General features: G+C 47.8%; 5 protein-coding genes across 7 annotated transcripts; 2 read left to right on the top strand and 3 right to left on the bottom strand.

Annotated features, from left to right (window-relative positions):
* The first annotated feature begins 394 nt into the window (after nucleotides 1–394).
* On the top strand, nucleotides 395–38480 carry LOC119166980 (uncharacterized). Of its 2 annotated transcripts, none has more exons than XM_037418380.2 (12): nucleotides 395–676; nucleotides 3849–4015; nucleotides 8064–8160; nucleotides 8675–8730; nucleotides 10148–10195; nucleotides 11155–11269; nucleotides 11988–12048; nucleotides 20123–20221; nucleotides 22093–22173; nucleotides 22806–22996; nucleotides 27312–33146; nucleotides 36925–38480. In XM_037418380.2, the coding sequence occupies exons 2-12, from the start codon at nucleotides 3868–3870 to the stop codon at nucleotides 38060–38062; spliced, it is 7869 nt and encodes a 2622-aa protein (XP_037274277.2). In that variant the 5' UTR covers nucleotides 395–676; nucleotides 3849–3867; the 3' UTR covers nucleotides 38063–38480. The 2 variants fall into 2 exon arrangements, with proteins under 2 accessions (XP_037274277.2, XP_037274278.2); XM_037418381.2 differs by having other exon boundaries at nucleotides 36928–38480.
* Nucleotides 38481–43153: 4673 nt separating this feature from the next.
* LOC119186569 (serine/threonine-protein phosphatase 2A activator) lies at nucleotides 43154–47380 on the bottom strand. Its single transcript, XM_075867272.1, has 3 exons — nucleotides 47074–47380; nucleotides 45234–45577; nucleotides 43154–43676 (listed from the first exon to the last, which is right to left on the bottom strand). Exons 1-3 carry the CDS (start codon nucleotides 47290–47292, stop codon nucleotides 43253–43255), a joined length of 987 nt encoding a protein of 328 aa, XP_075723387.1. The 5' UTR covers nucleotides 47293–47380; the 3' UTR covers nucleotides 43154–43252.
* Nucleotides 47381–53299: 5919 nt separating this feature from the next.
* Nucleotides 53300–82902, top strand: LOC142765080 (uncharacterized). 2 transcript variants are annotated; one of them, XR_012884053.1, is made up of 2 exons: nucleotides 53300–53705; nucleotides 82297–82902. XR_012884053.1 is itself a non-coding variant. In XM_075865648.1 (2 exons), exons 1-2 carry the CDS (start codon nucleotides 53680–53682, stop codon nucleotides 79946–79948), a joined length of 357 nt encoding a protein of 118 aa, XP_075721763.1. In that variant the 5' UTR covers nucleotides 53300–53679; the 3' UTR covers nucleotides 79949–80359. The 2 variants fall into 2 exon arrangements, 1 of the variants encoding a protein (XP_075721763.1); XM_075865648.1 differs by lacking the exon at nucleotides 82297–82902 and adding an exon at nucleotides 79618–80359.
* A 9649-nt stretch (nucleotides 82903–92551) lies between these two features.
* On the bottom strand, nucleotides 92552–97572 carry LOC142765082 (uncharacterized). Its single transcript, XM_075865649.1, has 5 exons — nucleotides 97560–97572; nucleotides 96647–96734; nucleotides 96434–96580; nucleotides 95186–95335; nucleotides 92552–94271 (listed from the first exon to the last, which is right to left on the bottom strand). Exons 3-5 carry the CDS (start codon nucleotides 96555–96557, stop codon nucleotides 94183–94185), a joined length of 363 nt encoding a protein of 120 aa, XP_075721764.1. The 5' UTR covers nucleotides 96558–96580; nucleotides 96647–96734; nucleotides 97560–97572; the 3' UTR covers nucleotides 92552–94182.
* A 1888-nt stretch (nucleotides 97573–99460) lies between these two features.
* Nucleotides 99461–104042, bottom strand: LOC142765083 (uncharacterized). Its single transcript, XM_075865650.1, has 4 exons — nucleotides 103790–104042; nucleotides 102629–102683; nucleotides 102438–102569; nucleotides 99461–99767 (listed from the first exon to the last, which is right to left on the bottom strand). The coding sequence occupies exons 1-4, from the start codon at nucleotides 103801–103803 to the stop codon at nucleotides 99660–99662; spliced, it is 309 nt and encodes a 102-aa protein (XP_075721765.1). The 5' UTR covers nucleotides 103804–104042; the 3' UTR covers nucleotides 99461–99659.
* Nucleotides 104043–139383: the final 35341 nt, after the last annotated feature.

Consider the following 139383-nt stretch of genomic DNA (forward strand, 5'->3'; position numbering starts at 1 on the left):
ACTAAATGTGAAAAGCGTGAGCCATCCATTCCGCCGCCGTTCGGATGCGGAGCCCCCCACGCTCGGACGTGCCGCATCACACGCTTCAGCATTCCGCTGCAGTGATCACCCCGTGAGTGCGCTTTGTTTACATAGTGGTGCGTTGACTCCTCACATGTTGACTAGCGCGACTAACAACTGGTGCGACAACCATAAAACCATCGCGTCGTAACGAACCAACTTCAAGCTGCCTTCGCTTCATCCTGAAACCCTGCTCCGACGTCCGTAGCTACGCGGGTGCGTAAGAATGAACGACAGAAGAAATAATAGTAAAGAAAAGGCGGTGGCTTGAGAAGGAGGCTGGGGGGAGGGGGGGAGTGCTTATTGACCGGTGCCGCCGCCTAGCGCCCGCTCGAAAACCAGTCGAGGAACCCTGTGTGGTGGTTTTCGCGTAGCAAACAAACATGGACGACAACGCACGGCAGTCAGCGGAGTCTACGTCTACTTATCGGGTACACAGTGCGCTTCCCCGAGACTGAAACGTCCGCCCGAACGCACAAGGGACGTCCCAACGTCGCCGACGAATGTGGCCCGGTTTCCGTGGCGGTCAGCGTCGCTTAGGCCTAGCAGCGGGGCGAAATGGCCGCTGCTACGTTTACGCCGGAGTCGGACCGACGCAGTTTTCCGCTTTCATGAGGTGAGCTTCGACCCTTCTGGGCGTATAAAAGCACCGCGAGTCAGTCGCGAAACGTTCGCTTTGCATTTCAAAGTGACTGCGGCGTCGTAAACGTCCAGGCTGGGCCGCTTAACGCAGGCGGAACAACCTTCCTTCGGTGACGTGGTAGAAAGAAGAAAAAAAAAAAAAAAATCTCGAAACCTCAATCGATTTGGACTCGACCGTACGGATGTTGTGACTGAACACTTATTTTCTTTCCTTGCAAGTCGAAACTAGCGAACAAGCGCGTGGCCAGAACGCTCACATACGCCCGATTAAAGGTAGCGATCGGCAACGAGCCTCCATCGCAAACGACCCTTTGCCAAGGCTGGGTTGGTAGGCAGACGCCTCTAGCATCGTAATCAAATTGTAACTTTAAGCTTGATTACCGGTCGGATACGGCTTTCGATCTCGCGTAGCCTGCACTTTCATTGCAATCTCAGGATTTGTTCGCTTTCCGATTGGTAGCGATTAGCTTTTTCAGGTTCCCAGCGGCTTGCGATGTCGGCGAGGCCTGGCGAAACCCTTAATTAACGAAGGAAGTTGAGCGTATCGTCGCGATCGAGGCGAATCATTGGAGGCCCAGGAAAGGAAAGTGCGCGGCGGGCTCTTATTTTCGGCGTAGATTCATCGCGAACTGGCTGCCAGAACTTACAGCTTTCTCGTTGTCGCCGATTTACGGGCAGTGCGACTCTGGCTGTCGCGAAAGTTGGGGGCGGTCCGACTGTTTTCCTCTCAAGGCGTCACTGTTTTTTTTAAGGGTGCTTGTTGCAACAAAAAGTTTTGATTCGTCAGTTATTGGAAGCGCACCGTGAATAGTGGTTTGAGGAGTGCGGTAGCTTCTTGGGCAAGTGCCGTTGTTGATGGGTGACCTGGCTTTAATGTCGGAAGTCGCCACCGTTTTGAATGCCACACGACATTGAGGTCAGTTGCGTCGTTAGAGCTGTTGCCTCGCCGACAAGGCCTGAGCTGTCAGAATAAAAAAAGGGGAAACGAGCAGGCGAATTTCGATCGCGGTCCTTTGCAAAGGGCACCGGCTGAGCAAACAATGATACCGTGGAACAGTTGCTTTATGAACTCGCAATTCGATCTGTTGCGTCAGTACAGCAGGCGCACCGGTGCGACTTAGCTGACCACGACTGAGGCCACGTAATAATGTTGAAATGATCGTTTCGTTATGAACTAAACGCAATCGTTAGCGCATCATGGAAAATGTGCAGTAGTCTTGGCCCGCGTCGATCTTATGTAGTAATCCTTGTTCGCGGTTTCGTTTCTGGGCTCTAATAAGAGCGAAAACTCGGCACGTTGCACAATGAGTCGGTGAAAGTACGTTATTTATTTCTCGCGATTTCTCGAAACCACCGGTAGTTAGTATACAAAAACTGCGAAACTCACCTTGGCAAGCGAGGATTAGCAGACGACGCGTAGCCGTTGTGGTCACGTGGGTTCGCACGTTAGCTGACGTCATAGGGGAGGGGGGGGGTCGTACCGTTCATCGCCATAGACCTCTAAACAATGTCTAGGCACTATTAGTATGGTTAATAATGGCTTGCGTCGCTTTATTTTCAACACCTGTGAAAGTGCTTTTTTTTTTTTTGGCAGCACAGGAGACTTATTCTGTCACTGTAAATTTCAGGTATCACGGAGGTTGATTTGCATGCAGTGCACTCTCATAGTTAGTTAATTGCTCCAGCCTGTGGATCGGTGCTTGTGGTCCTATTTGCAGTGTTTACATCATCACAGAACCATTGAAAAAGAAAACATATTTTTGTATAATGCGTAATTAAACCTGCTTGCAGACTTCATTAAAATTTCACAGTTGTGTAGTGGACAGCTTACAAGTTCCGGACAAGTGTGCTTACAGTTAATTTAGAAATCGCGTGCAAGTAATTCCGCTAATCTGTTCCTTTTCGTAACAGGACAATAGAGTCGGAGTTCTTTCAACATCGGCATGCATTGAGCACTTCGTTTCGGAGTGCGAAGGCAGCAAGGGCAGGTGCAAAGTTGCCTTGAGAATGTTGTTGGGGCTATGTTATGTGGTTACGGTTGATTTCAGCCATTTTTGCTGCATTTCAACGAAACCGCGGCATTCTGATGACTTCCGTGAACAACTGGACTCTAGATGGATTGTTGACCTAGAACAACATGCAATCGCCCTGCCACAATAGACTGAGCATCGAACATTTTTGCCTTACAGCTGTTACTGAAATTTAACGGCCATTCTCCTGTGTTGATTCCGGGAAGTTGGTTTCACTGCTGTAAAGGCAAAAAATTCTTCCAGAGCCTTTCGTTGCTTCAGCCATTTCAACAGACTTATTGCTTATGCACATTCTGAATTTTGCTTTATCATTTCTCCAGAATCAGTGGATCAGTAAGTCCATAAGCGTTCTTTACACAGCTTCAGAATTGATGCATGCCAAAGGCATTGCAGCCGCCTGGTGCATCCGAGATGTCCTGCCTTTGGTGTCGGTAACGGGGTTCGCCATGCATTCCAGGAGCTTACAGGCAGGCACACTCAACATACACTGTCAAATTAGTCTGAATAGGCCGCTAATGCAATAACTTTTGTCTGCCAAACAAACTTGGCTTCTAATTCAGTGCTCATGCTCATTGAGGACCTGTGTATACTGTGCTGTGAGTTCCTGTACAATAACTACAAATTTCTCTGCTTTGATTAAAAGCTTTCAATAATGGCTGGTATGCTTTTTTGGGCGTCATTTATGATCTGTTTGCAGTTTTATACAATTAAAATGGTCCTCTTAATTGATTCCTCGTACAAGTGCTTAGCAGTGCAGGAGTATTAGCCCAGACTTCAATTCAAGTGCGTTTCAAGAAACAATGAACATTTAATCGCATTATATTTAGTGGGCTGATTCCAAAGGTGATTGTGTGCTAGAGGGAAGAGCACTTAAGCATTTTTTGGCTAATGGCGCAATTGTGTGCGAGAGTTGATTGTTGGCAGGGAAACATGTGTAGCGTGCAATCACGAAGCCTTTTTGAACACAACGGGTGTTAAATGCATTGAGGGTCATTGACTCTTTCATGGAAACCATTGACGACACATTGACAGCAATGTGGAAGTTGGACTTTTGAGAAATTGTGATTGGCGGTAATGGACGCATTTCTACCTGCCCTTCTCTCGACCTTCACGCAGGGAGCGGTGGGCATAGCGGATGGCGGCTCCGCAGCAGGGCAGAGGCGCCCCGCCGGGGAGTGCGGGGGCCCGTCCCGAAGTGGTGGTCCTCAACCCCTGCCTCACCTGCAAACTCTGCAAGGGATATCTGGTGGACGCCATGACACTCGTCAAGTGCCTGCACTCTTGTGAGTTTATACTGTGGGGTGGTGACACCAGAAAACTCTTCATCCTCTTCCTCATCGTCTGCTTTGTTCGAACACTTGTACCGATTCGTCTGGCGTGGGACGAAAAAACTTCGATGGTCAAGAGCACAAGTACAGAGAAAGGGAAAGAAAGTGAAATAAAAGAGAAAAAAAAGAATGAAGGAAACGTAGGAAAGAGACTGAAAAAAGAGCAAGCAAAGCCTTGTATATATTATAGTATAACGAAAAAAAAATATGAAAGGGAACTGATGGAGAAGAGGGTAAGGAGAAGGGCGAATCCGCCAGCTTCGCTTCTGAGTCTGTACGATTGAACTCTGGAGCAGGTAGCGTGAAAAGCAGACACAAGCGAGAAACAGAGAAACGAGATGAGTGCCAACTTCCAACCAAAGTTTATTCATGGAATCCACACTTTATATGGCGAAGATCGGAAAACTGCATTGTCGCCCAAGAACACCCCATCTCGATCACAGATTGTTTGTGAATGACAAAACAGTGCACCATCTCAAGCAGCCCTTACACTGTAAAGTACTCAAACACGTAGCGAAGCAGTTGCAAAAGACGGCAAGCTTGATATTACATAATTCGAGCCTTTGTCACGAAGAAAGCACGAGTGCAGTGTTAGCTGTTGGGAAAGCTAACCCTCTGAGGTGAAAGTTCAGTAAAGGCTGGCTCTCGTGTCTCGGTTTCTCGCTTGTGTCTGCATTTTCAGCTACCTACTCCATTATGCAATGGTTGAATCATCACTGTGGAAAAGTCTAAAGCAGCTGAGCTTTAGTCTTCGGGCTCATAGGGGATGTTCCTTTTGCGGAGTCACAGTTGCCTCACGTATAATGCCACATTAAGATGTAGCCGCACCTGTCATTATCTGCATCGCACCTGTCATGAACTTGCACAATGTCACTCCTTTGGTACCTGCGCTAAGCCATGCAGACCATCGGCATAGCCCAGAAAAAGCTTTGACAAGCCTAGCTTTGCACTGCTTCACCAAGTCGCTGTCTCTCCCATAGTATTGAAGTACTGGGAATTTTCTTCGCCTGTCACTGATTTCTATCTAAATTTTGGTTCTTCGAATAAAATAGAGGCAGTAAGCGCTGAAAAAGAACAACCTCCGATATTGGATACTCTCAAGTCACGTTTGACATAGGCAAGCTGATGTCATAAGAGACGTGGCAATGCAGTCATCTCATCTTGTGCATCAGTCAATCAATTCCTGCGACATCTACCGAGGAAACCTTTTCGTTTCGCACGATTGCTCTTTCTGTACACAATGCAAATGCAGCACATGCTGACGTGACTCAGGAAAGATGTTTTTTGAGTCAACCTTCCGCACCTGGCAGTAAGTGTTCTTCGTACAAGTTTATGCGTTAACGTATCTCACCGTGTGTCTTTGTGATGGAGTTTTTTTTTTTTTTGACCTTTTTGGGAAAGTAACCTTCTAGTTTATTTCTGTAGATGTGAGCATAGACTCAGCAGCCACATGCATCGAGTACAACAGAGGTGGGCTTTTAAACAATCTTGTTTAACATCATTTTAGTTCTTTGCAGTGTGCACAAACTAGAAAACGACATTATATCTTTTTACTGAGTTAACTAAAAAATTCAGTAAACATCCTTTGTTATGTCGTCAGTAAAATCTGCACGTTAGTCCAAGCTGGTATTATATATTCATTCTTTTATGTAATTTTCTGGAGATGAATAGTTTAGGATAACGATCTTTGTCAAGTAGCCCTTTGTATGTCAAACGAAAATTGCTAGTGTAAACCAGCTTGGAGCAATCGAGAATACCTCGCTGTTTCTTTGCTTTTTTTGGGACAGAATAGCAGCTTTTCAAGACGCAGCTCTGGCCTACAGTGGGTCATAATTAATGTGAAAGACTAGGCCAGGCCTGTATAGGAAATTACTTTGACCATAATTGGCCCTTCATTTGTTTGACAGTAAAAGATGAATTGTTTATTATGCAAGTAAAGGCCAAGCTTTATTATAGTTTCAAAAGAAAGCTTGAAACAAATGCAACACAAAACATAGCAAATGCTTATTCACTCTTCCACATATTGATTACTTTGGCCAATTTTGTTCAGTAAGAACCATTAGAAATTTTTGTCACTGTAAAGAAAACATGGGTGGTTGGTTTGTAAGATCACTGATTTTAGAATTTTACTAAGGCTAGAAATGGTTTCCAAGTTGAGCTTTTTACCTGATTAAGTTAAATAATTCATTCACTTAAATTCATGCGGAGGTCAGAGATTTTAGAACCTCTGGCTTCCCGAGAGCTCATACATCCAGGTTAGGAGCCATGAGCAAATGGCACTAAGGCAACGAAAATACGCCCTTGTTTGATGTTTAGACAGCTGTGTAAGAGGACGGGAGGCTCGCGTATGCGACGTTCACGTGCACGTACTTGGAGAAGAACCGTTTCGCTTTGACTGAATTCATTACAACTGCATAGTAGGCATTGTTGAAGCACTGTTTGACCAGTATTCAAGTACCTGCTAACTCTGCCGATTTGTCTGGGTCTCCCGATTTCTGACTTTTCCTCCGAATCGTAAGGGCACGGCCATAAATATTTCGTTGAGCAGCCACCCGAAACGAAAACAATTGCTACAGGGGCAAAAATTTTCGGGGCTTGAGGAACCAGAACACCTTGTCGTATGACCCTCCCCTGTACTCACTGATGTAAAAGGAGGGGAGGTTGTTGCATTTGTGTGAGGCCTTCGTTATTTAGGGCTGCCGTGCTATTGTTGCCTCGGTGAGGAACTTGCGATAACATCACACTGCAGTACACGCGGACTTGGCTTTGCCATCATGCATTGTTATGAGGTGAATTGAGTTCAGTGTGGGAAAAGGCTACTGCATTTAGCAAGTCATAGCGGATTTCGTTTCTGTGTGCTTGTGTAAATTACACGTGCACTTTAATTATGAGCGCTAATTTGCTCGCCGCCTTGTAAAAAGCCTTGTCCCATCATTCAGGGCCGTGTGTACGTGATGTTACTGCAGCCCTGCAATGAAAGAAACAAAGACGTTTTTGTTTTCCTTTCTTTTTCTCTCGAGCTTTATCAACAAACGCCAGTGAGAGCTGAAGGGTGCGCGTGGAAATCGTTACGAACATTGGGGCCCATTGCTCGGCTGTTGACATGGCCGTCGTTGTTTGTGTGCTTAGGTGTTGCATAGGTGACTTTTGTGTACCACACCTATTATTCGAACTTTTATAGCTCAGCATCGACTGCCAGGGCCTTGGATATGAGCTCATGACCGTTGCTGCCTGTAGCAGCTGAAAGTCGTGCTACTATGCATGCGGGAGAAACCCCCTGCGTGGAGATACAGTTAGAACAGAGCATTGGGCAGGGCAGTAGATGAGGGGAATAAAAAAAAAAGGAAGAAAGAAAGGAAAAAACAATCTACATTGCATGCATGTGCCAGGACTCCCTCTCCACAATCTCCTGTTTGGGCAAAGGCTCCTGAAACGTTTCAATGTTTTATTAATTTGCAGGCACTGCAATAACCATTTGGTGGTTTTAGCTGGATGGCACATGAAGTTAAGTCTCCAGCAAACGGCAGGCACATGGACATATAATACATATACTGGTTATACAATACGCTGGGCAGATACAAGCTTCCACGAACACGAAAGATGCAGTAAGAAACATATGTTTACGGCTGCACAAGCACGTACAGTAGAATGAATATACGATTCAACTTTTCTTTTTTTTCCCTGAATAATTTCGTATTCATTTATTAGTTTTTTTTGTGTGTGTGTGGTAACTTCAGGAGCTATGCCTTTAAAATAATATTCTCCGTTCATGAATTTGTCACTTTGTTCAGTCTGGTGTTTTAAATGACTCCATTTGCCTGTGTTTATTCATTACAAATACACAATATAGTTAATTCAGCTTGCTCAGTGCACCATGGTTATTGTGAAGAGAAGAAAATAGGCTAATGCCAATTTTTCGCTAAGTTCAATTTGCCCGTTTTTCTTGCGAACTTCTACCATCACTCTAACAAACTTTCGTTTCATCGACTCTTCTCCCACCCAGTTTGCAGGTCCTGCATTCTGAAGCACCTTGAAACTGGCCACGCCTGTCCCGTCTGTGATCTGCGGCTCTCCAAGATCAACATGGAGAGCCATCTCGTGTAAGCGCCTCAGTTCTTCAATACCATGAGAAGTTCGAGCAAGTTGCTGGCATAGCAAGAGTCGGGGGGGTGGGGGGTGTGAGCTTTTTCTCCCCCCTTACTTTTTAAATTTTGCGTGTGTACGCAGCAGACATTTATTGTACAGAACCTGAAGGAACCAGAAAAATGCATCCATCTATTAGGAGTTCTGTTTATAATGAGAGTTGAACAGGCTCGCAAAATTGAAGTACATAAACGAATTATGTTAAAAAGAGTTGTTCCATTTAAGTAGCAATTCTAATTAAGAGATTTCAGTTTACTGAGAGCCTCTTGGACGTGCGTGCGTGTGCGCGTGCATGTGTGTGTGTGTGTTGACCTACAAATGCATGCACAGACATGTCAAGCATTGTCCTGCCCCCTCTCCTGCCGTGTGCGTCATTTTTTAAACGTCAACATGTTTTTTTTTTCTGCTTGGCCGTTCCTGCGTACTCCTCCTTAATGTGCCTACCCCTCGTTTTCTTTCTTCAATTTGCAGAAAGGATGACACCTTACAGAATGTCGTATACAAGGCTGTGCCAGGACTTTATCAGAGTGAGTGCTGTGAAGTGGCTATTTGGCCTATATCCTTGAAAATGTGGTGCGATGTGTTAGTAGTGCGGCATTTGCTCCTGTAGAGCCACTCATTTGATGAATGAGCATTTGTTTGCGGGGGTTCCGGCAGGGGTCGAATTTGTGACTGCCTATCCGGACATAATTTTCCTATGCTGGAAGCAGTCTGTGAAGATTGCAGATGTTGCAAGTTCTTTGAACCTCGTGTGGGAAGGGCACGCGTGTTGAAGGACTTCGAGCACAACGAAGAAGAGAACGTTCGATGAAACGGAACATAGTCATTGACATGGATGCTCGGCTTTGCGTATTTTTCATTTGGCGCCTTTAGACGCCGAGACAGTGTTTTCCTACATCGAATTCGGTGCCGAAACCCAGCAGGTTCAAACAATTTACAATATCTGTGATCTTGTCGGGCTGCTCCCACAGCGGATACGAAAACAATAAGATAACCGCCAGGTAGAAGATTTTGGAGCCAGTTCGAGCTGACCGTTTCGAGGGCTGCAGCTTTGGGCAGAGGGCTTTGAATAAGTGCATCTATTTCCTCACAGTACAGTGCTTTTCGAAAGTGCGCTAGATAGATGTGATGTTCGTGCTCTTTCAACTGCACATACATCAAGGCACAATAAACATTAGAGATGTGCTTGAACTAGTTGGGTGCTTCTAATTGGAGACCCTGTCACTAAATTCCTTGCATCCTCTGCCCAGCAGTGGACAGCACTTTACCTATGTAAGAGATTCTTTAGAGAGGCTTTCATTTCAGTAAAACATATGGGAGTTGGTATGTGTCCACAATATAACTGTTTTAGCGCGCACAAAGTACAGAACAAAAAAAAAAAGACAGACGAGCGCTAACTCTCAACTAATTTATTTTTGAAGGTAGAAAACATGCAAGTACGCGGGAACCAGCATAGCGCATGTACTAGTCATGTGACAGGCAAACATGAAAAGGTACGGCCAAACAAAATTTTAAAAAATCTACTCCCTATTTGTTAGAGCCAGCGAAGGTTGACTAATGGATCAGCGAAGTGCCAAAATTTTGGCACTTCGCTGAAGTGCTGTCTCGGCAACAACAGCAATGTGCCAAGATGTCAGTTTCTTGTGGTTATCGCTTTATTGACCCGGCTTTTCCTCTAGAGTTAGTGTGTTCACTCTATGTGGAAAATAAAAAAGAGAAGCTAGTGGAGGCTGTATTTGGATCATTATACTCAACTTCCTGCTATTGCTGTATCATATTGAAAAATTCTAGTGGCTATGTGTTAACCTCTTGATGTATTATGGGCCCTCTAATGGACACTGCTGAAAAAAAAAAAAAGGACAGAGAAGGAGACCACTTATAAGTGCTAACGTATTGTATGTGTGTGTGTGTTTTCATGTTTGCATATATATTTTTTTTTTTCAGAGGAAATGAAGCGGCGACGAGACTTCTATGCCACCAAGGGCAGCAAGGGTGAGTTTTTGATGAACCTCACTATAATATACACCGCCCTTCATAGACATTTGTAACGCTCTGTAATTAGAAGGCAGCGCTGTTGTGTGCTTGCGAGTAGGGCTGCTGTAGAAGTTGCACTCCTTGTATTTCCTGGTGCAGTTGTATTTTGTCTGAGGCTTGTTAAAAGAAATTGCTGGTAGTGTTTGCAAGTAAAACTGGTTTAGCTTATGTCCAATCACGTGTCGTTTTCTGTGTGATTGTGCTTATGTTTTATTGTGCACTCAAATATCAAGCATAATGAGGCCCTTTATAACAAATTAATGGTTTCAAGTAATAGGAAGAATAGTCTTGTCATAAATACGGCGTTACAAATATATGCTTAGAACAAATTTTTAGATGTAGCGATTTTTTTGTCAGATGCGACTTCATTATAGTGAGGTTTATGTGACGCAGAAATCGAGTCGTGTAACATTTTGGTGGCTTTGGAGGGGAGAGAGAACTATTTTGTTTCAACGTCGCTATCTGCTTTGGCCTGGCTCTGTACTGCATTTATTTACTCAAACCTTATGCACCCCTTTCTTTCTCTGATGATAAATAAGTCCAAAAAATTGTCGGCACGATGCAAGCGGGATGCGCAATCAAAACCACGGTCGCAAATCGGTGACGGCCAACTGTCAGAAGGGCAGGCTCGTTGTCATTGCCATTGCAAAACAACAGAGGAAGGTGTATTTGGTCGTTAGTTTGCGCCGAGCGATGGGCTGGCTCATGCGTTGGATGGAACAAAGCTGCGGCTACTTGGAGAAAGTTTGTGCCATTAACCTGCCCTACGGCGCCCGCTGTGTGGCACGTACAAGCCAGTGCGTGCAGAGCCTAACGCAGGTTGCAGTGCTGAGGTAGCGGCAGGTTTATAATGCTATTTTGCTGATAAACCTGTCATTCGCACGTACGACCATCTCTCTCTCGCGTCTCTTTCTCAGCGGACCAAGCGTCGTTAAGTCCCGAACAAAAGGGCGAACTGGACAGCTCGAGCTCGGGTCGCATCATCTTCAGCCCTGACGAAGCAATCAGCCTCTCCTTGGAATACAAGCCCATGTAAGCAGCCATCTTGACCCTTTTCGGTGAAGGACATTGTATCTTGAAGGCGATATGCACTCGGGGCATTTTTACAACCGAACTGCATTAGTCTACAATTTGTCTGCCTTGTGTGGTTGTTGATGTCCTAATAGTAGTAGTAGTAGGAGTAGGAATAGTACAATCGAACCTTTTTGTAAGAGAGACTGATGTTACAGACATTTGGGAGACACTAGTACGCCTATATTAAAGTAGGGTTTGATAAGGAAATTCATACGTGGTTTCCTGCTTGTAAGAGACTCCTCATAGAGAGAAGAATCGGTGCCAGCCGCACCTGTGTTGTTATAGGGGTGATGAAGGTCAAGTGACAAGAGGGTGGGAGTGAATAATAAAATGAGTAAAACGAAGTGAGGCTGATAATGCTGATGATGCTGGCTTTGAGAATAAGCTGTCTTAGTCTACGCTCCCCTACACTTGCGCACTTACAGCTTCAATGTCATACGATATTCACTATGTGTTGAAGCTGGCTTACCATTTATTTTTCTTTCGAGAACCATTTTTTTTTTTTCAAGTTTTTCTTGGAACAGTTTTTTGCATTGTGTTAACGTGTGCTAAACTTATTTGCCAATGCTTTGCCGATAGGTTGACAATTTAATGTCGGGAAACTGTTTCACTTCTGTTGAATGCACCCGTGGGGACTGCCTGACCTTTCTGTTCAATCTTTTTCTGCACTTCCCAGTGTTGACGTTAAGGCGGAGCCCGAGGCATCTTCAGCCGGACCGAGCAGCCAAGCATTTAAGGTGTGTATGCATTCACCTGAAGCAAACTGCGTTAACTGCCATATTTGCCACTTCATAATGTGGCCGTGTTAACTGTAGTCTTATATTAGAAGGTTGTGGAGCTGCTGTCATCCTATTGTTATATTCACAAATATTTCGGAGCTTATTGGGAAGCCTGGTGCTGTGGAATGGGAATCGAATGGAGTCTACATCTCCGTAAAGAGACTGGGGAATGACAGGGCTTTATTACAGTCAGCATTATGTGGCTTTCCTCATTTGCGTCGTGTACAGTCTCTGGCTGAGTGTTAGGATATGGTTAAAGTGGCCTTTTAAACACTCTATGATGGCTTAGATGGAATCGAAATTGGAGAATTCAAGACGTAGTTCTGATCACTCGTTCTAAATTTATCCTATGCTAGTGCCCCTGCAGGCTCGTAACCTTCGAACTGCTCCCTGAAGTGGGCAAATAGATTTAGTGTAATAAGTGAGACTTAAGGTTAATTGAAGAGCCCAATTTGATTGTTCATCATAACAATGAAAAACAGGGAATGCATTGCATGATGTGAATTACCTTTTTTTTGTTAATTGAAAAGTGAAAACAACAATCCACCACCGACCATCTAGTGCGTATCGAGGTGCAGATCCGAGACGCTTTCGCCCACAAACAATGCTTCCTCTCTGTGTTCTTCGATATCGAGAAGGCTTACGACACAACATGGCGTTTTGGCATATTAAGAGACTTGTCTCACCTGGGTGTGCGCGGTAGAATGTTTTCCATAATCGAGAGTTACTTGTCCAATCGAACATTCCGTGTCCGTGTAGGCAGTGTTCTCTCCCAAACATTTGTCCAGGAGACGGGAGTACCGCAAGGTGGTGTACTTAGTTGTACACTTTTTATTATCAAAAGGAATTCCTTGCACCTGTCCATTCCCCGCAATATGTTCTATTGCACATATGTTGACGACGTTCAGCTTGGCTTCAAGTCATGCAACTTGGCAATATGTGAGCGGCAGGTTCAGTTAGGTTTAAACAAGGTCTCCAAATGGGCAGAGGAAAACGGATTTCGACTTAACCCACAAAAAAGCACGTGTGTCTTGTTCTCTCGAAAGAGAGGCATGCACTCGTAACCTGACATTCGACTGAACGGGCAAGGTCTGTCTGTCAAAGCCGAGCATAACTTCTTAGGCTTAATCTTGGACAACAAGTTGACCTTCGTGCCACACATGAAGTACTTAAAAACAATGTTTACAAGCCATGAATGTTATGAAAGTATTGTCACGTACTACGTGGGGTAGTGATAGGCAATGTCTCATGAACATGTATAGAAGCCTCATTTGCACCCGCTTAGATTATGGGGCCGTTGTTTATCAGTCTGCGACTCAAAGTGCTTTGAAGATGCTGGATTCCGTGCACCATTTGGGCATCCGCCTTTCTACGGGTGCTTTTCGCACCAGCCCTGTAGAAAGCCTTTACGTTGAGTCAAATGAAAGGTCGCTTCATCTACAAAGAACTTACATGTCCTTTGTATATTTTCTTAATGTGAAAGCAGACAAGAAGCACCCCTCATACTCTACTATTACCGTATATACTCGTGTAAGGGCCGCACTTTTTTTTCGAAAATTTTGCTAGGTGCGGCCCTTACACGAATCAGGCCGATTTAGTACAGGCAGTACAGGCCAAAGGTCTGTACTGTTTATGCAACAGTAGCAGAGTGCAAGAGTCACAAATGACATGCCAGAAATGTTTTTATTCGGATTCCATTTCGCTGTCCTCGTTCTCGGAGGAGCTCGCCTCGGCGTCCGCGTCTTCCCAGAGACGGTCATCTTCGGTGCCGTTCATGGAGTTCGAAATTCCCGTTACCTTGAAGCTTTTAGCAACTACTTCTACTGACATGGCACGCCACGCATTCAAAATCCATTCACACACCTGTTGGAGCGACGCCCGCTTCAGCCGTCCTGTAGGGGTCTTCTCGTGGACGCCTCCAGCCATCCATTCAGAGTAACATCGGCGAAATTCCACTTTGAATGGTCTGTTGACGCATACGTCGAGCGGCTGCAGCACACTCGTCAGGCCACCGGGAATGACGGCCAAGTCCGTACGAGTTGCGGCAACTCGGTTCTTGACGCGGTCGGTCAAGTGGCCCCTAAAGCTGTCCAAAACAAGGAGGGCTTTCCGTTGTAACAGCCCTCCAGGTCTGTTTGCCCAGACGGTCTTAATCCAGTCAACGACCAGTTCCTCGGACATCCAGCCCTTCTCTTGCGCACGTACGACGATTCCCTGAGGGAACTTCTCTTTTGGGAGAGTCTTCCTTTTAAATACGACGTACGGCGGAAGCCTCCTGCCGTCTGCCGTGATGCACAACATCACAGTGCACCTTTGGCGTTCTGCACCAGTCGTGCGCACAGACACACTTTTCGCACCTTTTAAATCCACTGTGGTGCTTTCCGGTGCATCGAACCACACAGGTGTCTGGTCCGCATTCCCAATTTGGGACAGGTCGTATTCATGCTCCCTCCTGAGAGCATTCACGAAGCGATGAAACTTAATGACGTGGTCTTCGTACTCGCGCGGCAGTTTTTGGCAAATCGTCGTTCGGCGCCGAATAGAAAGCTGGTTACGGTTCATAAACCGCGTAGCCCAGCCCCGACTTGCCTTGAATTGTGCCGGGGGTATTTCCATGTGGCGAGCGATGCTGAGGGCTTTGACGCGTATCATGTCAGTCGATACGGCGTAGCCGTCCCTTCGTGTGTCGACGACGTAGTTGACGAGCTCGCTTTCGAGTTGCGGGTACTTGCACTTTTTCCCGCGAAACGCCTTTCGGCTCCTGTTAGTAGCGGCGAGGGCATCTTTCTGATTCATCCAGTAACGCACGCGCTTCTCATCGACGTCGTACTTTCGTCCAGCTTCCCGCTTCCCGTGCTCCTCGGCATAGTCAATCACTTGCAGCTTAAATGCTGCAGTGAATGATCTCAGATGCCGGCCCATCGTCCGTCACGTGCGCTGGCTTCTGCAGGGTTCACTACAACCAACAAAGTGACACCGACGACACCGATCTGAAGTCGCGCTGCCAACGTATCGACACGATGCTAGGAACGATGCCAACAAAGAGGCCGCACAAGGCAAATATGGCGGCGCGCTGTCAACAGCGTGGTCGGCGCGTCGGCGGAAGTAGAATAAAAGCGGAAAAGCGTGCAGCGCCATCTGGCTGTAAATGAACTAACTACACTTTTCTGGCGGGACATTTTGAACTTTTGTTTTTTTTTTTTCGAAATATCCGCTTTCAAAGTTGGGGTGCGGCCCTTACACGAGGGCGGCCCTTACACGAGTATATACGGTAATGATTTGTCGAGCTCCATTTTGTTTCAAAACCGGCCTTCGATGAGGCAGCCCTTCTCAGTACGCCTGAAGGGTCTAGCTGAAGAAACTGGAGTGTCACTTGAACACAGTTTAATGGCTTCTGTAGCATACCCGCCACCGTGGCAGTGGCAGACTATAGACTGCGATGTGTCTTTTCTAGAAGTTACAAAACATGCGCCTATTGCCCATATCCGAACATACTTCCTGGAACTTCAACACAAATACACACGTCCTGGGTTCTTTACAGATGCTTCTAAGTCTAACTCCTCTGTGTCCTACGCTGCTGTCGGCCCATCCTTTTCGGATACTGGCCCTCTACATCCAGGCACAAGTATCTTCACAGCGGAAGCTTACGCGATACTTGTTGCTGCTGAACACATCAAACAACTACAAATACAAAAGCAGTAATTTATACGAACTCCCTCAATGTGGTAACGGCTCTGCACAATCTTAAAAAACAAAAAAAAAACCCTGTCCTCGTCTCACTTTACTCCACTTTATGCACACTCTACACACTCAACAACATGTAGTGTGCTGGGTGCCAGGGCACCGTGAGATCCAAGGCAACGTGATGGCGGATCAGCTTGCTGCATCCGTCCACGAAAGCACTGCCACTACAACCATATCAATCCCAGCCCTTGATCTTAAGCCGTTTCTCAAACGAAAGCTCAGGGACTACTGGCAGAGCAAGTGGGATAGACACACACAAAACAAACTACACGTCATTAGGCCACACCTTGGCCATTGGCCGCTTGTATCAAAATTACGTCACACAGAGGTAACACTAACGAGGTTCAGGATAAGACACACATACACGACACACTCACATCTTTTGTCCGGTGGCGATCCACCATTGTGTGACAGATGCGGTGAAGCACTAACAGTTCTCAAATTTTAATCCAGTGCAAACAACTAGACACTCTAAGAAAACAACACTTTTCATGACTCTACCGACAACATGTACCTTTACACCCTGCAATGTTCGTCGGTAGGGAACCACTGTTCACTCATAAATCAATGCTAGCTTTTTTAAGGGGAGACGCGGGTCGAAAAGTCGCGTTTTTTTTTCCAAATTTCACCTTTTCTGTTTTTTGTTGCTTTATCATCTTTATACATTATATTTTGACATCTGAAAATATCACAGCGAAATAAGCATCAGAAGTCAGTGAAAAACGCGTCTGAGTGAGCGGCAGTGACGCGCGGCATCACGAAATTTACACAAAACGGGCTGCTGTTCGCGTGCTCGCGGGGCCGCGAAGAGAGCTGTCCGCCATATTGCGGCCGCTGGCTCGTGTAGAGTTGTCCTTACTCTCCACGATCCCGGTTCTTGAAGTCTCGTACGTTCACGAAAAATCTAAAAAAAAGCAACAAAAACAGTCTTTTCCCGCCGTTTCAAACCGCGCGCCACTAACGCAGGGCCGCCATTGGCTGACAGCACCCGTGTTTTCTTGCCGTAGTTCGCTTCACTGTTTTCCGGAGTTATTTTTCGCTGTTTTCGTGCCATGGCAAGCCCGAAAAAGGCCGTTGCCGACCATCGGAAATGCAGAAGTAAGAACAAGTTCAGAGGGAAGCGGCGGAGGACGTACAAGAAAGCCACCGCCAACGAAAATGTCCGCGACGGGCCAGCGGCCGGTAGGCCTAACATCGACCACGGCAACGTCGACCATGGCAACTGCGACGACGAGATCAACGCTGCAGTGAATTTTGTGAGTGCATCGCAGAAAAAGATCGCGTTATTCGAAAACGACGTCAGGCCGAATGCCGATCGTGCCGAAAGCGTAGTGCTGTGCGAGTTGGGTGCATTGACGGCCGTCGTCGCAGGCGCGGCATGCCCCGTTTGTCACGAGAGTAAACTCGCAGTTCGGGCACCGAATAAAAAGCGGAAAGGCCTTTCGGCGTTTCTGGAGCTACACTGCGAGAATGCGGAGTGCTCGGAGAGCATCCTTTCGTCCGCGTACTCGTCGAAGCGGGTCGCGTCAGATGGCGGCCGCGGTGCAAGCAGAAGCTACGACAGCGGGAGTTCGCGTGACGCCTTTGCCGTGAACCTGAAAGTGGTGCTTGCAGCGCGTGCCGTCGGTATCGGGCATGAGCAACTTTCACGATTTTGTGCAGTAGTTGGATTGCCAAACCCTATGCACCATAAGACCTTCCATGCTATCGGCAAAAAGATTCACAGTGCGGCAGTGAAGGCTGTCTGTGAAAACATGCAAAGGGCACGCAGCGTCACCAAAGAGGTGGCTGGTAACAGTGACGTGCCAGTCATGTTTGACGGCACATGGCAAAAAAGAGGCCACAAAAGCCACAATGGTGTGGGAACTGTAGTGTCCTTGGACACTGGTTTGTGCCTGGACTATGAAGTGCTTTCCAACTTCTGCCTGGCGTGCAGTTTGCATAACGACATGGGAGGCGATGAAGAAACATGGCAGGCGTTTCATCATCCCGTTTGTGAGAAGAATTGCGACTGTTCTTCGCATGCCATGGAGGCCGAAGCTGCAGTGCGCATTTGGCAGAGGACTGTGGACTATGAGACACCCCTGCGGTTCACCATCTTCCTAAGCGATGGAGACAGCAAGGCCTACAACGGGGTCTGTGATGCCAACGTGTACCCTGACACTCCAATTGAAAAAGAGGAGTGCACCAACCACGTGGCGAAACGTCTGGGCACCGGCCTGCGGAAGCTGCCAACGCCACTTCCACGAGGGGAGAAGCTGAAGGAGACCACCATCCAGAAGCTTCAAACTTACTTTCAGGTGGCCATTGTGAACAATCGGGGAAATGTCCACAAGATGTACACTGCCATATGGGCCTCATGTTTGCACTCGTGCTCAACAGACGGTGCTGGAAGTCACAAGTTCTGTCCTGCAGGCCCAGACTCGTGGTGCAAGCACCGACGTGCTGAGGCGCAGGGCCAGCCTGCACCGTGCCACACCCCCCTCCTGACCAAGGCCCAGGGTTTGGCAGTCCTCCCAATCTACAAGCGTCTCACAGATGCGAAGCTGCTTGCCCGGTGCCTCCACGGCAAGACACAGAACGCGGCCGAGTCCCTGAACAGCAAAATATGGCTGCTGTGTCCAAAGACCCGGTTTGCTTCCCGGACTGCTGTGGAAACAGCCACAGCCATTGCAGTCCTGTGGTTCAACCGGGGCCACGCGAGCTTTGAAAAGGTGCTGGAAGAGCTTGGGGTGCTTCCTTCGGAGGCCCTGGTTACCCTCAGCGACCGCCGAGACAGCATGCGCATGCACAAGATGAATGTGCGTCAGACCGCTGAGGCGAGGGCACACCGTCGCAGTGCAGCCAAGAGGGCCCGGGTGGAAGAGTCCTGCCGCACCAGCCGGGAAGGGAAAACCTACGGTGCTGGAGAGTTTTAGACAACTGATATTCCCTCTGGACATGTGTGTATGTGTTCAGCACAAGTTTCGTGCTACTGCGTTTTTCATTTTTGTAAATACAGACTTTCAAACTTTCAAACGCGTTTTTCTCATTTCGCAATTTTGGCCAATTTGCATTTTTTGCGGGAAGTGTTTCGGGCACTTAGAATGGTCATACGACGACGAAATTTGGCACACACATTGAGGAGAGTGCGTAGGGTGCCGATATCTACTTGAATCAGCACAACCTATCAGCTGTAAATATCTATTAATAAATTTAATGGTGGTCGAGTGGAAAAAAAAGGGTACTTTGCTACACAGATGTTTTTTTCATAGTTTCAAAGTTGGAGCACAATTTCTAGCTAGATATCGGCACTCTATGGCTAATAGGGAGCAAAAGGAGCCATTGAACAACTCTCTGCATGAACATTTAGTATGCGCGAAAGTTCCCGGAAAACTTATCAAGTTTCACCATTACTTGAAACACAACTCCCAAACTATTGCACTTATGTAAAAACTGATTACAGATTTGGAATCAGGAGGAAAAACTGCATCAGTGGTCCAATTTCTGAAGCTCTAAGTTGAATAACAAAAAAAAAGTGCTTTCGAGGAGCGTCTCCCCTTAAGAGTTGTTCGCTTTTATTGTGTTATATACCCAGGCAATGCGAAGCGCGACCTCATAAGAGAGGTCGCTGCTGCAGTGACTACATTTAAAAGCACTTGCCTCGCAGCCCTTGTACACAAGTGCGATGATGAGGCACTTGTGCTAGTTCCAAATATTTTTACACGTCTTTATTATCAAAACCTTTGTCACCCTTTTTTACTATGCATACCACGCCACTGTCATGATTTTAATACTTATGTTTTTACCCGCATTATTGCAAAGAATTTTAAGGCCCCTATACAGCCACGCAACATCATTGTCCACATCTCTACTCATTGAAATGGCGCTCTTTGGCCATCAATTGGCCCTTGCGCCATAAAGCGCCACACATCATCATGAAAACAACAATGTAAATGGAAAGATACTTGGTTGAGAACAATTTTCGCCTATGGCCGCTGGTCTTTTTCTTTCATTTCTCTCTGCTTTGTCATTTTGCATTTCAGTTAGAGGAACTAAGTACATTATTTCATGCTTTCCGTTGTTTTCTCTTTTATTTGTCAATTTCGTGTAATGCAAAAACTACAAGAGAGTGGGGCATATGATTTTTGTTGATTTCTCTACGAGTGTTGTGACTGCAGTTTTTAATTCTATTGTGAAACACAGCATTCACATGTGTTAATTGACAGATCAGGTTATAATGCCATCTTTTGATGAACTGCACTAATTGGAATATGCCCCCCCCCCCCTTTTTTTTTCATTAACTCAGGAACCCACAAAACGCTACCTCAATTGCCCGGCCGCTGTGACGATTGCCTTGCTTCAGAAGTTCCTCCGAATGAAATACAGCATCAGCGCGAGATACAAGGTATGCTTGAGTGATTCTTCTCTCGAACCATTGTGAATGCGTACAGTCAGTGTCAGAAGTTTAGAAGCTTAGAGACCACTAAGTCTGAAGTAAACTTTGAATTTATTAATTTGTTACCTTACTCAATCGGACTGCAGAGTCTAGGCTAGCATGTTTTTGAACAGGCCAGAAATCTAAATTTAAGGCTGCCTGGCGGAGCGCCAAGAATACTCAGCATTTTCTTTCATCTCCTGTTGCCTAAACCTTTGGCACTGACTGTACATTCGTTTAAGTCCAACATACACCTGCTGTTTTTGTTCACATTTGTGTGTGTAGTTCCTGGTTAGCTGCTATTTGCTCCTCTGAAATCCTTTCGAGGAAGAATATGAACGTCAAATATGAAACATGCCGACATGTTCATTGTTACTCGAAGAGCATTTAGCGCAGCATGATAGTGTTCCAGACTTGCGGTTCCATGTTTCGCCAGCTGACGACCAGGATTTGAGTTCTGGTAGCTGTTTTTTGTTCTTTTCTCGCTTTTCAGGATGCTTTGAGATCACACTCTGGATCGCAGTCAAGACTATTCGTAAATAAAGTTGATGTCAATATGTCATATGCGACGATGAGCAGCCACAAACAGTTACTTCGATATGTCTTCTAAGTTGAAGTAAACTACTGGCCAGAATGTTCACACAGTACACTATCTGTAATGGATGTATGGATGCAACTTTATTGGACACCCGGCAAGGCCTCACGTGACCCTTGCTTTGGTCTCCCATGGGGAAACGTCGAGGCCTTGTCTCAAGGCCGCCTCGCTATCTTGCTGGACTGCCCACGTTATAGCGATTATGTCTGGCCACAGGGCACCTGTACGAAAGGAAAAGAAGAAGCCAAAGTGTGATTAAAAAAAGAACAATGCAATCCACCCCACCCACCAGCACACTACGCGTGCGCTGCATTTGTTGTGTTAAAGCCAGTTATCCAGCCGTCACTGAACCACGGTACCTGCGTGATGTGGCATTGTGTCTGCGAGGTTGTAAGTTGCGGTCGCCCACTTGCTCCTATGCCTCCTGCATAGTTCGCCTGTTTCTAGTTCATAGTTAATGGCCCACTTTAATCTACGACTACTGCATAGTTTGGTGAGGAGGGTGGGAACAAGTTTCAGTGGTCATTGACCCCACATTAAATATCCCCACTGTGCGCTGCAGCACTTAAAGGGGCCCTGAAACACTTTTTCAAGTAACCATGAAATGGATTCACTAAAAGAGCTTATTGCCTCGCAAATTCAACGCCGCAAAATTTTAAGAATTCGTCCAGTACGAGCGGAGCTACAAAGATCTGTCGCACGCTGCAATCGCGTTTTCTCTTCTCTCGTCCTGACGAAAGCGCTGCAAGGTAAGCAGGGAAGGGCGGCATGAGCAAAAAAGTATGTCATGTGCGCCTCGTGACCTTAAGCTTTTTTTTTTCCTACAAATACGCGGCTTTTTGAGTGTGATCGTGTGCGCACGCGTGGACGAGTCACGGCCTTTCGCTGCGATCTGTGCAACCACCAAGTGCACCATGTTCAAATCAGCCAATGGCTGATAGAAGGCCTTTTACGGGTGATTTTCGAGCATCTTCCGTCATTTGACGAGAGAAGAGAAAGCAATTTTCATCTGACTGAAAATTTATTGGGAATTCCAGGCCTAGCGCTGTGCTTGCGTGTTTTTGGGAGCTTCTACTGCCGATCCGCAGTGTTTTTTCTGACCATGCTCAAAAAGTCTTGCAGGGCCCCTTTAATGTCTGGCTTGCAAGCTCGCAGGAAGCTTGTCTGCAAAACGATCAAGCAGTGTGGCAGAGCCCCTTTAATGTGAAGGTCACGCTCTAACAGACTCATTGCTGTCTTTTTGCAGGTGGACATACTTTACATGGACGATGTTCTCTGGAGTCACTACATGCTTATGGACGTTGCCTACATCTATTCTTGGAAAAGGGTATGTGGCACTGTGAATTGAGGGGTCTTTTAGTATTGGAAAAAGTGTTAATGCTTCAGGCTTGCTTTGTCAGGTATGGCTTTATTGTAACGTGGTTAAACGGAGAGCATGCCCCGCCACGCTGGTCTAATGGCTAATGTACTCGGGTGCTGACTCGCAGGTCGTGGGATCGAATCCCAGCTGCGGTGGCTGCATTTTAGATGGAAGCGAAAATGCTGTAGGCCCTTATGCTCAGATTTGGGTGCACATTAAAGAACCCGAGGTGGTAAAGCCCTCCACCACGGTGTCTCTCATAGTCATATGGTGGTTATGGGACTTTAAACCCTACTGTCAATCAATTAAGGACTAGTACTGTTTTACGAATGGGTTTCGGTGCGGCTACATTAGGCAGCAGCATTGCAGTTTTGCCTATTCAACAACTAAACAAATTGTGCTATAGTAGATGCATGCGCAAGAAAACTGTGGCTCCATCTGAGCATTCATGACCTTGCTACTTCTCCTCATGATGTACATAAATAGTAAAACAATCTTTCAACCGCCGTAGGTGGCAACGCCCATGTGTTTTACATAAAATCGTCTACAACTTGCTACTATGCACTTTTTTGGACACTGGTTTCTTCTCTTGGGCACAGGACATGCCGTTGCGGCTGTTCTACCGTGTGTTCGAGAGCCCGCCGAAGCCACCAGCGCCACTCGCATCGACGGTTCGAGTTCCCACGTCGACCCCAAGTGTGGCGCAAAGTAAAGATCAGCAGAGTAGTGGCGGCATCTCGGCGTGCGTTGCTGCTGGCATCCATGCGCGAGGACCAACGTTGAGCAAGAGGTGACTTGTTTCACACTTTTCTTTGTGTAATAACAGACAACAATGTCAAGAAAAGTATAGGGGATGTTATTAAAAGTAATAGTAATGCAAATGTCAAGAAAAAAAAGTGGATGAAAAGGTAACTTGCCACTGGCAGAAACTGAGCCCACTGACCTTCGAATAGCGCGTCCGATGCTCTGCCACAGAGCTACGGGGGCAGTCATCCCCCGATCAACTTCATAGGGTGTACACGTGCGTAGGCAAAATTGTCTAGCGAACCAATGCAAACTGGAAGTGTGCCGCAGGACGGGAAGAGCAGCCCAAAAGACACAGAGCCGAAAACGAACACACTTTGGCAGAAAAGTGTAGAGGAAATGACATATTATTAGCCAGATTCACTGAGCACAGTGGCAGCATAGCTATGGTTACGCGTCACGGCGTGTCGTAGTGCGGTGGCATGTGCGTTTGCGTAGGTCTTGTACCGACCCGTGGCGGACTGGAGGAGCGGCAGCCTCCATTCTTACGCCCCATTGTTAGCTTAGCAGTGTTCCCACTGCTGCTGTTGTAGCCTTGGAGGTCTCAGCAAAATTTTGTGTGCGGAACGAGTGCGCATGTAGGTACCACGCTGCAAATGGAGGGTCTGCAATGCTCGTGGAAATCAGGCCTGGTTCTGCGGAAAAAAAATTTTTTGAAAGCCGTTTTATTTTGACTGCCAGCATTGCCGCCTGCTGTTTGATGTGTGGTTGACTGATAGCAGCTATCAGGCTATTCGGAGAACACATGGACAGTACAATTGAGTGATTCAGAGAAGACATGAAGGGAACAGCTGAGCAAAGCAGTGCGGAGGGCGAAGATCAGGCACTGCGAAGAAGTTACCACCGCTGCGCGGCAACTGTCTGTGACGTAGTTTCTGGCTGCAGAACGTTTCATAGGAGCGCAGTTTCTCACGGTGCTGAATGTTGTTCCCAAATCATAGTTTCAGGGAATGTAATAACTGGAATTTTTAATATACGGCTCTAATGGGGGGGGGGGGGCGTATCTTTAGTCTTAGTGATTGCACACGCAGTATTCGAGAGATCATATTATGTGGAAAGATATTATTGAGATTCTACTGTATTTAGGCACTTAGTATATTTGAACGAATATTCTGGTATTCGAATTCGCTTCGATTCATATCTATATTGTACGAAATTTCGAAGTATTTGAAATGAACCAACAGGGGTACATAGCCGGCATATAATCTCCCTGTAAAGATGGCTTTACTACACCAGAGGAGTGCCGTATCGTGAGTACTGATTGGCAGGGGAAATCTGCACTGCTGCGAAGCCCCACTTCAAGACTAGAGGAATGCAGAATTGGACATTTTTCAACGGGATGCAGAAATAGAACCGTGAAGGCTCGATTTTGTTGATATAGTTCTGGCAGTGTGATAAAAGTTGGAAAGTATTAAACTCGCAGCATTAATCTGTGCAGAGTCAGGTGAAATCTTCACTTGAAAGTGAGCGCTCGTGTTGTGTCCTTGCGTCGTCTTCTTGAATGCGCACTCTCCACTAATAATGAAGTTTTCTGCTTTGTTCCTTTCAAGTGCTGTTGCTAAGTTATCATGGGAAAGATCCCTCGTTGATGAGACATATTGAAGTTTGGAACCTATTAATGTTATATATAAAAGTAGCTCTAGCCGAGAGATGGTGCTTATAAAGTTTATTATATAACTTGGAATCGTACATTGTCACGCTTGATTCCATTTCATATGCATCAGATGTTCTGGGATATTAAAATTGCATAAGTACTTTTGTGTGTGTGTGTGTGTGTGTGTGTGTGTGTGTGTGTGTGTGTGTGTGTGTGTGTGTGTGTGTGTGTGTGTGTGTGTGTGCGCGCACGCGCGTGCACGTGTGCGCTTGACTGTGCGCAGTAGAGATCATTATGAAAGGATTTTATCTCCTCTTTCGTGACACACCCACTGCACGCGTAACCAAGCACTTGTACTCATCCTAGTTTTCAAGTTCCTGAAGTAATAACGTGCTTCATTAAGTCTCTTGGCTTCCTCATTAACTGTGTGGCTTGTTGGCTTATGATATGCTTTACGGTGAATTATTTGCAACACTGCCTGCATTATGAGCGTGACGTGCCAAAATCTTACACACAGCTTTTTTAACAAATTTCAAGCAGCGAATTTGAACTTAGCGAGTATTACCGTATTATACACTCAAACCTCATTATAATGAAGTTGCATCTTACTTGAAAATGAGTTTGTTATATTTGAAAATTTATCATAAAGGTTTATTCCTAACCATATAACTATACGAGTCTGTTTCTATTTACTTTGTTATAACAGGTATTTCTTTATATCACGGTTCCTTACATTGAGGTTTGAGTATCACATTTTGTTTCTATTGTGTGTATAACCCCTTCAGCGGCGGTGGCTACGATAGTGGGTGAAACACATTTATGCTAGTTATGTCAACTTATGGCCAGGAGAGAGCTAAACACGTTTGAAGTTGGATGAACTGAACCTTCTTCATAGTCACTGTCTCTTGACTGAGCCTCAGTGTGCCGCATATGACTGCAACTGACCCCTTTGGTGAAGGCGCTAGCATGTTCGAATCGTCGAGCAACGTGCCGAGCTTTAGGACTAAGGTCAAAAGTATTGCTTTTATTTTCTCGAAATGAATGCAGCCAAAAAATAAACGCGCACACATTTGGAGCCTACGATTTCATTTTTCATGTGTCCAAATGGAACATTACTGAATGCAGAATAATGCAGTAATTAATTATGTGCGGACTACAATTAACTAATGAAACTGACTTAAACCAACACGTTTCATTTTCTTTCTTAGAATGTAATATAGAGTGCCTTGGAGTTATGATATGCGAATTTGACACATTGATCATTCGGACCTGAAGGAGATATTTTCACATTTATACCCCTGTCACACGGGCACTTAAAAGTCTTTTAAAGTAAGCGGTCTTTTTCGGAAAAGGAGTTCCTAACAGCAAACACACGGCACAGAGCGAACTCCTTTTCAGAAGCGGTCTTTTTCGTAAGCGGAGTTCGTCGATCTCTTTTACGGCTCGGAATGAGTAGCCTGGAAACCAGTGAGCGTCAGCAATTTTCGAGTGGTGGGAAAAAAAGAGTGAATGCTTATTTTTCTGACACCAAAACTCTTTGTAAAAATAAATTTCATATCCTGCAGAAGGTGTAATGAACTCTTTTAATGGTTATTTCCTTTTCTACTCTCGTAAGCAGCTACAACGCGTCGGCAATATCACGTGGTGACGCTCGGTCTCGCGCCGCGCCATTTTGCACAAGCGAGGAAAGCGTGGCAGTCGTGTGTTTGCCTGTCATTCAAGTGGTCAAGCTTGTATAGGGCAATGCCGACTCGCTTCTCAGGAGTGATGGTTTCACGCATGCTGGTGCACTGTGTTTCGAGCTCACTGCACAAGCTCTCAACAATGAAACGAAAGGTGGACGGGTACACTCGAAAAGATTGCTTGAAGTTCTGCTCACCAAGGTGAGGTACAGTTCCCTCGAACCACCTCTCGTTTCGTCTGAAGGCCCAGATCGATCGATCGCAGGCCTTCTCCGACAGCTCCAGTGCGCAAAGCAAGGAATTGCTGAACAGCAGTTGCTGCTTGATCCTCTCCTTGGCGGCTTTTTCAGCGCCTGCCTCGCTTTCCAGAGCGAGAAGGCAGGCCGTGAGGCTTGCGATCCTCGCTTTTTCTTTCGTACGGTCGCCCATAACGTGTCGAGAGCAGTCGAGAGCAGCGAAAAACAAATACAGTAAATAAAAGCCCAGTGGTGCCAGACGGACTTGTGCACGTCGCTAGTTATGGGAATGCTTCCTTAACTAGTGCAGCAAACTTTCACATTGGTGTTTCTTCATCTCTTATTCTTAAATTTATTTGAAGAAACGAGCAGTGCAACAAGTCTTTAATTTGTACATCGTGATACATCGTTTAATTTTCATTGCTTCTCTTTTAACTGCTAGCGCCACACTTTCGCTAACGTCTTCGAACGAAAACACTAAAAGGAGATCGTTGCTGTCGTGTGTCTGCGCCGCAACACCTCTTTGTTAAAAGTCTTTCAACTTTGTAAAAAGACCGCTTACTTCAAAGACTTTTTGCGCGCCCGTGTGACACAGGTATAAGTCTGCGGGGCAAAAAGCTCTTTTCGCTAGCTTGTATTTTTCTGAATGCTCCTCCCTCTCAATGATTCGAAGATCTACTTTCAGTGATAATGGTTACCGACTGCTTTATGTAAACACATATGCGAATCAAATTGTATGTCTTCAGTTGGTGCAAAACGTTCTAACGTACATTTCTGTCCTTTTTGCAGTGCGAGCGTTACACAGGAAAGCAGGGGTTGCAAGAAGGAAACCACCACGTCCAATGCGCCTGCGAAACCTGTCGAATGTGCATCACCCGTCTCCCAGTTGGCCCCTTTGAAGCCTACCAACGAAGCGAGCGGCACGAGCATCGCAGATCCAAAAGTACAAAGCAAACTTGACTCCTCCCCTCCTACGAGAACCACCAACCCTGCATCCGTCACGGGCATAAGTGTAGAGAGTAAACCAACAAAGACTGCGGCGACGACAGCGCCTAGCGTGTCCGCCGCGCAAATGTGCAGTGTTCAGCGAAAAGTACCTGATATCCCTGATGCGAGCAAACCTTGTACCTCCTCAACCACGGTCCCGGCTTCTTTGACTACAAAAGGACCAAGCGAAGCCGGGTCTGTGAACACGGTTGCTGCACCAGCGACTGCTTCACCTTCTTCAACAAAGAAACCTGAGACCGCGTCTGGGCCTAAGGAATCAGCAGCCTCGAGCAAAGAGGCCAAGGCCCTTGCACCATGCGAGCCCGTGGTGTGCCCGTTGGCGAAAGTACCTTCAAGCTCCACGAAGAGTGTAGTGGTTGAGAATGTAAACATGGAGGAAGCAACACCACCTGTGGTCCCTGTAGCTCCATCGGCACATCAAGGCGCTGGCTGCAAACCAGCTCACGTATGCGAGCCTACGTTGACATTTAAAGCGAGCCCCGACAGTGGCTCGAGTGCCAGAACGGCAGGGTTTGTCATGAAATACCAGCCCAAGGTGGCAACTCCCACTTTGAATGGCATTGACAAAGGCATTGCAGACGGTTTGTTGAAAAGTGCAATACGTGCAGGTGATGTTGTGTGCGACGAGGTGATGAATAACGACATCGTAGTTGAAGACGTAGATGCTCGTTTGACATGCAGTAGCTTGGCGATATCTCCACCATCATTAGAGAACAAGAGCGTTGAAGAGAAAATGCCAGAGACAAAAGAGCTGCAGACATGCATCAGCCGTGCGGCACTGAAGGCAGAAGAGAAGAAGAACGCCATGAAAGCGGCCGCCGCTTTGGTGAAAGAAGGTGGTCCATCTGAGAAGGACGGTACAGAGGCATCCTCCGGGGGACTTTCTATCACATTGAGGCCAAACAGGATTTCTGTGAGAAGTCACAGTGACGACTCCGCAGACAAGCGTCCTCGTAAGATCAGTCAGGGCGACGTGTCACCAATAGGTGAACTTCCCACTTCAAAACCCCCGTGCCGTTCTGTCACCCCACCGTTGCCCGTGATCCCGTCCTACCTCACCCTGAGCAAGTCGCATCCATCGCTCTTCCACACATCACCACGCAAGCGAGGTCGACCCAAGCTCGCCACTGTCAATAGCCTGAACGAAGAGATAGAGCGGGCTCACATGATGGCCCGTGGTGAGATGGCTGTAGCTGCTGAGAAGCCTGCGCATCGCGTCGAGGCAACTGCTGAGAAGCCCAAGCCCGTGATTCCGGTTATCACGAGCCTCAAAATCAAGCCTATCCCTCCCCCACCTCCTCCGCAGCACCCCGATGTGCTGTCATCGCCAACTGCACCGGACGTGTTGAAAGATATCCAGCTGCGGCCGCGCTCCAAAAGCCAGGGAGATGTGTCTGAAGGAAAGTCATCGGACACTGAAGACTCCGTCGGGCGCCGGAAGAGCAAGCGGAAGCGTCCACCCGCAGAGCAGCTCAAGGCCATGGTTAGTCAACTGAAGGAGCTGAGCATGGATAAGGTACAGGCGGTGACGCAGGAGCCTCTTCAGAGCCTTTCAGGCAAGGGCATGCCCAAGCCCGAGCAGGGGCCGGAGAAGATCACGCTGCGAGTGACTCGCGACGAGAAGTGCATCCTGAAGGTGGAGAAGCAGCTGCGTCCCGCGGTCGTTTCGGAGACTCTCCACGACTCTGGCTTTTGCGAAGACGTTGTCGCAGACTCGCTCGCTTCCTCTCCCGTTCCCCCCAAATTGAAGAGCATCTCCATCACAGCAACCAGGTCTGCCCAGCATACGGCGGTACGCGTTGTGTCTAGCACTACTACAAGCAAGAGCCTAGAACAAATCAGTGCCACGCGGCACTTGCAGCTCGGGACGAAAAGGGACATGCGCAAAAGCAAGAGAAAGTCCGTCGAAGACTGGGTTAATGAGCAGAGCAAGTGGGTCCGGACACACGAAGCTGAAGCCGTTAAGGAGCAAGACATTGTTCCACCTCAGGCAAAGCCAGATAGGAGTTGCAAGGACGCTCCTTCGGTTCCTCTTGTGTCGTCAGAGTCCAAGGAAGCATCGGCCAAGGGACAGCGGAGGGGCCGCAAGCGGACGAATCCTGTTAAGATCACCAAGCCCGCGCCCGCGATTGACACTCAACAGGACAAGCCCGTGAGCGGCCCCGCTCGTGTTTCTAGCTCCTCTGCTGAAGTTTCAACCATGTCTCAACCACTGCCAGCGGTCGAGAAGGAATCCAGTATGGAAGCAGGGCACAAGGTTAGCACTCACAGTCCGAGAAATAGCGGTGGCAGCAGAAATAAGCAGGAGCCACTGCCAGAGCACCCAAAAAAGTCTCCAGAACTCGTCATCCCGCGCTACATTCCTAATGCGGCCACCAGCGTACCGCTCACGGTCACACATGCTCGAAACAAGCGCCTGCGGGAGTCAAGGCAGGAGGCGTTGGCCGCGTCTTGTCTCGACCTCACATCCTCCCCTTCAGGGAGGGGTGCGTCGACCGAGTCACCCGAAAAGGATTCTGAAAAGAGCAAGTTTTTCAAGGAAGCTCTCAATCTTTCAATGAAAGAAGCAGAGGTGCCCACCGCTTCCTGTAAGGACGCCAGTGCAACAAGCGTGCCACAGTCTAAGCATCCCAAGGAGATTGCAGGAGTCCCGTGTCGAGACGTGCATGGTGCACAGGCAGCAACAGTAGACGACAGCAAAACGGTCACAAAAGCTCTCGAGCAGGCACCACCGAATAACGTAGCTACATCGCAGTTGAGCATCATTCACCAGGTTGTCGAGAAGATTGCTTCTCGGAACTCTCGCAAGTTGCCAAAGAGTCAACAAGAAGTTGTCGACAAAATTCCGGCAGCTACTAAGGAAGAGAATCAAACCAACTGTGGTAGTGGAAAAAAGTGCATTCGGCAAGAAGACTCATGCTCCTCCCGAAGCCCTTCTTCGGGCCAACCAGGATCTTTCGGGGCCTGTCAGGGCAGCGACAAATCTGTCAAACGCAACACACTTACATCGTCTCTGGGCACAGTTGTTGAAGCGAAAGCAGGTTCAAACACCGTTGCAGGTCCAAAAGAAATGCAGCCGTCAGAGCAGTCTCCGAAGTCGATGCAAGCCTGCAATGACCCTTTGCAGACCAGTGCCGTCGGATCGGAGATTTTGCCTCGGATAAACGAGACTGGTGTATTTCGTCTTGAGTTCCCAGCCGCCGAACTTTCGGCTCCGTCTGAGTTGAGAAACTCTAAGGAGGAGTCTTCTGCCGTGACTCCGTCAAGCAACTCTGTGGAGCGTCAGAGTCATGGCAGCTCATCGCTTGTTGGGAAGGAAATGTCTGAGAGCCTACGAAACATTGTGCTGGTACAGGAAAGCATGATGGAGCTTCGACAGGGGTCATCACGATCAAGTTTGGGCAGCTCGGTCGAGGCCCAGGCAAAGGAGTACCCTTCAGCAGCTGAGAAGTTGTCTTCAACAAACAGCTTTCCCCCAAAAGGGAAAAGCCCCACGCAAGAAAATCGCTTGGCTCTGAACGTAAAGAAAGAGCTTTCAAGCAGCAGCAACAACACGTTCGCTCCATCCAGCATGCATTCCAGGCCACAATTTCCCAATTCGCAGTTCCCAGTAAGTGACGTGAAGTCTGTGCGAGATATCAGTCTCGTGGTGCCTCCTGCGGCCACCTGTCTGAGCGAAGTCTTCACTGGGAGCTCCAAACCTTGCGTACGATCAAAATCTGCTGAACTTATAGTGAAGTCACCACCAGAGAACCGATTGTCACCTATCTTTGGGAATGTGCCCATTCTGAAAATTCCCGGCACGGTCGAACGAGAAAGCTTCGATCCTTCAAAGCTGCAGAGTAGCAACGTAAGGAGCATGCGAAGTCCTGTCAGGTCTCCGCTTGGATTGGAAGTGAAAAGCCCAAGCCCGACTGCCCACACTAGTATTGGCAGCTGCGCTGTGCAGGATAAACCAAGCCCTGTGAAATCGCCCTTGGCAACAAACATCAAAATTGTCAATCATATGGGCCACATTCCAACAGATATGTGTGGCGTCTCTGCTGTGCAACGCGCCCCAAGGCCTGTCAGGTCACCAGTGTCAATGGATGTAAGTACAACCAGCCACTGCATTTCTGGTAGTTCTGTGAGAGCTACAGACACTAAGGTCTGCAAACTTCCGCAGGAGAGGGGCCTGTGGCGGCCCATTGACATCTGCACATCGCAACAGCTAACGGAAGCTGCCCTTCAAAAGATAGCAGCCAACAAGAGCATCTCTATAGGTCAAGTGAAGGACAGGAGGCTACAGGTGGCATGTCGAAACCGGCCAGATGTCGCGTTAGATGTCGCGCAGGGGCCCCAGTCTCTGTCTGTCAGCATCGTCACGAGCAATGCGGGGTTGAAAGGTGGTTACATTCACCAAGCAAATGAGATCACACGTGTCTCACAGCCGCTCGAAGTCTTGAGCATTCCCCGACAATCGCACCTCAGCAATCACCAGCAGCCAGATTTCCTTGTCAAAGAAGCACTACCTATGCCACACTGCCTCGATGTGACCAACAGCAAGTTCCATGGCTGCAGCACTTTGTTATTACCCGCACATCCTGAATTGTCCGTAACTTCGCGGAGCGACTTTAAAAGTGGAATTCACATCCCCGCTTCTCTGAGCGTCTACACGAGTGTGCAGCAGAACAGCAACTTATCACCTCCCCCATGCAAGTCAACGACCCTTCCAGGGAAGGAGCGGCTGTCACCACGGTTGAGCGCGGATTTGGAGCAACCTCGCCTTTCCCCAAGACCGTCGGACAGGGTGTCGGTGCGCACTTCAGCCAGGGAAATCTGCCAACCGGAAGGAATCAGCTCCTCTAACGAAGTGCTGGCCGCGAAGTGCGGTATCCGCAAGGGATCTGGTATGCCGAGCCCTAGAGCCAGCGAGAATATGTACAGGACAACAGTGGCCGAGATCGACCTCTTCACGACGCTCAGCATCATTGAGACCATGAAGGGGAGGGCAACGGTGCATGACATCATTGACGAGTACATCACCAACATAGGCAGCTTCTTTTGCATAATGGAGTCGCTCCCCAAGGAGGACAAGCACGTCGCAGAAGTCATGTGTTCCAAGAAGGAGAAGGCTCTTCTGAAGGTCACAGCGCTGCTCAAAAAGGTCACCAGCAAGCTGTCCTCAGGCCAGCTGTCGCGTGCGCTAGCTGTCGAGGCCTTGGTGCAGAGGTTCTTGGAGCGGTGTGGCCGTGATCACGGTAGCACCTTGGCTGCGGCATCGACATCAGGGGAAGAAGTCACGTCGTCAATGTCGGGAACCTCGTGTGTGGTCTCTGCATTGTGTGAGCAGAATGCTGAGGACACGAAGGATGACCCAACCCCGGTTGTCATACCGGATTTTGAATTTGCTGTCGTACCCATCCTAGATGTGCATTTAAGAAATGCAGAATTGAAAAGGAAAGCTTTGAAACGCCTAAGGTATGGTTTGAGGCTTCGCGACCTAGTGGAGTTGAAGAGAAAGTGCACGTCATCGATGATTCTGCCTAGTGAAGAGCAAGTCTGCAGAAGGTTTGCACCTAGGAGGTCTGGAGGCTGGTTTTCCCATCGGTCAGCACCCAGGCAAGTTAAAGAGAGGTGAGTGTTTGGTTTCATGATGCTTTTTGATAAAAGGGGTCATGAACCACTTTTATAAGTAATTATCAAATGACCTCGGTATTGGGAGTTTATTGCCTTCATGAATCAATTGCCGCAAAAGTTTCTCATATCCATGATGGTGCATTCAGACAACAGACTGAATCCCGATTTGTCATTTTAGGCGAACTGCTGATTCGCGGGTGGATTGATTCGCCTCCAGGCACATCTACTCGCTGAATTTTGTCTTAAGAACAGCCGCATTACTCTAGTCCACAGCCTCTGTGCTCATCTGCACCCACTGCCAGCACACCAGTTTAAAGGAGCAGTGACATCCAGTTTACGCATGTCGCGTCTTTTGCGTCAATGCGTAGTTGTCGATCCCCTAGTAATGATTTAGTACTAGTAATGCCACAGACGGACAAATCATATGTGTAGTAATGATTACCATGGCCAGTACAGAAATAAATTCAAAACGGATGCAAAGACTGGCAATCTTCACTGCGAAGCTGTCACCTCGCTGTTCACCTCACCTCACCTCACCCCATCGAATTACGTGGCTGCACGAAATGGTGACGCAACCTTCAGTTGTCATTTTGTCTGCTCAGCGCACATGTGTGTAGGCGCGTTTTCACCACCCCCATTGTTGTTGCCGCCGTCATCGGTGTTCACAAGCGAAGATGAAAGCACCGAAGAATATGGAATCGTGGCGATTCGCAGCATAGCAAATCATTTTCGGTTCAATTCTTTTCTGAGCAGTGATTATGCAGTTTACCTCATGCGGAGCAGTGACGAGACAGCTGTAGATGCACGTCTGGGCTACGCTGGCTTGTAAGACATATGAACACTGCATGCGTGTTACTTGTTCGCGATGACCATAGCTTCAAATGATAACATTCGCGATCACGACTCCACAACAAATAAACCAGAGCAGCACAATGAAAACGCTTCATTTACACGAACGCACCGCACGATCCAAGAAAAACAAAGCAAGTGAAGCTGTTGCTAGGCAACCAGGCGCTGCCGCCACACGGTACCACATGCAGGTAACATGATGACAACACTAAGATTGTCGGCGTCAATCCTACTCGCTCGTCGTCGCTAGGTTTCCGAGGCGTGGCCTAGGAGCTTGTTGAAAATGTCAAAATACTGTTAATGTCTCATGGCCAGGAACACCCTGATGAGCCTTGGACGCTCTTTACGCTCAAAATAGAAATTATCGCAATTCATACTTTGCAAAAAAAAAAATAAATACTTGTGTACCAAGTAGTCAAATGAACACCACATCTCGAGTTCGAAATTTGGTGTCACTGCTTTTTTAAGGGAATTCTACAACTTGGAGGCTGACAATATGTGAAGTTCGTTGAGCTTTGTTGAGCACTGTCAACCACTGTGATCTGTTTCGGTGAAAACGGTGTTGTTAGCAAAATGGCTGGATGGGAAAAAAAAAAAACCTGCTGTACTGAGAACTGCTGAAGGCTGACCTTGCTGCTGTCGTGTGGAGCCCATAGTACGAAGGAAGGATACAGTGAATGTCGACAGAGCGTTTATTTTTTTTTTTCGTATAACGGGTACCGGCAGAGCTCATGGCCCTGCTGCACATTTTTGTGCTGATTTTTTTTTTCCCTCTTAGTTCACATCTCAACTTTTAAATCTGCACTCACATACAGCGACACGCTGTACCTGCCGCAGAATTTTGCATGTGCAACGATTAAAGCAACGACTGACCCGCTACTCTCCAACCTACCAATCATTGCAGATTAATAGTTATGTTGATTAATAGATGACTGTCTTAGAATAAGGCGCCAGAAACAAACTGAAGCACCAGAAGAGTTGAAGTCAACCGCAAGGACTGTAGTGTGGCTCGTACAGAAGGAAAGTGCACTGGTTGCCAGCTTGTTCGCAGTTAAAGCAGCGGCATCCCACCGCCAAAATTGTGATTTTAAAAAATGGGGTTGAGGTCGTCCACCTGCGAGCCAGAGAAAAAAGGTGTGAATGACGAGAAACACTGTTGTGAGGGCGCGTTGCGCGTCGTCCGCCCTCCTAATCCAATTCGGGTCTTTTGTCTTAATGCACCGTAGAAGAATGAGCAGAGTTACGAGGGCTTGTCATGCACGTCCTCTAATCTCTTGCTGCAACGAAAACACCAAGGTGAAGTGAAGGGGGGAGGGAGATGACACGGGGAAGAAAAGTTACACCAGCGCACGTCAATATCTTGAGCGCACGTGACGAAACGCAATTCCTCTGTCCTGCTGTGATTCCTGCATGCGAGGGTGGCTTACTGTGGGAATGTTTGCCGACAACGGATTGCAGCTCTGGCAATGTGGCAGCACCCCATGGCAAGAAGCGCACTTGATGTAAACTCTGCTTTTGCTTCGTGTTGATAAGCATGCTACACGCTGTTTGACGTCGGACAGCAGGCGTCAGCAACTCCTTAGCGAATTAGGATAGGCCTCTATGTGAAAAAAGGGCACCCCCAAAAAAAAAAAAGTCAACTTCTTGCTTCACTGGTGAACTCTTGTCGCCGTGTATTAGTGCAAGATATGTCTGCCATGTTCATAGCAACGTCTGCTATTCACTGAAGATGCTGCCTTTTCACCAAGCCAGAGGGGTGGTTCATGACGGCTTATAGACCTGTATAATTGTCTAAAACAGCAAGTACTAAAGACACGTTTCTGATATTGCATTGCACAGTTTCACCTCGTCACATGCATCCTGCACCAGTTCATCGACGTTTAAAATGTATTGACACGAAAATTTTAGTTGTCCTTTTTTTTTATAAGGCCAAGCCCTCAAGAGTCTATCAAATGTACTGCTAAGTGTGAGGGCCCTCTGACGAAGTAATTAGTGTGTTTATGAAAGCTAGTTTCTAGTCCTACTGTACCCTGACATCACAGCATAGTATAGGCTTCTCGTCACATGCCTGTACAAGGTATCCCGACGTTTCCCCGGCCGCTTGGTACGGTTCCTCTGTTAATGACACACAAGTGACCATTTTGTAAATTTTGGTGCCTGACGTTATCACAACCAGCCAGACTGCTGCGTTAACTCACCGGAATTCATAATGTAGCCCAACGTCAAGGTAGTGTCGATGTCGGTAGGCGTGCCGTGAGAAAACTGGCATTTACGTCAAAATAATGTATCGTACCAGATTTTCGGTAGCCTCATACTTTCTTAGAGCTGGCTTTGTATACATGAGATTTGTATGGCAGTGTAAACACACCTCCAAAAAAAAGTGTCGGCAGCTCTTTAATTTTACTCTGGTTAACTAAACATCAGTGACAATGATGGACAATAACTAAAGTTTCCATCAGGGAAGATAAAGTTACTTGGTGATGCCATAATCAGAGGCGTGCACTTGTTCCTAATGTTATTGATTGTATGCATGTTTTTATGTGATTCAGCACTTCGATGTCATTCTTTGTTTACTTTTTTGCTTTTCAGTCATAAGTTTTATTCGACAACTAATCTGACGACTGCCAGATGAGTCAGCAGCGTATTTTGTTGATTTTTCTGCCTCTTGGTTGAATAGACGAAATCTTTGGTCTCGTTGGGCCCAAATTTAATACAATAAATAATACACTCTACTATTAGTACAATGTAATCGATACAGCTCATGTACCGTGGACAGGGGCTGCATTGACCACATTGTACTATTACAGTGTGCAACAGTCAAGGTCATTTTGTAGCAGCTCAGAAACTCTGTCACTGAGAGTGTAACAAACATAAATTGCTAATGTTTACCAAGTTTATTTTTCTATTCTCTCCCGGTTCTGTACAGCAGTTTCGTGCCGCAGCCTGCTGCCTCTGTTCACCTGCTAACCAAGAGCCTGGCCAGGCTTCTTTCTGTGGCAAGTTTTGGGCTTCCTCAAAGCACTGTGATCGCACGAGAACTTTCTTCATCGTTGACTGGACTTTCACCCAATCTAGTCAACTGCAACGTTCCCCGGAACGGACAGTGTTGTCCTCTCGGGTTGATGCAGCCTGTGATGACACCTGCGTCGTCGGCGCTGCAAGCCTACCGAGAGCCTGGCTCAGCCCGCAACGTTGAGAACATACTGTCCGCGTTATCTTTGTTCTTGTCTGGCCAGCTGGACGGCGCCACGTCGCATGTTCTCCAAGTGGTCTCGCATTTCGCTGATGATCGCTCTGTCATCATCCCTTACACTCGTCGGCGTAGGTCGAGCGACGGGCTGCACCCATCACGCAACATGCTGCTTGTCGAAGCCACCTCCGATAGTTCACTAGTCATCTCATCACCGAAGTCAAATAGCAAGCTTGTGATTGGACCGGATTTCGACAGGCAGATGCTGTCGAGGCTGCTCGACGGACTGAAGTTTAGGATACCAAAGACTCAAGACGCTGCCAATTCCTGGTTGAGCAGTGTCATGCGTGGGGAATCTGGCCAGGGCAGCGGACGAATGCTAACGAACCATGTCGACACACCTGACCAAGGATGGCTTGCAACAAAGGCCATCTCATCGGTCAAGCTAGAGCTGACAGCCCAAGTGAAGCAGTTAATCAGGCCAGTGTTGTTAGCCAAGCGAGAGCTGTTGGTCAAGCCTAAGGTTCCGTTGTCGAGAAGGCTTCTGCAGAAGCGAGGAGCGCCAGCCACTGGCGCCTGTGAGGTGTCGCCTGTACAGAAGAGAAGGCGGTCAGCCGGTGCTCTTGTGCCCGGTGTCGTCGTGGAGGTGCGCTCCGCGACTGCGCATCGGCAACGCCTTGTTAATGCGCACCTGACGAGAAAAGACATGGGGGAAGTCGTTCCTAAGGACTGCGTAGTCGTGCTGCAAAGGTTAGAGCTGCGGAACATTGAGGAGACGATTCTTAAGAAGAGGCATGATAGCAGTGGCGCTCGACCCAAGAAGAAACCAAAGTTGTCTCTGCTTCCAAAAGCTCCGTCATGTGTCGAGAGGTAGTCGAAAGCTGCTGCTGAGCAACCCTGAAAGATGTGTTCTATTGTTGTTTCTTTTCTTCAACCCCCCCCCCCCCCTCCACTTCCTTCCCACAACACGATATCCACGCCCCTTGTGATTTGTTTGCCTGTATTGTAAAGAGAAGCGTCTTTCTCCTCCGTGCACCTGTTTTTTCGCAAGTGCAGTTTTCTCTTTTCCTCGGCAATTTGTTCTATCCCAGTGAAAGAGGCATTGGACGTTGTTTAGCCGTATAGCACGCACGCACACACACACACAAACTTAGGATTTGTAGCTTATTTATGCAAGGAACTGTTTTATTTTTTCTTTGTTGTAAACATGTAATATAATTGTTTCCTTCGTGGCAAGGAGACGATGTAAATAGTGTACGATAATAAATTTTTGTATAATTTAAGCAACTTAACACCATCCTTGTCATGACTTGTCGTTGATTGTGTGGTAAAGCTTCTCGATCGACTTCACATTTATGCAACGGCCGTTGTTGATAAAGTTCTCATGGTCGAAACAGGTGATCTGGAAACTGACGAAAATGAATTTAAAACAAAGATATCATTGTTTCATTGTGAACAAAGCTCCTGTTAGGGAGTCATAACTTGAAAAAATCGCCACTCAAGCACTCTGTATGGGTGTTTAACAAACAAAGTTGAGACGGGCTGCCCCAATGTTTATCAAAGTGTTAACCTTGACAGTTCACCAAAGTTTTTCTCAATTGGTTTCGTCTGTTCACAAATCTTAATTGGTGTTTTCAGGCTGTTTTCTCTTCATTTTGAAAAGAACAGTGGTGTTTGCCAAACCTTTTGTGGCAAGTACATGCTAGGGGCTTTTGCACACAAAGGATGGACGAATTGTGGCCTTGACTAGCCATGTACAGCTTGAATGCAATATATTTGTTTATTCATTTCGGTCAGCGTCACAATAACAGTCTTTTAGTATGTTTCCTCCCTACAAAATGAAGCTCCCTCGTACCCTCCAACTTCATTCAAGTGTGCCCAACTGCTCATGCCAGTTTTCTTGGATCAGCAGCAGACCACTTTGAGCTTTCTGCGTGTAGTTTATGAGTATTCAAATATGTCATGGCAAACTGTGACTTGGTATGCCATGTGTGCACATCAGTGGTGCTACCAAACTAATTTTCAGCCAGCCCTGCCCGTGACACAATATGTACTTAAGCTACATCGCAGAGGATCATATGGTTTCACTAAAGCAGTGTTGCTTTGAATGTCATCTATGTCCATATAGCAGCAGTAGCAGCAGCAACAAAAGTGGCATGAACACCGAATCACATTGGCTGTGATTGACAATTACATGTGCTGTGTGACATTAATTATAATATCGCATCACTTTTGAAGCACTGCCTAGTATTCTGAAGTGACCGATCGCTTACACTGCACTAAGCAGCTAATCGGCTTCATTTGCCCAGTTTCAGTGTGCAGTTGTGGACATAAAACTTTGAGACAGTGCTGATATGATGATTAACCTATAGAAAATTTTCATTCATTCACATGCAATTGAAACTACATATAAGGAAATATACGTATCGAACAGTTGTAAAACCCCTTCAAACTGACCGTAAAAACTTTGGCGTGTATAAATGTGTACAAAAAACTACTATCATCGTGAACGGGTGTGTCGCAGAAAAAAATGCCATTACTCATACCCCTCGTCCACTTAAAAGGAAGAGGGCACCAGACAAAGATTTTAGGTAGACATAACCAGTAATTAAAGCTTTAATAAACTCGGGTTAACTCAATGATGAACACTGCAGCCTGGAATTTTTTTTTGGTGCGGGGGGGGGGGCACTCGCGGAAGACCTTGACTATATTGGAAACTCAAATTTCAAATTTTCATTTCATAGGATAAACGACCCCCCCCCCCCCCTCCTTGAGTCTTTTATCCGAGGGGTAACTCGCTGAAGACCTTGGCTAATTTAGAAAAACTCCTACTTTCATCACTTTGGGTAAAGACCCCCTCCCCCCCCCCTCTTCCATCAGAAGATGGGGGGTTAAGCCCGAACCCTAGAGCAGCCCTCCCTCCACCCCCTTACCTTGGCTGGGGTTCTGCCGTGGACGCACCTTTCAGCTTTGCTGAAGCACATGTACGGCGTGCTTCAACGAGAGAAATCAAGCGAATGGGATAGCCAATGGCGATTCAACGAGACCCCCGAAGCGATGTAAACCGTACGCGAGCGTCGACGTGCCCCGTATATCGGTGGGAGGCGCGAACCCTCTGTGTCAATGCGAGTTTCCGTCTCTGGAGTTTTGACATCCCTGTCGTGTGTGTCTGTATGTGGTTTAACTCGAACCCCTCTGCGCTTAGAAGCGACCCTAGAAACAGTCTAGCATCGTCTAGCTGAAGCCGATCAACAGCCTAGAAGCAACCAGGTTAGATTTCAGCATAGTCCAGCTTCGTCGTTTCAAGCTTTGTGCGACTTGATGCGAGCTTCACCATTTCTTTATTTCGAATTGTACACGCGTAGTAGTTTTTCGAGATCACCTTAAGATTCGATATAACCGCGTTCGACTATAGTACCACTATGGTCCCTAGTACCACTCACTGAACCTGTTGTGACGCATCAACATCAACACTGATTTTGCCCTACTAGGATTGGGCACTGCAGAGCACTCAAAGGTGCTGGTGTTTTAGCAGTATGTTATAGTTACCAACAGCAGCGGCTCTTGCTACCAACGGTGCTGCCAGTGGCACTGGTGTTGGTTGGACGCCGGTGAAAGGCTTTGTCTCCATCTGAGGACAGTGTCGTGGGCAGCCACCGGCCGAGCGCAGGCCACGCGCCCGCGTGTTCCCTTTCATAAAGGACGACAGTGTGCTTCATTTTTACCGTTTGGGAACCGCGCAAACCGTCAAAAACCGTAACGTCTCGACTATAGTGAACTCTGCAGTCGCGACGACTGAAGCAGGAACTTCAGGATGGCGTCGCCCCTTCGCATGTGCTTACTGCGCGTGTTCTCGCTTGCCATAGTGTGTTCTGGTAGCAAGCGTGGTGCTTTAGGTATCGTGAAAGAGTAATCCACAACTATGAGGACAACCGTTTTAGGGGCGAAGGTCCTTACGCCGTGGGTCGTATGTCCCGTGCCATCGTATAGCAGCCAGTTGCATTGCATTGCATGTCAATAAAAACGGTGTCACTGCATATCCACGCGCAGTGAATGATTGAGTGGGGCGAAGCGTCCGTCCGCTTCGCCCCCCTCGTCATTGACCTCGTGGATATGCTGCGATTTTTTTCTTGGTGCCCAGCCCCACCAAATTTTATAGAAAAGAGATTGTCAACCATACGGGGAGAGTAATTCCTTTTTCCGGAAGGACCCGAGGCCCCACTAGCTCCACATTGAGAGAGGGAGAATCCTATCGACTTAAGAATTGAACAAAATTATACTTGAGTCTCTTGGGGCTAGATTCGTAGTGTTATTATGAATATGTATAGTATATAGGAGACTCTAGACTTGTCCACAAATGCCCATGCGTGACTTTTGGTGTGTTTCAAGCAAAAGGAGGCGCCCCGAGAGAGCGCCCAAAACCTTGTGTCTTTGGTGTGGAAATTAAGATAGTCAACAGCCGCGAAGTCCCACAATTACTTTTTTCACTGATATTACATGAACAATACCAAATGACAACTTTCCAGGCTGACTATGGCAATCGGCAGCTGCTTGTGAGAAAGCGTTGCGTTATCATCCTCCTATACCTGCCACCAGAAACCTTCCGCGATTGGTCGGTTTGTATGCTCCCAGCTAGCACCCACATTACCGAGCTACCCGCGCGCTCGCCTGTCCCTACCTCCGCAACTTTCTTGTGGAAAATAAGCGTACACATCCTCGCCGCTTTATCATCCACAGATTGTCACTGCAATGGGATAACGTTGTGGTAACCAAATACGTTAGCCTCATCTGGTTGAATACTATAAGAGAAATCATGCATGCCCGTGGAATGAAGAACTCCCATTGCCGAAGCGATCTTGTTAACTTCATGAAATCTATGTGCTCGATTACGGTTCTGGTACGTGACATGCGATCAAATGCGCTATTCATATGTCGCAGCTTATCAAATCTGCCTTTACTGATAGACGGGGATAGACGCCTTGGGCTTTCACCGGGACGATTCTGTTGTATGGTATCATGCCGAATTTGCTTCAGGAATTATCGACATGTGAGATATGCGAAGTGCGTTCTTTCCAATGGCAGCGTTTTAGACGAGATATTGGTCCAACGCCCCCTGCACTGTACCCCTACCAGTTCCTTTATTGTAACCGCCCTGGCGGGACTAAATTTCGGGACTGCTGCCCGCAAGCCTATAGGTGAGCTTGAAACCCCCTGATGTAGACCATCAGAAACCATGACGTCGTGCCGACTGATGCGGGGACTTCCAGGAGGCATCGCCTCCAGCATTTTCTTTGTACATGTGTTCCACGCTTACGAAGTACCTTCTCGAATCAAGCGTCTTGCTATCAAGACAATGTAATAAAAAAAGCCAGAACAATCGTTATGTTCCCTCGTATCCCTTTAGCGGCATGCCTGGCACTTCGAGGTTAAGAATGGTCTACGCTCTTGCAGAGGTGGTAAGCGCAGAGTTAAAAAAAAAGAAACCAAAGCAGCTTATTGTTTCGGTGAAGAACACGTCCAGCACTAAGCGGGGAGAAGGTGCGCACCCACAGCTTAGGTTGGCCCCGCCTCCTCCCTGCCTCTAGGTCTTCCCAGTTCAATTAACGGCTGCATTTCATTGCAGAAACACGGGAATGAACTATGAATTTCATATACTTTATTCTGCCGTGTCCACAGAAAGGTTGAGGCTTGTTTGGTGTGCTACCCTCATTAAAAAAAAATTGATGCCTTCCTTCCCCCTCTTCGCGGATGGTTCACGGAAAACCGACACTTCTATTCAAAAAGCTCCCCAAAATTTGAAGCCGCTGCGCCATTCAGGAACATTGCTGTTCCTGACATGCGTAGCTCGTCTAGCGTTATAATCACTTAAACTTCAAAAAACATGCGTAAATGGTTTTAATATATTCGCTGTATACGACGACAAAACCCCCAACTACAATGAAGGACTGAGTGATCCGTTCTAGGACAGAGTAAAAAAAGTACAGAAGACACAGCACTTAATTAACGTAATATCGCGTGTTAAACGTAATATTTAATAGCGAAATGTTTTATTTAGCAAGCAGTCTCATTTCATCTGGCCCGGTTTTTCGTAAGGACGGAAGGGAAGCAGGCTCCCGAAGAGCGCGTGCTGGACAACCGGGAACTTTCCCAGCACCTCCGCCTTGTACATCCTGATCAGGCCGGCGTTGATCTTGGCCCAGCTGGGTACGGCGCTGATGTTCCACAGCTGGTTGGAGTGCTCGTGGAACGGGCCGCTCTTCACCTTGCAGATGAACTCGATGCAGCCCATGAACATGTAGTCCCCGGAGTAGTTCTGGGCGAAGCCGGGCGTCGGGAAGGACTTGGGCTGTATCGCCAGCTGGCCCACGAGCTGAGCGCTGCCCCAGATGAAGGGCAGGAACTGGTAGTCGTCCAGGCTCCAGGCACCGTGGCTGCCGGCTGGTTCCATGCGGTACTCCTGCTGGAGGTGACGCACCAGCTCCAGGTACCTTGGAGGGAAAAAAATTAAGGAAACTTGGGCCAGTTTCTCGTCGTTAACAATTTACAACCGTCGAGCAGTGATGCTGTAAGCATGCGAATATAGGATTGGCTGACGAGATCCCATGGTGTTGTAAATACGCTGCTATATATTTGAAGTACGCGCACTTACACTTGATTGGGCAAAGTGAGATTGCATGGCCTTCGGATTTCTGGTGCGCTTCAGCGAATGCCTTGTGTTACGTGATTTCTAGGTTAGCTGCAGGCTCAGATTTTACCTCCTTGTCTCAGACTGTTTAAGTGAACGCCTCGCGTGACTGTTTCCCGCTGCAGCGTGGCGGAAATCCTGCCATGTGTGCGTTCCCGTCCCTGCTATCTACATATGGCCTTATAACGCACTGCAGGTGCCTCACTTTCGTACAAATTGAGCGTAGTTTAAGAAAAATCACAGTTTTACCGCGAGGGAGATTGCCACCTAAACAACTTGGAGTGCATGTAAGGCTGAGAACGGCAAGCAGACAGTAATGTGCAGCGTGCTGCAAATGCACGAATGACGCATGAAAACAAAAGACACAAAGGACGAGAGCGAACTAACAACGTTTAGAACTCGACACTTATCGCGCTCTCCCCCCCGCTCCCCCCCAAAAAAACGACGCACGAAACGTAATCACAGGTACGGATGAGTGTCCCAGATGTTACTTTGTTGTGTATGAAAAGCGCGGTTTTTTTCGCAAACGGGGCCTGCGCAGCGAGCGAAGTGACCTTTGTGGGCCCGGAAACTACAACGCAACCGTTCCGGTGAAAGCCGAAGCACAATTTCCCTCCACCGAATTCGGATAAGCGCGAGCGCACAAGCATCAACACCCCCCCCCCTCCCTCCCTCATCGGGGCAAAGTATGCGTGGGAGATGAACGCGCGTCGGCGCATCGCGACGAGCTGGGCGCCGAGCGCGTTTATTGAGCCATCTAGCTGGTAAAGGTGGAAATACGTTATTTTCCCCGCCGTCGCAAACGTCAATGATGGCGGTAAAAACCAGCCGAGAAATGTCCATACAATTGTTATTGCTCTAAAATGAGAATCGCTTTCTCCGTATTTTGCACTTAAAGTAATATGACCACCACTTAATTGGAACATCACTATCATCCTCATTTCGTTTTACTTGAACAGCGTCACTATTTCGTACATCATCACCATCAGTTCGTTCATTTCTTTACTTCTTCCCCCTTCTAGTCACGTGATCTTCACGACCCCTTCTGCTAATGTAAATAATAACACGTCTTATGACGATGATGACGGCACAAAAAGACAGCTTCCTCGCTAGACAAATCACTCTACCTTTTTGTGTATACTCAGTTACACTTCTATTGGGACATATCTGTTGTCAATATTACCCTACGATTAAATTTCATCTGAATTTATCAAGCCGCCGATTTCATAGCCAATCCTTCTCGGTGGTGGCAAACCGCATATGACAAGTGAACGACAAGAACCCCTTCGCCGTGAAAATCGCCATGGCCATGGCATTTGTCGCTGAATTGCGTGACACATAAGAATGCGTGCCCACCAACCTCTGGAAGACGGTCAGGACCACGGCGGCCGAGTCATCCTCGGCCCAGGCTCTGATCTTGAACAGACAGCAGAGGAACATGGCGAAGCTCATCTCGTGGCCCGTGCCGTAGTCGATGCGTGTCCAGTTGCCGAAGCTGTCGTCGAAGTAAGGGACGAGCTCGACCAGCGCGGGCGCGTACCTGGCCGGCAGGGCGTCGCGCAGCAGTCGTTGGCTCTCGCCGTGCACCCGGCGCAGCCAGGTGCGGAAGGCCGTGTTGCCGAACCGCTGCGGCTGGTCCACGGGAGGCGTTTCGCGAACCCAGTCGTACAGCGTGTCCAACACAGACAGTAGGCCGGACGTGACCTTGGATCGGTGATTCAGAAGTAACGGTAAATTGAATGTCGATAGTTCCTTCGGCAAATCTCACGTACCTTCGGAGTCGATGTTATACGAAGCAGGCGCACGAAAAGTGACTTTGTTATTGTTTTTATTAAGCGAAACGTCACGAAGTGGCGCTAAAGATATATGTACAAGTGCACACACCGACATGCCTTACAGGGGCACTGCAACACTTTTTGAGCATGGTCAGATCACGCTGCCGGTTGGTAGTAGAGGCTTCCGACAACACACGAACACGTTGCCTGGCATAAATTATCAAAGTCAACCTAAAAATTGCTTTCTCTTCTCTCGACAAATCGCGGAAAACGCTCAAAAAGCACTCCTAAAAATCCCATCTATCAGCCATTGGCTGATTTGAACATGGGGCGCTAGGTCGTTACAGAAATTGCCACGGGAGGCCGTCACTTGCCCACACGTACACGCGCGGTAACACTGACAAAGCCGCGCATACGAACAAAAAAAATGAAGTGCTCAAAATCACAAAATGCGCGTGATGTTTTTTTTTTTTATTTTGCCCCTGCCATTTCTTTCTGCTTAGCTTCCAGCGCTTTCGTCGCGGCAAGAGAAGAATGCATGCAATTGCAGCATGCAACAAATATTTGTAACTCCCCTCGCACCGCACTGGAGGGATTCTTACCATTTTTGCGGAGTTGAATTTGTGAGTCAATACGCTTTTTCAGTAAATTCATTTCATTGTTGCTTGAAAAAAAATGTTTAGGGGCCCCAAAAAGAGAGCATCAAGGTCACTGCAGATGTGCAAAACGTTTGGATTTCGGGTTGGAGACGTAATTTCTCGAATTTAGCGGGAGCCCCAGAGCCTGCCCCAAAAGTTTTCGGTCAGACAAACGTGACGGCACCCACTGAAGTGACGGCTCTCGGCCAAGACTAGACTGACATCGACAAAGAAGAGCGCGAGTGTCCACAGCGCTGCAAATCCTATTCGAAAAGTCATCGCTCTTGCGTGAACCAAAGCGTCCATACGCAAAGGGCTCCCTATTATCCCGTTTTTTTTACGCCCCAAATCCACGACAAGAGTGTGAGGGACACCGCGTATAGGGCTCAAAAAGTTTTGAGGGTGCACTGACATCACACAGTACACGGGCCTCTGCCCATCAAAATGCGACTGCCGCGGCGGGAACAAACCCACGACCTTGGGGACAGCAGCCGAGCACCCTCCAGCCACTGATACACCGATGGGGGACCGCTAGGCAGGATATATACGTGTAACGGGGTCGTAACTTGAAAATGAAAAGCGAGTGGAAGTGTGACACTACAACAACAAAAAAATGTCTCACTGATTAAGACGTTGCTGATTAGGACCTTTAGTAACAGACTAAATTGGTCACCAGATCCGCAGCTATTCCACACTTTCACCAATAGTGCAAGCTGCTCGCACCTTTTTTACCTTCTATAGTGACTCGGCTATTGATAGTACCATCAATATAGTTCTGCATCCCTACCTCAGAGACCGGCAACGTGACGTCGCTCAGCTTCTTGCCCTTGACCCGCTCGTTGAGGGCGAGCACGAAGCCGACGTACTCGCTGTACGCTTCGCTCTCCAGCCAGCGCTTCATGTCGGCGGGCGTCAGCACGTGGCGCCTGGGTTCCACGTACTCCGGCTCTTCGTCGCTCTCCGACGTCGTCATCGACGTAGCCGAGGCACTGGCTGCAGAAGACATGACGTCGTCGACGCCCGAAGAAAGCGTCGTCGTCGTCGTCAGCGGCTGACGATTCGAATACCGTGTCCGTTGTGGATGGTGCTGATGATAGTGACGCTATTGTTGTACAACCACTGTTGCACCCCGAGCTGCTCCGAGCGTGGTTCATAGCGAATTCAGAGAATTGGCCCAGTAGTGAGTGGATTGGCCCTTATTTTCGCGAGAGTATCAATTCTATGTGCTGTTGTTAATTATTTACAGGTGCGCAAATGCTGCGCCTATTGAGCCACATCTCCAGAATTTCTAGACATGTACCAGCGCCTCCTCTATTTTTTCAGTGCCCGGGCGAACGAGCGAATTCCAATGGGAAGCGGCCGCCCGGTCGGTGCTAGTGCGACGTTGCGCCGCCAGGCGCCGCAACTGGAGTAGACATGCCGCCGCGTAGTCCCTCGCGCAAACGAATGCCGCGGCTGTATTCCAAGCTATTATACGGCTCGGTTTTCGGCTGTATTCACATTATTTAAGAGTTAATGGAAACTTAGACACGAGAATCGTGAAGCACTCGTTGTTTGGACACTCAGCTCATTTCAAAGGCATGTGCCGTTCGCGACTACTTGATCGAGGCGCTCGTGCGTCGTCTGCAGAACCATACCAGATAGCTCATGCTAGCATTCCGCGGAAGGTCATTTTGTCACCGTGGCCTTCGCTTGACGGAGAGTTGCTTTTTTTGATTAACTGAAAGGCTATTTTTGAGAGAAGCCTTTGCCAGAAGCTAGAGGATGCGCTGCAAAGAGTTTCAGGGCCCCTTTAAGGGGGCCCTGAAACACCTTTTCGAGTAACCATGGAATTATTTCACCTAAAAAGTGTATTACCTCACAAACTGAACGCCGCAAAAATTTTAAGAGTCCGTCCAGTACGAGCGGAGTTACAAAGATTTGTTACACGCTGCAATCACATTCTCTCTTCTCTCGGCCCCACGAAAGTGCTGGAAGCTGAGAAGCGAGGGATGGTAAGGGCAAACGAAAAACGTCACTCGTGCATCGTGACCTTGAGTTTTTTGTTTGTTCGAGTACGCGGCTTTCTCAGTGCGATCGCGCGTGGACAAGTGGCGGCCTCTCGCGGCGACCTCTGTAACAACCGAGCGCGCGCCATGTTCAAATGAGCCAATGGGCTTACTGGGCTTATTTTCTGTGATTTGTCGAGAGAAGAGAGAGCTATATTTAGCTGAATTTGATAATTTATTGTGAATTACAGGCCACGCACTCGCGTGTTGTCGGAAGGCTCTACTGCCGATCGGCAGCGTTTTCTGACCATGCTCAAAAAGTGTTGCAGAGCCCCTTTGATGTACATGAGTGAAATGTATGGGTGGAGGGACCCTAGACAGGCAGAGGTAATCTGCCTTAGGTGCCTTCAACCTATAAACATTTTCTTTCTAAAAAAAAACTGAGTGAATGAATGAAATCTCGCCGTCATCGTCTCTGCTGCTGGTTATCCGAACGGACGGCCGCAGCCGCTCATGATGATGATAGTGACTGTATAATTGAGGAGTGGGAGAAGAAATGGCGATTTAACCACTGTCACTGTTTGGTCAATCGTCCAGTGTGTGGGGCGATTAGAGGCTGTAGCACCGATAACGTAAATAAACATAGAAGATCCCTGGTTAGCAACGGCTCCCACGGATTTATTTTTGCTTCCTTCCCATTCGTGTCCATGATGGGGTGTAGGCGCGATTCACTGTAAAGCACGAACTTGTAAAACACGAGTCGTTTGAAGGTGGCGGGACTTTTCTTGATTCTTCGTGTTTATTTTGCATCGCAGAACCATTATTTCAGTAAAATTTCGACGAAGAGTGCCTATTGCAACACAGGTCCACGTGATAAAGAAAAAGAAAACAGCACGACACTCCTTTCGCTTTTCTTTCCTGGTGTGTAGAGGCGACAAACATACCCGTGTGGGAGGCCGGAACGGCGCGCTGCGTAGTGCACTGACGACTCTGCCAACCTCACCAGTTTTAAAAAGCCCAAATCATAGCACACGTGGCCGCTTACGATGAGCACTCCAGTGTGGGCTATATCGAGTTACTGGTCATCGGCACGGAGCAGGAGCGTTGCTGAATGTGCCGAAGCGTACCGTTCCAGCGTTCATGTGCTGACATCTGTGCAGCCTAATTTTAGTGTTCCGCCTGGTTCACAAACGCCGCGTACCACGTCCAGAACAAAGTCCTGCGAAAAAACAGCGCTGAACGGACAGCATCAACAGGGCTTTTCACGGTCGCTTTCAGTCTCGGCTCAGACGCTGCAGGTGCGTGCCAGTTCAGCAGAGCTTCAGTTTGGGTCCCGATCGGCTCTTGATGCAGAGGGAGCGGACGGCAACGTCTGGATTTTCTGTCAGCATGCGGGTCAGATGTGTCACGACCCGGTTCACGTTCTGCGTCAAGTGCTCCGGTGGCATGGTCACGTGACCCACGATGACCACAAGATCGTTGCGCTGTGAAGGAAAGATAAATAAACTTTACAAATTCAGTGTTCACTGCAGAAGAGATAAAGGTGTACTGACACCGATATATCTAGTTATTTTCTTGTATCGAAGAAAAAGCCCCGCCGCGGTGGTCTAGTGGCTAAGGTACTCGGCTGCTGACCCGCAGGTCGCGGGATCAAATCCCGGCTGCGGCGGCTGCGTTTTCGATGGAGGCGGAAACGTTGTAGGCCCGTGTGCTCAGATTTGGGCGCACGTTGAAGAACCCCAGGTGGTCGAAATTTCCGGAGCCCTCCACGGCGTCTGTGTGTGGTTTTGGGCGTTAAACCCCACATATCAATCATGTATCAAAGAAAAAGGCAATGAACTTTATAAATTGAGTGTTCACTGCAGGAGAGATAAAGGTGCACTGACAAGTATGTTTAGTTATTTTCGTCGGTCAAAGGAACGGCGATCCCGAAGTAGCCTAGAAAATGCACCGAATAGCACGATTTGCGCTTGTTTGAGTATATGCAGTATGTATTTACAGGAAACAACTGTAACAAGAGATCAGTGGGGTAGCCCGGGGGAGGCACGTAAAACCCCGGATGTTGTTATCATTACTGAACAAATGCGTTTGTACAGCTATCAAGCACGTTCCTGTGACGTCAGAAAGACCACTGTTTACTTTTCATTTGTTTCGCGCTCTGTCGGACTGATTCATAATATGTTTTCTAACATATCTTTTAAATTTTTTGGCTCATTTACCGAAACAAAATGCGATTCATTTTAAACTATGCAGAGTAAGAGCATGATAAAAAGCAGACACTGTCAGTATTTATTCTCTGCGAGGGCGTCCAATAGAGAGGCCAGCGCTGCGATCGTTCTGACGTCACTGATATGACGCTCCTGCTAGCCTTGCAGCATTGTATAGTTGTGGAATAGTTGTGTAGGCATGGTATAGTTGTGTAGGCACTGCACCGTGCTCCCGACTGGGTTGCAGAAGTTAGGTGCCCTTTCTCATCTTCTAACCACTACCACCACCACGTTCGGGTGTAATCGCGCCACGCGGCATTCAGTTCTCAACGTGCGAACTTAAATTTCGCCAGCTATAGTAGCATAATCATATAGTAGCACAAGCAGTGCTTAGTTGCGTATAGGTAGCTTCTGATAATATTGTTGCGTAGTGACTCGGTGTTATTGCCACGTAACAATATACCATCTGAAGTTTAACGTCCGAAAACTGTATACGATTTCGTTGAGGGATGCTGTAGGGCAGCGCTCCGGACATTTCGACCAACAACTGGTGTTCTTTATAACGCGCACTCGCATGGCACTGTTCACTGGCCTCCATCGAAATGCGACCGTTGCGGCCTGGATAGAATCCGCAACTTTCGGGTTAACAGCCGAGTACTGTTATACTGTTCTACCATCACGGCAGACTTTAGACAGCTTCAGCTTGTTGCTGTATTGTTCTACTCTTCAATGCCAGTCGTATGCGAGAGACTGCACTGTAAGTTTTCATCACTGCCCAAATGCAAGCAAATGCGAGACACTTAAGTGGTAAAGCCGAAAATGAGAAAAGACGTCAACGCTAGCTGCATGGCGGGTCCACAGAAAGCACATTCGTGACGAGGATTTCGTGTACGCCGTCGCAGCAGCTGAGCGAGTTAAACAACTTTATTGACGATCCAGTATAAAGGGGGATAGGCTATAGGGGAATTAAAGCGATGCACTAGCGTGTTTGAACGGCATGCAAGTACAAGCCATATGGACCCACGTCTGCCCGGAGGTATTCACCACAGATATATGCCAACAGTGCAAGAAGGCGCGAGCCACACAAACATACCTCCTCTAGGACTGTGCGCCACCGCCGCCGCAGCTAAGATGTTCGGTAATAGCTGACCTGTGCTTGCGACTTAGAAGTGTGGCAGCTTGGGCTAGTTGGTATGGCATGACGATAGTTATAGCCCGAGAACAAAACGACGACACGTGTCTTTCGTGTCCTTCTTGTCTCTGTGTCGTCGTTTTGTTCTCGCGCTATAACTATCGTCTATGCTTGCGAGCGCTCACGGCAGCTCATCGCGTGCGTTTGTCGATGAACTTATTGTTGCTCGAAAACGGCAGGCGTACTATAAATTAACAAATAAGTAAAAAAAGGAGCACTCACGTCTCACATATATCGCACGGCGAGGCTCATTCACGCAACAACTATTTGTCACGTTCACGATCTCATTGAAGGCGCTGAAAACTGACACCGGTATGTTGCCGACAAGTGCAAGCCAATGCGAAAAGTAAACTTACCGGTGGTGCAATAAACAAACATAAAAAAGAGAAACAGTGCTGATTGTCATTCAGATCGGAGCGCAATAAAAATTGGTGCAATAACGTATCGGCAGCTTGGCTTCGCGAAACCACTTGCATCATGCTCTTTGACGTCAGCGGCCAGCCGCACCGGCTTTAGGTGATGATTGTAGCATGGTACACGTGAGTGCCACCAGCAGCACCAACTCGTGGTTTGCTTGTCCGAATGATCAGGTCATAGAGGAATTATCAGGTCAGAAATGAGCTTGATCGCCGAGGGCCCCTCCGGGTGTTTCTTCTCCTATTCCTATCACGCTAGTTTTATTTTTTCTTGAGTTACCCCCTAGCCCCTCTCAATTTTTTACTTAGCATTTTTCTTCTCTCCTCTCGTGTCTATCCTCTTTTACCTTATAAAAAATTCTTTCACATTTACTACAGTACTTTTACTGTCCCTTCAGTACCCGTTTTTCTGTGGGTGTACCGGTTGAGGTGTCCTCACGTGAGAGACAGTTATCGTGCACTCCTCACCTCGCTTTCTTACCTTTACGACTTTATCTTATAACAATCACTACGCCTCTTTCCCACTCTCAAATGACATACAGGTGCACGTGCTGTGGCGCGTGGCTAGGAGAACATGTGCTGCTGGGAGGTGGCGCACGCCGGCAACACGACGAACAACAAGCACGGCTGCTAGGCTAAGCGGTTGCTCTACCAATCGCAGAGTGAATGCGCCGCGCGTCAGATTTCCACATGTCGACGTCACACGGAGGCCGGGAAGGCCCGGAGAGGAGGAGGCGTCGTTTCTTCGAATTTGTGACGCACCGGTGGCTCGTGTAGCGTTGTCACGCGCGGCATCGTTGATCGTGACGGCATTCTGTGCATGATGCGCGTGTTCACTTGAAATGTTGCAAGAATTATCAGAGGTGTTTTTGGGGCCATTTAAAGGATACGATGTAAGCTTTCGGCTGTTAAACCAGTTCAATGAACATGTATCATACAGGCTGTGGCCGGCATCTCAAGCAATGGTGAGTGCGGCAGTGCTTTAAAACTCCTAAACCAATTCTACTTCAAAAAAAAAAAGAGCGAAGTTTTTTTCTAGCCTTTGTTGCCCTTTCTTCAGGCGCTATCTCCTTCTCGCCACTGATTTCTCAATAAAACATCGCAAGATTGTGGCGCTTTCCAGCTACAGGCTATTATCTCCGCTTGCGTGTAATCGAAAACGCACGAAACAGTGTCACGCAGTCACACGGGCGTTCAGGTGCATGACGAAGCGTGCGTAAGTGACATTCTGCAACAGCTATCTCTGGTGGATGGATCAATTTAGGTCTTCTTTTCCTACGACGCTACGTGGACAGACCACACTGCTGAACTCAGTTGAGCCGGAAAGACCGAAAACGACACCGGAGAAGATCACGCTCGTGGTTTGTATTTTTATACGTTGTTCGGGGCCCTTTCACGTGTAGAAAGACGTGAAGAAACAGCGGCGACAACATGCCTTCCTGCGGATCCTGGCTGTGTTCTTGGCCTCCTCGAGCCCGGCCATCACGGGTTGCTCGACGGACAGGCCGAAGGGGGGCGCCTTGCTCGCTCCCACCAAGGCGTAGCCGAAGTAGGCGTTGAACTTTCCAAGCACAGGCTTCGACACCAAGAATGCGTCGTACTTCCGAGCTGCGGAGGTGAGAAATAATGACATTTTTTCTTTTGGTGATACATTACAGAAGCACGAGAGACGTTTAAGCATACGGCAGCGCACACCAGGTTACACAAAGAACGCGCACACAAAGCGACGACACAAGCGCTATACTTCAAGCAATTTTTATTACTGGATGAATCGCTTTCAGTAATTGATTGATTGATTGATTGATTGATATATGGGGTTTAACGTCCCAAAGCCACTATATGATTATGAGAGACGCCATAGTGGAGGGCTCCGGAAATTTAGACCACCTGGAGTTCTTTAACGTGCACCCAAATCTGAGCACACGGGCCTACATTTCCGCCTCCATCGGAAATGCAGCCGCCGCAGCCGGGATTCGAACCCGCACCCTGCGGGTCAGCAGCCGAGTACCTTAGTATCCACTAGACCACCGCGGCGGGGCATAAAAATCGCTTTCAGTAGTCGACTTACGTATTGTACACACTTGATGTGTGCCTGTTGCAACAAACAAAATCAAGAGCACACCAGGGGCAACCAATTCGCTTATACAAGAGCAACAAACGATAGGAAAATGAAACAGTGTCACGTGTTAATACTTACGAACTTTCAAAGCTAGAGCAATCGATGTGCAACAACTGCATTCTTCCTTCCTATCGATAACTGCAGCCGCCGCTACAATTTCCCGTGCTACTTCACTTTTTTCTTTGCTCACGACCTCAGCGTTCTCGAACACGGGTTCGCAGCAGCAGTCCCTTCGTTTTAAAACCTTGGAGAAAAATTCTGCCCCCGAAATAGCTGTAGGCCCATGTGCTCAGAATTGCGTGCACGTTTAATAAAGTGTTTCACGATTTAGAGTACTTGGTAGTCTACTACGGCAGCGCATAAAGCTGTCCCTTGCAGGGGGGGGGGGGGGGTTAGAAAAAGTGGGTAACGATTTAGAGTACTTAGTACTCTACTACGGGAGAGCTTAAAGCCGTCCCCACTGCGCGCAACATAGGGCACGTTTAATGCTATTCGGGGGGGGGGGGGTTAGAAAAAGGGGGTAACGATTTAGAGCACAGGGTACTCTACTAGGGGAGAGCTTAAAGCCGTCCCACATGCCTGAATACACAGGCATGCTTCAGTGTGCACCGACATGCCTGAATACACAGGCATGGTTCAGTTAGACACATGCCTGAATACACTGCAGGCACGGTTCAGTGTGCATTCGGCGCGGCTTTCCAACCGAAGGAATTTTAACAATAGCAGCAGATCTTTGAGCGCAGCGAATGTTTGCGTTCCCGAAAAACCGTCGTACTCTTACCGGTTATACTGCAAGATTTTATTGATATTTCTCAATGGGTATCACGAGGAAGAAAATTTCTAGAATCTGATGGCAATCCACTCAAATGCTCCTTCTCATCTTTTATTACGACATTTTTTTTAAGCGAGCAACTGCGTGCCTAAAACAGTGTGATGTGTCAATAATCGCCAGGAATAGGTTTCAAGCTGCGGATCACTCCCGGTTTGACTTTTCTCGGGGACAAAACTTGGCAGATCACAGCGGGAATCGATGATATGCGAAGCACGCATAATAAATGTTCATATGTCAATTTAAAATCAGCACAACGTTACGAGGTGGAGGTAAATGATGCCGTACATGACTTCCGTGTCATAAATATTATGTTAGGATGTGTCGGTTACCTTCGCCATCTATTCACGTCATGTCATACCAAATTTAGTATATGTGGAGCTAGCGAAACAACCGCGAGCACGCCATGAGCGTGGTATGTTGTCATGTTCTTACATGACACGCGTGTCGGGATTATCATGTTTGCACCTGTCATATATTTCGTCATCCATTGACGCCACCTAACAACAAATTTGGTATATGTGGAGCTAGCGAAACCGCAGCAAGCGCATCATCAGTGTGGCATGTAGTCATGTTGTTACATGACACGCATGTCGTGATTATCATGTTTGGATGTGTCATTTACCTATGTTGTCCGTTCGCGTCGCGTAATACCGAGTTTGGTACATGTGAAGCTAGCGAAACGGCCGCGAGTGCATCATGACCGTAGCATGCAGTCATGATGTTACTTGACACACATCTCATGATTATCATGTTTGCACCAGTCACATACATTCATCTATTCACGTAGTGTAATACCAAATTTGGTATATGTGACGCAAACGAAACATCCGCGATCGCATCATGAGCGTGGCATGTAGTCATGTTGTTACATGACACGCATGTCATGATTTTCATGTTAGGCTCTGTCGCTTGTGTTCGCTACGCAATCGTGCCATACCATATCAGTGATTCAACAGGCCATGTGAACGAAACCACCGCAAGAGCTGCAGGACCATGAAATGTAAATCATGACATTCATGTTATTCATGTCATGGTTTTCATGTTATGACTAGTCAAATGTGTTCTTGATACAGTGATGTTATGCCATACAAAGTTTGGTATCGATACCATTATCGAAACGGCCAGGAGAACTAAAAGTCGTAGGCGGCTATAGATAGATAGATACGCTCAAAGTCGCCGAAGTTCGCTAAGAAATGCTTCGCATTTAAAACCTGCAGGTGGTCACAATTTCCGGAGCCCTTCACTACGACGTCTGTTATAATCAAATGGTAGTTTTCGGGCGTTAAACTACACATATTGTAATTACAATAAATAGTGAAACGCGCTAGCGAAGATTCGACGAAGAGGAGGAAGAGACTCGACTGGCTCGCGAGCGACGCTGTGGTTCCTTCGCTGAGCTACACCTCTGCATTACCCATCTTGTAAATAAACGCGTTCCATTGTCACAATATTTCTGCCTACGACCTTGTCCAAGACCATGCCTACCTTGTTGGTAGTAAACTGTGTGTGTGCTAAGGATTGCCGTTGGTTATATTTGAAAAGAAAAAGCCGAAACCCAAGCTTACCTTACGCATAATTAGCCATGCCATTATTTTATTACTATAATAGTAGACAGAAAGATCAAAAGCATTTTGATGACATGTTTATTACGGAATAATAACCACTGAGGTTATGAATAGGCAAAGACAGACCTGAGAGTACGCTGTCTGTTTATCTTACTTTGCTTTCGAGTCCCAGGTACGTTGCACTGAATGAGAATATTTTATAAGCGCCTGCATGCAATTCGTCATGCAGTTAATACGGGAGCAACATTGGGCCAACAGCTCAGCAGCTACCATTGGCGCAGCAAGTGAAAGCGAAAACCCCCTCCCCACCCCCTCCCTCCTGGTAATTTTGAATTTCGCATGTGTACATACAATGGGCTTAGCCAAGGCGGGGTTGTGGGTGGTTCAACAGCCCTGAATTTTTCAATTTCGCTTGCGTACATATACACACACGCATGCGTATACATCCACGAACATTCATTAGGTATGGTTGAACCCCTTCGACACAAACAAGAAAAATTCTAATGCCGCTTCTGTTATTTTCCCGTGCGCACAAATTGTATAAAAAGCATGGTTGCACCATTAGCCCTCCTCCGTCATCCCTTAAAAAAATCTGGAGATGATGCTGGCAGGAACATTCAACGTTCAAGCTGCTTTTAGTTACCTGCAACGGTGATCTAGTCTTTGGCTGCTCTCCCAAAGGTCTTGCGATCGAATCCAGTCAGTGGGGGGGGGGGGGGGGGGTCAGTGTTTACGGGCAAATTGCCGTATGACCGTGTGCATTGGTTTAGACGCACGTTAAATAACGCCAGCAGGTCATCGCGTTTCAGACGCCACCGATTGCTACGCCTCCGGGCTATAATCGAGTGCGAGAATATGGCCGAGTGCTTTGTGTACCGTGTTCGATTAAATACCGCGCAGTGCCACTGCCATAGCACCAGGCCGTAGCGTGCTTCACGTAAACGCTACACCACAGCGCATTATTCGTGATGCACTGGGAAAGTTGGTGTGCTACTGTCCCGTTCACGGAAAAGTCGTATAGTTACACTTCATGGGCGAAGCAGTGAACGCGATATCAAACTGTAATGTTAAACGAAGTTAGGCTGAATGCTAGCTCTTTTAAATCCTATCTCGTGCAGTTTAACGGAATGCAGGTGTAAACGAGTATACGGCTGCTTCAGGAAGCGATGCTCTTTCCGCACATTCTTTTCGCGTCAAGAGCGGAGCACGTAGAAGGGTGTACGAGAAACTCCTTGATGGCTGTCTGTCAAGATGGCTCGCCAGCGATCACGACCGTGCCTTCGGAGTCAAAGTTCACAGTTGCTGCTAAAGCGACCCCCTCACCCTCCCCAGCCCATTACAATCAGGTGAATACAAATTAAAAAAAATGCACACAATATGATCAGAATGCTAACGAGCTAGTAACGTGAAAGAAACAGCCGAACTCGTGAATGAAATACTAATTAGACCGAAAATATTCATATTTGCAATAATAGTAACGAAGCAAAAACAATAAATTGGGAACACTGACAGCATGGAAACCACTTAGGCTTCTGGAGCGGCCGCCAGCGTTTTGTAGAGTGATCCAGGTACGTTAGCGGATGGCCTATACTTAAGCATATTCGGGTTCGATCCGTTATAAGCTCGCAATATTGTAGGTGTGTAACGTTTGCATTTGTTTATATTGAAAGGCTGTTACTTTCTTTAGCGTACTATAACAGCGTTGACGTACCGATAACTCTGGCCACAGAGGGGATATTGCCGATTTCTTTCAATGCCGGCAAGTCCAAGAAGTCCAGATTGTTGTCCACGGCTTCTCGGATGTGTCGCTCGTCGCCGACCACGCAAACGCGAAAACGCGGACTCGGGCTGTGCTTGAGCCTGGGGAGTAATATAATAATAATAATAATAATAATAATAATAATAATAATAATAATAATAATAATAATAATAATAATAATAATAATAATAATAATAATAATAATAATAATAATAATATAAAGTGTTACAGTTTCCTTTCCTTTAGTGTGTTATAACCATATTTTGGTTGTTCTCTGCCGGTACTTCTGTCCGCTCTGCCATTCAAGCCCATTGAGCTAGCTTTGGAAGGCAAATCTTGTATTGCATTGTTGGTCCCCGCTCAAAATGTCAATAAAGTATTATTATTATTATTATTATTATTATTATTATTATTATTATTATTATTATTATTATTATTATTATTATTATTATTATTGACATTTTGAGGGGGGACCAACAATGCAATACAAGATTGGCCTGCCAAAGCCTCAATGGGCTTGAACGGCAGAGCGGACAGAACTACCGGCACGCAGAGAACAACCAAATTAAGGCTATCAGACACTGAAGGAAACTGTAACAAAGAACTCTAAGATCCTGGGTGAAAGCGCTGATACCTAGGAAAGATGGTTACTGAAAAGCCTAACTCAGCTGCTGACCTTCAGGTCGTGCGATCGAATCCCTGCTGCGGCGGCTGCATTTCGGATCGAGGCGAAAAGGCTGTAGCCAGTGTGCTCAGATTTGGGCGCACGTTAAAGAATCCCAGGTGGTCAAAAAAAAAATAAAGCCTAACGTGTCGCCGGACCTCCTCGGAGCTCCCGATCCCCGACGGCAGCGTACAAGGCCTTCGCCAGGGCTAAATGGATGTCGTAGAGGTAGAAGGAGAGGACATACGGCCGGAAGATTTCGGCGAGGGAGCAGGATGGTGCAGCGTAAAGAGAACGAAACAGGCCGACGGCGCGTCCGAGACAGCGCAAGACCAGAAGACGGAGACGCAGCAACAGGCGGCTGCCGCGGCTACTACAGGGATTGCCCCGGATACTGCCACAGCGGCGCAGAATAAAAAGAAGTGTGCTCGTTACTTGCAGCACCTCGCTAAGGCGAGCCGAATGCCAGAGTTACCGCCCGATGACTACAGGATCATTGTGCGCCCCCGCGGCGGATTCAACGGGGCTGAATACAAGATAGATCGCATTTACTGCTGCCTTCGTAACGCGGCAGGTATCGGTAGAGAAGCGGCTAGAGAGGACAGCATCTGCCTCAACGTTAAACAGAACGTCGTGGTGCTCAGCACTCCGTCCGCGGACAGAGCCAAACGCTACGGAGCCATCAGCAAGCTTTGCATCGGGAACCGAGAGTTCGAGGCGAACGCCTATCAGGCCGCCCCGGAGAACACTTCCAAGGGCCTGATTAGGAACATTTCCAAAGACGAGAGCCCGGAGGACATCGTTAACAACCTAGTGACGCAGCGCAACCCCAGCGTGCTGCATGCCAAGCGAATGGGCACCACGGACAACATCATCGTATTGTTCGACGGTTTCCGTGTTCCCAGACACGTATACTATGGACCTATGCTTGTGAGATGCTCCCTCTACAGAAAGCACATCGACGTGTGCTACGCGTGCGGGAGGCTGGGCCATCGCTCCGACGTGTGTCCCAACCCTGCCGACAAGATTTGCCGTGGCTGCGGAAGCAGTAACCCACCTTCTGACCATCGCTGCGAGCCGCGGTGTCAACTGTGTGGCAAGGATCATCTCACGGGTGACCGCGTCTGCAAGGCGAGATACAAGACTCCTTACATAGTCAAGCGTCGCCGCCTAGAGCGAAAGCGGCGTGAAGAAGAGCAAGCGGCCGCGGCGTCCGACAGCATCTACAACAGCGGCATTAGCACCGAAGGCAACGGAGGTTACTACAATCATTATCCGGCGTTTGACAGTCATTCATCCAACGCCACCCGAAGAGGACGCTCGACAAGCCGAGACGCGAGAGGCGGCGGCGGTAAATCCCGGTCCCGCTCTCGCAGCCGGACACCAAGGCCGAGAAGCATGTCGAAGACGCGCGGTGGCGCCGTTCCGGGCGCCGCAGCTGTCAACCAAGGCACCCAACAAAGTCAGCAGCATCAGACGTGGCGGCAGCCGCAACAACAAGGACCCATGTGCACATGGCAGCAGGTGAGATGGGCGGATGTAGCCGCCTGTCGCGCCGGCGGCGCTGTTTCGGCGGGACGTCCTGGCGGTCCCGCCGTCGGTGGCGGCGGTGGGAGCGAGCTCAAGCTAGCGGTAGAGCGAGCGCTAGAACAACGCCTAGGACCATTACAATCGATAATTTCAGAGCTGAAACGCGAGAACGCCGCCCTTAGAGCGGAAAATTCCAAATTGAAAGGAGAGGCTCCACGAATGCAACAACCGCAGCAACAGTCGACGGCGCCGCCACCACCGACGCCTCGGTCTTCGACTCCGTCGAGACCCGAGGCGGCGGGGACGGAGACGGATGACGAGAGCAGTTCGGGAGAGGGGGCAGGCGGACGCGAAGACCGCCCGTGTACCGCGAAAAGGATAGCACTAGATCCTGCCAGGCACGAATCCACACAGCGGTTTGGCCGTTATGATAAGCTACAGAAACAAATCGATACTATAGAGACCAGCCTCGATGAACGTTTAGCTAAACAGGTGGCTCAGATGAATGACATGTTCAATAGTGCGATAGCTAAGCTCTCTGAACAAATGACACAAATGCTCACCGCGCACACGGCGCGCATAGAAAACATTGAAGCGCGACTCCCGCCATCTGCGGGCAGACCGATTAGAACGGTGAGTAAGCCCTACGCTAGACAGCAACAGAGACAGCAGCAGCAGAACGCGCTGCCAGACGCCGAGCCGCAGATTCAGCCGCACCCCAGTCGCCTCGACGGCGATGGGCTAAATTAAACACAAGCATCACCATGGCTAGACACGCGCACACTCACACTAACACTCACAAACAACAGTACACGATCTGGCAGTGGAACTGCCGGGGATATAGGAGGAAGCGGGGAAATCTCGAGCAATTTATTCGAAGCCGTGAGACGAAACCGGACATTATCCTTTTGCAGGAAACAAATTATCCGGCAAAACTAGCTGGTTACAAAGCCATAAATGCGGCCGCGGCGGACAACAGGCGGAAAGAAAAACGTGCTACACAGCGCTCGGCGCGTGGTGGGGCGCCGGGGGCGGCCGCGGGTCGCCGAAGGCGGAGCGATCCGCTCTCGTCGTCGGCGCGACCGCGGTCGCTGTCGTCGCCCCCGCCGCGTCCGGCGCCGGTCGCCGCCGTGCTAGTTAGACGTAACATCACGGTGGCGCAGCGCGAACTTGAGTGCGTAAGGATACCGCATGTTTTTGTAGAATTAATTCCTAAGCGCGGCCGAGGCCTGTTTGTACTTAACGTCTACAGTAAACCCACGCTACAGCACCGATTTGGGGAGCTGCTCCGGAGAGCAAGCACGGCCGCCAACGGCGCACCTCTGCTAGTTGCGGGTGATTTTAATGCGCCCCATGGGGCCTGGGGATACACGCGTGAAACGCTCAAGGGCAAACACCTTTGGGAAGACTCGCAAGACCAACGGCTTGAACTGATCGTGAACCCCGCCGATCCGACGCGCCGGGGTAACAGCGTGAGCGCAGACACGCTACCGGACCTCGCGTTCGTGTCGAATGTCACCGCGGCGTCTTGGCAAAACACGCAGGAGGACTTAGGGAGTGACCACTCTCTGATAGAGATTACGGTAGACACGGGCCTGAGCGTTCGTAGAACATACTCTGAAAGCACAGGCCGTAAACTCAAATTAGTGCAGTGGGACGCGTTCCGCAAACAGCGAGCAGAAGGCGGGCGAGGCGACGAGCCGATCACGGATATAGACGAGTGGACCGCGACGCTCAATCGGGACGTAGACGCGGTAACGTGCCACATCCCGCCCGAAGCGAAGCTCGAAGTAATCGACAGCAGGCTCCTACACATGTGGGAAGCAAAGCAAGCCCTACTCAAGAGGTGGAAGCGCCAAAGACATAACCGGGCGTTGAGAAAACGCATAGCACGGTTAGACAGAGAAATTGAGGAACATGCGTTCCAAGTCTGTAGGTCACAATGGGAAGACCTGTGCAACGGCCTCGAGCGACAGATGCGCGGGGCGAGTGCTTGGCGCCTTTTCCGGCACCTATTGGATCCGGAAGATACTCGTGCCGCTCAAGGCCATAAAACTCGGAGACTTGTGAACGATCATAAAGGCGATGACCTTCTCGGTGCAATACGTGACCGTTACTTTAAGTCGGCAGAGAGCGTCCAACACCCAGAATATGACGGCGTTGCTAATGAGCAACTAGACGCCGAATTTAGCGAAGCGGAAATTCGGGCAGTCCTTTTTGAACTAAACACCCGATCGGCGCCCGGCCTGGACCGGGTTTCGAACAAGGCTCTCCGCAACTTAGATGACGAGTCAATCTCCCGATTTGTGACTTATGTCAACGAGTGCTGGCAACGCGGTTCCCTTCCTGAAGCATGGAAAAGAGCTCGAGTTATCATGATTCCTAAACCGGGCAAGCAGGTTGCGCTTGATAATCTAAGGCCAATTTCGCTCACGTCTTGTGTAGGAAAAGTTCTGGAGCACGCAGTCCTCAAACGCGTGACTGACTTTCTCGAAGTCCGCGATGTATTTCCGCACACCATGCTAGGATTCCGCCGCAATCTCTCCGCACAAGACGCGTTGCTTCAGCTGAAGCACCACATTGTTGATGACATTACCAGCTCAACCAAGGCGATCCTTGGCCTAGATATTAAAAAGGCCTTCGACAGCGTTAAACACGAAGCAATTTTAAACAGAGTTCAAACATTAGGACTAGGACAAAAAACATATAATTACATACGTGACTTCCTTGCCGGCAGACGCGTACGCGTCGTCGTTGGAGATGTGGAACTGCAAGAATTTGAGATGGGCTCGAGGGGCACGCCACAAGGCTCCGTAATTTCGCCATTACTCTTTAATTTAGTTCTAATTGGGCTACCCGAGAAATTATTAGGCATACAAGGATTGTATCACAGTATCTACGCGGATGACATCACCCTCTGGGTTCCCGGCGGAGGTTGTGATGGTCACGTCGAGCGTACGCTCCAGGCAGGTGTAGACGAAGTTCAGGAGTACTTGAGAGGAACGGGCCTCGAATGCTCGGCAACCAAGTCGGAACTTCTAATCTACAAACCTACAAGTAGAGGTCGCAAAACCCCGCGCGACGAGGAAAGGGAGTGCTACAAAATAAGCGTTCTATTGGCAGATGGCACTCCCATTCCACACGTAGACAAAATTAGAATTCTGGGGTTACACCTGCAGGCAAACGGCCATAATGGTGAGACGGTGCGAAGACTACGTCGTTCGGTAGACGACACGATCCGACTCCTACGTCGTATCACGAACAGACGTACTGGTATGCGCGAACACTGCGCGATCCGTCTAGTGCAGGCGTACGCAATAAGCCGTATAACATACGTTGCCCCCTACCTCAAATTGCTAGGCTCAGAAAAAAACAAAATCGAATGTATAATACGAAAGGCTTTCAAGAGAGCAATTGGAGTTCCACTGAATGCGAGCACTGAAAAGTTACTAGAACTTGGACTGCACAACTCACTCGACGAGTTAATTGAGGCCCATGTCGTTTCGCAAAACGAACGCTTGTCGGGGTCTAAGACGGGTCGACACATCCTCGAGTCACTTGGCATCCGGTACCACACTCAGCAGGGAGAAAAAGCGGATGTTCCTGCCTCGGTTCGCGACCGCCTAATTGTTCCGCCGCTTCCTAAGAATATGCACCCGACGCACCACGTCGGGCGCCGTAACCAGCGAGCTAGAGACCTTCAAAAGAAGTACGGCACTAGCGACGAAGTTGTGTACGTAGATGCCGCGAGATATGGGGACGGGAGACACGCACACGCCGCTGCGGTCGTTGACCGTGCGGGCAAATGCCTCGCGAGCGCCACGGTGACCACGGGACATACGGAAGCGGCCGAAGAAGCCGCGATAGCCCTAGCAATCGCCACGGTGCCGAACGCTACGATCGTAATCAGCGACTCGCAGGCAGCAATCCGCGGCTTCGCGCGCGGCCGCGTCTCGCGGGAAGCGGCCCGCATCCTTAAGATGTGCGGTGATGGTGACTCAGCGTCGCGATCGCCACAACAAAATTTAACAGTCTTCCTCCTTTGGACCCCGGCACACACCGATGTCCCGCTTCCGGGCAACGAGGCGGCCCACGCCGCGGCTCGAGGTCTCACTCGCCGAGCCGTGGCACATTCCGTGGCCGCCGCCTCCGCTCCCGAGAACGGGGCTTCTGATCTGCCGGATCGAGACACTTCGACAGACACGCAGCGACAACACAGACCACAACGGTCGTGGGGTGATCGTCTCATCACGTTCCGAGATATTACGCAACACTACAGACTGGAAAGGCGAAAGTTCCCGCCACCGCATGACAAATTAAACAGACACGATGCCGTAAGCTATCGCTTACTACAAACCCACTCTTACCCCAGCCCGGTCGTCTTACGCCACTGCTACCCGCACTTACACATTACCGATCTATGTAAAGCATGCGGGCACAGAGCAACGCTGCGCCACATGCTCTGGGAATGCGCCGGTAACAATGGTCGAGAAACGGCCGCCGTTCGCGATGCGCCTATGGCGGCTGCCAATACCAGGCAACAGGAAGCCTCGAGCTCACTCGTTCCCGCCGCCGTCCCGTCTGCGGGAGCCGCGGGGGACCTTCTCCGTCGGCGACGCCGCCGCTGGGAGGCGGCGCTCAGAAGCTCGGAGCTCAACGACCAGCTCTGGGCTGTCCGGCAGGCCGAAGATGCCGCCCGAGTTCAGGGACTCAGCGCCGCCATCTGAGGCCACCAAGACCAAGCTGCCGGCCAAGCTCTAATAAAGTTTCCTCTCTCTCTGGTCAAAATATCCGTAGCGCTCTCCACTACGGCGTCTATCACAATCATACGGTGGTGTTCGAACGTTACACACCACATTTCAATCAAAGCACTGCGATTCCAGCATCCAACTAATTCTTTTTTACGTGACTTTGATGGCGTCGATGAAAACTGCGCAACGTACCTCCGCTCAAAAGAGTCTTGTTGGGTGTTTAGAACAAGTGGTTAACGGTTTAGAGTACTCGGTATTCTATTATGGGAGAGCCGAAAGTCGTCCATTGGGCCTCACATTTGATGAGGCAGCATCGACGTGTCACGTGATGGTACCCTACTAGTGGAGAGCTGCTAGCCGTTCCGAGACATTGGCTCAGTGTGTTTGAAAAAAAAAGTGTTTTACAATCTAGAGCGCTTGGTACTCTACAATGGGAGAGCAAAGAGCCGTGCTGTCTACGTCACTGATGAGTGCATTACGGTTCAATCTGTGTATATAATAAAGGGGTAACGATTTAGAGTACTTGCTACTCTGCTGTGGGAGAGCGTAAAGCCTTCCCATGAGAAGCGGAAACCAACGACACACCCCACTAAATAAAGTAACGGTTTAACGCTGCAATGGGGGGGGGGGTGAGAAAAAGTGGGTAACGATTTAGAGTACCAGGTACTCTACTATACTATGGGAGAGCTTAAGCCGTCCCTACCATAATGCCAGCTAGTCTTGAGATCACCAACTGCTGTTAAACGTTCCGATATTTACGAGGTAGGTTGATGCGAAGTTAACATTTGTGACCACCATTCTTGCGGGAGGGGCATGCAACATTTATTGTAGCCTGCTTTGTTGAAAAATGAACTGATGTGGTTGATTACTGCTGGTGGGTAATTAGCACTTGAATTGACGCGTTCCTTTTATTTTATTTCTGTCAAACTGATGCAGCGAAGCAAAACGTCGGTCTTCTGTGCACTATAGCGAACGCTGAAAACAGTAAAAGTATACGCCGCTGAAACAAAGAGCGACGTGCGAGCGGCGGCCAAAAATCGAGCACCGAAGCAGAAAGCTGGTGCAAGGAGCAACTCGCAACAAAAGCAACTCGCAGCCCAAGCCACGCACAAGCGTGTTATAAAAGGGCCAACTCGCAAGAGGAGACCCGCGGGACGGGAGATATAACCGCAACTCCAAAACATGGCGGCACGCGCGCCGCCTAGTGGCGCGTCGCGCGGCCGCTCAACGCCACGACCGCCTCCGCTGACTCGCTAGCATGCGAAACAGGGCTTTCGGGCTTAAGAGACTGGTGATAGCGACGTTTCTTTGCGACATTCTTAGAGTAGTTTGTAGCTTTGCGTCTAGTATTGGCGACATTGAACGGAAATACTCTAAAACTTCGTATAATAAATGCGAGTTCAGAACAATTCTCAGAGAGGTCAGAAACAGTAGTTAATGAAGAGGGGTAACGAACAATAGTCCTCGCTGGGAGCCATTCGGGGTATGTCATGCGCACCCCCCCCCCCCAACTTGCTCTCTGACATCGGCAATCACATCCCGACATCTGCAACGTCACGCGAGGCTCCTGTCTACGTCAAACTGCAGAATGTGGCGGTTGGACCTGCATACTTGGGTTAGCACTCACTCCTATTTCAAAACCGAACTAAAATATAGGCAACAACCGTCGTTTGTGATTGGTCAGAAGTGCTCCGCGTGCAGGACTCTCAAACAACACAAGCATCTCGTGTTTCTGAATTCAGGGTCAAGGGTCCTGTAAGAGTGACGTTGAGGGTGCAAGATAGATGCCACGTGTATAGGTAGGTCTGCGCATTGCTGCGTTCGTGCGATTGTGATAGTACCGCGAGTAGAGTTCCTTTCGCATGTTTTCTCAGAGCAGCACGTGACGGGACTTACCTGACGCAGCCAGTCAATAGCTTGAACTGCCGCCTATCGCACTTGTTGAACTTCACGATCAGCTCGACGGATTCCAGGCGTCTCGAAGGTCTTTGCGCCGCGCAGTCCACCACCGAAGCCATGCCGTTGAAAAGCATCTCCTGACTAAAGTGAAACCGTCTGGAGCGGCAGCAAAGAACAATACGTTTTTACTAACTATATAATCTCCGACGTAGGTACATTCGTCTGCAAGACAAGCCGATGAAAGCAATGGACAACATTAAAAACGAGTGTTGTGGTTTCGCGTCCTGAAACCACGATATGATTAAGGCTGATGCCTCGGGGGAAAGCTCCGAAAATTTCTACCATCTCCTTACTGTCGTTTAACTTGTTCTCAAATATCAGTACACGGGTCTGCAGCACCTCGCCTATACATCGATATGCAGCGTGAATTTCGTTGGTGCGCCATAACCATCACCATCAGACCGTCGCGTCAGTTAGCTAGCAGAGAGTGAAGACCATGAAAGTATACAAGGGCATTATCAGTAGCCTTTAACTATTCTGCGGTAACTATGCTACTACAGTAAATAATGTTGACGAAAAGACTACTTCCTGCCGGTTCAGACAACATTCGGATAACGCGTCCGTTGTGCTAAACAGTGGTCTCAAACTCATCTCAAGCAGCTAGTCGCCGATTTTAGCACTGCAAGGGTAGGATTAAAGAAGAATGTAAAAAGTAAACGAGGAAAATTTTCAGACGCATAAATCACCACAAGAACGCATAGAGAAGCACGAAACTTTCCCTCATTAAGATGTATCAACTAGCCCTGCAAAAAGTGCTTCTAAGAATGTAAGAGCCGGTGTGAGGGGAGGGGGAAGAGAAGCACGCATTGTCAGTGAGTCGGTTCGTGCACTTTGTCAGAAGACACTGTCATTGAAAATAAAACCCTTTCCCATATCCCATATTCAGCGTCATTTCTATGGGAAATCAACATCTCTGTACCAATCTCTAAAGTGAGCAAAGTCTGAACGCTGATTCGGAAATACTGTTTTGCAGCAAAAGCTGTTTTCAGATCACAACGGCAGTGGAATTGGGGTATATTTGTCCACCTCCACCGGTCTGCGTAACCGTTTTGTGACATCTGCATGTATCGTGTTTTAGCGAAGGAGTTTCAAGAACCAGCGTGTCTCTGAGAATACGCTACGGCCATGCTCAGGTCCTGGTTGCAAATACGATCCATTCCTAGAAAATTTTCTGATTAGGTTTTTTTTTATTTCTAGCGATAGCGCTGGTGGTTACGGACACCAGCGTTGGCAGCGGCATGTATACAGCTACGGCACCTAAATCTGCTCTTGTTGTGATCTCGTTGCAGATTTCACTGTAACATAATAACATACTGCCACCTGAGTGATGACCGAGAGCATGGAGTGGCTGTTTACCATCGGCTAGGTGGGTGGTGGCAAAAAGTATGCCACCGGTGGCATCTGTCGCCCAGGTTGACTCCATTGCTCGATATTGAAAAGCGAGGTTGAGGGCACAGAATCTCGCCCGCTGTTAAGGTGCCCATGCTAGATTGACAAGCCGACGCTCTTTGAAATATCTTTCTGGTTTCATATTTTCGAATTTCGCGCAATATGTCGGGCAAGAAACCGTGTTAACATATATATTATATCATCGCGGAAGAGCAAAATTACAAACGTGTGTCACACAATGTGAACTGCGCAACGAGTGGGTCATTCAATGCTCAGCCATAATTCTTCACAACCTAAGTCACATTTCCTCGCTCTCATCAACCACAGCACAAAATGCGCGAATTGCCTTACACGTGGGAAACGGTTATACCTCACTTATGGACAGAAAAAAGACAATGACATATTTGGTGCTTCCACACTTTCTGAACGTTACGGTGGTTTATGGTGAATATAGTCGATACATCGCAGATTTACAAGCATTCGTTGCTTCAAGATATCGTATACAAGGGCATCTGGAAAGGACGCTGTTCCAGCTTTCACTGTGACTGTGCTGCGTGTTCTGGGAATTTCGTTTCATGGTTGCGCTTCAACTTAAGGTGGTCACGTGGGGTGCCTCACGAAATCAATGCTTTAGACCGGTCATGCCAGTGTACCTCATGAACGTAAAAAAAGCACGCCAGCTATAGGCTATAGTGGAGAGAGCAAAAGCAGATATGTAAAAAAAAACAAAAAAGCGTTAAATACTCGATAGTTTGCTTAATTGTATGTTGGTATCGTTTTGTTGCAAACGTGAAGAAAACGAGCTCTTGGTCAATTCCTTTTCCTTGGGCAAGACGAGCCTCGTTGGAAACATGAAGCGCTATGGCAGGCATTTTACTCCCTTTTCAGGACAGTGTTCGTTCAAGAGTTGATCGGCAGTCGGCGTCAAGGGTATGGAGAGAAAAACTCTAATTCCGCGGCAGTTTGGGATTGTATTCGGTTAAAATGCGCACTAACGCCGAGATGCTTTGGAAGAAGCGTGAAATCTAAAATCGAGGCTGCAGTTGCCGAAACAAAGAAATTAGTCACTTTTTTTTTTCTGGTTGCTCATGCTGCATAAACTTTTCATGGTGACTGAACACATTTCGCGATGCATTTGATGCCGCTTTCGGCTGCTATACGCACATATGCGCCAACCTGGATGAGCGTCAACAGCAACAGCAAACAAAGAAAAACATGCGGACGAGGAGGAAAAAAACACATTTAACAATGCCCGTCTGTACGTTTCGAAGCAGTTCTGGTTATATTTGTATATATATTACGTGTAATATGAATTGTGCACTGTACCGTACATATTTACAGAAAGGGGGGAAAATTGTATCATTGTTTTAGGAAAGATTTTTGAGTAGACATAATTTTAGAGCAGACAGGCAGGCACTTTCAATCTTGAGAAAACTATTCACATTCACGTAAACGGTGCTTTTATAGAAACCTTCGTCAAAGACCCAACCTTATTCAGAATACAAGACTTACCGAAGAAATTACCACTTGTAGATCGCTTTCCAGCTCTCGCAAGTTCTTTTATCGAGAGATGCAAGACGAAAGTTGCTAGTAAATTTTCTGTGAACGCATTCAAAATTATCTTGATTGGCGCTATTGAACTGCCATAGAAGGACGGGAAGTACTGGTACACCAGCTGCAGTGTCACTTATACCTGGGGCCCCTCTATCAGTTGTAATATTTGACTTTTTTTTTCAAGCGGTTGACGTTTGTGAAGAGCTTTTATGATTTCATTGTGATTGACGCATTCTGTAATTTTACCTCTAAAGGACCGTGAACTACTTTAAGCAACCTATATATCGTACAGCGAATGACTCTATAGATTGGTGTCACCGATCTGTGGTAATATAACGCATACTCGACGACTGCTACATCAGTGACTTCTTACACTTCGCAAAGGTACAACAGAAAATGCTTCCAATGAGTCGTTCGTTGAATTGAGCTACCAGTTGTTGGCATGTTCGATGCAGTCTGCGCAAAATAAAGCGTTCACTATCGTAAACCTGTTTCAGCAAGATAATGTTTACTAACCTCATGTTTCGTGACCCGCCGATTGTTTGTTTGCTTCCTTGCTTGATCCTATATGCCTTGGCTCGTACCCAATATGGGTGATTGGGCACTAAACAAGCGGTTATTGAAATGGGGACAAACGATTTTGAAGTTTTGATGGAGAAAAAATAACTATTCTGTCATCTAGGGAATTTAGTAGTGGTTAATCCTAAGGTGAGTTAAAAATAAACTAGGCGTACAACTAATAGTTGAAAGGAATAAATGAATGGTAATTCCAAAAGCTAGAATTTATTTAGTTGAAGAAAAGAAAAAAAGGAAAGAAAATTTAACAAGTAAACCTTCTTGTCTCTGAATAATTCACAAACTGCTTCCCAGACGCTCCTGTTGCTGAGGCAAAGAGAAGAAGCCCCAAAGGGAAAGCATTTTTTTTTTCAGAATTCAGGGTAATGTTTCATTTCCGGAATATAGTTTGTAAGTGTTTATTCTCATGCACTGTGAAACGTCGGCAAATAAGTAAAAAATGATCGATGCTTTCTAACCCTTGACAGTAAAAGCAAAAGGTATATTACACCTGGCCTGACCTATATTAATAGAAATTAATAGGTGCAATTCGGTATCGAAGTTTTGTGATGTGCCAATTGTGTTTATTTTTTACCGAGGATGATAATCCTAAAAAATATTTTCCATACCCCACTTAACGGCATTTTCAATATTGCAGAAATATCCTTAAAAGCCCTTTAGGAGGGTAATACCATATAGGAGGGCTCATCATAAACGTGGAGTACAATCAGTATATAAACAGCTCCTAATAGCAAAGAAAAAAAAAGGCGAAACTATATATATTACACGGTATCTATTATAGCAAATATTTTACTGTTATGGTTTGTAACGTGTCGCAGATACGCAGTTCTCTTCATCATGATATGCAGGCGCGCGCCTTCTTCGTCCTCTACTTCATCATCCGTTTCCTGATCTACTCTCAGAACACGCCCACCAATTTTTCCAGCGCGAGATGCAATAACTCTGATGGGTGAGAGCACCAGTACAGAAAAAGAGAGAGTAAAAGCCGAAATATGAATGGAAAGAGATAAATTTTTGCCAGAAGAGTATCCTGGCAAGGTGTAATTCCAACACGCGTACCCACAATTCGAAGGCGAGTGTCCTCACGACTCCGTTGCCTGGCACACTACCAAGACATGGCATGTATCTTTGTATAGTGTAGTATAAACACGTGGTTAGTAAAAGAAATTAGAGTGCGGAGGAGGAAAAGGAAGGTGGGAGAACGAAAGAAGGGAAAGAAAAAAATGGGCATAGAGGAACAGTTAGAAAGAAGGAGTGAGAAGGGGAGGAATAGATAGAAAGCGAGAGAAGCCTGAAGGCGAGAGAAACAATTTCGAGAATGAGAGAGAAACAAACTCCAAATTAGTCAGTTGCTGGACTTGTTAGTGTGACATCCTGCGTAGGGCTAGCCAAATCGGTTCGGAAGAGGGAACAAGGGACAGAAAAGACGAATATTAGCCATGCAGCACTCGCCGACAGTGTCTTGAATTGTTTCAGTGTTCGGCATTTTTATCATTCACGACGAACTTCCTGATATTATTATATACGTGGACACGCTAAAAAGTCTTGCAGTACGCCTAGAAATGTTTTGCATTCAACGAAAGTTATAGTCTTAGCAGAAATTGAATTTGAGCATTCTGCGTTGCAATGAAGTGTTCTGCCACAGAGCCACACGAGGTCTCGGAACTGCATTGGAAAACGGTCCATTAGATGCAGGCGTAACGCTAGTTAAACGTAGATTCTTGATGCATGGCTTTTCATTTGAGTTTATGAACATTACACATGTACTCCATTGATACAGTCGTCAAGCCTTATAAATGTCAGTTATGCTTAAGCGCCCTCCACTGAAGTCGAGGTATATATAGGTAACTCTGTCCAGGACTACCATGCTCACGTACAGAAGCGCTGCATCAGCTTACCGCTTCTGAAATTCTCACGTTTCTGTGGGCATCATTACGGAAATGTAAACAAGCAGTTGCATCTAACATTTATGTCTCATCTGCGGGCACGTTTGTAGGTATCTTTAGCGTTACTTTGTTTCGCTCAATAAAAGCATTACACCGCAGTCACCTTCTTTTTGCATGCTTCTTATTCTTATCTTAATCGCAGAATCTGCTAAATATTTAATTGGAAAATCTTGATTGTGGGATTTCAAGTTGAGCAAATGAATCTAAACTGGTGGAGTATAATATTAATCGCATCTTCCGCGCCATTTCAGCAGTGAATGAACAACGTCGCAGCGCACATTAGGCAATAATTGGGGCTTATAGGGGCCAGTTTATCTGAAAACGTGTAGGAAAGAAATACAAATCGTTCATTTTGCTTAGCTATACTCTATAGGCATCAGTCATAAATAAAGCCTTGAATCTAATGACCGCTGCAACTTTCATCAACTTTCTCTTCAGGCAGTTGCAAGTCTGGCAGACCATCGCCTGCGCTGCTCGGAGCCCTGCTTGCCTTCACACGCTTTCCGGCATGTCTCTCGGACGCAGGACTGTGGGCGTGGCGACGCTTCTTGCCGCTTGTTGTGTCGGCGAGCGGCGTCCGACGGCGAGGGCCCGACGACTGAACGCGAGACGCGACGTGCGCCGCCGCACGCGCCCCCGACACGCGCAGTAGACGTGAGTTGACCGGAGCCCGCGGAAGTCCAATAAAGACTGAGCCGGCCAGCGGCCGTTGATTGAACGACACACAACGGACACGCGGACACACGTGATTGGCTGCATGCAATCACATGTGTGCCGTTACAGACGACATCTGCTGACAGAGTACACACTAGGGCGCACTCAGTGCGCGCGCCACTCACAGGTGGCGCCACGACACCACACCGCTCTTCTAGCACAAACTCAGTCGAGCTCCTGAACGGTGGTTTTTCTTGATGTGCCTGTCTTCCGTGGGTTTGTACCGACCGCGTGGCCGAGCACTGCTTGGGACCTTACGCTCGCGTCCGCCACGGCGACCACCTCGACCTCCCTCGGCTCACCTTCTTCTTGGCGCTGCGACGTTATTGAGCCTCGCTCCCCGCGTCGTTGGTGCTACAAGGGGAGGAGCTTCTGGAGCGCTTCCTGCGGCTCACTCTCGGATCTTTAGTCGCGGCTGCCTTACTGGTGGATGGGTTCCGACTCGCGGGCTGCGTTGCCTCCGTTGCCTTCCGCAACTTTCCAGCCGCCGCTGCAGCGATGGGCTTCGGAGCTAGGGGCTTCACCGGCGGGCCCCTGGGTGGTTGACCGCGTGGACGTTTGCCTGTCGGAGCCTCGTTGGAAGGGCCAGCGGCATTGTCGTCAGCAGCAGCCTGGCGCTTCGCTCGCCCGACCTTTGGGGAACCATGGTGGGCCGCCACCCGTTTCTTCGCCATGGGGTGGTGTCTCCGGGTCTTGATCCCACGTCAGCCTTTGATCCCGAAGAGCTCGCTGTGCTCCTCAGCGTTCCCGCTCACAGGCAAGTGGGCCCCCGAGGACGGCTTTGGTGGAACAGCGCCGAATGTCCGGGTTGAACAGCCAGCTGGATTGAGCCACTGCAACTGGCTGAGTATAGAGCAGACCGGAGCAGAATCTTGGCACTGTGGCACACATCCACGCTGACAGGCCAAATGAAATTCTTAATCCTTTGCGTTTTGTTCTCGTGCACCGCATGCGTGCAGTGCTTCTTCTCTCTCTCCTTGTTTTAATTAGAGCATTTTATTCAACAGTGCAATCTGCAATGTGAGTGAAAGCGTTGCCAAAATTGCTAATCAAAATTTGCTGTATAATCAATGGTATTTAGTATTACAGCACACTTTATCAAGTTGAAATCGACCACGTGTCATAGGTAGATAATTACCATAATAATAATAATAATAATAATAATAATAATAATAATAATAATAATAATAATAATGATGATGCCGACACGCGATTCGTTCTCTTCTTCTTCGTCGTCATCTTCCGATTCGCTCTCCGAACAGGCGTGCCAATTTTTCAGGCGCGAGATGCAATAACTTTGATGGGTGAGAGAACAGGTCACTTCGAATCGGCTGCACTGGCGGCACCAGTTCAACGGGTGCAGCACCTTTCTCCTCGATTGGCTGATGCCGCGCGCAAGCTCTGCACTGGCTTCCTCGTTTTGTCGCGGCACAAGCGTAGTGCATGCTACACGAGTTCTCGGCCGGCCTATACACTAGCTCAAGAAGAGGTGCAAAAAGGTGCAGCATGGTGTGCGCCCCCTTCCTCCCCCCAACATTGGAGCAGACGAGACTGCGTGGGGGTTCAGGGCGCGTGCGCGAAAACAGTTGAGTCAAACTCGTTCCAGTTTTTATGGCACGAAGACAGCTATCGCGGCAGTGTTTTGGTAAACAAAGCACTCGATAGACGCCGCGTGCTGTGACACTTTTCAGAACTAGTGCAGGCAGTGCAAGCCAATTCGAAGTGACCTAATGACTACAACGAGAGATGGTACGGCAGGCGTACAGAAAGAGAGAAAAACAAATTTTCGCCGAGGAAAGTATCTTGGCAAGGTGGAATCTGAACCCTCGTACGCACGATGCGAATGCGAGTGTTCTTGCCTCCCGGTTACCCGGGCACACCGTAGAGAAGCTTGTCACCGTGGCACACATCCACACTATCCACGCTGAAGGGCCAAATGAAATTTCTAATGATGATGATGATACTTGTTATTCTGGCGCACACCCACAAAGGAGTTCTCGTGAAACGCGTGTGCAGTGCTTTTATAACCCTTTCAGTCACGAATTATGATGCGCTGTCAGAAACGCGTCAAATTCGCGTGGCATAATTCTTAGGACCTCAGTGTAACATTTCAAGTAACAAAATGAAGTAAAGCGTTGTGTCGCTTGAGTTCTAGTAATTAAAGTTAATCAGTGTGTACATAATTATCTAATTATTCTGCCACCAGTCAGCTTCAGTACTTGCATAAAACGAATCCACTAATAGACTCAAAATACATACGCAGTTTCTTTTATGGCTGTGTTTGTTTCGGACAAAGAAAAAACACTGCTTTTTGTGTTGGTCTTGGAATGCGTCACGTCGAACAATCGTCAAACATGATAGTACATCCAGTAAAGTCATCCGCTGCAGCAATTCACAGCATAATGATGTTAAATAATCGCCAGTTGTGAACTCAGGAGGCCTCCTTGAATGTGCACACTAAATTACAAGACATTTGATCAAATACGCGGTGCGTGACGTGCCATTGATGTGTATGTCTCCATTTGTACACACCGTGACTGAAAGGAATAATTGATATAATTAGAGCATTTTAACCAACAGCGCAAGATGCAATGTACAGCATAGTGCCAGATTCCTTCCTAAAGTTTCGTTATTGTCCTGTTACACTTTTCTTTTCTTTATTGATCGTCCCGTTACACTGTGTAGTGCCTTGTGCCAAGTGTGTCGAATGACCTAGATCCATCGACATAATCGTAGAACATTCCGATGTGATTACGCGTGCAACGCGAACGTTAGAATTTTCTAGAACTCGAGTAATACCAATTATGAAGTGAAATTAGGAAGGCGGCCGAACAAAATTTACCGCAGTAACTTGATGAAACCATGCGTTCAACGTCAAGCGGTCGTAAATCTGCGGTTGAATACTTCAGAGGAAGAGGGAGCAGAAATTTTGAGTTCTAGTAATGTAATTGAAAGGGGATCGGAGGTAATCCTGGAGCAGTTGAACCTAGAGCCTAGGTTAAGTGAAGTCCAGAAGGAGGACCTAATAAGGATTGTTTCCGAGTTTGAAGACGTGTTTTTGGACCGCCCCGAAACACGAGGCTGATCGAGCACGATATCGAGCTAAGCGGTGAGGAGTCAATCCGTAGCAAGCCGTATCGTTGTTCCCCTGTGCAACGTCGCAAGTGTGAGCCGCTCTTGGTGCCGCATAAGTATCGTCGCCTAAAAGTGGCCGGTTACTGAGATGGAGCCTGTTGCTCCACAGCGCAACTTTGACGTTCGCTAAAAAAAAGGGGGGGGGAGTCTAACGCTAATGCAGGTGCATTGAACAGTGCGTTCTAGCTAGTACCTTCTCAACCTTTCGGTTTCTCGCTGGCCATTCGGGGCAAAATTTTGACCTCATCACGACCTTAGCTGAGCGCTCTCGTCCAGAGTGAGCTCAAGGAGCCAACTTTAAGTTGTATTCTAATTCGTTACGTTGTTGTACGTGGGAAAAAATTGAGTTGTCGTTTTAAGAGTCTTGTGTCCCACATGTGCCTCTTGATGTAGAGGGAACGAAATTCCGATGGACACGTAGCTAGGTATACGTTGTAATATACTTTGTCTGGTGTTCTGTCGGGTGACCGAGGGCGCTTGCTTGTGTCGTGTGTTGTCTGTTGTCGATCCGTTCTTGGCAAGTTGCAGAACCATCGACAAGTGCTGAGACCAAAGATCGTCAGAAGAGACGAGCGAAGCTGGTCGACAAGTAGTCCAAGTGTATGTGTATACTAAAAAACTGAACAGAAATCCAGTCCTTAGCAGTCCTTAGAAACACATACAGAAAGAAGTCCTTAGAAACACATACAAAGATTTTATGTTCGAAACCATCTAATATCTTCAGCTCATTACAGTCTGGAGGAACAGATAAATACATGCACAGTTCTGAAAGGTAGTAAGTCACACGAGGTACTTTTTGCATTTATTCTATACAAAGTGCAGTACCATACTAGTGCACCTTCATTCATTCTGTGCATACATGTGGTGACCTTCTCTTACTACTATAGTGTCATCGTGCACCTGATTTGAAATCATGTGCTTCTAACAAGGTTTTCAATTATCTGTCCAGCTGTAAACAAAACGCGTGTTATATTATGGTAAACTGTAAAACGATGGAGAAGCGCCATTGTATGCCTATAGTTATCAGTATCAGAATGAACTATTAATTAGGAATGTGTGTGTTAGAATGCCCCCAAACAACGTGTGTGCTACTGAGCGTGGCAGAGAAGCAGAACAAGCGAGAAATGAAATAGCAGGCAACACCAGCAGCACTTAATCATGTAATTTTTTTTTTCGATTACCCCAGCAACGCACGTTCGAGAATCTATCTTGTGCATAAATGGAAATGAGACCGCTGACTGCTGAATGTGTCAGCGTCGCTGGTACCCGACACAAAGACACATCACACTGCTACCAACCAGTGCACGCTTGTTATTAGCTTGGCAACACACGAAAACGATTGGAACCGAAGCCAACAAATGTTTCAGCGTCATACAATTCGCGAATACACCTATATAAGTACGTACGATCTCACATCACCGAAATGTGCTGGCTAGTGCGAGGTTCGCTTTCAGCGATGATGAATACCGATGTTGAAAACAAACACAGTGCAGATAAAAACTCCTCCGTATGCACAACGCAATGTTTCGGGCATCGTATATGGTGTGTATGTTGCGACGGAAACTACCGTACATTTTTTTCAGCCGATGTGCCTCGCATGTGCTGGTTCATACGAACTAGATGGTAGAGGCCTGCGCTGGATGCAGATGACACTGATCTGAATTGCCTCCGCGGTAGGCGAGGGCTCACGCTCAAACCTTCGAACCTCCGAAGTCTGTTTACACTCGTTTTTAGCTCAGAAAGTCACAGATCAAAGCACAAGAACACCGACATGCTCCTTTCGCTCGGCCGACGATCGCACACGGGACCGGCGCAAACATAGCCGGCTGGCATTCGCTGGATTTGTCGGCGTCGCTCGAACTCGGCACGAAACGGCGTCACGTTGGTAGTATTAGCAGTCGTTCGTCGTGTCGTTGTCGTTCTAGATTACGAAGCGGTCATTGCACGTTTGGAGTAGTTTCCGTGCTTGCTTCCAGCACTCGGCCGTGCCTTCGAAGCGGTGGCCATTAGGCATAACATTCGGAGGCATCGCGGCCTCTGGTTGGTTGGAACGAGGCCCCTGGTTGGTTGGCGCCGCTATACGCGTGGTGACGTAGTGTACGCATGGCAAAAATATCAAGCCCGGCTTGATCCCTCGCGCCTCCTCGCGTATGGCCCTCCGACGCCGACGCCGAGAGGCACATTTGACGCTTTTGACGCGTAGACGCGAGCATACGCGTGCCAGTGGTTGGCACTTTACGGCATGCGCACGCACATACGTCTCCTGACATGCGCACGCGCATGCACATTTCGGCACGCGCACGCGCATGCCGAAATGTGTATGCGCGTGCGGTGATTGTATGTGAACAATGACCGCATTCTAATTTCGTCTTCCCGCAACTTTTGTAGTCTCATAACAAAGAGAGCGGTATTTATATCACCAACGCGAATTAGAAAGCCGTCAGTAAAGCTCAGTGCTATTTTATGACGCAGCAGAAGGTACGTGGTTCGGTTCTGCAGCTTCCAAAGAGCTGTTCTGTTATGATTTCCTGGGATGTCTATAGGCACTGCAATGCTGTCAAGGGAAGTTGTTGCCGCCAAGTATACTTTAGCAGCAATGTGGCACCTCTAGGTCTAACCAGCAGACGGTCTGTGGCGTTGCCGAAGCCCGTTTCTCCAGGCCACATCATGCCTACCGTGTTACCGATTGACATGATAGACTGGCTATTAACTCGAATGCCGATGACCAGCGTCAATTCATTACGCTGCGGCGGTGGCGGCGTCGAGAAGTAGAATAATTGGCCCAAGCTTCAACGTCTCTGCATTACATGGCTGTAAACGGTGTTCGGAAGGCATATGCAGAACTCTGGTGCCTAGAGGTGTAACTCTATACGCAGTTACTCTATCCCTTTCGTAACTGCCAGGCAGGCGGTATTCCATGGAACTCAACAGCAACGTGCGCTCAATCCACAAAGAAATGAAGAATAAAAAAGAAACATTGTATTGCGTGACTGAACAAAAAGAAAAGTAATACGACGCCTGCTCCGTCCTTATAGGATCCGTCCATATGGCGGCGTCGTCTTTGGCACTGAACACATATGCGCCGTCCTGGCATCGCGGGGAATTCAGCCTCTAGTGCGGTCCATGCGGAGGGCGTTCCCCGGTCCACCATCCTGCACCAACTGGTCCTGTGCGTGCTCGGCCCTGCTTGTGGCCTCGTACAGCCTCGCGGCGCTGATGATGCTGATCACAAGCACCGGGACCGACCAGGAGGTCCACAACGGCGTCAAGTCCCCGACCAGCACCACGTCCAGGAAGGAAGAGACGTACTGTGGGCACAGCTGCGAGGAGGAGGACATCGCATATCAGAAAACAGATCGACGATAGAATTCCTGAAAACAAGTAAATGTGCGAATTGCTATATCTAAGAACCAGTAAAGGCTTTTTTTCTTTGTCCCCAATAAGTTTTAAACAACCAGCTTGCAGGATTCGAATTATTCCGTTTTGATTGTTCTCGGACCAAACAAGTTCGCTCCGTCAGAGAGAAGGCCTTTTTAACATTGGTATTACTACAATCAACTGAGCAGAAAATTGAGACGGTAGAACAATCGATAGCTGGGCTAGTTGGTAATATATTTCTGTATAATATGTACGCATAGTTATATCCCTCCTCCCCATCCCCAGATCCGGCTACGCACCCCTGATCGCCAGCTACAATTTTGGCTTCAGCAATTACTCGCACCACTGACCTGTTGTACTTCCTTTTCAGAAACAATAAATATTTCCTGTACCGCATAAGTTGTACTTCAGAAGCAACCATCTAGGACAAGCAGAGTGCGTGTGGATTACATGTGCGTAGATTTTCCATCATGTGGAAGGGGGGGGGGGGAAGCTGTGCTACCGAGCACGGCCCTCCCCCTTCGCCCTTTTAGGAGAGTCCGAAATAAAATGAGCTTCGCAGTATACACTCAATTGCAATGGTTGCAAAAAAAAAAAAGACTAAGGCGATGACGTGCTTTCGACAACGACCCGCCTTTGGTTCTCGGTGTCATATAGAGAGTCTTACAATATTTACTAGAGTAAACTGGCACTGTGATCATTCAGCCGCAATGGGAACAGGAGCGTAAGCAGATATCTCTTTTGGGAGAGAGAGGGACACCTTGTTTTCAGGGGGGGGGGGGGGGAGAAGGCGCATATCCTTGAAATGCTCATTTTTCGCTCTGTGTGCCGGCGAAAAAACTTAGGCTGTGTGTGTGTGGAAGGGAGGGTGCACGGGCCTGGTGTGTTAACTCCTGGGTACGCTACTGCACGGTAATGACGGTTAGCACACGGATTAGCCTTGCTTTCAAGCTTGCGGGCTTCGGACGAATTTGCAGCTTTGCTTCTTGCTGCGTTTTGGTTTTGTTTCGAATAACAAAAAAACGTACCATTGTGAACTCCTTGAGCTGAATTTAACTGCATGGTTAGCAAAAAAAAAAGGTCATAGTGGTGAAGCGTAACGAGTTAACTTTTGCCTAATATTTGCGGGAAAGTGGATTCAGGCAACACGGAGCCAAATGGAGCCAGAAGTACGAAGCTTAGACAAATTTGTCTACTACCCACGGTTCCCATGGTGGCTGAAGCAACGTGCGTTGATGCTCCCATATGCACTAGCGCCACATTTTCCCCTAGAACATTTATAGAAAACTCTATGCTCCGGGATTACGAGGGTGAAGGTGCAGAATAAACACTTCTTGAAATGTAACTTAAAGGGGCCCTGCAACACTTTTGCGGCGTGACCTAAAAACGCTCTCGAGGCCCCTGAGAACACGAGCCAAACATTGTAGCAAAGCCCTTGAATTTTCAAGTCAATCCTAAACGTCAGCTAAAAATCGTTCCCTCTTCTTTCTTCGAGTGATGTCATATACCCACGTGACGACGCCATATGCCCAAATTTACGGCCATTGGCTGACGTCAGCGTCGTGAGGCGCGTAGTTACCGAGGTCCCCACGTGCTCGCGATCACACTGAAAGTAAGCCGCACGTTCGAAGAAAAGTGCTCAAGGCCATGACGCGCCCGCGACGTGATTTCTTTCCCGTGTACCATCCCTGCCTGCTTGGCATGCAGCGCCATCGCTGGGGCGAGAGAAAGGAGGCAGTTACAGCGTTAGAGAAATTAAAAGGACCCTATAGGGGAACGATGACTTCGTTGAGATTGGCAAAGTGCACTCTGAGAATCCCATATGCTTCCCTATCATTAGTCTATTATTAGCGGAGAAAATTCAAGGTTGAAGTTTCACTTTTAAATTTTGCGCCAAAATGTCTGCTGTGCGTGACGTAAGAAACATCAAAATGTATTTTTTGGTATTTTCGTGGTAACGGCTCGATGGAATTTTCTTAGCCTTTGTACGCTAGCTCTATAGCACCAACAGATTACAATGTACTTCTTTTTTTATCGACTGGAAGTTAGGTAGGACACAGTAGACGCCTTCCAGATTTCCTACGTCACGGCGTTTTGTGAGAGACTCTCATGACGACGTCACCACCCGCATTTTCTTTTCGCGCGTTTTCCGGCTTGCTCGCGTCGCGGTAAGAATGGTGTTTTCGAGATTATGAAGTTGAAATTAACTAATGTGCAAATAGTTTCCCTCTGTAGTGTCCCTCGGCTCGTCTTTGACGGAATAATTTCCTGTGGCCGGAATCTCGTAAAGTAATTAAACTCTTTTAATGAAAACATCCGATCGTTATTTGTTGCAGGGCCCCTGGCAACACTTGGGGGTGGACGGAGCGGCGAGGATCTCTCCCATCCCTTGCTCGAGCACGCCTACGGCACGCGATGCAGCTCTCATGTGCTTAATCGTCGTTCCGGGGCCGATTCAGGAATGGCGAAGTGCACCAGCACAAACGGTGTCATGGCCACCATGTAGACGGCGAGAAGATGCGAGTTCCGACGTAGCCAACCCAGGAAGCCCATGATGGTGACCAGCAGTGCCGGCACGAGCACCACGTGGGAGCGGGCTTTCGTTTGGTACACCTGCAGGGCCGTCATCAACTCGCCTTCTCCGCTGCTCCCGGACGCCGAATCGTTCCACGACTCCGTGGAGGTCTCCTGCCCAAGATGAGAGGCAAAGCGAGGCTTCTACTTCGGACAAGACAGCGAGATTTAGAGTGCGGTCCCTGTGTCGTGCTTGGTAAAGAGAAGCGCCTCCCGTTGACACGTTTTCAACTAAACGTTATTGCGCATGCTCACTGATATGAAAACAACAAACATGCCCTCCGAAAACTATCTTGAACACGTTTACCCTCCTACCCAAAACGTACAATTAGCTAGGAAAATAAAGCAACCCTGTTTTTGTTGACTGACTCTTGGCTTACGACTGCATTTTCTGAAGACGAAAAGACTAACGTCATACCAGCGGTGACTGGGTTTGTACAACTCTGCAAACGTGCGCCAAGTAGCCCAACGACGAAAATTTACTTTCGCACTTTCTTTACGCAGTTAATGAAGTTTAATTAAAAGGATTGCGTGGTGATCTAAGCAGGCATAAGGGTTGATAATACCATATATAAGTGACTTTTGACAGGGGAAAAGGAAGAAATGAGCGAAGTTCCACTACTGTCTCTCTAAATGGGGGCACCTACACAGTTATGCGCAGAGGATGGAGGAGGGATAACAAAAGATAGGGAGAAATTAAAGGTATAGATATAGGGAGAGGCACAGGGACTGGAAAGATGGACATGGTCCCTTAAGTCCGAGGACGGGGCACCACTCAGCGAGAGCTCTTATCGGTGTCAGGAGATGGCGTAGGGCGAGCCAGTCGGTCAGAGCTGCGCTGTCGTCGGATATCGCGGGGGCACAATCGTTCGGCACGAAATCCAGCGAGCGAGTCGATCATGCCATAAATATAAAAAAATGCCTGGTTATAACTTGCCAATCAAACAGGCCTCGCGAACATGCAACACAAAGAAAAGATTTTGAACACCTGGTAGGGACTCACCAAGTAATGTTGTACGGGTTCCAGATGCGAGTACAGCAACACATATCCTCTCCTAATCTCGTCCGTCGTATTCGTTTTAGCGCTGATTGGTTTTTTACTTGATTATGAACCTAATTTCTCAGGTTACTCATTGCTGAACGCGGATTCAAACAAGCACCGGCAAAAAGATTTTGCACCTTTTTTGCGTGTGTATGGCGAGAGGTTGTTTAAGAAGCACATCTGTCCTCATTCCTGCTATTTTGAGTTCTCACTCCTTGCTGCGCCTTCCTACACATGCCTATGCTTTGACAGCACGTAGCCTTAGATGGCAGAGGGGTTAGAAAATTCGCTTTCGGACTAAGGGTATGTGGGTTTGAATCTATAGCCTCATCGCAAACTTTTTAAGCATTTTTTTCTTTTTGTATATTTATTTCCGTCTCTGCCTTCCCCATTTGCCTCCTCTCACCATTCACATCTCCTTCCGCTCATTACTCTTTCCCACCCCATGCCACGCGTTGCTATACTAGGCAGTGCGGTGCTTTTCTAGCGTGCCTGAATAGCTGAGTGGTTAGGACGCTTGTTTTCGGATCGAGAGTGTGCAGGTTCGAATCCGGCCTGGTCACAGACGTTTCAGGCAAATATTTCTTTCTGTTTTATACATTTATTTCCTTCTCTGCCTCTCTCCTTTACCTCTTCTCACCATTCACATCTCTCCTGCCGCTCATTTTTCTTTCCCACCCCTCGCTACGCGTTACTATACAAGGCAGTGCTACCGCTCTTCTAGCATGTCTGGATAGCGAAGTAGTTAGGACGTTCGTTTTCTGTTCGAAGGTATGCGGGTTCGAATCCCACCTCACTACAAACTTCCCTCACCCATATCTTTTTTTCCTTATATCTGTTTCCATCTCTCCCCTTCTCCTTCACTTCGTCTCACCATCTGAACTTCAGATATTCTTATCTCTGTTTCTTACTCCCTTCTTCTCCTCTTAATCTCTCTCACTCATTGCACCCATTCTCGGGGTTATTGGAAGCCATGTCGTAGTAGTGAAAACTGCTAAAATTTTGTGGCCTTGGCACATACCCATTTGTGATATTTTTTGGGCATGGCATCACATTCCACACAATTTGCGCCGAGCTTTGAACTACTTCCCGGTTAGAAAAGTCATACGAGTTATCACGAATCCCCTGGTGCTTCAGCTTCGCTGCAGTACATGTTCAAAACCAGCCGAAAAATTTGAGGACTCTATCACCACTGATAAGGCCCAACTTTTGCCTGATGTCACAGGTTGCACCGATATAGCGATCATGTGAAAAAATCGCCCTACCAGCTGCTAGACTTCACCTCATGGGCTTGCTTCGCCGCAATACATGTTCAAAACCAGCCGAAAAAGTTGAGGCCTCTATCACCGCTGATAAGGTCCAACTTTCGTGTGACGTCACCGCTTGCACCGATAGAGCGATCATATAAAGAAACACCTTCCCAGCTGCTATACTTCACCTAATTGACTTGCTACGCCGCAATACATGTTCAAAACCAGCCGAAAAAGTTGGGGCCTCTATCACCGCTGATAAGGTCCAACTTTTGTCTGACGTCACAGGTTGCAACAATAGAACGATAATATGAAAAAATAGCCCTACCAGCGCCTATACTTCACCTAATGTGCTTGCTTCGCTGCAATATATGTCGGAAATAAGGCCGAAAAAGTTGAGGCCTTTATCACCTCTGATAAGCCCCAACTTTTTTTGGCTAGTTTGCGGCATATATTGCGGTGAAGCAAGCATATTAGGAGAACCATAGCAGCTCAGGGAGGGGGGGGGGGGATTTTTTCACATGATTGGTGCGGGTGGTCACGTAAGGAAAAAGATTAGCTTTATCAGGGACAATAAGGGCTCAACTTTTTCGAGTGCTTTTCGACAAGTATTGTGGTGAAGCAAGCCCATCAGGTGAAGTATAGCAGCTGGGAGGGCAATTTTTTCATATGATCGCTCTATCGTTGCAATCTGTGACGTCAGACAAAAATTGGGCCCTATCAGCGGTGATAAAGGCTTCAACTTTTTCGGCTGGTTTTGAACATGTATTGCAGCGAAGCAAGTCCATAAGGCGAAGTACAGCAGCTGGGAGGGCAATTTTTCAATGATTGCTCTATAGTTGCAATCTGTGACGTCAGACAAAAGTTGGGCCCTATCAGGGGCGATAAGGGCTCAACTTTTTTTAGTGCTTTTCGACTTGTATTGCGTCGAAGCAAGCTAGTCAGGGGAAGTTTTCGTAACTTATAAGGACCTTTTGACGTGATGTCTTGTTGGCGTGATGGTGGTGAGCTTTGACGTCAAGCAGCAGTCGGGCCTTTTCAGAGGTGATAAAAGCCTCAACACTGACCTCCGAGCTGAGTAAAAAAATAATAAAAAACCATAAACCTTCCTGGGATTCGAACATGGAACCTGCTGCCCCCGAGCCAACACCACTATCCATTGTGCCACATGCCTGTGCTTCTAGGGCTGACTCCCAGGTACCGCATAATGCTTACTTTCTCGCCGAGTAAAGACATAAAGACCTATTAATCTCCTAGGATTTGAAAATGGAGCCTCCTGATCCGAAGCCAACCACATGGTTCATTCCGACTCATGACCGGACTTGAAAGCCCGGATCCCACGGATCAAACAATGCTTACTTCCTCGCCGAGTAAAAAAGAAAACGAAAGGGCCACCGAACCAGAGGGATTCGAACGTGGAACATTCTGATCTATAGCCAACCACGCTAGCCATTGCGCCACAATACGGGACTTGCTGGAATGACTCCCAGGACCAGAAAATTCTCGCTTTCTCGCTAAGTTAAAACAAAAAAAAGGATGAATCAGCTTGGTGGGCTTCGAACGTGGAACCTTCTGATCTGTTGCCAACCACACTACACATTGCGCCACAAAATCATACTTGCGAGCCTGATTCCCAGGGAGCAAGCAATGCTTACTTTCTCGCTGAGTAGATGAAGAAGAAGAAGAAGAAGAAGAAGAAGAAGAAGAAGAAGAAGAAGAAGAAGAAGAAGAAGAAGAAGAAGAAGAAGAAGAAGAAGAAGAAGAAGAAGAAGAAGAAGAAGAAGAAGAAGAAGAAGAAGAAGAAGAAGAAGAAGAAGAAGAAGAAGAAGAAAGACGAGGAGGAGGAGGAAATGAGTGATGAGTGTGCAGGGGATTTGAACAAGGAACCTCCTCAATAAAACTTGTTTTGGGCTAGTTGGTTGTTGATCATATTGTAAGATATTTAGCGCAAACTTTACTCTCGCACACACTCACACAGACGCTCGCACATCCACCCGAGTAACACACATGACACACACCTCCTACCCGCGGCCAAGCGCACTATCAATTGCACCACGTAACCGGACTTGCAAGATTGACTCCCCGGGACCAAACAATACTTTATCACTGATTAAAAAAAAAGAAAGTGAGCCTGCCGGAATTCGGACGTGAAATTTCCTAGCTGGGCGTCTGCAACTAATGTGGGTGGTAAAGGGTTCGATTCTCAGTGCTGGCTGGAGGCCACCGGATTTAAATGTAGAGTGATCGAGTGCCCGGTCTTGTCTAGGTTCTTTATGTGGTACTGAAATGACGCTGCGCCTCGGTTAAAGTAGCTACGAGTGGGCTTCGTAATGGGGCTACGGCAGTACGATGCTGAAATCGCTCATAGAACGGGGTATGGAGGCGGGGGGGGGGGCACTTTACGTCGTGGTAACTTGGCGGCATGGGACCCCCTGGTCCCACCGTTCCATAATATATTAGTGTGTGCCCACATAAAAAATTTTTGTTTATGAAAAAAGGCCCACCACGATCTTATGGCCTATAAGGCCCACTCGCAATGTTGTTCTGCGCATTACTTCTGTCCAGCATGACAAATCATGTGATAGCACGTAGGTCTGAGTTTTGGCAGCGAGATGTCTGGAAGACTTCCTAATCTTCCAGCAATCCCAGCCAAGTCTTGCGAACCTCCAACCTTTTGGTTATCAGCTGAACACTACACGCACTCGGGTACTAGTGTGGCACAGGATGCGACCTTTAGATCGTAGTCTGATCACTACTGCACGTCATTATCGTTTGCAGGGTAAAGGGGCCCTGCAACGCGTTTCGACCACGGTCAGGAAATGCTGCCGATTGGCAGTCGAGGCTCCGGAAGACACGCGAGCCGAATATTATGGCGCAGCATGCCCAACATATTCTCAAAGTCAGCTAAATATTGATTTCTCTGCTCTCGACAATTGACGGAAGAAACTGAAAAATCACTCGTCACAGCCTTTGTATCAGTCATTGGCTCATTCGAGCATGGCGCGCTTTGTTGTTACAGGGATCGCCGCGGGAGGCCGTGACTTGTACACGCGTGCGCGTGCGATTGCACTAAAAAGCTCGAAAAGCGGAAAAGTCACACATTTGAGGGGGGGGGGGGGAGTGCTCACGGCAACGAGGCGCGCGTGACACATTTTCTTTGCCCGTTCTATCCTTCCCTGCTTTGCTTCCAGCGCTTTCGTCGGGACGACAGAAAAGACGTTGCAGTAACAGCAAGATACAAATCTTCGTAACTCCGCTCCAGTATGTTTTGTTCGTGCTCCGCTTGTTTAGCTCCCCTTCGTTCCACTTTAAGTTTCAACACTCACGGATCGTGAGTGTTGCGTTGGGGTCGATGGAAAAGGAAACGTTCGAACAACGGAGAAGCATTCATTTGCGCATCGTCAACCTAACCGCAATGCCGGGGACCGCGAAGAAGCATGTACCGGAGCTCAAGGCAAAACTGCAGTGGAGCAGCGCCGAATACGCGTTCAACACTCACCACTGCCCATATCGCGACAACGCATGAGACTCCGATGGCCAAGGTGCCGATTATGAGGCTGACCTGGAAGTGGAGCGGCTTAAGGTTGTTTGTTTGGTTGTAGCCTCTAATCCATGGCTCATACCCACTCTGAGGGATTGGCCAAGAGAACATATAGTTTCATATGGACGATAACTGCATTATTGCTTACAACGAAAAAAAAGAGGGGGGGGGGGAGTTGTATAGAAGACAGCTAGTTGTCCCGAAGCACTTCGTCTTCCTCCTCCTCGTCCTCTTCGTCACTCCAGTCGTCGTCGTTGCTCAGGTCAGCGTCAGCGACGACGTACAATACGCCGGGAATTTCGGGCGCCTGCATGCCGACAACGTCGTACACTCAAATTTAAATGAAGATGGTCCTGCTGCGGGCTACAGCGGGCTCCCTGAGTCGTTCTCGAGCGAGACTGTCCGCGAAACCAGCCTCGCTTGCTTGCTAGATTGCTTGCTCCTTAGTACTGATGATGATGATGATGATGTTGATGATGATGATGATGGCCGTTCTGGTCTGATTGACACATACCCACACTCTGGAGGATCACTTGCCCCATTTAGGGGCCAATGTGTAGGTCGGATCATATGACCTTAATTTTTTAGAGAGAGATAGAGAACAAATTTGTTTATTGAAAGGCCAAGAAGTCTGCTTGAGCTACAGTTAGTGTGTTGCTTGCTTCTCTACAGTGGGAAAGGGTGGAAGTGGAACAAAACAGCGATGAATGACATCGTTAAGTTAGTGAAGTGATACTATAGTCCCGTCATGCTGGACGACGAAATTATTTTATAATACAAATTCAAAGAAAACTGGTAGGGTACCTATTACAGAACACCTATACACTCATGGTAACCTCTGCAGCAGCCCAGGCCCTGAGAATGAGGGCCCGGCAGACTTCGGGGGGAGATCGCGTCGCGAAGGGTGCTTTGCACTGCTCCGGGGTACGGGGTACGGGTGGACCAGACAGAGGCACACCTCAAGGAGCTGTGATTTCACCAGCATTCTTTAATATCGCTACGTCAGGTCTCCCTAAACAACTTGAGCAAGTTGAGGATTTGCGCCATGTCATTTATGCCGACGATATCACGCCGTGGACGTTTCTGGCTTCCGACGTCATAGTGGAGCAAACCTACACACGCGCATTTTGTCTAGTGGCTTCTAAGAGGAATATTATCATTAATATAAACACATTTGGGTTGTTTACGTCAGAGACAAGTACCTAAAACACCATCATAGGTTAATGGTCTACTAGGAAATCGTTCAATCGACTCTGGACACGAACGATATATGTGTTCAAGTGTTTCTTGTAATTGTTAGTGACCATGATTGCCATCTTTTTCACTGGCCGATGAAGCGTGCATAACATCTTGCAAAGGTCACACCAAAACCCGCCGCGGTGGTCTAGTGGCTAAGGTACTCGGCTACTGACCCGCAGGTTGCGGGATCGAATCCCGGCTGCGGCGGCTGCATTTCCGATGGAGGTGGAAATGTAGGACCGTGTGCTCAGGTTTGGGTGCACGTTAAAGAACCCCAGGTAATCGAAATTTGCGGAGCCCTCCACTACGACGTCTCTCATAATCATATGGTGGTTTTGGGACGTTAAACCCCACATATCAACCAATAATCAAGGTCACACCAAGATGAATCCGGTCAACCATACACGTGATGTTTCACTTTAGCTCGTAAAATATGCGGGAGCTCATTTCCGAGTCCCGTTTATGCAGTACCCTGTGCCATCGTTCTGGGTGGCTCCAGTGTTCTGATGTGGAGCTCCAGTATAATTATGTGGCATGAATTAGATGGAGGATTGATAATCCTAATGAATCCCTGTTTTAAACTTGAAATTACTATGCTCTGTAACTTTTCACAAACGTCCTGCATGCTGAGGCTGATGACCTCAGATGGATGGCGCTGACCCACACAGGGGGATAGGCCAAGAACCGGGTGGCAGGATACTTAAGAAACTAAAACGAAATTAAAGCCAATCTGAAAAATTAGTTTCGAGACAAAACTGCCAATAAACAAAAATGGTTGCTGAGCAAGCGGTCAAACGATCTCTTGTTCCTGACAGACATAGCTACGAATTATGCATGCGTATGCATGATTAGTCAGCGAGAACAAAGATACCTACCACCATCACTCCTTGCTCTTTTTCCTCTGCGTCGAATTGAATGCTTCATCTTATCGTGGGGACACTATAGCTAGTTACCATTCAATGTTGATGTGTTGGATGACACCTCAGCAATACGTTGGTATAAGAGTTTAACGCGACAACATTTAATAGCTCATTTAGCGGAAGTTCTGGCATATGTGTCTGCGTCGTTGGATGCGAGAGAAAAATCATCAGCTTGTCCAGGACTTGAAAGTTCAGAAAGACTCAAATAAAATTAAAAAAAAATTCAGAGTCCGAATGAGGCTGGAACATTTGCGTGGCAAACAGGTCCTCTACCATACAGCACGGCGTGCGTTTTGAAATAGAACGAAAACAACTTCCTCTGCTTTGAAGTGCAGTAGAAATAACTATCACGCTTTACGAACACACGCGTCCGGTATACAGGCTTCATTATACAACATGTCTTGTCGCAGTAATGTTGCGTGGTACAAGCGCACATTGCAATCACGTGACAGAACATGCGATTATCGTAAAGACGTCATTATTTAAAGCCGATCGCCCTGGCACACACGTTACCGCGCGTGTTGCCTTAAGGGGACTCACTCCAACCCAGCAATTTTTTTTCCTCCGATGGATGTACCCTCCACCCCATCCAAGACTAACCAAAGAAGAGAGCGTGATTTTCACACGCCTACAAAGCAATACTAACTTACATGGCACATTAATGCACCGCCTCTACCCAACGACACATTGCTACATGTGCCCGCTCTGCAGCGTACCAGACACCCTGCCACACTTGCTCCTGGAATGCCAGTGCCATGCAAACCGCGACGTACAACTGGTGCGGGACCAAGCCCCAATAACAAACGACGACCACCTAATTGAAACGTGAAAGTGCCAGCTCGTCCTCGAGGACCTGGAGGACTTGGCGACAACTCGTAGCCTGGACCAAGAGGGCAGTCGAAGCCAGAGGGTTCCTAAACTAGGGAACCTCTCACCTTAAGGTGACCCCGGCCGTCGCTCGGAACACTGTTTTCTAAATAAACGTTTATTTCTCTCTCCCTCCGATTGTGGCGCAAACGAGAAGATCGTTCATCATATCAACGGCAACGAGCGTGCTTTTTTGGCATAAAAACAGAACTATAATTTTAACTTTATGTTCAAAGTATACAAAAAGTGACCACTAGTGTGACCCAACAGTGATATGGTTAATCTACTGGAAGGACAATAAGTCCCGGCACATTAACTCTTCTGCTTAAAAACAAGCATGTGTAGCTTGAAATCTCTTCTCAAAGTAGCCAATCGGATGTCTTTCTGGTTAACCTCCCTGCCGTCTCCCTTTCTATTGCTTTCTTCCTTCCTCCGGGTCGAATGACTGTATGCTACACGTTCTGGTAAAACCATGTCCACAAATGGGATGAACCTGCAGGACATCACACAATGCCGTCGACATTGGAGAGTCGCAGAAAGCAGGTGATGTTTTCACTGCTTTGCACAAACGATAAATGTGGTACAGCAAGAGTAGTCATTCGACGCTGCACATCTGCATGCACATTGCGACGCAGCGAGTTGCGCCAACTCAAACTGTTAGGCTGCACGTGTCTCAACTTGGGCAATACTTACCTTGTGAACTTAGGTCCGACGTGTATATGGTAGTCCCGCTAAATTGAAACCTATAACACCAGAACGCTCCTTAACTGGAAAAGACCTCAAAATTAGTTTCGCATTTTATTCGCGCACTTCTGTAAACTAGACCATACTTCACTGGCCCCTTCAGGTTCCCTTTAATGACTACCACAATTTCAAGTCTGAACTATAAGCAGCACATAACAATTACACATGCACAAAGGAAGATTGATATGACAAGCTTAGGATTACTCTTAAATTGCGCGTCTCCTTGTAAACTAGAATTTGAGCAACGCTCAAGTTCCATGTATAACAATTCAACAAGCCTAGACCATGAATAGCGGCAAGAATGATTTCCATTAGTTGAACCTGTTGCGCCGAGAAAAAGTACTGGACTAGCAGAACGCCAGTTGACTAAGATTAAGAAGCATCCCGCAAGACGCAGAGACCGATTTGTCCGAATAATTTTCAGAAGGCCGATAATTTATTGTTGGAACGAAAGGAAAAGCAAACAGCACACGTTCTCCGTCACAGAAGAGCATCGGGCAAAAGTGCATAGGAATACAACACTGGCCGGGCCAAGCCGAACTAGAATGAATGCTGCGTATTGATACTCTGAATTGGATAAACCATGCAGTTACAATACGATTTAGTCAAAGGGAAAGTACAAAAATGACAGGCCTACCAGTCTTTGGCAAGTGCAGAAGAATACTTGAAAGTATGTGTTACAATTTTACTTGATACTCAGCAAACAGCAATATATTTTAAGCATGTTTTTTTTTCGTTTACTGAAATCTATGTTCGATTTGAAATAAAACGTTAACATTACGAGACAAACTGTAGTGACTAACACAGACTTAATGAAACTACAATGTACTCTCAGTCTTTATTTCCAGTTATAAAATGCGTGCTGCACATTCGAAACATAAAACCAATGCTTCAAAACATTTTCAAGAACATAAGATGAATGAACGAGTGTACCTGTTTAATCAAGAACGCTAAACAGCACGCACAAATCATTCCACTATTAGCATTAAGAACACTGGAAAAGTTCCCGGACATCACAGAGAAGCAAGCCGTCTTTACTGAAAAAGTAGAGTGCACTGTTCTGCCGCCAGACTTTTTTTTTTGCGGCCCGACTTGAATAGTATAGATAACAGTGCGCATTTTTTCTTGGAAGAACACTATCCGAGAACAGTCTGCCGGTCATGCAGATTGATAGAACATGAATATATTTAGCGAGTTGCGCAACTTTCCGCGCTAAAGAGCATCAATGTGCCACTGTGTTGCACGATGCGAATATCTTGATGCCTCCAACAATGCAAAAGAAAGAAAAACAAAAAAAACGGATGGATTGAGCAATCCAACTATTAGAAACTGGAGAAAAGAACGTGTCGTGATGCTGCTTCGAACATTTCGTTAAAGTAGTTTATTCTATGGTATATGGCCCAGTGGTCTAGAAACACCAGATGGACTTAGCAGCTGGACAGCGTACCATTAAATAAAAACTGGCACATTCTGCAAATTACGTTGGATTACCCTTAAAACGTTTCTGTACAGTACTCAGATTCAAACGCATGAATTTTTTTTTGCTATACCGACTGGTTAGCACAATCACTCGAAACGACCACTTCACGTGACAAATCCGGCCTGTAAAGAATTTTTGCTCTGATGTACATGTTTGACTCGAAATTACGTCGATAGTAGTCGAAGGAGACAAAAAAAAATGTGGGTTAGCTCTAAATTATCCCATTTCAGTGCACGAGCACAGTGAATTACGAGGCTATAAAACACTGACACGAACGTGTTACACAACGTTTCACGCACAGCTCGTAGCCTAGGGAGGATGCAGGGACGACTGGCGTGTTACGCAAGGTCAGGTCAAGCAGCACCTAGTCGCTCATTGTTCATAGCGGGCACAGTAGAGCAACGACGAGCAGCAACGTGGACCAGAGTTCTTACACATAGTAAAGACCGAGAAGGGCAGGTTGGGGATACGAGCTTCCTTGCACGACGCATTTCACCAAAGGCAAGCAATGGGATGGGAGTCCGGATATGTGGGAACATAGGGAGGTGGTGGCTGCAGGACCGGGTCATGTCCCCACCATAGGCGCAGTCTGGATGTTGAAGGCGATGTGGGTTCGGGTGTCACATGTTCCAAATGGGATGGAAGGTTGGAAGGCTGTAACAACAACAAACATTTAGATGACGTGTAGATGTACAAGATATACATACAGCAACGCAAGTTTATGACGGACACTATATTTGTGAGAAAGCCAAATTTCTGCTTAACCTAGAAATTAATGACAGAAGGGGAATGTTTTCCTTAAGTAATAAAATACCGGAAATGAAATTCGAAGATGGTGCGCAGATACCACCGACGGAAGGATTGATGTTTTGACTACAATTTATGTTACAACTGCTACACTGCACTTGGACAACAATGTCCTTTATGCACTATAAGTTGGCTTTGGTTCTGCAAGGAAATGCGAACATGAGAAAAATTCGTTCCGATTACGAGGGTCTCGCACCGACAGACAATGCCTTCTGATGAGTATGCATGCATCTATTGGTCGTCAGCCGTCTCGTGCAAGGATTAGTCTAGCAAGAACATTGTCCACACACACACACGCACACCTGGGCTAAGACTCCCGAGAATCAAATGCACGGAGATCAAAAGAAGTGGATGGGAATGCGCCTATGGCTGTATATCAACTGGCAGAGCACAAGACGCGTAGTTATAAGCTCGTGGGTTCGGACCATGCTAATGAGGGTGTTTTTTGCCTTTGATTTCCTCACAGTGCAGTTAGAAAAAAAAGAATCAAGGTCCGCTACGTTCGTCTTTGTTTCACTGTTTTAAATTTCATTCGGTAAAGTACAAATTGAGTCAAGTTTTTGAAGAAGACTGAATGACAAAGCCACAAATCTGCTTGAACTGTAAGAACACCGACGTTTCATCCCTTGGTAGTTTTTGTTACCTACACACAATTCCTTAGAAACTCAGTTTTACTGAGGAGTCCGTGTCGCGTAATCACGTCACCAGCCACACCGGTGTGATCTACCAAGAGGAGATTTATTTAAAATGAATTTACGTACTTCCACGGTCACCGCTGGCCGCCGAACGGAGGTCCAACAGGAGGATGCAGTCAGCAAGGTCCAACCTTAATGAGCCGTGGACATCTACCAATAAGCAAGGCGAGGACGTGATGCACGCGAAAGACCTGCAGGATTGGTTCTTGTCCTTTCCTTGCAGCAAATAGAAAGTTTAGGTTGACTTGTTTATAAAAATTTTAAATTAAGATGAACCACCCTAGCTGTTATGCAGTACTGTTAATGCCATTCAAAAACTGTATTATCTGAATATGATTGAAAATGTAGCAGAGTTCCCCTTTGAAGGGACACAAAGAGCAAATTAAATTTTCGCGTTATAGTGAAGTAAATTTTCACAATCGCGAAAACTCAACTACCACCGCGACATGGCGCTTGATAAGCGAGAAAATTAATGTAAAGAAGGTGCGAGTGAAGACACCACCTGATTTTGATTGATATGGGAAGTTTAACGTCCCAAAACCACCACATGATTATGAGAGACGCCACAGTGGAGGAGTCCAGAAATTCACCCAAATCAAGACGCCACCAGGACGTAGTAAATTATGTAGGATTCTGCAGGGTTTTAACTAACTTCTGCTAGATAATGGAGTACATTGTCATCTGTGGGTGCCATAGACCTACAATACGACGTTTGGTAAAGTTTAATCGAGCCAATGTCACGAACATACGAAAAATACATTTTGATGGTTACGGCACGCACTGAGATTTCAGCGTGAAGATCGAACTTATTAGAGTGAAGCTCATGGGATAAGACTTCTCAGAGAGCAGCTTAACAATCTGGATTAAGTAATGGTTTCCCTTTAGCGTCCTTTCGGGGAAGCAAGAATTTTAATTTAATATTAGCTCATTGTGTCCGATCTTTTCCCCACTACCTAATAGTGCACAAAAATTGCAAAAGTAAGTCATGTCTCGAAATTCGGATGCTGTGTCTCAAAAGTTTAGTCCTGAAGATGCATAATCTACAGTCAGGAAGTTTAACACGAACGCTCCGCTGCATGACCTGGACTGGGTTGGCTGGCGCCAGCCGCGACGTGTCGAGCGTTGTTGCCGAGATGACATCTCTGTATGCTTGAATACCATGTCGGCATGCATGGTTAAACGTCTGAAGTAGACAACCCAAGGCTGCGTGTCGCGGGCATCAATCGAACTGTTTTAGGGCACGCCGCGGAACATTCGAGTTAATGCTTGTTGACAACTGGACTTGCAGTTCAACGAGTTGGCGCGCACACTCACGAGATGTGAAGCTGCTATTGAAGGCCGCCGATTTCGCTTGAAGAGTTGAACTGACTGCACTGGAACTTGCTCGACAGCGATCGAACACCGGGTCCGGGACGTGCACGAACCCAAGCAGGAACATGACAGCCGCCTTGCCCCCGGTAACTGAAACGCGAGATAGGATGAAAAAGTCGTTAAAAGGGGAAGTGGGAAAATATGGGCGATGCTTACCCCGTCTCCTGTCCCAACCGTGAGAGCCACGGGTGATCCGGGCACGATCTTCTCCGAGGTCAGGATAACTGAAGGCCAGGCTTGAAGACTGGAACCAGACGGGGCAAGCATGACCACAGGAATGGCACAAGCCGCGGAAGGACGTGGACTGCAACACAGTAACCGTCTTTTGAAAGAGTGGACCCGAGAACGAAGAAATGCAAAACTACTTAGTGCTTCCACCCAGACATGGACCATGAACATTGGGGCTGCTAATACAAGAAGTCTACGTCGGTTAACGCGACAACTATTGAACATGTAAATGAGGGAACTCCGAATGCTGCTTTGCATTCCGAAAGCCACGTTTCGTACCAGAAGATTGGTGGTAGAAAACTTGTGGCCGGTAGGGCAAGGGGATTCGGAATGAGCTCTCGTGCTGTCGAATTCGAAAGGGGACATTGACAGACTACCTAGTGTTAGGGTATACCTGCCTGGTGTCCACTTAATTGCCCCCTCACCACAGGACTCATGTGGTGCCAGCGGCCGCTGCAAAATTCGTATAGTGTGCGTTTAAGACTAGTGCCAACTGAGCAATACCCACTATATGAAAAGCACCTGGAAGGCAAAACCAACCAAACGCTGGCTTTTACGGTGCAGCGCTAGCCTCTCTAAGAGGTCCTGGGCGCGGTAAATTTATCACTTTTGTGTGTTTTGTTTGTCCCTTTCGCTGCATCCTCCCCAGTCAGTCCCAGTTCGGTTTCGTCGCGGAGAACCATCGTGGCAACAACCATGCTTATGTTCTGTTCCATAATGTGCCCTGCACAATGGTGCGAGAAAAATGGTGAGGGGCTAATCATCTAAACACGCCACCGTCTTTAACACTTATCGCATTACACCTCACTCATTTTATGCGACCGATTAATGAAGCTCGTACCAATGAGACGTTTTCAGTGCGCTGCTCGTTTCCAGGAAGGCGGCCACACCCTTGTCCATCACCTCTTGTTAGCAGCTTGTGGCCCAGGCGACACCGAGTTTGTAGAGCTGCAACGTCACCCGAAACAATCATTACGTTTATTGTGGAATTATAGAATTTCGCATACCACGATACCATTACAAGACAAAACGCGTGTGCTGGAGGACCGTATTTCATTTCAACCACCGAAACGAGCGTGAACATGCACTGATATTTAGGCAGAGTTCTCACGGACTGAAACGAGAGTTTTCAGCGCTATAGTAAGCATGCTGTCGTTCCCAGTATCAACAGTTCACATCAGATAATCTTCAGTACCACTTCACTGCCAGCATTACCCCAAGCAGCCATATTTGCTGCGACACGATGCGGACTGAGGAAGCAAACGCTCATAGCATCTGTCATACTAACAAATACAGCGCTTCAAACCGGGACTGTACACTGCGGTGGGATGTATGCATCAAAGTGCAGCATCCGCAGCTGGGAATCAAACTCGTGTCCTTGAGCTTGGAAGTGCAATGCGTTAGCTGCGAAGCCGCCAAGGTGGCATACTATACAGATACATAACGTGCATGCAGTGTTCTAAATGTAGGACTTACACTTTCGAGAGGCACGGCACGGCAGGCAGCACGCTCCAGCCGGGGACCGGACGCCGAATCAACTTTCGCGGGCAGCGGAAGTTGACGAGCTGAAAATACACGGCAATCACTCGTTACTCTCGACAGCAAGGCGAAATTGCTTTGCGACTTACGCGAGCCGGATTAGGAAACCTGGATGTTGCGCAAGACGCGGAGTTCTTCATCTCATCCGCTCAGGCGATTGGGAAGAGTGAACACCGAATCTTGTGACCTGGAAAAAAAAAGCCACTTGTGAGAAGATCGAACAGCACACAGAAGTCAGGATAAAAGGGGACGTCATTGTGATAAAAGGACAGAACACGAAAGACCACAGCACGTACGCATGGCCGACCGTCTTTAACGTCCCGTCTTTCAAGTACTATAAAGTGTCGTTCGTGGTATAGATTTAACTAGCCGCTAAAAATGTCGACTTTCTAGTAGACACTCACCTTAAACAGTGCTCCAAAGGTGTTGGATCGGCTGACCATGCGGGCCTATATAGGTGAGAAAAGAAATGAAGCCAACTGTTAACATCGCAGAGACGCAAAAGCTGGAAGGACAGGGACTTGTGAAACGGACAATCGATAGGGACTAGTCATTGTAGTAGTAGTACTACTAATAAAATGTATTTGCCATCAATGGAAAGGTAGACGGAAGTCGGGAGACAAAAAGGAACGCTTTAAAAAGTTGGAAGCAGCTAGTAGTAAGACAGTGGAAAAAAAAGCGAGTGGATAATTTGATCATTGATTAGATCACTCAAGTTTTATGTCCTGAAACCACTATAACATAGTTGATCGACGTAGCGCGTTTAGAAACATAGGACAAGGAAAGGGACAGAAGGGAGCGCTTACTTCCAACAAAATCTTTATTTCGAGGAGCGTACATATATATGCTTTGTCCTACGTTTCTAAACGCGCTACGTCGATCAACTATGTCTTACCAACATGCCCAACTTTATACTCTAGCCACTATACCAGTAGAAGTCTCCCAACGCCTGGGAGTTCCGACAGTGATTAAATTAGATAAGTATGTTTTACGACGTAGTGATTCATTATACACACACAAATTAACTCATTGAGGAACAAATAGACGAGGACGAGTGTAAGCGTCGAAAAGAGCGAAATAAAAAAACTAACCTGGGTGGACGACGATGCTGTGCCGATTGAAGTAGACGACGGTGTTCTTCTGCGAAAACCGCACACTGGGTATGCGCGACGGGCAATAGGTGAAATAAGAACAAGACGCCGGTTCTCTGAAATGTGATGGGCTGACGAGAAAATAAAATGGGTCTCACAGCCACGACGGAAGAAGCTACCCGAGTTACCTGCCTAGTGTTCGCTCGGCCTGTACGCGCGCGCTTCCGCCGCGGGAGAAGACCCCAAAGAGCCTCGCCAGCCTGGTTAGCGGAATCACCGAATTCGATGCCGTTGTTGAAGCTGGCAGTAAACTACGGCGCTTGCGGTGGTCCCCCGACAAATCGCCGTCGATGAAACTCGTTGAGCGTGGGCTCCTCGTTGGCGGTTAGTAGCACCGGTAGCATCTGGCACTTGCGGAACTGCAACGACATAAGAGACAATGGTTGTACTTAATCAAGTTGATTGGCTGGGCTTTATGCTGGGAAACAATGGCAAGTTCACTGGGCACGCTGCAGGAGATCAACTTTTTACCCTATAAAGCGCAACGAAAGAAGATGTCTAGTTGCAAAAGCAGTCGCTGAATAACAGCTGATTAGTTAGCAAGTGGTGGGGCACATTGAACACGGGAAGAACAGAACCCAAATGTACTTTGTGTCGCCCTGTTCCCTTGTGTTCGTGTTTGCAAGACCGCAGTTTAAGGATGTATTCCCACCAATGAAATCAACCGCCCATTGTACTAGGCATTTATAGATGTCACAAGAAGCATTAAATCTTTAGTGAAGTAAGCGAAATTTCGGCCATGAAATTGAGTATTAGCTGTACAGTCTCCTCAGTCTCACTTCAAATCAGACTCACGCTTAGCAAAGCTCGTTTATAGTGGTAATGATAAAAGTGCTTTTACTACTACGATGGTATAGTTAGCAACGCTAATGAAATGATCCCCGAAACATGTACACGCCTATGCGGTTTATATATGGCGTTTGCATTGCCATCTACCGTCCCATCGCAGGAACTCAAGGTCAAGTATTTAGCCAAAATAGTTCGCACATGACATTTGCTATATACAGAGTGTTCCAGTTAAATCTAGCCACGATAGAAGCAAACAGGTCATAAGAGATCGTATTAACCGCACATTAGCGGGAGCCGCACGTATGCGTACAGCCACGATGTTTTGAATGCTATAGCTGTGCCGCAACTGGTAATTAAATACTTGTGCTTGCATGAACGTGTCAATTACATAGTTGTATGCCACCTCCGCCAACCTCAGAATCTAGCCCTCATAGCAAGCTGAAGTTGTACCGGTTGTGTTCATTTAAAGACGACAGAAATTCTTTTAAGCATGAGGATCCTAAATGGCTTCGTGCCGGCAAACCCACCACTCAGTACTGAGGTAAACGATGGTTGCGGAATAAAACCTGCAGCTCACGTGACGATAAGCACGGGGTAGTTAGTCGTGAGCGGGGAGAGATAATTTATAAGCAGGAGGTCCTCGCGAGGCCCAACGATCACCACCCGCCACACTACAGGAACCCGTCGAAAGTTAAATCAATGATATGCGTCAGATTAGACTGAGATAGCAGACGCCTACTTAGCTTCTAACACCAGCTAAATTATTGTACAATCCAACATGGTAAACTGTACAATGTGGCGATAAACGAATGTAGTCATAGTTTGATTCAACCTGGATGTGAAGCGCTCGAGAAGAGACGTTAATTCGAGTGTGCGCATGTGCCATTCTTCATGTACTCTGAAACAAATTCTGGGAAAATTCCGCAGAAAATGCAAGTTTCCGAAGTTATTTGAGACCTGCCAGAAGCTGGGATGTAAGAATGAAAGAATATATAATAAAGCAAAAATAATCCCGATTCTAGATATACACGCTACCACACTAATGATATGCCTTTTCTGAACGTAGTATTTAATAAGCACTGTCAAAGTTGGGGGAAACGTGTATAGTAATACGGAACACCCCCCCGCGCACCCCCCCCCCCCGCGCACACACGCACGCGCACGCACACACACACGCACGCGCACGCGCACGCACACGCACACGCGCACGCACACGCACACACACACGCACACACACACGCACACACACACGCACACACACACGCACACACACACACACACACACACACACACGCACGCGCACACACACACACGCGCACACACACGCACGCGCAAATGAGCAGCTAGGCAGATCTGCAGGGGCAAGCCCATTCACTTAGCCGAAGGCAAAATGCAGTGTCATCACTTGTAATTGTTCACATGAACACCATATATGTGGCGAATAACAGTAAACAGCGTCGTGTTACAGCAGATACACAAAAGGAATACGAGTATGACTGCAGAACGCGGCGCGACCACCGAACAAACTTTACGCATAAAATCAGTTTTAAAATGTAGTGAGCAGGCTATGCAAGTTGGCAATGGTGAGGTATATTGAAACACGGTAACAGGCAAGCGCAAATAAAAGTTCATTTACTACATAACTCATTTTGAGACTGCTGCACGTGTCCCAAACGCTAAACACCCAACCACATGAAGGCATTAGAACGCCTCAGTACGCGACGTGTACGTTCGGCTACGCGTTTAAGTATAGGGTGGTGCGCAGTTGCACGTTACGGACACTTTCTACAGAAAGTGTATCCGACACCTCTTTCTATAAAAAGAGGTGTGTCGCTTTCCTATAGGAAAGCGACACACTTCTTTTTATAGAAAGATCACGTGGCCTGCAGACGAGTTGTCGCTTTCCTATAGGAAAGCGACACGACAACTCGTCTTCAGGCCACGTAATGAGGCGACGTAACGCGCAGGTGTCGACTGTAACACGCGCCCACAATGAAAGGCGACCATGACCGCAGAGCCCATGTGCACGTGCTATACTTTATATCATTGCTACGTCGTAAGCTGCCGAGTCGCTACGGTGGGAGTTACTCAAAAACAACTTACACCCTTGAAAACGCCCGTGTTAATCCTAGGTTTAAAAATAACGATGGATGCGATTAATGGATAAGCTAGATTCTAGAAGCGATGTGGCCCTACACGTCAAATTTTACTGTACTGAGAGATACGAGAGACACGCTTACTCGATGCAAGGCCGGCAGCAGGTCCACCAATAAAGACTCGTCGGAAGATTGTTGGTGATAACGTATAGACCGTCGGTGATAGCGCGGAAGATACGCCGACGAGGCACGAGATGTGCGAATGAGTCGGCACTCCTGGAACAAAAAATAGTGTTAGCCTACGAGAGCGCGCAGAAAAAAAAAGGCAGTCTCACAGGTAAAGGTAGGGCGCCATGGCACGGCTCTCCGGTCCAACGAAGGAAGTCGAAGCTATGAAAGAAAAAAAAAGGCAAGAATTAAGGCAAAGGGCACACTCGAACAACAAAGAAAAGGAAAATCCTGACCGATTAAAGTAGATACTATTTTTTGGCAAGATACGGAAAGAACGTCTACGAATAGGGTTTAGCGTTACGATATCGCTCCACTTCGTGCTCTGTTATACTGGTCACCGAAAGACAGGTTCTCGTTATCAATATACGTAAGCTTAGAGTCGACAATGATTACTGACAAACCCGTAGTAGATAAAGCACTGCGATGTTTGCGCGTGTTAACTGGAATTATGACCGTTAAACGCAAAACAAGCGAAAAAAGAAATTGTATGCTTACACTGCACTGAATTCCCGCAACTTGTTCAAAGGCTACTACGAGCATGATTGAACTCTTAAGTAAAAAAAAAAAAGGATGTTGACCCACCAAAAGTCCGCCAGCAGCACGTCCTGATGCGACGAGTTGTGCAGCCTTCAGATGTTGCAGAAGTTCAGAAGTTGGAGCCCTTCAAGTGTGGGGAATAGCCGGCGAGGCAAAAAAAAAAAAAACACCAGGATGCCGAAAAGCGGCCCGCGAAAACCCCATTCCGAACCAGTACAAGAAGACTGCCTCGAAATGACGGCCACGGGGACCGCAACGCGCCTCCCGGTGGGGTATTCCTCCCGGGGACAACAGCTGACAAAGCTACCTATCTTACCTGCCTGACTAACCACGAGCTCCGCCTGACACGAGCATGTTGTCCACGGGTATACCCGAAGTGAGAGCGCTGTCCAAGGAACCCATCTCGCTAAAGGTCCACGCAACATGAAAAGTTCGGTGGTAGTGGTTAGAAGATGGGAAAAGGCACCTAATTTCTGCAACCCGGTCGGGAGCACGGCGCAGTGCCTGCGGGAAAGGGAAACGGGAGAAAAGTGGAAAGAAGAGGAAATATTATTGAGCAGTGGAACGGTCGTCATCAACAGAAGCAGCAGTCCAGAAGCAAGGGTAGGGGTGGCAAGGGGCCCATCCTCAGCGGTAGCTTCGGTTGAGCTAGGAAACTATTGCGAGTGGTGTTCGGTGGACACGCTCCCACACCTCGACGGCTTGCAATGGGGGGAAGGGGCGCTCACCTTTTGTGTTCCATGCGATGCCAACGAACAAGCTCGCGGTGGTCCTCGGTGAATTGCCAGGCGACGCAGGTCGTTGTCCCAAGTTTCGTAAGTCCAGGTGAAGTCCACGCGGTCAAAAAAAAGTTCAAGGACAACGCGACTCACACGTACTACTACACGCCCCGTGCCTGAACGTCGCGGCAAACCATTACATATGGCGCCGAACTGCCGTCGCAAATTGGGCAGCGCGTCTGAAAGCGATAATACAAAATGGAGGTCGGCCGCTCGCTTGTGGCTGTTTTCGCACCGATGCCACGATATCGCCGCATGCGCTGCTGCAGTCCGCTATCATGTGCTGCCGTTACGTCACGAAATCGGCCGTGGGCGTCTTATCGGCGCGATCTGTGCGCGGCATATACTGCAATGGAGAGAAATGGAATGAAAAAAATATTAACAGAAAATGCTGAAGAATAGCGCACGCTCTGCGTGGTTGTCAGGCCCGAAATGTCCCAGAAGCGCCTAAACTGAAGAGTGGTCGAATCTATTCCGTGCAGTACCCTTCTCGCGTTATCTTGCGCTCTTGAACTGCGACGCAATTATTGGCGTGACTTTCAGTTATGTGACCAACGTTCTGAAATAATGAAGCCAATTACATTTGAGAAGTCATCGCTTCAAATCTTTTCTCGCCACGTTTTCTTGAATCCCTTGAAGTGACAATCCGCGTTGTTTTCCTTATTCGTGCATCAAGGGTTCCAGAAAGATATCACGGGCAAAAAAATGTCGCAGTCAACAATTGACATGATATGGAATGGCTCTTAACAGGTAACTTAAACAAGGTGCGTGTTATTTATTCACACAGCGATACTGGACACAAGGCGCCATGACAAGAAGATGAATGGTCGTTCCAGTCTGATTAATTGAAATGACCTTTTATTGACCAGAACCAATGTTTCCGAGCTCGAACTCAGCAAGGTCGGAGCGTCCCTCTGCCACGAATCATCTGGCCACAAATCCTGTTAGACCTTGACCTCGTCCAGCCGCTCTAGAGGCTAAGGTACTCGGCTGCAGACCCGCAGGTCGCGGGATCAAATCCCGGCTGCGGCAGCTGCGTTTTCGATGGAGGTGAAAATGCTGTAGCCCCATGTGCTCACATTTAGGCGCACGGTAAAGAACACCAGGTGGTCGAAATTTCCGGAGCCCTCCACAGCGATGTCTCTCATAATCGCTGAGTACCAGGCTAGAACATGAATTCTGGCCTCCCTCTCAGCTTTTGTGTATCAATAAACATTTTTCTTTCTCCCCCTATGTAATGATTTGTTAAAGGGCCAGTAAGCAACTCTCAAGTCCAAAAAATCGTTATAAAGAAAATATGTGCACTTTCGCTTTGTGAACATTCTGTCGAATTTTGCGAATATGTGCCATATTAAGGACGGTACAGGGGTTAGGACATTGGTTTCAGCTGGTTTCAAATTTTCGCGCGGCCGGCGGCTGCACTATTTTTCATCCTCACACGGAGGGGAAGGCGTAGCCCGTCGTGGAGACTGGTTTAGACCAATTGACGAGCTGCGTGCTACGTCAAGTCGTCGATAGGAGACTTTGCGTCACTGCGAATGAAATTATCGGGCAGGCGTATGGAAAGCGGGAATCGCTTTTCAAAATAGAGGCCCTGCACGGCGCGCAGCACTGTAATATTCGGAAAGCGTGATGATCGACGCGGTCTATATACTCTACGAATTGCCAAGCTTCTTTGGGCAGTGTGAAAAAAAAAGAGTCGAAGCCTGTGTTTTGGCCCTTCATAGTTTCTTCTGGTGAATGTTGGCATTTCTATTCTATTGTAGCTGTGGGCCGTTCCCAAGCTGCCTCTGCGTATACAGTGGTTTTTACGTACGCACGCCCTTCCCCAATGTACTGATGAAAATAAACGCTGTTCTTGTCGATGTTATTGATATAAGGGCTGGTTTAGTCGAAAGGACGAAGCTACAAACTTTGGCGAACGGACATGAATTATACCAGAACGAACACACATGGGACCTGCGCTTCTATAATATTATCGGGGGTTTGACGTCCCAAAACCACAACATGATTACGATCAGGGCAGAAACATGCATGTAACAATACAGCTCCGGGAACAACTAGTCAGATGAAACAGCAAGACTAAAGCATCCGCCGAAGCAAAGCCTGTAAAGATTCATATTCACGGCATCGCTGTAGTCGGGTGCAACCTATATATAGGCAAAAAAATCACAGCATATCCACGGAGTAAATGATGATGAGTGGGGCGAAGCGTCTGTGTGTCCACTCGTCCGTGTATGCGTCCGATCGCGTTCGAGAATGCAGACTGCGCACAGGTAACACCGACGAGACGCGAGCCAAGAAAGCCGAGCGCAAGCGTCTTCGACGCGCTCGCCACTCTCCTCCATCCATGCTTCACCAACGATCCGCCCAGTATGGCGACTATCCAGGAGACTGAGAGAGGCACTCGTTGGCAAAGCGCGCGCAGCAGCCAGTCGGATAGTAACGCCAGAGTAACGTCATCTAGGAAATGAGACGAGAAATAGTCATCCACTTTCTTTTGCCCTCTTTTCTTTCTCGTCTCTTCTTCTCTCAGTTACGCGTGACTAGTCACAAGGTTAGACTATAAGGAGCTTCGCCCCCAAAATATAGGCTCCGCCTCCAGATTCATAGCGGCTGCTCTTCACCTGGGGGAAATGATCCTGCTCGAACGGTACTTACTACCGTGAGCGATATGAGCTCGCGAGCGCGTGGCAAATAGCATCTAAACAGAGATCACGTGATATGTAGATTGCACTGCCGAAACCGTGGGGCAAAGGAGGGGCGCTGTTTATGCACTGTATGCTGGCACTGGCTGTTCGTACACTGTCTCCCCTTTCGCTAGCGTTGTGGGCAAACGGCCAATGATCGCGTGTAATCACCCGCTAGGTATAATAACGCTATGTTCACACTACGGTCGTAAGGCGTCGATTTTTCACAACACGCGTAAGCGGAAGCACAACAAGCGTATGCGTCTAGTTCAGACTGTGAACGTAAAGGTACCAACGTTCGCAACGAACGCATAAATCGTGTGTGAGAATGTTAAAGGCTAGGCAACTTTTACGACTGCGATACTACGACCGTTACGACACTGCCAATGACCGATCAGCTTTCGGTTTTCAACAACCGGTCACGAGACCTCACGGGACTTCCGTCCTCCCGGCTGCATGCAGCAGCATCGCGGAGGTGATGGCGGTAGCTGCCGGCGCGGGAAGTGCTACTTCGCCATGAGTGGTCTCACTAAGTTCTCAAGGAAGTCGAACTGCCGGGGCGACATGCGCATGAAATTATGAAACATCGCAGCGTCTCCAAGTCGGAGCTTGACGAGAAGGTTGTGAAAGTCGCCATCCACGGCCCTGTTGAGGAATACTTGGCGCACCCAAACTCTTCTCTGTCGCCTTCGCCGTCTTCGGGCGATTGAATACACGACTATAAGCTCATTTTGAGCGTGAATTTCTTCCAACTCGGCCAGCGCTCGCGTGTTGATGGGAGCCATATTGGACCGCTAGTGACGTCGATTCTACAGCGACAAATATGATTGGCCTATCGTAAAAATCTTAATGTACGTAGCTGTAAATGTTAACAAAGGTATCGGCATAACTGCGGTAACGCTTTTTTTAGCCGTTGCGTTCGATACGCTGAACGAGCTGTTACGCACGTTACGACCGTAGTGTGAACATAGCTTAACACGAAGCCAAACGCACGAAAAACTAAGTGGGTGTATGAAGGGTATCAAAATGCGCAGCCAACCACATTTAGATATAATAAAGACACGACATCGTGGCAGCCTACGTCACAGCCGATATCTCTGCAGCTGCGTATATAGCCTGGTGGCATTGGGTGTGGCTTTGCGCGTACTGTGAGTTCATATCACCACTGGCCGCCTCTAACTTGCTATAGGTGACCGTTTTGCAGCAACGATACAGAGGCGGGAGTACCAACAGATACCAGAAGCACGGCCCCATTTTGCTTCCGAAAACGGCCGCTACGAATCAGCCGATGTAAGGTGCGAGGCTTTATAGCGCCATGCGCTCGCGCGTTCGAACTCGTATTGCTCATAATAGTTCTTTTTCTCGGCTGATGTAGATATTACGTACGCTTATTAGGAGTTACAGGCCAATCGTAACTGTACCAAACATCACGCTTAGCATTGCCATTTTTGGGGCCTGTTGGTAATGGGAACTGCAAAACATAATCAGCCCTTGCGCAGTGTGTATAAGAGGTGATTTACGAGCTTTCGCTATCCAGTGGAAATAAGTATGATTAGACTCTTTAGTGACCGCCCAGGCGAACGCAGGTTAAACGTCACTAAATAGAATAATCACGGTAATTTGAATGTATATTTTGGCAGTGTGGTTGCGCACCAGTGCATGGTTCTTGCACGACTCTGGCGAAGCACAAAGAAAAAGACGTGCGATAAATAATAGAAGCCCAAGCTATTTCTCGCAAGAGCCACACGTGTGAGTGCACCATCAGTTGACCTCGTAGATGGAAAGAGCGTATTTGGTTCGCAAGTGGGTGGAATGGTGGCCTCACTGTGCATGAATAAGTAGAACGCTGTTTCCTGGAAACGAAATTGTGGAAGTTAGCACGTTGTGGTGTCGCCTATTTTGTTCTGCCAGCGCTGAACATGTTTCCATCACGTTTAGCGGAGCAGCTGTGTCGAATAACTTCTCGGAATGCTCGGGGGCGTTCAACTTCGCTACATAAAACCAGTGAAACGTATGCAGTGTACTCTGGACTCCTCGCTGGCAAGAGATCCTACGCCTCAGTGGCCACGGACGATGCGTGCTCGAAAAATATAAGCCTTGCCTTGTGTACTCGGGATAGATGGGGACAACACGTGGAGCCAGCTTCGTGGAGACGATGCGACTGCTTTGCGGGTAGACACTACCACAAAAACAGTCTACTGAAACCCTGGCTACTGAACTCGCACGGCTGGTCCATTCCGCTGTTCGTTTTCCTAAGGCGGGACACGATGGACAATCTTGGCATTTCTTTTTCTATTCCTCTCGCGAAAAGTTCCCCAGTTCTCGAAACGGCGTGCCTTTTGAATTAGCCTGGTTACAATGTTTTTTCTTCTTCTTCTCGAAGGCATAAACATTCACTGCTATCATTGGAAGCTAGGGAACGTTCCCTCCTCACCCTATCTGTAAATGCATGTTCGGATAAGCTGGCTTGTGGTCAGCGGGGACGGAGATAAAATTGCTAAAGAATAAATAGCGAGATTAAGTGGAGTTAGGGATGATATAAGGGCCAACTTGGGGGTGATGTCTTCTCTGAGAACTGATACACTGAGCTGGCCCTCTGTCCTGTAAGTGATTACATGTCGATAACGCAGCCTACACGCACTGTTCACATCTATAACTCCCCTTCCGTGTGCCTCCAATGACGCTTTTCAGAAAATATACGAGTTTTCTAGCCCAAACGCTTAACTCTCCCATATTTCTGGCAACAATCTACGTATAAATCTTTGAATGCACACGCTGCCTGATTTGCCAGTATTTATTGTAACGGGATGCAAATCCTTTGACAGAAGGAAATCGTGAACTTCGGCAGAACAACCAACGATTTGTCGAGGAATAAAATAATGTTGTCCCGGGCTTAACGTGGGGTTCCTAATGTCCCGATAATTGCAGGTTCTATCCCAAGGCTCAGGGGTTGCATGTTGCGATGGAGACAAAAATTCCTGCGGCCCGTGCCCTGTGCGATGGTGTATAGTTTTGCGCTCTTCGCTATGCGGGGTACCTTATAATCGGGAGACAACAAGGAAATCGGGTGAGTTGGTGAGGTTCTATAGTGAAAATATAAAGCAGCCCAGAGAATGGAGGAAGGATGAGGCACACATGGCGCCGCGTGTGTGTGTGTGGACATATTCCCGTCTTCCTTACAGGTTCCCAGTTACGCTGATTCAGCTGGTGTCGTAGTCAGTACAAGCACTTCTGTAGCATATGTCTCGGGTTCGCTCTTTCGGTGGTCGGTCATTGGGAGCAAGCAGAAAACGCTTTGTTGTGTTCGTGATGTTCTAACCATGATATAACAAACCACGCAAAGTCATTTCCGGCTGCGGTCCACGCAACTGGGAGAGCCGGGGCGTTAGAAAAACCGTTTTTTTTCTTCCTTTTTTTCTGCAGCTAAGTACGTCGGCGACTCTACGACCACGTGGTTTCGCTCCGAAGTTGTGGGAGCGGCCTCGTTTACGGTTCTCAACTGGCCTCGACCCGGGCTTATTCCTCCAGTTTAACACTGCACGTATGTATGGAGAAATAAATAGAAATAAAGAGTCAAAAAAGAGATAGAAGGAGAAAGTGAAAGAAAGAGCTTCAGAAAGAAGGAGAGAAAATAGGGAGAAATAAAGGCCGCCCAGCTCCACTGTTCATTCGCATACAAGCTGCGCGATTTTTTTTTCTGTGGTGGAGCAACACTGTTTATTTATAGTGTGACACTGACTTTCATTAGGTACACAACTCTTTTTTAAAAGCGACGCCCTAACATCTAGTTTGGCGGGAAACGGGTGTAAGACCATGACTCGCCCCTCTCTTCGTCAATCCTCCTTAGTGGGCAGTTGCCAGTAATCAAAGGGGCATTACCATCATCGTAATAGTAATTGCCATCAAGTTGCGGTAATGTACCCGGGTGACCGCGACACCGCTAGCGCACCGCGTTCCGCGCCAGGGCCCAAGGCGTACCGTGTACGCCTTATTAAGGAGGACCTCCGGGCTGACCTTTAGGGTCACGTACGTACTCAGCCCTGTCACTCGTACGTCCGAAATAAAGGACCAGGCATGGACGGCTTGGTCGTGGAAGAGACGAATCGGCAGCAGTGGCAACCAGAACCATTCACCGTCAACATGGAGCCACGAGCTACCACTGACGATGCCACCGCAGCTACATCGGATGATGCCTCCCAGGTAATGCTGTTTCTCGTTTTCCGAAAGCGCTGACCAGGCAACCCCGATCAACGTTTCTAGAACTAGGTACAGTGTACTAGAACTTCTAGTACACTGTAAACTAGGTAAGTTGCAAAACTTCCCGCGTCAGACAACCTGTCACACGACGCCGAAACAACTTCCGGTTTGGCGGCGCTGCCGGCGCAACAAGCTTCCGCTAGCAGACCAAAATGCGCAGTCCTCGTGGCAAGACGCCGTGGCGGCCGTTCTGAAAGAGCTTTGCTAACAGTATATTATTGGGATTTCTCGTTGCACTGAAGCAGAAACTTATTACTGCGAAATATTTAGCGGTGTAAGGCAAATGCAGTGAACTCGCTCGCTGGATTCCGTGCCGACTGGTTGTGCCCTCGCGATCTCTGACGTCAGCGTAGCTCTGGTCGACTGGGCTGGGCCTACGTCATCTCCTGACGCCGACCTCCGACGACATCGTAGCTCTGACCCACTGGACTTGCCCTACGCCATCTCCTGACGCCGACAAGAGCTCTCGCAAGTGGTGCCCCGTCCACCGACTCCTGTGACCGTGTTTCCATCTTTCCTATCTCTCCTATACCCTCGATATGTCCTCGCTCGCTGGCTTAGCGCATCGTTTTCTCTATATATACCTTTAATCCTATTCTTTTAATCACTCCTCACCCCCATCCCTTGTGTGCTACTGTTGAGGTGTCGCGCCGTGATGCAGACAGTTACGGGGCTCACTTTTCCCTTCCTTTCTCTCTTACAACCACTTTTCAATACAGTGTTCTAGAAACGTTGACGCCGACGTAGTGTAGTGACGTAGGCGCTAGGAGAGGAAGATATGAAGAGACCTTATATAAGAGCAACTACAACGCTATGGAAGCTAGCGAGACTTCTTGTAGCACATGCACTCCCACCAACAAATAGTTGAGTGATTTGACTGATTTCACCATACCCGTAATGTGTTTTTTTAGACCAAGTAATAAATTAAGATCCTTCGTTAATAAAAAATAAAGAAACTTCTTTATTATTACGTGCGAAGGGCTCCCCTTGAAAAGGGGTGAATGTTCATCGCAGCACCCTCCCCCTCCCCTCCCTAGCCATGCACTCCATCTATATTATGTCAATGTGTGAGGCAAACTTCACATACCCTCCCCCCACCCTAACTCCTGCTCCCCATGCACCCGCCTATGTTTACACTGTTGTCACTAAGTTGTTCGGTATCGTTGAGCGTCTCTGTGTTTACGTATTGTGGCCTCCGCGACTGATTCCGTGAACACGCAGCTGGAGCCCATAGGATGCGCAGGGGGGGGGGAGGCACGTTTACATCGGCGAAATTCCTGCGCGAGACGCGCGGAGTTGTGCATTCTTGCTGAACGAACTTTTGCATAGCGCACAGGTGCAGCCTAGCCCGGCCGTGACCTGATGTATGATACGAAGTAGCTATAGTTAGTCCAGAGGGTCCAGAGGGGGTTCGCTAAACAGACCTGGCGCCAAAAAAAAATTTCCGCGAATACCAACGCGCTCACATATCTCCTCCTAAAAAAAGCTGGTTAGTTTTTGAAACATATATCGTTTTATCTTCATTTTTCTGTTTCTGACTTATCCTAGCTCTGTTTAGCGATCAGTGGTCTGTGGGACGGAGCGTTTGCTTGCAGCCTTAGTATCTCCGGCATCCGCACAGGGATTCCAAGAAAATGTGACGTTCATAGAACGCATCGACGTGCTAGGGTGTCTTTTTGAACGAAGGCTCTCTGGGTGTTGCCACGGTCTACCATGGGGTACTGTAAGTACGAGTGATTCCCCCCCCCCCCTCAAGTACCCCACAAACACCTACAGAAAATGCACCCCCGGGCCCGATTTCAGTGCTTCTGCTTACTACTGTCGCATCTGGACAAACTCCATTGTTAGTTAAACCTAAGAATCGCGAAAAAAAATCTTTCTGAAGTCTTAGGATTTCAAAAGCTTTCAAAGGCAATTAAGAGTCGCGGAAAACTGAGCTTTCAGAGGTTCTTTCTAGCAAAAACACACACACACACACACACACACACACACACACACACACAAACTGCACTCTTTTCTAGTCTCACTTTTTTCTACGTTCTCGCGCTGTCAAGCACGCCAACATGAACCCAGACCACGGTTCTTGCTTCATGACCCAGAAAAATTAGCCCAAGCTCCTGCTCTTGTAAGCTCCATTTCCAGGTGCCTATGCATCTCGTCAACGGAAGCTCCCAGGGCGCCTATCTGCTCTGAGACGTGGTTAATGTGCGTGACCTCCGAAATTTAGATACCAAGGTCGTGACTCAGTTTCTATACTACCTTACAACAGTTCAGAAAAGAGTTGACCCTCACCCCTTTGAAGTTGAAGCTGTGGGCCTGGTACTTTGTAAGCTACAAGCTGTAAGACACGTGCGCTTTTGTTCGCAAGCGACGTGCCAGAAAACTTGAGGGGGGGGCTGGGGGCGGGGGGAGTGAGCTTGGCAACATGTTCCAGACTTCCAAGAAAAGCTATTCTGGAGAAGTCGTGGAACTGAAGTTTGGGGAGCCCATTCCTGAATACGTCACTGTCCACTGGAGAAGGATGTGCATGTGACTGGTGGGCCTGCCTACTGTCCTCTCCCCTCTATCTTTCTCTCCCTTTATCTTTCTCTCTCTATCTATCTCTCTCTCTCTCTTAGGAAACAGACGACGACAGCCAGATAATGCCCGACTGGGCGAGCGAGCAAGCCGTGGAAGCCGTCCTGCGGGAGATGAAGGGCCACAAGGAATGGGACGTCCTGCGTGCCATCATGGACGGCGAGGACGAAGCCCTGCCGCCGGACGAAGCCGACTGGGACAGCGAGGAAGCCACGAAACAGCGGAGCCTTCACGCGAGCGCCTGCTGCAAGGGCCACCCACCATCGGCCGACAACGTGAGGCCCTGCCAGATGAGTGCCTACCAGCGCCTCGACAACGGCATCACGCCCATCATCGTGACCTGCGTCCTAACGTTGGCGGTGAGTCTTCGCCAATTTTGGGGTTTCGCGACGTTGTGGTGATGGTGGTGGTTCGAAGAAGGCGCTCGATTTCTGCTACCTGGTAGGGAGCACACACTGTGCTGAGTCGAAAGCATGGTGTGCGCCGAGTGCGACCTCCTGCGACCTCCTGCGAAAATTCGGTTGCTTGTCCTCACCACGTCGCTTCTGCGCGACAGAATCTTAATTTCCTATCTCATCGCACGTGTAGCTGTAGTAATGAAAACTACTAGACAATGAATCCAAATAAGGTATGCGGGATGTTTACTGCATTGTTTTAAGTGCATTGTAGTAATTGTGTCATCTGAAGAAATGACGAGGCGGACGCTGTGCCGGTTGTTTTTTTTTTTTCATCGTCCTCTAATCAGAGCACTGTTTTCAGACTAGTTCAAGCCCTTAATATATTCCAATTCTTTCGCTCATTCATAGCGAGGGTTTCGTTCTAGCAGACTTGATACCTTCGGGCAGTAAGCGAGGGACCATTGATTTGCTGCCAGCTCGTAAATGGTGCGTGCCACTAGCACCCAAAAAACGATCCATCCGAACTCGCAGTCACGCAGAAGTTTGGCAGCTTGGGCTAGTTGGTATGACATGATGATAGTTATAGCGCGAGAACAGAACGAACACACACTTCGTGTCCATCTTGTCTCTGTGTGTTCGTTCTGTTCTCGCTCTATAACTATCATCCCCGTCATGGCTGCGAATGGTGCTGACTTACACTGCGAGGCTTAAACGCACAGGCGTGTAGCTGATAAAGTGGCCGGACGATGGCAGCTACCGTATAGATTGATCGGGGTGATCGTCGGGCACGTTATTGGAAGGTCGCGGGCTCGGTTACTGCCATCGGCACGTTGTCTTTTAATGTGTACTGATTTCTTAACTCTTATAACACAATCACTGCAAATGATAATCGCAAAACTCACCCATGTGTTCCCTGACTGAGATTGAGCCATGAGTCTGAGCATGAGTCAGGCTGAGTTAACAATTTGATGAGCCTTATTCTGGGTGCGTCCAAAGCGGTATATTTCTGGCGCGAGTCTGTGTAAGCTTCGTTTATTTTACCGTCCAATGGTCATAAATAATGTCCCACTACGGCGCGCTTTGTATTCATGTCGGCCTTTCTGCTTCTGACGCCCCAGAATTTATTTTTCAGGCTATAGAACTGTCCATCCTCCCCCTTCTTATCTCTGGAGCTCTTTCACGAGAACTTGTTGATGAAAATCTCTCGTGACGTTCAACAAAAATGTGTCTTTTATTTGGGGGGGGGGGGGTAACAGTAACTCGTATTTTAAGGCATATTCGTGGGTAGGGTGCCCCGTCAGAGTGAGGAAGGGGGGTGAGAGTGTGTCACAGTGTCTCTCCCCCCCCACCATACCAAGCCAAAGTCTGGGGAATACTTCTTGTGGAGGGGTTGGGGTGGCCGCATTTTTTTTTCAAAGAAGAAAGGGGGTAAAATGGACCGATCATGCCGCATGGGACGCTTGGTCACACGCGGCACCTCTACTCAGTGATCTTCTATTGGCAAAAATGGGCAAAAAACTACAGGAAAAGTTAGAAGGCTCGCATGTCGTCAAAATATTTAGATACGTGGATGATTTTTTGGTTATTCTAAATTGTGAGTCTTCTATGTTTCACTCGTTGGCCACTCAAAAATATAGGCGTGTTCGAAAATTGTTTGCAGCCTCTTGTGGTGACACATGAAATGCCCGATAATGACAAATTACGCTTTTTGGATTTAAATCTGGTTTTTAGCTCACAGCACATCTGTTGGTGTTATGAACCACGTGCGCAGAAACCTCTGCTTCCCTTTTCTTCTGCTCACAGTAAGATGGTTAAGCGAGGCATAGCACGAACCTGCCTTGAGAATGCTTTAAATAGGTCTTGCGCCCAGAATATCTCTGCGAGCTTCAAAGCTCAAGTTTCCCGCCTTAAGGCTTCAGGTTTCCCCGAGGCGTTTATCGCGTCTGTTGCGGAGACGATCCTGCGGACTAATAAGGCGGAGCAGAAAACGCGACAGAATCTGATCAACACGGATACAGAACGTGAAAGGGTAGCCGTGATTCCATACATACACCAGATATCACATAGGCTCAAAAAAATCGGAAAACGTGTTGGAGTTCGTGTCATGTTCTCAGCACCGTTCAAATTAATCAGCCTCAGCAAATCTACCAACCCCCTGAAAACGAAATCATCAACAGATTGCAGAGTTCAACAACGAAACAGGTATGCGGCCTGCTCCCGGGAAGTCGTGTATAGGACCCCCCTTTCATGTGGTGCTTGTTATGTCGGAACGACGGGAAGGTGCCTGAACGATCGGCTGAGAGAGCACGCGAACAATGTTAAAAACGGGAAAGATGGTTTTCTTGCCCAGCACTGCACTGAGTGCAAGTGTGTTCCCCTCTTCGAGGAAACAGCGACATTGTACAAACACAGAGATGTGGGCACCCGGGTCATTGTCGAGGCTGCGCAAATGGCACGCGAACAGGTGCCTTGTGTTAGCAAACCCTCCGTGGCCTTGTCCGAGAAGGAGCGCAGGTTCCTCGAAGGATTCGGTGCGGGCAGGTAACGCGAACAGGTGCCTTGGATTAGCAAGCCCTCCGTGGCTTAGTCCGAGAAGGAACGCAGGTTCCTCGAAGGATTCGGTGCGGGCAGGTAGCTTTACCTTTCTGGTTCGGTTTCTTCTAGATTTTTCTTTGCTGTTTTTCAGTGCCTTTGTATTTGTGTTGGTTGTTTTTGGTTTTCTTACTCATGTTCTGCTCTTGTGCCATGGTCACTGTCTCCTCTATATATTTTCGTGCTCTGCGCAATAAACTCAGTTGGAAGTTTGCGCTCGTGTCTTTCGTGTCCTTCTTGTCTCTGTGTCGTCGTTTTGTTCTCGCGCAATAACTATCGTCATGCCATACCAACTAGCCCAAGCTGCCACACTTCTAAGTTGCAAAAACTAGGTTTTTCAAACTGCAATTGTGGCCATGGTATGCTGTTATCCCTCGGTGATTCCAGGAGCTTTTAAAGTTTAACGACCTCTTCGGAAACTTGAATCGCTTTAGCAGACATATTGTTGCAAGTGTTCCCAGCGCACCTGCAGTTCTGCTTCGTACAACGTACCAACACACGTTTTTGGCTCTTTTTTTTTTCTTTTCCTTACAATCCCAGCACCTTCTCATTCAAAATGCCTTGACGCGCTCCTTCTTCATTGTGTTTGTCCAGCTCACACCGTGAAACGCCTCGTAGCAGCTGCGTTGCTCAGGTTAAAGCGTCGAGTTCATTGTTCACCTCAGCGAAAGCAGGAAGAGTACAAAAAGTAACGTGCTTGACCCGCCAGTTTCCGGGGCTCGCAGAATTCTTGTTGACAAACAAAGGTGTGCTGAACACAAATGTGAAAGAACTAAAGAAGACATCCAAATTCTAAATTAAAATTCTAAGAGAACTAATCCAAACCGTACGAAACAAGTTAATTTTTAATAACGAAGATTCTGATGCCTATTCGATTACACAACTCCGTTCGGTTGTAGTATGGGGGGACAGGAAGGGTGAGAGAGGGGCACAAAGCCAGCCCCATGCATTGAAAATCACCCCACTCCCCCACTAAAGGGGAAATCTGCACACGCCGCTATCTTATTAGGGTTTGCAGATACAAAGATGAATCTCGGGGTGAGTTGTTCTTGTAAAGCAGTTTAAGAAACTGCACATTGGGTTCCTGTCCTCTCATTTTGAGGGGTTCAGTGTGGTTAGCTTTCATGAGTTCCGTGGGTGAATCCGATCTATAACTTGTTGAATATAGGTCCAACGGCCTTTCGCGGCACTTTCTCGAGGTTACATTACTTTAGTATGCAGATCGCAAACAATACAGGCATATTCCAGTTTAGTTTTAGACAGGGACACTAGAGGGCGAAATGCTTTTTCGTGTATTAGTAAAGAACAACTTCGCGATCCCGAAAACGCCACTCTTACCGCGGCATGACACTTGGTAAGCGAAAAAACGCGCTAAAAGAAGCTGCTGGTGGAGACGCCACTGTGAGATTCCCGTACCGAACACTGTGACATCATCATATTGACAAGGCGTCTACTGGGTCCTACGTAGCTTCTCATCGATAAAACTAAAGTACATTGTAATCTGTGGGTGCAATAGTCTTAGCATAATAAGTCTCAAAAATTTTCATCGAGCCTACGTCGCGTAAAATTCGAAAAAGTACATTGTGAAATTTCTTACGTCACGCTCGAAGAGTAAGTAAGGCACGAAATTTAAAAACGATACTCAATATTGATCGATATGTGGGGTTTAACGTCCCAAAACCACCATATGATTATGAGAGGCGCCGTAGTGGAGGGCTCCGGAAATTTGGACCACCTGGAGTTCTTTAACGTGCACCCAAATCTGAGCACACGGGCCTACGACATTTCCGCCTCCATCGGAAATGCAGCCGCCGCAGCCGGGATTTGATCCGGCGACCTGCGGGTCAGCAGCCGAGTACCTTAGCCACTAGACCGCCACGGCGGGGCAAAAAAAAAACGAATCTTCAACCTTCATTTTAATCGCTAATAGTGAACTTATTTATCACCGACAGTGAAACTTACGACATTGAAGTTTTCAGAGTGCAAAGCTGCGCTCTGTCGGAGAGCACGTCTGCGCTGTGTCGGATAGCTAATAAACACAGCTAAGGTGGTAGCGAGCATTGGGCTGGGCGGAGTCAACCAACCGCGACGTCGCTACAAGCGGCTCAGTATATCGACGGCGTCTGCCACTGTTTACAAACTCGCAATAGTAACTCTAGTCCGGCACGCACGCACTGTCGTTGTCCGTTAACTTTCGCGGCTGAGTTCAGTGCTATAGAAATTAGAAAGTCTCTGTTCCCGCACGCCGCCTTGCGCAGATGCACCCGGTTCTCCTGATGCTTCACCGGGTGGCGCTGCAGATGTTTCCCTCGCTACTGCGGCTGCTGGTCGGCCTCGAGGTGCCGTTCTTCCTCGCGGCCAAGACGATCGCCTTCGGCGTGCCGGTAGGGGTCGCGTCGCTGTTCATCGCGGAGATGCGCGAAGCCGAGGACGGCGTCGCCACCACGATCGCCTTCCTGATCAGGCTGCTCATCAACGCGGCCATCATCGTCTCCGGAGGCGGCACCATTCCCCTCCTGCTGACGTCCTTCAAGGTGAGTTGTGGACGTTGCATCTTCATGTAAGTGCACCGCGTATAGACCCATTCCATGTTTGTAAACACAGGTAGGCCGATGTCGACTATACGGGTAAAATTATAGCGACGTAACTTCCGCCACAAGCGCTGAGGTTTGCGATGTGCGCCAACTTATCGACGTTGTGAGTCGCCATAAGCGTTGTGAAAGCCATGAGGGCTGCAATGTGCGCCAACAAACAAAACTAAGGTGTGAGACACGAATCACATCCAACCGCAACGCAGCTCCTCGGCATACCGTTTTTTTTTTTCTTCTCGTTGCTTGACTGAGAACACCGCATGCACCATTGAAAACCCAGCACAAACTGCGGTAGGCGGAGCGTCCTTTGCCTACCAAGACACCACCACCGCCTTTTCGTGACGTAAGTCTGGTGGAATTTGTCTATAGGTACAAACCATGGTTTAGAATCATACGTAAGCCAGGTATTTTGATGTGATTTCCGTCGTTAATGGGCCCCTAGACCTCGTCTGAAATTGGTATGTATTTATTCACTTATATATGTAGAAATAGTGCTGGCCAATACTCTGGTCCAAGCAGGAGGGGCCTTACAAAAAGGGAGAAAAGAAACAAATGAAAATATAAGCATGCGAAAACAATGCCACACAAAAAGCGTGTAGTGCGTAAAAAAAGCAGCAATCACATTTTGACATAACTAAAATTCATACGAAACAACGATTTCCTGAGGCAACCACAAAATCATTCGACCCAGAATGATCAATAGGAAGGAAATTCCAATCGCTCACTTTTCTGGAAAAAAAAAGAAAACGTACTTCTGATCATTTGTTATTGCGAAAATCAGCACAAGCTAATGTTCGTGACCGTGGCTTGCTTTTTTAGTGGGCCTACATATCGAAGAGAAGTACAAGCCGAATAAAATACAAAAAAAGAAAGCGTTATTCTCTCCTGGCGCTGTCCGTCTTTGCGGCCCCATTCGTGACGCCATCAATCTGTTCACGTGACCGCAGGATGAAGGAAGCTCCTCATTGGCCTGTGTACGAGAGATATCTGTAGCGAATTAGCCTATCACCAGCCCTGATTTGACTTCATGCCGTCGCACGCACGTTCTGCTTCGTCTCGCACGACTATCTTGCGCGATACCCGATTTCTCTCCGTTTTCCGTGTTCGTGACTGCGCAGGCGTAGATAGCAACGTGTTGTGGAAAAGAGCGCAAAATCTTGGCCATCTTAACGCTCAGTGCTGACTTGCCACGCGTTTCATCAAGAAATCAGTGGTTAGGAGGAGATAGAGCTTGGAGGAAAGTCAGCGGAGGCGAGAAAGGAACTACAGTCTATTATTTGAATTCGGTGCGGTTTAGGGGCCCTTTAATGAGGCCCTGAAACGCTTTTCTGAGTAATCTTCTAAAGGCTTCATTAAATGAGCGTCTCACTAGTCAACTACCGCGACCAAATTTTCAGTCAGTCAAGTTATTGTGCTAGAAGTTACTTTGCTAGCTTCTCACTACTGTCGAGGCGGCAGCCTCTTGAAAAGAACTGTGAAATGGCAGAGAATGTAGATGGTTTTCTCATCGTGCTTCTTTTCGTTCTGGCTGTATATCTTGAGCAAGCGCTTACGTAAAGTGATTTAGCTACATCCCTGAGCACCCCTCACCACGAAAACAATTACCATATTCGCAAAGGGAACCCTGATGGGTTGTGAAGCAGCAGCGTTGCGCATGGATGGCGTCACGGGTTGAACGGCATTAACGCGTGTGCTGCCGTGAGCACGTGGCAGGCAAGAGAAAGAGTGACGTCACCGTGCGCTGTGAGAGAAGGCGTGACCTACTCTGCACCTCCCCAACACCTGCGGCGCGTTGGCAGAGACACGGACGGACAGAGTTACGCAGGCTAGTGAAAGAGCTGCTTCGCATATTCAACAAATTATAAAATGGCTCCTAAAGCATTTCGTATTGATCATTGACCAGAAAAGATGAAACATGCAACCCTGGTACTTATACCAGCTGGAATCTATCGAAGCGTCGTCTATTTGCAGCTCTCGATTTTTCTGTACTTCTTTTTAGGGATGTGCTTTCATACCTTGCGTTTGGGGACATTACTATTATATTAAAGGATATTAGGGACCCCCAGAGGCTTATGTAGGCACCGTTTTGGGCTCCTGTGGGTAACATTCTTAGCTGACAGACCTTAAAGAGAAACTTGTGCAAGCCCAGAGACCCTTCGAGGTGGCCTATGCTAGCATTGTTTCTTCGTTACAGACGAGCTCCCTACACCCAAAACTTTGGTGGTTTCATTATCCACCGCTCAAACCATTATTACTTTTTCGCTTTTATATTCATAGGTTCTCATTCAGACTCACTCAGGACATACATTTTGTGCTCAGAGCTCACTCAGGCTCCTACTGAATGATTTTTAACCATATTCAATCAGACTCAAGCTAATTGACATGTTGTCACCAGGACTCACTCAGATTCAGGCTTCTGGCTCCATCCGACACTGAGCAAGTACAAGTAACTCGATTCATGAGTGCCTTATCTATAATAAGCTTTTTAGAACACGACGTCAATGTCCTTTAACACCAATATCTAACTTAATCGGTGCTCTTAATGACGTCTTTTGTTATAGTACCTTAGAATACCAGTTATGAGTGATTGCAAACGCGTAAGAACAGTTTTCTGGAAAACCTTGCTGGAAGAGTTCCTGGGAAAATGGCGAAGTCACAACCACCGACATAATTCACGCGTGGGATCGATGAGCACGAAAATTGTGTAAAAACAATACTGCTTTGAAATACAGGTGAGTAGGCATGATTGAATCCAGGTAAGGCTGACAGTAAAACTGAAGATGAGTAGACTGAAGATATATTATAAATCAAAACTTCCTTGTCTTTTGTAAAAATTGTTACGTTTGGCCGAGCAATGAAGTAGGAATCTTCGCTCAAATTCGCCAGAAAGGTCAAGTGTTCGATCGCAAGCTAGCGACGCGAACATTGCCAAAAACACTACATTCATCGTTCCCCAAAAAACACCACCTCGTGCACGGTCACAGGTCACTCCTTATCATTCATTCCCTTTCTTAATTATTTTCAAACCGTTTCATGCCGTGAACACTCTCACGGCGTAAGTTTTGCTGGCACGTCCCCATCAAGTGTGAAGCCCACAGAAGAGTACCAAGTACACTAAATGGTTAACAACTTTTTCTAAACACATTTCCTTGAATAATAACCCTAGGAAACGTTGGGTAACACAGTCGTCGTTTGTATTTCTTTATATACTAAATGCCCAAGCCACCTTTTGTTGTCTAGCTATTATGGTCAACAAGCAAGATTTCAGTGTCAGGAAAACACGGTACACACTAGTACTCAAAACAATTCTCGGTAAAATTAGTTTTTCTCTTTTTAGATTAATTACTGTGCTCCAAAAGGCTCGCATTCGCATCGGTTGTTTGCCCTGTTTACGAACGACCGGAGGACAAATGAAACGGGCTTGTTAGTGAGCTCTCACCCTCTGGGAGTCACGAATGCATTGTCTTTGATTATGAGAATGCACATTCACCATTGTCTTAGGGAAGTAACATGCCATTTTTCAACGAATCCCAGTTACAAGTTCAGCGGCGCCGTCTATGCCAATTGTTTCCATGTCCCGTGTGTTAAGTGCTTGGACATTACCAACTCGTCCAGTCATGACTTTCTTCTTTACGCCTATTCTTATGTCGTAATCGGCTATACCCGTGTTAAGCCCCACTGTCAAACGATTCGCCTGCTGTTTTGTATTCTCACGCAGCGAATGCTGTCCCGTATCGTCTTCGTGGGGATGATGTACGCCTACGACAAGTACAGCAAGTACCTGGTCTGCCAGCAGCGCACCCTTGTCGATCTGTACGCACCGGGACAGTGCGTGTTGCCGTCTTGGTGCCAGGGGGCCCACAACAGCGGCAACCTGGAGGACACGTTCCGAAAAGCGTCCTGCTTGTACCAGAAGTTTGCCATGTCTGACGAAGCAGCCATGCTGAAGGTATACGGTGACGATGAATTGACAGCTTGCAAAACGTGTGCTGAGCATGCACGGCTGTGGATATTTTTCGATCAGACTAATTAGGACCGAAGTGTAGCAGAAGGTGGTAGCGTGAAGAGGTGGAGAATTCTTGACCACGGGATGTCACCACGGGACCTTCGGGTCACTAGACAAGCACCCTAAGCACTGCTCCAGCGTGGAGGACTGTCACCAGAGACAGTGTCTGGAGCGGACTTGTCTTGCTGGTGCTGCAAGATCACTTTTCAAGACATTGACTCCAGCGACACACCGTGTTCAAGAATTTCCCATCTCTAACTGCACACTAAGTTGGACCACAGACTCGCAGTTCTAATGAACGATCCCCATCGATTCGGTGCTCATACCTCGTTTTCCTTGCTGTCTGTCTGTACACCGTGGAGCACACCCGAACCCAGGTTGCCATGCGTCGCCAGCAGCGGTGCGTATAGGGTGACAAAGACGCAAGAAATTCCCGCCCTAATGTTAAAGCATTCTCACGTGCACGAAGCCATGGGGACTACGCGCAGAGGCTAATTTATGAGGGTGATATAGCGCCATTATTCTGGCATGTTATACTTATGTATATCTGTCTATCATGCCTACTTCCTCTTATATTGGCCACGTTTTGGCGTCATAATGACGTCGTCATATCACGTCATCATTTCATGCCACGACTTGGTAGCCTTATTGTGCTATTAATAGTCACGTCGGCACGGGATCTCCGAGGGCCGATTTTCTGACTCATTATGCAAATAAAAATCGCCCCTTAAAATCATCACCATGAAGTGTAAGAAGATTTAACGATCTCATTCTTTTTCAAGGTAGCGGGAGGGGTGGGGGGAATGTTCGGGAATCATACGAGCCTACGAGAACTGTGGCACAAGTGCACCCTTATTTATTTATATATCTATTTATTTATTGACTGGCCCTGTTCAATCACACAGTCTCACCACGAGGAGTACGGCCACAACCTGCACAACTTTGATCGAGACAACGCAATCGGAGCGTGCGTTTGGGCCTCCGCAATGGTCATCTCGCTGCTGGTGACGTTCGACATGGCCAAGACCGTGTACGTTGACGTGCTCGCTGGTTGGAGCTTGTGTCTTCGGTACATGGAGAAGCGCCGCTGCGGACTGGGCTGGAGAGACGCCCTGCGCACGGCGGCACAGGGAGCGCTCGGCGAAGCGTCGGAACAGGAGGTGGTGGCACCTAGCGGTGAGTACCTAAGGACACTGCGACTTGACTCATGGCCTCCGAGATGGCAGACACGCCCGCCAGCTCACTGGCCATGCTAAACTCGTCAGCCATTGAGTTTTTTCTCAATACACTATAGGGAACTCTGGCGCTGGAGTCTCTGCGAGCTGCAACGCATGGCGCTTCAGCGAGGATCGGAATGATGGGTAGCACAAAAACGTTCCTTGTCTTGTCTAGTTCTCTTTCTTCCGGCTCCCTTTTGCACCGTGTGGCCTGACTCTGCTTTAACACGAAACGACAATTGGCAAGTGTTCACCAGTTGAACTTCACCACCTGAACTAGCAGGCTCTATAATTCAAATCGGCTCGCAAAGTTGACAATGGTGCGTCCTTTTATTCGAAGCAAAAAGCAAAACACGGGTTCGAATCCCGGCTGCGGCGGCAGCATTTCCGATGGAGGCGGAAATGCTGTAGGCCCGTGTGCTCAGATTTGGGTGCACGTTAAAGAACCCCAGGTGGTCTAAATTTCCGGAGCCCTCCACTACGGCGTCTCTCATAATCATATAGTGGCTTTGGGACGTTAAACCCCACATATCAATCAATCAACGAAGACTAGGCAAACTTGTGTACTAACTATCGTTCGCATAGTCGCTGAACGATCGCAGCGCCAGGCTCCCAGTTTTCAGTTGATTTTAGGAAACTATGGACTCAGCAGCTAGCTTGAATCCACCTTTTCAGTTTTCCTGTCCCACCCTCTTCCATTCTGCTTTGCTGTTTTGGTTGGGGCCGGTACACCGATATTTCAGCAAGCTACGAAAACACGTAAAGGAAATAGGACACGGTTCCTTTCGGTATACTCGTATAAGCGTACCAGCAGTGTTCGCGCATGCGCACTCACTCGTCAGCCGGTTCTGTATTGCCGCCTTTCCGTAACGTGTTTCCGTAGCTTGCTAAAAGGCTCTATGTCAGAGGCAAAGCCAGTGACATGAAGAGTTGTTTCACGACTTTCCACTAGGGGAACGGCGCGTGTGCTGTAGCATGGCCGCTAGATGAAAGAGCGCTGTTTCATCCAGCGGCCGTGGCTGTGGAATTGTGAAGGAGGCGGATGGCAGGTATGGCGGTATCGGCTTGTTAGAAATTCGCGACAGTAAACTTCTGGCTCGAGGGCTCAAAGGCTAGGAAGTAGGACGGCACTCAGCACCGTTGCTTGTCACTAGTTTATTCAATTGTGCACCCCCCACCACCAATGGTGAAGAATAATCCGACCAGTTTTGGAGGTTTGGGGGGGGGGATCGCTGGAAGTGGGAGGGTCATTGAATGTAAAAAAAATGCCCATACACGTTAATGACATGCTTCATTTATTTACACGACCACAGAATATCATTAACACTAGGTGCGCATTTAGTCTATGATACCCCATTCTTGTTCTTTTTACGCAAGCGGCCAATCTTGAAAAAGAAAAAGGAAAAGTGGCCGCATGGGAGGAGGTTCAGGAGATGGGGGAGGTGCTTCTCCGGTCTTTTGCGCTTATTCAGGATCTCCCGAAAAGGGGAGGGTGACGCTTGGCCGAGTTGGGGTGCTTGCTCGCCGTTTCATTGTGTTTACTTTTAAGGTGACAAATTTGATGTCTCAACAAAGGCGGAAAATTACCGTCCTCGGTGTCAACCAGTGTGATGCAAAAAAAAAGCACCGGTATAACTCATTGGTCACCATAATTTGTGACGTCAGTGTGACACCACGCAACGTCCCATGACGACGTCATCAAATATTGTCGTCACGTCCTATATTGTAGGCAGATCACGGAGGGACTGCAAAAGCAAGTGAAGTAGGTGCAGACAACTTACAGTGATGGTAGTGCGAAACTACGGTGTGCGAATGCATGCGTACTCTCTTTTCTCCCTTCTTTCCTGTATTCCAGCTTCTTTCATTTCCACCCCCCCCCTCCATGCTCGTTGTTGTTGAGGTGACCACCATGAAAGAGAGTTACCAGGGCACGCTTTTCTCTTCATTTCCCTTTCCTTAGAACCATTGTGACAGGATGGATAAAATACACGGAGAAGGGGAAAATGGCAGGCGCCTTTGAGTCCTCTTAGCTCAGGTGCATAGGGGCCGTGGGGCTTTCTTGTGTAGTTGTGTTTAAAGTGATGTTTGATTCTACGTTTGGGATCGTAGCTGTCCTTAACCCACTTCAATGTTGTCCTAGACGTTCGACGTGTTCTTAAATCCCCTAAGCTGTTCTTGACAATTGCTGCATGTCACTTGCGTGAAGTGTAGAGGGCAGTTTTCCTGACCAAATTAGGGGCAAGATATATTGTCGAGACTGAATAATTTGGCAATCTGTATTGTCCAGACTGAATTTGGTGCCAGTGTGCCACAACCGCTTCAGCAAAAAAAAAACTTTATCACTTTAGCAAACCACTTTAGCACAAAAAAACCCCAAGTACGCGCCTTGCACGCTCTAAATTGTTAAAATTTGTCAAGCCCTAAAAATGTGCTTTTAAGCTCAGCCTTGACAACCTACACGTAGGTAGCAGATGCTACTTTTACGACGCTGCATCCGATAGCGTTATCGAACACCCCTCAGCACTAAACAGAACTACACTAGCAGCCCCTCAAGATACCCTATCTGTACCACCCCAGTGACGAAAATGAAATGCTGTCCTCTCTTCCTCCAAAAACCGACCTGATTCATTCCTTAACATTAGCGTGCTTTTCACCAACATCCGCAGCATAATCCCAAAACGTGACGAACTCGAAAGTTTAATAGACGATACCGCAGCCGATATCGTCTTGTTAACCGAAACGTGGTTAAACAAGGACGTCAGTGACTGCGAAGTTTTTCCAACCAACCCCGATCTAATAGTATATCGACGTGATCGACATGACAGGCGAGGTGGAGGAGTACTGATTGCGGTTAGGGACAGCTTATCAGCCTCACTATTTACTCACGACGACAACATTGAACTAACATGGGTATGCGTGCACAGTACAATTGGCAAAATAGTGTGGAATATGTTACCGTCCACCAGACAGTAGTCCTTCCTTTTGCGAGAAGTTACGTTTTTCTCTAGAAAAAATTAAAAAAAATATACCCGAGGCACGAATCTTCATTTTCGGAGACTTTAATCATCCCAGCATTAATTGGTCGTTACTTTCAGTAGCCAACCAATCACCATTTAGTGAGCCCAAACAATTTCTTGAATTTACTCTGGACTTTAATCTGCACCAAACAGTTACATGCCCTACAAGGGGCGACAGCACCCTAGATCTCTTATTAACATCTAGCCCTGAAAACATAAAAAATGTGACTTTGCTTCCTGCCCTCAGCGACCATAGCCTCTGATATATCGTAGATTATCAGGTGCACGCACCGAAGAACATACCGATAACACGTGCCTCCACCCCTCGCCACGGCGCATGCTCCGGCCTCGGGCCAGGGTATTAAAACCAAGACAGCAGCCTCGTGAATAAAGATTGTTCCTTCTTGTTCTGGCCATGCATCGTCTTATCCTTCGCCCTTACGATACAACAGTGGCGACGAGGATGGGATCCGGTTAATTGCACTCCGACGCTGAGACCAGAAGAATGGGATCCCGACCCCCTGCCTTCGACGACGCCGTGAGTAGCTGGAGCACGTATCGTGTCCGGTTGGAAGCCTACTTTGAGGGCAACGATATTACCGACGTAGCGAAACGCCGGGCCCTACTGGTTTCATCGTTGAGCGACAGTGTCGTCCGGATATTGCAAGGGCACCAGCCGGGGGTCGCCATCAACTCCTTGACGTACGATGACGTTGTGAAATGCTTGGAAGAACATTTCAACCCTCAGGCAAACGAAATAGCAGCAAGCTATTCTTTCTTTATGCGAAAACAAGATGAGCAAGAAAGCGTCCGGGACTACATTGCTGAACTGAGAAGACTGGCCGTAAATTGTAATTTCGGGGCGACACTGGACCGTATGTTGCGGGACCGAATCGTTTGTGGGATTCGGGATGAGGAAACGCGCCGTTGCCTGCTGGGCCGCAAGAACTTGACTCGTGAAGAAGCCGAAGAATTCGCCTTAGCTTCTGAGAAAGCGAACGAAGACGCTCGGGGCATGCGTACTTCATACGCCCGGACCGAAGGTGGCGGCGTCAACGTGGTACAGCAACAAGGCAGACAGTGGAGGAAGAATTGCAGCCTTTCATGCGACAGATGCAAAGGGGCGCATGCAACGGCGTCCTGCCGACATCGCAGTTCCATATGCCATCAATGTGGTAAAAGAGGGCATCTTGCTAGGGCTTGCAAAAGGCCCCACACCCCCAGGTCAGGAACGTTCGCTGTCGACGGAACCGAATGTGAAAGCGAAAAAGAGAGGTTGTATGCTCTCGTTGCACACAGTTCCGCCAATAAGCGCTTGGTGCAGCCAATCGAGCGCACCTTAACGTGGGAAGGCCGTAGGCTGCGAATGATTGTCGATACTGGATCACCAGTAAGCGTGATTCCCAAAAGCTTGTACAAGAAGCATCGCAAGTGGTTGCCGGCTCTGCAAAAAACTCCACTACGCCTTTCATGTTTCCTGGGACCGTTGCCGGTCGTTGGCAAGGTAGACATGCAGGTACAGCTTGGACCAGTAACGGTGAGCAGTTCGCTGATAGTGGTGGACCATCGAGGGCCCCTTTTGTGCGGAAGGGACACGATAGAGGAATTTCGCAAAGCAGGCATGTTGCTAGTAGAAGGCACGTCGTCTTCGGTGAATGTTGTTCACGCCGACAGCCAGCTAACCGCACTTCTTGACGAGTTTCCGGACCTCTTTGAGAACCTCGGATGCTGTAAGGGACCACCGGTGAAGCTGTACCTCAAGGAAAGTGCGCAACCTCGATTTCTGAAGGCTCGGACAGTCCCGTATGCCATGAGAGCGCAAGTCTCCGCCGAAATTGACCGACTGGTGGAAGTGGGCGTTCTGTCCCCAGTGAGCGTGTCTGAATGGGCAACACCGGTCGTGCCCGTAGCAAAGAAGAACGGAGACATCCGGCTGTGTGGGGACTTTAAGCTAACAGTTAATCCAGCGACAAGAACAGAGCAGTACCCGCTTCCGAAAATTGACGACATCTTTGCGGCGCTATCAGGAGGCGAAGTGTTCAGCACACTCGACTTACGAAACGCATACAACCAGCTTCCCCTGGATGATGATGCTAAGAAGATAACTGTGTTGAATACACACAAAGGCCTCTTCTGCTACAACCGCTTGGCTTTTGGCATTGCCTCAGCGCCTGCGCTGTTTCAGCGGCGCATAGAAGCCGTGCTGCAGGGTATACCAGGGGTGAAAGTGTACCTGGACGACATTATTGTAGCAGAAAAAGAGTATGACACAACGATACTGCGGCAAGTGTTCGAACGACTTCGGGCGAACGGCCTAACACTGAACAAGGAGAAGTGCCACTTCCGGGACAAAGAAGTGGTATTTCTAGGGCACCGAATCGATGCAAAAGGCCTCCACCCACTGCAGGACAATTTGGAAGCAGTGCTAGCGGCAGCACCACCGACTTCGGTAAGCCAGCTTAAATCATTCTTAGGACTGGTCACATACTATTCCAAATTTCTACCGAACTTGTCGTCCACTTTGGCCCCGTTACACCGACTCTTGTCTAAAGGAGCACTGTGGTGTTGGGGGCCCGCACAGAGAACAGCATTCCAAGAAACCAAGCGCGCCATGAGAAGGGCGAACTTTCTTGTGCATTACGACCCCCAAAGACCCTTGCGGCTTGAGTGTGATGCGTCGGCCGAGGGTATAGGCGCAGTTTTGTCGCACCGCATACAAGGAGTGGATCATCCCATAGCGTTCCGCTCGAGAACTCTAACGTCGGCGGAACGTAATTATTCACAATTGGAAAAGGAGGCACTAGCGCTTATCTTCGGCGTTGTAAAATTTCGAGATTATTTGTTTGGCAACAAGTTCACTCTGGTGACCGATCACAAGCCTCTGACTGGTTTGCTAAGTCCAGATAAACCCATTCCGCAAATGGCAGCGGCCCGCATTCAACGTTGGGCGCTGCTCTTAGCAGCTTATCAATACGACTTGGAATACAGAAAAGGAGAGCTAAATGCAAATGCCGACGCTCTAAGCCGGTTGCCATTACCAGTTCGCGATAAGGGCTGGGAAAATGAACTAGCCGAATATGTCCTGTATGCGCAGGCTATGGATGATTTTGTTTTGTCTGCGCAGAGTATTTCAGACCACACCAGCAAAGATGACGTACTTCAGCAAGTGAAGACTTGGATCTTGCAAGGCTGGCCAAGGCGTCTCGGTTCAGAGGAACAGCAGTACCAACCGTATTTTGCACGGAGGCATGAATTGGCCGTGAGTAACGGGATACTCTACTGGGGCCACCGTGTGGTTCTGCCTAAAGCTGCCCGGCAATTTGTTTTGAAAGAGTTGCACGATACGCACCCAGGCATGACGGCAATGAAGAACCTTGCGCGCTCAATTTTCTGGTACCCAGGGCTAGACGGTGAAATTGAAATGCTTGCAAAACGGTGTCCCCAAGGCGTGCAGTGTTTGCCCATGCCCCCAGCGCAGGTCCCAGCAAACTGGCCAAAGAACAACAGACGGTGGTACCGCCTACACGTGGATTTTGCTGGTCCCGTGGAAGGGCATATGATCTTCGTTCTCGTCGACGCCGATACTAAGTGGATCGAAGCAGTGCCCTTGAAGACGGCGACAGCAGCGACTACGGTAGACACACTTAGGTGCATTTTCGCGCGATTTGGCATACCACGGACTGTCGTGTCGGATAATGGTCCGCAATTCACCAGTGCAGAGACAGCGCGGTTCTTCCGGGAAAATGGGGTGCGCCACGTAACGACGGCCCCATACTACCCGCAATCCAACGGTTTGGCGGAACGGGCAGTACGCACCATCAAGGAGGGCCTGAAGAAAAATCGGGTGGGAACGCTGCAAAGTCGGCTTGCCAAATTTTTGTTGCGTTACAGGACCACACCGACCCGAGAGGAGCAGTCACCCGCGGAAAGGCTTTTTGGATTCCAACCACGGACCCGCCTGAGCACCTACCTGGCAGAGGAAGACGGGGCGAAGAGGGAGGCTACCGTCAACGGAGTTCCGAACTCTGGAAAGAAAGAGTTTGCACCAGGAAGGGAGGTGTGGAGTCGACAGTACAGTCAGCTAGGTCAAAGGTGGCTACACGGAACCGTGACAAAAGTCGAAGGCAAGCGATTGTTAACCGTTAACACGCCAAGGGGGGTGCAACGTAGACACGTCGATCAAGTACGACCACGCGACTCGTCGACACCGGTTAAGGAAGAACCGTGCGAAACGCCAATTGCCATGGAGCAATTGCCACTCTCATCCAGCGGCATCCAGTCAACTAGCAGCGAAGCCCTCCAGGCCGGTCTGTCCGAGCCTGGTGAGGAAGCGTCTGGCGGTGGCATCGAGCCAGCAAGTCCAAGGTCCACGGCAGAACCACTCCCACTCCGACCTGCAAGTCCAAGGTCCACGGCAGAACCACTCCCACTCCGACGCTCCACCCGTGCCCGCAAGCCGCCGGATAGGTTCTAGCTCAGAGGGGAGGAAATGATATATCGTAGATTATCAGGTGCACGCACCGAAGAACATACCGATAACACGTGCCTCCACCCCTCGCCACGGCGCATGCTCCGGCCTCGGGCCAGGGTATTAAAACCAAGACAGCAGCCTCGTGAATAAAGATTGTTCCTTCTTGTTCTGGCCATGCATCGTCTTATCCTTCGCCCTTACGATACTACAGCCTCCTTCATATCAGTATTTCTCTGCCTATAAAACAGAACGCCCCAACGCAAAAATTAATCACTGATTACGAGAAAGCTAACTTCGACGCATTTAACCGCGAACTTGCACTCTTCTGCGACGACTTCCGACAGTCATACGCATCCCGCTCGGTCAACACCAATTGGGAATTATATAAAAACACGATGCTAAACTTGAAAAACAGACATATTCCCACTATCCTTGTAAATACAGACACAAATAACCAGTGGTTTACGCAACGCCTCAAGCGCCTACTCAACAAGAAAAAACGCCTTTATCGGAAAGCAAAACTTCTTAATAACGCCATAGTTTGGGATCAGTACAAATTGGCTGCTAATGAATACATTACGGAACTGAAAGCCTCTAAAGACAAATTCTTCTCAACTGACCTCTTACCAATCCTAAAGTCTAATCCTCGTAAATTCTTTCAAATTATCTCCCCGCCAAACCGTCAAACGCAACTCCAGCTGTCAAACGTAGACAACGAATTAATCGAAACTGATAAATGTGCTGCAGTCCTTAACGACTTCTTTACGTCAGTATTTTCACCTGCTCAAAGCCTTAATTTTACCCAGTTACCACTCCACTCGCCGACCAGAATGCGCGATATCCAGATCAAGGTTAATGGAATATTTAAGTTAATAAACTCTCTCAAATTATCCTCCTCAGCCGGTTGCAATCAAATCAGCAGCAAACTACTTAAAAACACAATTTACCTGTCAAGTGCAATACTAACCTTACTGTTTCAACAATCACTAAGCACTAGTGAGGTTCCCCACGATTGGAAGAAGGCACAAATCATTCCCATCCATAAGTCTGGCGACCGATCAAAAGCACTTAATTACCGCCCTATTTCGCTAACCAGCATACCATCCAAACTGCTTGAACACATTATATCAACCAATTTAATGAACTACCTTGAATCAATTAACTTCTTTTATGCGTACCAACATGGTTTCGGAAAACTATTATCGTGCGAAACACAGCTCTCAGAATTCATCGATGATATCTTGCAACATATGGACGATCATCTACAAATTGACGCCATCTTCCTCGACTTCTCGAAGGCCTTCGACCATGTCCCACACAATCACCTGCTTGTAAAATTATCTACTCTTGGTATCCCCTCGAAACTCATTACTTGGATAGAACATTTCTTAAAAGGACGCGTACAATACACAACTGCCAACTCTCATGCCTCGCAAATTTCTATTGTCTTACATCCGGTGTCCCCCAGGGAGCAGGCTTATCCCCCCTATTATTTTTAATCTACGTCAATGACCTGCCATCTAACACAAAAACCAGACTTCGACTTTTCGCCGATGACTGCGTCATCTACAATGCCATTCACAAGCCTAGCGACTCCACTAATCTTCAGGAAGACATGGACACTATCGCTGCATGGTGTGGAAAATGGCTCATGCCTCTTAACCTTAATAAGTGCTAATCCATGTCCTTTTCCCGTAAACGCAGCACCACTGTTGACCAATATCATGTCAATTCAAATGAAATAAATCGAACAGACTGCTATAAGTATCTAGGCGTTCAGTGGACATCGTCATTATCATGGGTCGCTCACATTGAAACAGTAAGCGCACATGCTTCGCGCACACTTGGATTTTTGCGCCGAAATCTCAGATCTGCGTCACCCGCTATTAAAAAACTTGCATATCAGACATACGTTCGGCCTAAATTGGAATACGCTTCGTCTATCTGGCACCCCTCACAAGCATATCTCACCTACGAATTAGAATCCATTCAGAATCGCGCTGCTTGCTTCATAACGTCAAACTACTCGCGTAAACTTAGCATCACTGAACTCAAACGCACACTTGACCTTCCATGTCTCCAATCACGTCGAATCATCTCGCGCCTCTGCCTGCTTCACTCTTTCTATTATCACCCACTTGCCAGGCACCCTCGACTTCAACCCCCGCCCCGAATCTCACCGCGCCTCAACAACAGCAAATCAATCGCACACATTCAGTGCCGCACATCATCAATGAAATATTCTTTTTTCTCCCATGCAATAACCCTGTGGAATACCCTCCCCGACAGTATTGTTTCGTCCACCGACCGCCCGACTTTTCACGAAGAAATAACAATGCATCTGACCTCAATTGAAATGAATTCCTAGTTGAACCATGTTAGTAACCAACCTTTAGTGACTCATGCATTATGATGCTGATCACTTATGTATATTGTTGTTTTATTTCCAATACGGTAGTTTTTTTTTCTGCTTGCTTCATTCCTTTCTTAGAGATGTTTTTTTCTCCCTTTCTTCGTCTTTTCTTCCTTTTTCGGCGTTTGCGTGATTGAGAGTCCGTCATATATTGCTTGGCGCTTTATGTAATGCCTCCGGGCCCTTAAGGATTCAATAAATCAAATGAAATGAAATGAAAAAAAAAAGAAAACCGTTCAGAAAGCATCCCGTCTTGCAAATATCCTGTGTGTATTCATGTCGCCTCTTCATTGCATACAAATAAGCAATTAGGAATAGCGAGTACTTAATGGGCAATCTTTTCAAATCGTATCCCAGGTTCCAGCGTTGCTGCGACGGCTCCTCCCCAGGCCCAAGGTCGCGCGAAGACATCGGCGTCTCGGAATAACCTCGCTTTCGCCCAAACTTCAGTGACGAGGACCGACGGTGTGCGAGTGCCCAAATAACAGTGTCGCACCATTTCCGGATGACAATCGTTGGACGTAAAATTTGCGCCATATGTGCCGCCACAAGTACAGGCTCGGCGGCTATGAACCTTCTGTGACGTCTCTGGCTCAACTGACGTCACGTCGTACGATATTTTTCTATTGTGTCGCCCTGAAGATTAACTCGTTATTTTAATGAAAATTTCTGTTTATTACGTTCGAATTGTATCTGTTTTTTCGCACTCTCTATCATCAATTGACGTGATGATGTCATCACATGAGACTAGCTCGTCACCTTTCACATCTTTTCATGACAATCGTGTATTAAAGTACTCTATGTGCGATAAAGGCATTGTCAGTTTCGTGAACTATAGTTAATGGTTTGATCTTCAAAAGAGACCCGAGCCATTCCCTACGCATCACGTCGTTTCATGAAAGTGATCTTCTGATTCGACCAGGCAGTCTACGTGAAGCGCATATTTCTTTGAACCTTTCGTGAAAACTTATATTGTCCAGATTGAACGTCGTGCTTTACCTGTCATATTAGTGTGGCATTTGTTTCAAAAGGCGTACATAAGTAGGTATTTGCCTTTGGACGGGATTTTAATAAAAATGTACTCATATGTGTTACACTAATGTGATATTGTTAACTATAGTTCTTGTAGAAGTACTCAGTGTAGGCGTCAGTTTATCATTTCGGGGCGTTGGTAGTTAACGAAAAGCAGCGATAGCTGCAGAGAATCAAAATTGGGGGATCGAGTGGGAGTCGAACCCAGGCACACTACATGGAAGTCTCGCGTTCGTCCATGAAGCTAGGGCAGTGCTTGAAACTGTTGTTCTTAATAAACTGCAGGCGTCTTCTAGGGTGACAAGTCGCCTTGCCGGGTGTAACGATAGGGTAATATCTGTAACGTTACCAGATGTAACTTAACAGGTTTGATTTGATTGCGATGACACATAGATAATGTCGCCCTCATCGATTCATTGTGTTTCATTTCATAACTCGTTCCTGTGGTTTATTCTTAATTTTTTGCCTCTTCATTTGAAGAAAAACCTCAATTTTCTCCATGTGCGCTTTGCTGTAATCGTATGCATGTTTTAATATTATGTCGGGTCTATATGAAAGGGAATTGCTTTATTTGGTATGTTACTAACACAACTATCCATTGCCTGTATATCTTGTCTTGATTCTTGACGATCTGCATATCACTGTCGTTTCATCCTTGCGAACACTTTGTACTAATCTTCTATATGTGTAATAAACAAAAAACTCGGGATGAATCAAGAGTTTGCCTTTTTATTAAGGAACCACCTAATGAAGCCACGGAATGTATGTGGAACATTATTTTTACCGGGATGTACAGGATATGTCCGTATACGAATAGTACAGAATCTGTGGAACAGCTTATTGATCCCATAAAGGCGTATTTTTCTTCCATGTAGCTTCCTTAGCAGTCGATAAAGGAAGCGCACAGCAATTTTATAAACTGCAAAGTCTCTCTAAAAGTCGGCTGCCATGACCTCTCTCGGAGTCTTTGCGACAGTCGCCACGGACTGCAGGTATATTGTCGAAACAGTCGTTTTTCTGGCTGCTCTCAATCTTTGCGAATAGGAAAGATTATGCCGGGCTAAGAACAGGACTGATGCAGTTCAGATACAGCCCCGATGTGAACGCGGCAGGCTTCTTAAATTCCCCGATTCTTAATCGCAGCGGGAACAGCGACCATTTCCACGGTGTTACTGCCATGTAGCGGACTGTCGCGAAGTCTATGAAATTTGCAATGGCACTGAAGCTTCAGGATCCGCGCAGCGACTATGACATGGGCCGGTGCCGGAGATAGTGAAACTGCCCTTCACGTAGCGACACTGACTATCGAGAGCGGCATGGAAGTTCTTGGGGCAAGTAGGTGCCCGTGAGCGAAAGCATAAGGACCATAGCAGCGCCGGCCGAAGTCTTGGTGAGCTCCACAATTTATGCCGCCCTAAGTACGCAGTAACTGTGTGCAAACGACAATGGTCTGTAAACTTTTGTGCACAGGTGCACCTGGAGTTTCCAGATGATTTGATATTTATTTATTTTATTTTATTTACAATACTGCCAGTCTCTTACGAGACCAAAGCAGGAGGGCATGAGTATCAAAATACAATGAATGCTAAGTACTTTCATACAGGCGGCATACAGAACTGTAGTTATTTTAAAATTGGTAATAATAATCCTAGTTACATAGAAACATTAGACATAGGTATTTATGCACTCCAAATATTCACACTTCGGAAGCACCAAACTAAATCTTTGCTGCATAAAAAAAAATCAATACAGTTTTATACAGAGAAGGCATTGTGTAAACTTATACATCCAAATAAATACTACTGGAAAACAATATTGGAGGTCATGGTTGAAGAAAGCCGTTGTCTCAAAGTATACTCTCAATTTTTGAAGTGAATTCTGCCAGTGATGTTATGTTAGTAATGGAGGGATCTAACCTATTCCATTCGCTGATTGACAGGGGGAAAAATGATTGCTTGAAACAGTCGTTGTTGGAAGAGTATGTAGGGTTTAACGTTCCAAAACTACCATATGATTATGAGAGATGTCGTAGTGGAGGACTCCGGAAATTTCGACCACCTGGGGTTCTTTAACGTGCACCCGAATATGAGCACACGGGTCTACAACATTTGCGCCTCCATCGGAAATGCAGCCGCCACAGCCGGGATTCGATACCGCGACCTGCGGGTCAGCAGCCGAGTACCTTAGCCACTAGACCACCGTGGCGGGGCTGGAGTTTCCAGAAAGGAGTGCTAGCACTTTTTTGCATTGGCGGTAGTCAGGGCCGTACACAGGAACTTTTTTTCCAGGGGGTGTTTATGCGTAGAATGTCTGCAGTGGTCACTTTAAACACTGGTAAATACTTTAGTACCACTCCAAAAAATTAAAGCACAAAAATTTTCACCGAGTGTCAGAACCCCATTAACTACACATTGGTAACGCCTCTGGCGGTATTAAACTACACTTTGTCGCTTTATCAGAGCAACCGCAGAAGGATAGCTCCCGTCGAAATGTTTTAATATATAAAGCGGGGGAATATGCGTTCGCCTATCAGCGTGACATCACGCAACGTCCCACGATGACGTCATCAAATAGTTGAATGCGGACCCTCTATTCACGGCTGCGCGATCCTGGGCGCCCTTTCTCTCTCTCTCCATAGAGAGAGAGAGAGGGCGCGCCAGAAAGCCACGCGCACATGTGGTCAGGTCTGAAGGCTTCCGCCTTAAAAACAATAACAAAAAATGCGAATTTATAAAAAGCCATTTCGATGTTGTCGAAATGCCAGGGGCCCGTGCATAAGTGCTTTAGGGGCACGCTTTTGAGTAACCACAGAATTAATTCAATGGAAAAGCGTATTGCCTCACCAACTGAACGCCGCAAAAATTTTAGGAATCCGTCCTGTATGAGCGGAGTTACAAAGACTTGTCACACGCTGCTATTGCATTCTCCATTCTCTCGTTCCGGCGAAAGCGCTGGAAGCTAAGCAGGGAGGAATTAGAGGGGCAAACGAACAACGTCACGTGCGCGTCGTGACGTTGAGCACTTTTTTCTTTCTTTTTTTTCTTCGAATACGCAGCTTTCTCAGTGCGATCACGCGCGCACGCGTGGACAAGCGCCGGCCTCTCGTGGCGACCTCTGTGACAACAGGGCGCGCCATGTTCAAATAAGAAAATGGCTTAGAGATGGTAATCTGCGTGTGATTTTTGAGCGTCTTCCGTCATTTGTCGAGTGAAGAGAAATCAATTTTTAGCTGACTTTGATTGCTCCGCCGCGGTGGTCTAGTGGCTAAGGTACTCGGCTGCTGACCCGCAGGTCGCGGGTTCGAATCCCGGCTGCGGCGGCTGCATTTCCGATGGAGGCGGAAATGTTGTAGGCCCGTGTGCTCAGATTTGGGTGCACGTTAAAGAACCCCAGGTGGTCGAAATTTCCGGAGCCCCCCACTACGACGTCTCTCATAATCGAACGGTGGTTTTGGGACGTTAAACCCCACATATCAATCAATCAAGCTGACTTTGATTATTTATTGTGAATCTCAGGCCGAGTGCTATGCTATAACGTTTGGCTCGCGTGTTTTTAGTAGCTTCTACTACCGATTGGCAGCGTTCTGTGACCATGCCCAAAAAGTGTTGCAGAATCACTTTCAAGGGCCTGTAAACCGCCCAGAAGTCGCAGTTCAGTTGTGGGGAAATTGCGCACAAGTGTACGACGAACACGAAGCCGTGAGAATTTTTAGAAACGGTGCAGTAACAGCGGAGTTAGACGCGTTAGATTATCGAAACCGTGACGGCCACACTTCTCGCTCTTTCCTGCGCTTCCCTCCGCTGGTATCCTATCCCACGCCGCCTTGCCCTCTCACCTAGCGCCCCTCCCAATCTGCCCAATCTCGCGCGGCTTACGTCATCGCTGACGCGCTGCTTGAAACGCCGTCTACTTCCGGTTGCCGCGACTCCTGGTAGGTGTTCTGTGTCCCACCGTCGGCGCCGTCAGTTCCGTGCTTGATGGCGAACCGTGGCTGCCGTAATTGTGCCGGTATGGAACCTGCATTGCGTGCATTCGTTCGAAGGATTGCCGACATGATGGACCCGTACGGGGACACACCGTGCTCCGCACGTGTTACATGCACGCAGGCAACACGAGGAACGACAAGCAGCGCGGACAGCTGCTTGAGAACTGACCGGAAGTCGTAGGCTCTTGCTCGACAGCATATTTGACTCGGTGCGCCAGAGAAGTGGTACGGCGTGTCTCGCGGAGGGCCGAAAGGTCCGGAAAGGAGGAGAGATTGTATTTTGGAAGGAGTGGAGCA

The sequence above is a fragment of the Rhipicephalus microplus genome, chromosome 6 (assembly GCF_043290135.1).
Source record: "Rhipicephalus microplus isolate Deutch F79 chromosome 6, USDA_Rmic, whole genome shotgun sequence".
NCBI lineage: Eukaryota > Metazoa > Arthropoda > Arachnida > Ixodida > Ixodidae > Rhipicephalus > Rhipicephalus microplus.

Coding starts and splice junctions, on each gene's coding strand:
- LOC142765080 (XM_075865648.1), top strand. CDS start 53,680: ATGCGTCGTACTTCCGAGCTGCGGAG. Junction 53,706..79,617: donor CGTACTTCCGAGCTGCGGAG/GTGAGAAATAAT, acceptor CCGTCCTTATAG/GATCCGTCCATATGGCGGCG.
- LOC119186569 (XM_075867272.1), bottom strand. CDS start 47,292: ATGTCTTCTGCAGCCAGTGCCTCGGCTACGTCGATGACGACGTCGGAG. Junction 45,578..47,073: donor TCACGTTGCCGGTCTCTGAG/GTAGGGATGCAG, acceptor CACCGATCCAAG/GTCACGTCCGGCCTACTGTC. Junction 43,677..45,233: donor GTCCTGACCGTCTTCCAGAG/GTTGGTGGGCAC, acceptor TTTCCCTCCAAG/GTACCTGGAGCTGGTGCGTC.
- LOC142765082 (XM_075865649.1), bottom strand. CDS start 96,557: ATGTTCCTGCTTGGGTTCGTGCACGTCCCGGACCCGGTGTTCGATCGC. Junction 95,336..96,433: donor CAATAGCAGCTTCACATCTC/GTGAGTGTGCGC, acceptor ATTTGCTGCAAG/GAAAGGACAAGAACCAATCC. Junction 94,272..95,185: donor GGCCAGCGGTGACCGTGGAA/GTACGTAAATTC, acceptor TTGTTGTTACAG/CCTTCCAACCTTCCATCCCA.
- LOC142765083 (XM_075865650.1), bottom strand. Junction 102,570..102,628: donor ATGGCGCCCTACCTTTACCT/GTGAGACTGCCT, acceptor TTTTTGTTCCAG/GAGTGCCGACTCATTCGCAC. Junction 99,768..102,437: donor TGCTGCCGGCCTTGCATCGA/GTAAGCGTGTCT, acceptor ATGTCGTTGCAG/TTCCGCAAGTGCCAGATGCT.
- LOC119166980 (XM_037418380.2), top strand. CDS start 3,868: ATGGCGGCTCCGCAGCAGGGCAGAGGCGCCCCGCCGGGGAGTGCGGGG. Junction 4,016..8,063: donor CGTCAAGTGCCTGCACTCTT/GTGAGTTTATAC, acceptor TCTCCCACCCAG/TTTGCAGGTCCTGCATTCTG. Junction 22,174..22,805: donor ACATCTATTCTTGGAAAAGG/GTATGTGGCACT, acceptor TCTTGGGCACAG/GACATGCCGTTGCGGCTGTT.